The sequence below is a fragment of the Mya arenaria genome, chromosome 6 (assembly GCF_026914265.1).
Source record: "Mya arenaria isolate MELC-2E11 chromosome 6, ASM2691426v1".
NCBI lineage: Eukaryota > Metazoa > Mollusca > Bivalvia > Myida > Myidae > Mya > Mya arenaria.
Genome location: NC_069127.1, coordinates 75,594,397 through 75,738,575, shown reverse-complemented (window position 1 = coordinate 75,738,575; position 144,179 = coordinate 75,594,397). Strand labels below are relative to the sequence as shown.

Below are 144,179 nucleotides of genomic sequence, written 5' to 3'. Positions count from 1 at the left end.
TGAATGCGGGTTAAATCGTTATAACTACATAAACAATTACAGAATGACGTACACCATTCGACTACCATAAATATATTTTTTTAAAGTTGATTTTGTTTTGGTAAAATGTTGTTCTTGTCAATAGATGTGTTTTATTACAGTAGATTATTTTGTTATATATAAAAAAAGTCTCATTCGCATGTTTTAGCTGGCAACACTTAAACTTGAAATTGAGTTTTCAAACCTACACTTTTAAAAAAGGTCCATAAATAAAACTAATAATTAGTTATTATGTATGCAAAAACATAGTAGCAAACACCATATACAAGACTAACGACAATCTTATAGCGTTTTTTTTCAGTGTTTCTGAATACTTGTTTGTAAATAAAATAGCAACATCAACTCAACCTGTTCTGCTGAGTATTCCATGATATGTTTGGATCCGGTATAACTACCAGATAAATGCCAAGACCGCCATAACTACTCTGACATAGATATATATTACATGATACAGTTGATATTGAGTTTGTTTGTCAAGGAGTTGTAGTAAATGCTCTTAATAACAGGCCGGCTACAATACTTGCAGTATACCTATCACTAATAAGCCTTGTCTTAGGTGATGGAATATATATTTAATCGTGTTCAAAGAGTAAACTAGAAGACTTTTAGTGCGTTACTGGATGAAAGAACACTATCCAACATTTCTAAGAAAGGCAATCATTATTCCAATGTTTGGTGAAATATTTTAAACAGGTCTGAAATGCGCGTGATTCAAAGAAAGTAGAATAAATGCAAAGCATTATATTGCAAACAGTGTATTACTTTTAAATTGTCATATGTTAGAACAAAAATTACTTTTAAGTTCTGTAATATTTATTCCAAGTATTTTCTTTTTAACAATTACCAATAATTAAACTTAGTTTGTTTGATATATACATCCAAAATTTGCAAAAAGTGACTAACATAATCACAAGTCACTGATTAATTCCTTAAAGTATTCTACAAATCTTGCAAAATGAGCAAAACTTCGATATTAATGTTAATCAGGATTAAAAAAATAATATATATTGCAAAATAGTGATTTTATTTATATTGATTACCGGGAGTACGTTTCATTTTTTGAATTATGATAATGATATAATTATTCTATACAATTGAACTACAAGGACAAGCCTAATAGCCAAACTTTTTAGCAAAATGAACCAAGCTATGGCCTAACCGACACTAAGTAAGAGTCATGCAGCGTATAAAGCCACACACGCACCAAAATACGTTTATTAAGAAATGTTTGGGTTACATCCATGGTCTACATATGAATAGTAATTCATAAGAGATATTATTTCTGCCGTTTAAAGCATTCAAGAAGCAAATGTTTTAAGTCACTTGTTCTTTACAATATTGCTGAACTTTGGTAAATGTTTCATCTTACATGTTCAATATTGTCTGATATTTGCTCAAGCCAAAGCCAGACATTGATTTCTGGTGTAATCAATTGATATCCCATTAAAAATATTGACATTCAAGTGATGTTCAATGTTAGCTAATTATCGGGATAAATTTTCAGACGAATCTGCAGCAGAAAAATATAATCGTTAAGTTTCAATGTTATAAAGTATTGTCCCCAGCAAACAATTCTTAAACTTAAATCTATAAAATAGGTGTTTGGTAAGGTTTCCTTGTTATAAAATAGCCTTAGAAGTTTAGCAGACTTCATTAAAACGTTTAATTGCTATTCTGTTGGAACTTTGAAATGCATTTAAACATTTCACTAAAAGCTAAAAAAATTCTTAAGGTTTCTGTGCAATCGCGATTTCCCAGTGGTCATTTTGAAAGAATAAAGAGTCGACTTGATCAATCATGAACAGCCATCCGGCCCACAATGGGATTCCTTTCCAGACTTTTTATTACACTAAAAGCAATTAATTTTGTTATGTAACTATTTATTATTCAAATTCCAAGCTTTTATTTACAGTTCAGGTAATATTTACAACAATGTTATTCCAGACTTCCATACAGTGTATACGAGTAGTCGGTTGTTATTCAAGGCAACAACATGGTACCGATTTGTTCAGCATCCTCTCCTCTAAAGTTTAATATTTGGATTTCAGTGAAATAGCGACTTCCCCGCTGGTACTTCTGAAAGTAAAATTGCGATATTCCAGAATTATTTTCCACTACAATTCATGTTTTGTTATGCCTTTTTATCATTTTACTATTAATAATCAAATTATGGTTCCAGAAACAATACGTAAACCATTAAAATTTATTATTTCAAACGTCTATACAGTCAATACGAGGGACCGAGGTACAATGACATGGAGCAGATTTCTTCGGCAGCATCCTATTTCATGAACAATGCTCTCTACAAAATGATTAGAAGTGTTAAAGACTAATAAGATATGGCAAAGTGGGATTAGTGCAACATCTTTAGTAGTTTTATGTTGAATGATAGTCGCAAGTAATCTCCATAAGTAGCAGAAAGTCAATTACGAAATGGCAAGACTGCTCTTTTAACAGTACTAACGCTGTACACTGTGCATGCGAAACAACACGCCTTATATGTTATGAAAGTCGCAATTATATGGATCGACACGGATACTGGTGTCATCGTGTAGATATTCAGTCCTGATATCAGTGAGTAAAGTAATTTGCAAATATTTTCACGTTTTTTTAATTTATCATGAAATGGTCTCTGTTTAAATGAAGTTAGGGTTTGCATTTCACACTTTTTCTTTTTGTAAGTATATGTTTATGGGGATGCAAAAGAGGGACTTTGGACTAATTGGGCTTGCTGTGACGTTTCATACGTCACAGTCTGAATATAATTCTGTAGTCTAAGAGCACCAGAAGGAAACTTAATTACGCTCATATTATCAAACCGCCGTTGCATCCACTCGCTTTTCTATGTTAGAAAAGAACATCAAGAAAAATGACCACTTGACTCATTTTTATTTTGGAAACCTCTGTGTGACATTATTACTGAACGCTATGAAATTTTGAGTTAAGATACAATATCTATCTTTTAAAAGTATGATACCTTAAAGTTCCCCATACAAAATGGGGACAACTCGGGCATGGGGAAAATTTTTGGTATAACGTTTTCTTATAGTCGCACTGTTTAGTCGCAATCACAATTAGTTTCAGAAAGTAACAGTATCGCTTACTCCCCTTCAGGATCAGTCTTTACAATTTATTGAACTTTTAAGTTTCTCTTTCAAATGGAACGTGACAAATATATGAAAACATATTCGTACACTTCCAAACACTTCGTTATCTGAATACCAAATAAACCAACCTATTTAAAGGTTTGAAAATCAATGTAGTTTAAGAAGACATCACTATAACACATTCTAATGTGCAATGCAGCTCAATTTGACCAACGGATCAAGAATGAATTGGTTATATTCCTGCATGCAATCCTATCACTTTCATCGGTTAACCGAATATGTGCTTTGTCACTCGACAGCATGTGGCAAACGGGCATTTTAAGACGTTTAGTAGATTTATCATTCAACTGACCTTTACAGTGAATGTCCAAGGGACAAGAAAAAAACAAGTCTGCACAATTCTGTAATATGTCTCTTTGAAGCCTGTCTAATTATCATCACAGGGACCAATAAATAAAGACAATTTGGAAATGGTACAAAACTTCTGGTATTATGTTTAATGAAAGTCGCAATAACTTACCTCTAATGGCGAGTTATGTTTCTCAGAAAGTAATTTTCTAAATGGCATGTCTGTCCCCGTAATGGCATCACTTGCAGAATAGTTTGAAACTCTTTTAATACAAAACGCTATTCACACAGCAAAATAATGATGTACACTAGATATGTCTTTTTTAAACAAAGATACAAACCAGATAAAAGTTAACAGTGACCGCATATATGTTTTTGTCTATGTGATGCTGAATTCCTGATATTATGAACGTTTATAAAATTATTCTTTCTACAAGACACTTTCCAAAAAAAGGTTTTGTTTCATATTCATAGACCAATAAACCGCGTCGCTTAGTTTGGCTTTGCTTGGTTTTGGCTTGTTTTAAGCCGCATGGCTTGGCAAATCATTTAACGTGTTTTATGTTTATTCTTTCAGCTACTGAGCTTGTTTATGTAGTTGTTCATATACGTATTGGGAAGCGTTTGTCCAAACATTGTGGTAAATATACCTTTCAGTATTCTTTATATCCTGTAGTTTATTCAATAATTTTCGGCTGTTTTTTCAAGCCTGGGTAAAACCATTTCTATCCTCATACCTTACGATTTGAAATTGGGTTTTTTCATATGCTTTCTGAGTGCAATTACATGAAAGCTGTCAAAGCTGTTTAGACTTTCTATCACTCCAGTTGAGTTTATTAATAATGTTCTTTGAACCTCGACTTATTCGAGACTGGATTCAGGGCTCGGTGGTAATTCTAATACTACTCGTTTATATGTCATTAAAATCACAAAGAGTATTATTTTGGTATATTGTACAAATGTGTTTCATACATTGTTTAACACCTCGTTTAACCAAAAGTTTCAAACTGTCAAAAAGCAATGATTTCCATTTTAACAGTATCTGTTGTAGGTCAGCATTTACAATATATATATAGCATGTACAATTGTTGTACAAATATACTGCTTTCTGATATATCGTGCACGTGTCCTTTTAAACGGAACATGATTTAGATTTTGTTTCATTGAGAAAAGTTGTTTTCCTCTGTATTTAACATGCATACTCATTGAACACTTCAAGTAAACTGGCTTCATACGGTGACTATTTTATGTATCTTGTGACGATGTGAGTCTCTCGATGGCATAATATGCAGCTTTAAAGTAACGATCTATAAACATTTTTGAAAAAATATTTCGTAGAGAAATAAAATTTATTCATTAGGTAAGAAATTAAAAATATAAAAACATGATTGAATATTGCGTCACCAGATTGCTACAGCAATCCAAACGCAGCGTTGAGATGGTAATGGTGTTCAAAAAAGAATAAAACATAAATATTGATAACACTGAATGTTGTCCAATTAACAACGAAAATTGCGAGCACTCGAATGTTAGTTGACTGTTAAATAGTGTATGCAATATAGTTTAGAACAATGCTTTTAAATTATCGAAAACGTTTTCTATAGCACATTAGGTGTTTATTAACAAGAATAGTTATAGAATATAATTAATCAGCGTAACTTTAACCCCGCCTAAAACCGACACACGAGTGTAAAACCCGGTATTAACATCGCGTTAATCGGTCGCACACGTCAATAGTTTCAATCCCAACACCAGTAATCACATGTACGTACTACGTAAAAGACTCCGTATAATTATGTACATTGATTGTTGTCTTTTCAACCGACGGTATTTCTGGTATAAAATTTTAAATTGTGTAGTCCCTTGTGAGTTCACTTGGTTTCAATCGATGAGATGTTTTGCTATTTAACCTGCGCAATGCTTATTTTGATCTGTACAAAAAATGAGTACTTTACAAGCATATTTACTTAAAAGACAATTAGAACTTGCATCACTTGCATTCCAGTTTGTTTTTTAAAGACTCTCACGCTAAGAACGTTTTTTGGAGAATGATCGCCATAGGTAACATAATATTTCGCTTCATTGTCGTTGTTCCTCTTGGAGTCATTGTACAGTTTGTGATAAAGGAAGAAACACGCTTCTAGAATTCAGCGTGTCGATACTTGTATAAAGACAAGACAAGACTTCCTTGTTCAGAATACAAGCGCAATAATTACTCCCCGAAATAAACAAAATAATAGGTAATTATACAGGTATTAAAATTTAAATATTAATACAACCGTACTCAAAAAGCGACGATATGTTTGGGAAGAAACTGCGTACCTTCGTTCCGATAAAGTATGTATATCATTGTATCTCATGCTATGGCTAGTTTCCGGTTGAATGTAACCATAATATATTTTTCTGTATTACGCATTTGTTAATAGTAAATTAACGCGAGCTTGAAACATTTAATGGAAGCAATAATTGCTTGATTGGTTATTTGCCAGCAATACTTATGTGAAAAACTACAGAAACAAGCTAACTAGCCAAATGTTTAGCAAGTCATACGTTTATATCTTATTTTGCTTTAGCATTAAATATTTATTGGAATTAAGTAGTTCCTTTTATTTTCCAACTCGTTGAGAAAATGTGTGTATTATATGACGTCTCGTGACGGTTGTTCTATGTATAAAAGTTTATAACGGCGTAATCTTGTGTCGAATACAATATGTTATCACTAAATCAGAGATATGAAAAGACATGATTTAATAAAGATGATTGATGAACTGTCAATTATCTATACCCAACCAATATCGCAAATAATTTTGTATTATTTTAGGCTTCAGCTCCAATGATTGTTTTATCAATCCTTTTTTGTTTGATAATTTTCCAGTATATAATTACAAATCGGAAGAAATTAAACACAACTTTTGCTTTTCCGTCTAGTCTATTTTCGGCAAAACCTTGGATAAAACTATAAACAACGTTTAAGATTTTCAAATGAGACTTTAATTTATACACATGCTACCATCGACCTTAACAAACGTATTTACAGGTTTATCAAACCTGCAAAAAAGATACGAGTGCTGAAACCGCTTGTAATGCTTTTTTCTCCCACCTCAGATAAGTGTATCAAAACATTTAACCATGCTAGAAATTCTAATCTTGCCCACGGTTAAAGATAAAACAAGTACCCGTATGGAACTCTTTTTTAATGGTCATCACATTGTAATTACCCTCCTTGTTGAAGACTGTAGCATCATAGGAACCTTTCCTTTTGTAAATATTTAAATGCTAATTAATTCTTTCTCGCTTCAAATGTCACTATAAAATAAATTCACGCACCTTTCAAGAAATAATTCTTCACTCTCCTCAGAACTATTTAAAGACCGATGTGACTTTTAGAATAATCTGAATCAGTGCTCGCCTATCCAAGACAACCACAAATTATCACATATCCATACGCATTTTATTTCACAAAAGAGTTCCAGCAAAAAATCATTTTTACTTAATTGTGTTTAACTGAGGTGGAGGGAATAGCATCTACCATAGCCGCTCGTATAAGATAGGTTTATCCCAACCCTCGCGCAGGGTGTTTTGGCGCAAAACACCCTACGCTCCGGGTTGGGATGAACCTATCTTACACGAGCGGCTATGGAAGATTCTTATAGTGTTGAGTGAATTATGCAGTTTTGGCAAATTAGGACAAATTGAGGTCTTTTAATACACAACTGTGGGTCAATAATGACCCAGTAGACGAGTTCATACTTGTTGACGAAGTTTGATTCGCTAGAAGGACGGTAAATCACCAGAATTAATAGGTGCCCTCCCTGTTAAGATAATGAGGTTTATTATGTTTTTTGCGTCACAATCTTTGCTTAAAAAAAACTAAAATAAATTTATACATTCTGGACAAACATATCCGTCTAAAGCATGAAATGCATCCAACGAACACAAGCTGAGTTAAAAAATGAGATAGTTAATCTACATAAACTGAACGAGAGGCAAAAGCGCCTCCAATCAAGTTATTGAATTATAATGATTCCCCGTTTTAATGATCTTTTGGTTTCTGTTCCTCCCTTGTATAACATTTCACTGAAGTTCTGATTAAGGCGGAAAAAGAATTGATTACAAGCGTAATCAAGTACGAGAAGCCACTTCAAATTTAAACTGTTGAAATTCGTTTTGGAACGGCTTTTGGTTACGTTTGTGTTCCGACCCCGTGCTTTGTATGTTTAACATTGAACTTAACTTACCAATTTTGATAATAGTGAGCCAATATTTTCGTTTAAGATTTTCAGAATTCAACAGAAAATAAGGAATACTCAAATTAATAGTCAATCAGACAAGAATATATCTAATACTTTTTAAATTATCTCAATAAAATGACAAGTAAATTTCGTAAACATTCAATTACACGAATCCTTACCTGTAATTACTGGGCGCGTTCGGATGTTGATAAAGCTTTGAGAAAATTGTTTTTCAAGATTCCATGCAAGAACATCAGGTTAACCTGGGACAGGGACAAGTATTAACCAAAAATAATGTGATTCAACATGTTGATGTGGAGATAAATGTATCACCAGTCAACTTAATCATCAGTGTCTCTGTGTATCCTAATTAGAAAAATTAAGAGAACGTTTCCCTTGCAGGATTTAAACCCTTCGAAATGACTTCTACATACTGTAGAAGGTTTCTATGAGCCATAAGATACATGGCAGCTATTGCTCTGAATTAAGTAGGAATCTGCCACAAGAGTGTGTGATTCTCTCTGAATTTCTTAGTCTAAGCACTGAAGAATAAATTAAGGATCCCGTTGATCATTTTAAAGCATCATTTTACAAGAAATGATATGAAATTGGTGTATAAACACTCTACTCAAAAGTTTTATCATTTTTCAATTTTCTAAATTGCTCAGACGAGAAAGACTTTATAGGTCTGACCCAAATACAATTACACATATTTTGTGTGCTAGTATTAAAACCAAACCTCAGAATGTTTTTTTCTGTATATGCTATCGAAAAACTTGATTTGACTGACATCTGCCTAAATAACATTTATACACGATTTGCAAGTAAATTACCATCAACACACTAATAATCTGCAATCTGCCTTTATTCGAATGCATTATTTTGACATTTACGGTAATATAAAATCAGTATTTCTCCAGAATGGAATGTTGAGTATGATATTTAATGGTGCATTTATTGTCATTACGTTGATATTAAAAGCAATATTTCTCCAAAATTAAATGTTGCAAATAGTATTTAAAAATGGATAAGCCTGACGTTTTATATATAAACAGATAATGGTACTTACATGCCATTTGCATACATCGATTTAATTCCTGAATAAACTGCAAAATGAACAGCAGGTCCGTCTGAAAATGAACGTGAAGTAAATGGTGAGCGTGCATGTCAAAATAGCTGTAGTTCGTTGCATTTATTATTGACGAAAAGAAACTAATCGAACCGCAGTTTACCATCTATTCTGATCACAGGATATCTGTAATCATGAGAAACTGTGAAAAACAAACCATAGTATATTGGCCACTCCTTGTACCTTTGATAAGCATCTTTCTTAAATTTTTGTACACTGGGTAATGAGTAACCATGTTTAAAAAAAGTCAACTTTTTATTAACTCTTAGTATCCTTATATGTGCAAAACATGTAATCACACTTATATACCGATCACCTACCCCAGCCAATTATTAAGTAGATTTTAATATAGTATATATGCACTGTGTTGTTTGTGGGGTTTTGTGCTGGTGTTCCATTTTTATTGTTTGTGATTTTGTTTGTTTTTGTGTTCCATGTCTTTGGCGATTACCCTTCGCCATTAAACGAGGTTTATGTTTAAACGTTTGGCTACTGGGCTTGTTTCTGTAGCTTTTCATATAAATATTTTTTGATGGTTCTGGGAATCTGGAAAGTGTGCACTAGACGTTGGAACAGATATAAGCCATCACAGTACACCCAGAAGAAGTTGACGCTGGTAAAGTACTAGTGCAAGATGAAAAATAACCGTGCGTGAAACCTGCGAATAAAAGTGATGCTTCATTTATCCTGTAGCTTACTGAATTATAGCAATTTTCAAGGTCAGTGGGATAGGTTTTTCAGTTAATCTATTAACAAGTGCGACCGTATGCTATTATTAATTACCATATATATTCCTTTTATTCGTCAATAGATTGTTGAATTGACAACTGTCGAATGGTCAATTCTGGTTGGTTTTTAACCAGGAGAGAATATGAAAATTTCATTAAGATCGCTAAATAAATATATGCGATATAACACGAAGTAACAGCAGAAAGAAAAATGAATCTAAATTCCTTAATTAAGAAGAAAGGATCGTGTTAACATAAGACGGAGGCGATAGCAATACAAATACAATTGTATCGAAAAAGTAAGCTTTAAAGCCTTAAGTAAATTACAAGACAAACTTTGCTTTGGGAATAACCGTTTGCGTCAAGAAATGTTACGATGTTGAAATGCTGCGTGTTAGAAATGTACTTGATAGAGTTTAGAGTTTAGAGTTTATTTCAGAATACAATAGGTAATACGCCCATGCGTTCACAATCAATAAAATACGTTAATATTTATAACATAGTCAATGGTCACTCAATCTTCCAATCATACAGTTACAAATTGGTTTAACAATTACAGTTCCATAGAACAACATAAACACAGCGAGAGGAATAACCAAATATTATCCGTAATAACTAGAGTAGGCATTTCTCAACTCGAACGCTTTGAAAACAAACATAGATAATTTTCTATTTACATTAGTATTTTGAGAGGTGAATAATTCTATAAATTTAAGCTTATTAGGTCTTGCATAATAATATTTATCTATGTAAGCTTTTCTTATATCAGTATACAGTTTACATTCAAGAACAAAATGATATTCATCTTCCAGTGAATCACATAAATGACATTTTCTTTCGGAATAAGGTATAGCAGCTGGTTTATGCCATCTACCAGCCTCTACCTGTAATCTGTGTGCAGACATCCTTAATCTTGACAATGCAATTCTATACTTATCAATGTTAACATCCTTTCAATATATTGTTATGTTGAAATCTGCAAAAAGTACATAGGTTCTAGCTCTGGTAGACTCTGTTAATTCTGAGCTCCAACTCTGTATAAAAATATCAGTAACTCTTTGCTTAAAAACATTTAAAAATAAAGATATATCCCCAACTCCTTGGTTTAACCATACATCATTGAATCCAAGCCTCTGTAATAATTCTCTTAACATATATATCCATGATCTATTATTTGGATTTCTATCTACTTCTCAATACATTTTATCATATACAATTCTGACATATTTTATGGTTTGCATATTTACTATTTTAAGCCAATATCTAATCAAATTTACAGAACGTTTACTAAACAATGAAGTCCTACCTAGTTCAACATAAACAAAATTATTTTGAGTTTGTTTTCTTACTCCTAATATTTCTTTACAAAACATTAAATGTACTCTTTCTATTTGCTGACTATTAAAAAGACCCCACACTTCAGAACCGTAACTTAAAACTGGATATATAAGTTTATCAAAAATATATAATCTATGCTTCACAGACAACGTCGGAAATTTGGATTACTCACTGATATATGCACTCGTTCAAACGTCTTCTGCCCCTTTAGCGAACACTATTATTTTTGCTGATTCCATCGAATTTGCAAGGAAGGACATAAACAACTGATAATTTTACTTCCCCTAAAACAAGACACTTCTTAAAAGCTGCGGTGAATTATTCAGTCAGACGTCTAGAAGTACCTTTTCAAAAATTAAACAAATGACCCCTGCATGCAAACTTTAATGTAAAGGTTTGTTTCAATACGTGAATTTATCGTTAAAGAATCACACAAAGTATTACGCAGACATTCTTGCCACTCATTAAGTGACACGAACGTTACGCTCTAAAATCACATTAATTGACTATTCTAAACATGAAAGTCATGACATTTCTATCTATCATTGTACACGTGCAGCTCTCAGCGTTAACTTTAGCAAACATGTCAGAATGGATGACATAAACAGGCATACGACTACGACTACTACTACTACTACTACTACTACTACTACTACTACTACTACTACTACTACTACTACTACTACTACTACTACTACTACTACCACTACCACTACCACTACCACTACCACTACTACTACGACTAATACGACTACTACTACGACTACTACTACGACTACTACTACTACTACTACTACTACTACTACTACGACTGCTACTGATACTGCTACTACTACTACTACTACTACTACTACTACTACTACTACTACTACTACTACGACTACGACTACGACTACGACTACGACTACTACTACCACTACCACTACCACTACCACTACCACTACGACTACGACTACTACGACTACTACGACTACTACGACTACTACTACTACTACTACTACTACTACTACTACTTCTACTACTTCTACTAGTTCTACTGCTACTGCTACTGCTACTGCTACTGCCACTGCCACTACCACTACTTCTACTACTTCTACTACTACTACTACTACTACTACTGCTACTGCTACTGCTACTGCTACTGCTACTGCTACTGCTACTGGTACTGCCACTGCCACTGCCACTGCCACTGCCACTACCACTACCACTACCACTACCACTACTACTACTACTACTACTACTACTACTACTACTACTACTACTAATTAGAAAAAAGTTAAAGTGACACTCCTATCTAAAATCAATACACATACATGTATAACAAACATAAATTCTTACTAAATAATGCATTTATGGAACATATTAAATACTGATAACGAGATTGTAACCATGTATGTAATGGCTGAAAACTTACTTGTATTTAAGATTGGTGACTGCTAAAAGATTTACAGTGATCAACTCTTCGGTAAATTAAAAAAAAAATATATTAATTGTGGTAAATCCTATTTGTGATTAAGAGTGCATCTTCAATAATTTACTTAACATATCTATGCTGAAATATATACTTTCATTGTTCTAAGGTTCTCATCAAAGAATTAAGTTGTTGTTTTTGTTGATAAAAGTGTGTTCATCAGCGAAAAATAAACGTGAAGTCATTGCAATTAAAACTCCTAAGTACCAAATGTCTTGTTTCTTTTGAGGGATTACCAGGGCCTATTTTTCAGAAACTGCATTTAAAATCAAAATGAATTTATTATTTTAAGCGACCGATCCTTTTCTTTCACAAATTATCGAAAACAATTTAAAATACGTTCATGAGAGGACATGTTGCCACGCAAACCTAGTGTTTTATGTCTGGTACAACTTTACGCCATGGTTTATTTCGTTTAATATTTATATGAGAGATCTACGAAAACAAGCTCAAGGACCAAAGGTTTAAACATAAACCCCGTTTAATGGCATAGGGTAAACGCCAAAGACATAGAACACAAAAACAAACGATAACAAACAGGAAACATGGAACAACAGTACAAAACTCCACAAACAGCACAGTACATGTATAATATATAAAAACATTAGTGTGTCTATCAAGGATTGTTAGGTACCGCCTTAGATCGGTCACAAAAATGTAAATTTACTGGGGGTTTAAACCAGCTTGTGGCACAACCTCGAGCTCACTCTTATAACAGCAATCCTAATTAAAGTAAAAACTTAAAAGGTAAAGATTATCAAAGTATGCATTAAATTGAGGAAACTTAATAATAAAACCTATAATAATAAACTTAAAGGTAAACCCCAAGTTCTTCAATGATTAGGGATCCCAACTCTTTCTCCAGACGAAAAAATACAATTCCTTCATATTTACTATTTACTATTATAAACATTCACAAATAAGGACGCATAATGCTGTAATGATTCAGGACCATCATTATGAATAATCATATTATATAGGAACTAATATTTCTTTTCCGCCTACTCTTCGTTACAAACGTTTATTGTCATTTTTGGGTACACGGTCCAGTTTTTCTCAGCAAAACGGCCGTAGAACGAAAAAACAATTGGTATGGTCTAAGGTCATTTAGCCGAGCAGTCATTACATCTGAAGAAGCAAACATTTTTCGTGTTCGCATATTTTCAAAACAACACCGCCATAAAAGTCAAGATAGGTACTAAGCAATAATCTGGTTAGAATCAATACCAATATTGAAGAACTTGGAATATGAATCCCTCAATATGGTTTCTTAATCCTTTGATTTAACAGTGTACCAGTCATCAGTTTACTCAAATCACTATCAGAGCTTATGTCATTTAACTTGGTCGGAATGTTTGCTTTAATGAATACTATATCTAGGTCCAGTTTAGGATCCATTAGGTTGTATGCTTTAAGGGTCTGGCTTTCCGTTGACAATTTACTTCGAAAGTATTTTTTTTTATAAGAACATCATTTCGGATCCAATAAATGAAACAATTAGATAAGTTTACATTCGTACAATATCTTAAACTCAATTTGTAACAACAAAAAGCATAGACAGAGATATATGCGTTTATTTATATAGGAACAAAGGACAGACACTTATTTAACAGACTTGATTAATTTGTTTGAATATGTTGATTAGTTTGGAATTCGAGAAGGATTGATTATTTGTCTCAGGCAAGCGGCTAGTGCAGACTGTATTCTGGCCACTTAAAATATGAGCATCTTATGCATACCGCATTTTGCCTGCTTAAAGATGCACTCTTACTCCAAAATAAGATTTACCACAATTAAAACAATTGTTTAATTTACCAAAAGGGATGAATAAATGTCGAAAACAATGGTTCTTATGAAGAATACCAAGTTTAATTTGAAAGAAAGGTACAGAAAACACTAGATATTTCTATCTTATGACACGATAGAAGATCACAATAAATCTTTTAGCATTCACCAATCATTAATATTTTTGCGTTTTCAGCTATTAAATACACGGATACAATCTTCTAATCAGTAATTAATATTTTCCATAAATACCTTATTTAGTAAGTAGCTAATAGTTTATCACTCCAAGTTTATGTTTGTTATACATGTGTATGTATTGATTTTGAATAAGAGTGTCACTTTATATATATATATGAAATGCACGCTTTTCTGGTGACGTGTATTACGTCGAGTTCAGTGTGTAAACACGTGTTTACTCACCAAACGAGACGTTATCAATTTATTTTATCTCTGACAATTAATCCTTTATATTTTTCCATTTAAAATTGATTTAAAATAACCACTATCTGTCAAATTTCCATAATGTAATAACTTGTTAAAATTGCTTGAGACATCGATATTTCAATTTTTAAGCCGTCGAAACATTTCAGTACAGTTTGAAATTATTTATAGATGATGTGATCAATAATGAATTATTTCGGAAGCTTATATATTTATTTTTACTCTAATGCAAAATGATAACTGAAGTGTTGGAAAATAAATGAAGTATTTCTAGTCTATCGGGTAATGTCGTTTTTATCAAAAATTATGAAATTGGGATAGGGTAATTCAAGGGTAAATAGCATTGTTATTTCTTTTATTTTGATATAAATCCAAGAAAAGATATAAAATAAGAAATCATCAAGCTGATCATAGTTTGAAATGATGTCCATTATTGTTTTACTGCCTTGTTATTCCATACTCGAGGCAGACGCTATATTTTATGTCCAATTTTGCATTTTGCAAGCTTGCATATTTCTTATGTTTCTTGCAAGATAACACGGCGATAGATTTCGACCATTACCATTAATACTGAAACAATTTGGTCTGGGGGTAATGTGAATGATTTGTGTTGTTGTATTCTAGTTGCAATAAATGACCATAATCATGTGGCTTTCTGTGTCTTATAAATTGATTTACTTTGTGGCCTTATAAATATATGTATACGATTTCGTTACTGTAGAAGTTTAAACGTGCTCATAGGAATTAGTTATAATGATATTAAGAAGCACATTGTTTATGAATTGCCGTTAATTGCAAGCAACATACTCTATTGTACATGCTTATAGACCGTTAATCTTCTAATAGTCTTAGTTTTTAACGTAATCCGATCTAAGTGTTCAAAGTTTTAGCGATAGCTTAAAGGTTTAATAAATTAAGGAATTAAATTTCTGCTGCTTTGTTGATTAATATTGCTCGTGTTTCCATTATATCTGACAATCTGTGAGTAGTTATCAATCAATATACTTGAAGGAAAGATAAATCCCAAAGTCGTACTGCTTACCTATTGTTTGCAAAATATCGAATAACTTCCGCTTAAAGAAAGTTGAAAGTGTGCTTTGTTGATCAAATCGTTTTGTTACAGTAAATACTTGTCTGCCACTTAAAGCAGAAAAGCCTGCAGTATTTTCAATCGAATCGTCTCATAAATTTATAGAATGTCTTGTTGACATCCTGTACAGTTAAATGATAGCTAATCGTGATGCTTCTAGTTTCTAAGAAATGCGCTGCATGAGTATAAATAATATTCATGACCAAAAATAAATTGCAAAATCGCCTTAACTACTTAAGCGTCTCTGCAGATGCCCGTAAAAAATTTAGATATTTACTCACTAATTTAAACAGAATGTTGAGTTCGTGCTGTTATCGATAACAGCGTTTTGTTTCAATAAATATTCTTCTGGTCACAAAAGTCTTACGTTCTTGCAATTGAAACGTCTAATATAATTATCGACAGTCTTGGTTACATGATATTAGGTATAATGATAGCGAGTGTTGATTTTGTAAGTTTCTCCGACCATTTATTTCGTATGTATCAATGGATATTAATTAAACACAAGACTAGGGCCAAAATCGTTTAAACTACTTAAACGTCGTTGTAGAAGGGCGTACAATATTATTTTGACATAAATAATATCAAAAGATAGTTCATATGATAAAGGATTCTGTCGAGAAAAGAGTCATATTTCAGTTAATAATCTTCTGTCACTTAAAGCAATACATACAATCGAAACATCTGATATTGTTTATTATCGACTGTACTAAGAACTGTTCAGTTTAACTATAGAGACATCAAAAAACAACTTGTTAATCAATCATTGCCTTAAAATATACGTTATTCCAATTTATAATCATATTTCTTTAATTAGCTACGAAAGTATAACGTATACAATTTCTTTTACCATGTGGGAATGTTAAGACGGACTGTCAGTGTAAGGTAAAATACATTTCAAATAACTTATATTTTGCTTTCAATATAAACAACATATTTCTGCACTTAAGCTGTTAATTTTTCATTTTTATTTTCAACTCACAAATATATAAGACCTTCGACTTTTTCTAAAAACACATTATCTTTCAGTTATTTGGACTAAAATTAACAATATTTGAAGTGAAAAGTTAATTTGTATGCAATCACCATCTTTGGAATAAAAAAAACACGCGTACATTTTACCTTTCTTTGCGGAAAATGACGGATTTATCTTCTTTGTAAAGATTGACGAATAATTCTTGGAATGCAAGTAACAATATGATATGGCTAAGATTAGGAAGCCAAGGGATGAAGTCGAATGCCAATGCCCTTAAGAATTTGAATGTGCATAAATACCTTAGGTACGCCAAATGCCAGGTAATAATTTTTATGGCGAAGTTCGTTTGGCTGGTTACACGTAGGAAGTAGCACTGATAGGCTCCAATTAAACTTTCCTAACATTGTAAACGATATCAATCCTTTTATGTTAATACCATTATCTATATGAAGCATGTTTGTTGCACTAAATAGCTGTGTGATCGAAAGAATACTTTAATTAACATGAGGACCGTAAGCGGACTTTAACGCCAACCCCTGATTCAAAAAATGAGAATTGGGTATTCGAAATTTGTAGTTTTTGACGATCTTGGAAACTCCCCCACCCAATATATGATTTGTTTATCGTTGCTTCAATAGTGGAGTAATCGTCACTTTACTATTGGAGCTAACATCTTAACAACATGACAATAGTTACGATAGTATGAGTCCATACTTGTAAATGCATAATTAAGGATGCAGTGCATGCTACATTTAGTACCTTAAAACGTTGTTTGCGCTTTGTTTTCTGTTCAATTGTATCTACAGAAAGCATCGATAGAAGGGAATTTCGAATGAGAGACAAATAGCTAGGAAAACGTATTAATTTGTCTTAAGATATTGATTGTTTTGAAATTCGTGACGCTTTGATTATTTTAGAGTTAATTTAGGCCAACTAGAAAGGTTATTGGAAATGGCTGCGGTTTCGGATATTGAAAACAAGCAGTTATATTTTCTTTGTCTTTAGTTTTGTATAAGGCATAAATCTTGTCTGAGACACACGAACATGCAAATCTGGCCACTTAACAAAGCAAATATTTTCAACAGAATTTTGTCTTTGTCAATTTGGAAGATACACGATGAACGAAAATCCTTGAAGCAGATAATTTTTCAAGACCAAGTGTGTATCAATTCACATTAATTTGTTCTTGAGCGTTCAATATGTTGCAAAACTGCCAAGAACATTGATTATTTTGCAATAGTGCGTGGTCTTGTTTAAGCAGTATAAAAATATTTCCTTTCTTCAAAATCTCCATCAAGAGTATATTGTTTTAAAAACAGAAAACCATTAATGACATAAAAGAGAAGTTAATTTATAAGAATCATTATTATATAAAAACAACAAAGCGTAATTATTACCCCCCACACACACACACACACACACACACACACACACACACAGACAAAAAAACAAACAAAAAAACAACAAAAAACATTCAAACACACACAAAATCTACCAAAGTGCTCTCTTTCCTTTGTAACAAAGTAAAGAACTGAATAGTAAATCGTGATATTCTTTTAATATCATACGAAAGACGGATGTATACATAACTGATCTATTACCGAAGAGGGACATGCAATGACCTTAAAAAGTGTTCACCAATGCAAGACCATAAGCACGCTCGAAGAAGACAAACGATATTTGCGCAGTTATAATAATACTGTGGATATTCAGGTTAAACAGCTTGTAAAAAGAGGAGTTTTAGACCCAATTGCAGCCTTTAGATATTTTGACACATTGGGGAATTGTAGGACGTATAGGCCGCTGTCGAGGATTTCAATATATGTCAGTGGTCAGTGTCAAACGGAAAGTGATAGGAATCTGTTTTACGTTCATTTGTGGAGCTCGAAATATGATTTCTCTAGAGTGAAAAAAACAGAAATCGAAGAGAAAAGAAAGAAAAAGCGTGCGTGCCGGCATCTGGATTCGTCTGTCAGATCATAAAGCTATCGCTAGTCAGAACGGATCATTGTACCTTATGGTGAGATTGCCGTTTAGGAATAGGGTCGAGTGCAAGAGTGGGTCGTGGTTGTAAGACTTCAGACTGTTTGTAGTAGTTATAATGGGCATTTCTTTAACCATTGACATACATTGCATCATACTTATAAGAAAATAACTAATTGATAAATGTTTATATGTTTAAAGTCATCATTTTAAGCAAAATGTTGCCTTCCGGCGTAGCAAATATGACCTAATTTGTCACGTAGTATGCACACACTGACAATAACTAACGGAATAATTAAAGTTGATATAATCCTTTTATATCCTATTAGCTTTAAAAAGTTTGAGCAACCGGCCATTGGTTTATGCTAGTCTTAGACATAAGACCTAGTGCCTCTAGACAGGGTTATCGTTAAATAGTTGGTAACTGGACTTGTACCTGTAGATTATATTGCAGTTTTAATTCAGTAAACAGTACATGTTCCATGTAGTCTTTGTCTAAAGTACCGCTATTGTTGACATGTGCTTGTCCCTGTAGAATCTATTGCAGTTTTTATTCAATAAACAGTACAGGTTCCATGCAGTCTTTTTCATGAGTATTGGTATTGTTGACAAGTGCATGGTTTTAGTGTGGGAGGTGGCAAACGTACATGCTTTTATGAGATCCTTGTGACTCTTCATTTCGTTAAAAGATAATATATCAACCCGGAAACGGGTTTCATTTATATGTATTATACTATTTCTCTAATAAGCATTTAAACGTCTTCCTTTGGAAGTTTAGAAGTTCATATCCTACGGTAAATCATCATTCGGAAAATTGAGGTCGAGACGGCTGAACAGACAATTACGATTATATTTTTAGTTTCTAAAAATCTTCATTTTTTTAAATTGAAGAAAAAAAAACGTACTGTAATGGTCATTAAAAAACAAAATTGATAGTTCAGTTTTCATGTTGTTTATAATTAGACGTGTCACTTCTTTTTTGTACCTTGTTTATAAGTTTGTCCAACTGCTAATCCAGATTTAATGTATCTTTTATAAACTGTATCAAAAGATCATGCAAGACATTTGAAGCCTTGACCATAAGGCCTAAAAGAAAATTTTGATAGGGTTACATCCTTTTCAAAAATAGGTATTAAGGTAGGTAGGGTTTTTTTTATTGCGCTTTATAAAAGAGAGTCATTTTCATCATTGGATAATGGTGTTAAATTTATCTTCTGTATAAGCATTTAAGGTTTTCCACTACAAAGTGAAAAGCAATTTTTTTTTTTTTTTTTTTTTAAAGTTTTCATTTTTTTAACTGACTATAAAAACGGTAGGGTCGGCGCCTATTCCGAAGGTAGGGTCGGGTAACCCGAACCAATTGTATTTTTTAAGCCTAAGCCATAGCCTGTTTGGAAGCTGCTCAAGATTGAGAGACGAATTATCAGAATTTCAAGCAAGAACAGCAGTTTTGTCTAGGCAGGAAACATGATGGTAACTTTATCATCAATCATCGAACCCTTCGACCTCTCAAATAAGAGGCTGATACATATGTCGGTTTACCTAATCTCTCTAATTCGTTCATGAATAATCACATTATGTAAAGCTAGAGGCAATTTTAGAAGGTATATTTATACATACTTTCTAATGAAGGTATTTATGAGCTAAACAAACGGACCTATGAACATTTTGCTAAAAGTTTGCTTAAAGTGTATGTTATTGATTTTGAATTCCTAAGCCAAAGCACTTATGGTGAATGACTTTAATATGAACAGGGCTATGTGACACTAAGCAAATGAATTAACCGGTTAAAAACTTTGGCATTTGCCGACAAACAGAGATGAGCGATTATGTTACAATGTAGTTTTCGCAAATGTTGGAAAATACTACATTCAAACCTGGGAGTCTAAAATGACATTGGATACAGTTGCATACACATTCACGAAGGCTGTCTCGTCGGATGGGCAGTTTATGACCAGGGAGAGGTCGAACAAAGGAATAAGCAAAAAACGTAACCTTCAGGGGTCTCATGTTTAAGATATGGAGGTTCAATATGAGTTTGGCATCAGAGTCCGTGCTCCAAGAGTAAGTAATTCCTTGTGATTTCCTTAGTCAAACGTAAGATAAAAAACTATGCTTCCAGTGACACTGCGCAAATGTATTAACTGGTTAACTGTTAAATGTGTAGATTTCAAGTATGTTTTTGCCAGAATGAATAGGAGGTATCGTGTATAAACAATACACTTTAAATCGCCTGCGGTCTTTACCCAATAGCACAGCAGACAAACCATACAAATGCTCCTAAATGCATGCTTTTTAGTTTAATTCTTCTTTCTTTTTGGAGCCTTTTTTAGACTTGTATATATTGCTCTCAGACGTTCTTAATATAGAATTTGCCAGACGGTTTCATGTTTTTACTAATATCTATAACTCATGACACTCGAATTATGTTGTTGCAAATGTCATTAAACAACGAAAACTATGCCGCGTTGATGAAATTGAGATTTGGTAAACAGCATTCTAGGTATATCAATCTCTATATATATTGTGAAGTATGACACATACAGTGCACAAATCATCTATGTTCAATTTGGAAATATGGTTTTAAGGTGAAAACAAAAAATCTCGAGATTAGTGACATTTCCAAAGAGACATTGATCTTCTTAAGTCATACATCAAAGTGTCTAAGTCCAAATAAACAAAGGTTAATTATGCCTAAGCGAGAGCTTTCTATATAATTTACAATGTAGTGATCATAAAAAGTATCCCGTTAGATTTCTGAAGTCTTACGTCACTTATAGCAGTGTGTGTATATACCACGTGCTAAATTACGTCATAAATGCTATTTTAAATATTTAAAATAAAATCAACATTTTACTTCGAATGATGACTTAAAACAAAAATAATTTGTATTTGTATTCACCATTGTAAACGAAAGGCCGTCTATGGCGCATAAAGAGGCCAGCTTCGTTATATTACCGGAGTTTTACTAGGTTATCAGTTTCTTCAAATACTTCGACAAACCTGTTTCCAAAACATTGTAAAAGACCGAAAGCAGGGCTTTTTAAGTGGCGAAGACTGCGCTATGTTTTATTTAAAATGGTGAATAAATAGTAAAGTTTTTTTTGTTAAGTCTTCAATAGAAGCAAAATATTGCCTTCCCACATAGCATTTATGATGTAATAGTAAAATGTTCAATTTACGGTTATGTACATCAATAAACTGCAATTCAATAAATTCAGGTTTAAGTTATTAAAAATCATGTCTTCGGAAATATGGATGTATAAGCAGCAATTAAAATTGTTGTCAGTCTTGTGGGAATTATGGACGTACGAACAGACGGACGGATAAAATCAACACTTTATGCATTTCCAAGGAATTTTCGGGCAAACACACCAAGAATAGAGAAATATTCTCCTGAGTGTTACTTGCTTTATTTTTAGTGGCCTTCAAACTCGTTGACCTCATCGTAAAGCATACTTCAAAACTAATGAAATATAAAATAGGCGCTTTTTCACTTCTGCAACCAATTCGATTATATATATACTTCAAATAAAATCATTGTTTCTTATTAAGATTGAACAAATGGTTACCATCTAGTTAAAAATTGAGGCCGAGATTTTGCCACATTCTCAACTCCGAAAGTGTCCCCTGCTGATAGTGTATGTCGACAACAATCGTCTTAACGTCTTTTCCATAGAACAAAAAAAAATATAAAGGAATGTTTTAATGAGCTAACTGTCTAGAAGTGCTTTCAAAGCAGCGTTTAGGTCGATACCATATCATACAAATGTTAGATGGTGATTGAGCTTTTCTAAAGAAAAAATATGCATTTTTTAAGTATTCCAGCTCTTTGAATTAATGTTGACCCGACAAGGCTACTCAGTAAATAAATGCTTGGTAAATTGTTAGATTGAACTTCCGAAACCAGTTTAAAGTCTTTGAGTAATAAATTTACTGGTTATTCGGGATCATGGAACATTGAATGGCTTATTCATATCCACAACAGAGAAATACCGCTTAATCTTTGGGGCGTTAATAATGTTAAATTATCATTGCTGACAACGAACACCATGAATGAAACAATGATAGACATACTTGCTTCTGAATTATCCTTTCAGAATGTATTCACTGACCGTGCAACAAACCTGAACATATATTTCAGGTTCGACTGACTGATCAGACGCTCTTCTTTTGATAAAAGCTTTTGTCTTTTCTTCCAAACATCGGCAGAAATCAAAGTGAAGCATAATTTGGTTAGAAAAGCCAATCGCAATTTTCGGAACCTTTACCATTTTAAACCACTACTAGTTGAATGACACACTTGAATATTTAGTGGCCTAAAACTAAGCCAAGCACACCTTGCTAAAGACCCAAAACACACTAGACGTAAGACATTTAACATCACAATACTTATGTGAAGACAACACACATATACAATCAATGAAGACACCATCATATGTGCAAACTATTTCCCGCATCCAGTATATTGCTTAAATTTAATTTATTTCATTTGAACGCCATGAGTTAATGAGAAAAATAATATCAGGTTGCCAATGTTTGCGTTTATATTGTTATTGTTTAATTTTAAATCAAGTATGTTGTTAAATTATAGCCATGCTTTAACAAAAGACTATGTATGCGCATCAATAAACACTGTAATATTTTTTACTGCCGTATTTATCAGATGTATTATTTCAGTAGATCATCGGCTTAATGGAAGTCATTGGTGTATGTTAGAACTTGTTCGTGCGTGCTTGTTGGTTTCCATTCATTTTAACATCTTGCTGTGTGACATTTATCTCTCTATTGGGACTGCCAAATAAGCGTCTTTCGAAAAGACGTAATGAGGTATCTGCAGTTTTCCGTTGAACGTTGATAATGTGCCCGTTTGTCCATGTGCTTAAGCGAGAGAGGAAGTGTTGTTTTAAAGCGCCTTATTCACCTTGAATTTAGAACTAAAACAAACAGTCGATTCCAGTAGTTCAGAGCTCTATGACGACGTGGACAAGAACAGCCAAGAAGTACAATCGGCTTTATTGTTTGGCCCCAATGTTTGTTCTCAAAACACGCCAATGAGTAAAAATGAGTTATATGTGTAGAGCATGTTTACACAGAGGACTGATTCACGGCAGGAGAACCCTTTCTGAAATATGTTATCGGATGTGGATATCGTCAAAAAGTGAAGAACCACTTCAAATACGAACTGTTACAAATGTATCGTTTAGATATAACCATGAAATATTGTAAATAATATATTGTCAGGGTTTTAAATATACATATACATTAAAGGGACTGTACACCATGTAAAGCAAGAGGCAATTTTAGAAGGTATATTTCTACATACTTTCTAATGAGGGTATTTATAAGCTAAATGAACGGAATTGTAAAACTACGAGCTTACTTGAAGTGTTTGTAAATCATTTTTAATTCCTAAGTCGAAGCTCTAGTGGTGAATGACTTCTTAAGATGAACAGGGCTATGTGACACAAAGCAAAAGTATTAACAGATCAAAACTATGGTCTTTGTCTACAAACAGAGATAAGCTATTATATTACAATGTAGGTCTTCTGAAATTTTGGAAAATACTGCATTTAAACCTGGGAGTCGAAAATGACATTGGATACAGTTGCATACATATTCACGAAGGCTGTCTCGTCAGATGGGCAGTTTATGACCAGGAAGAGGTCGAACAACGAAATGAGTAAAAAAACGTTGCCTTCAGGACCTCATGTTAAAGATAAGGAAGTTTAATTTGAGTTTGGCGTCACAGTTCTTGCTCCAAGAGTCAGTAATTCATTTTGATTTCCTTAGTCAAAACACTAATGGAACTTCTTAAGATAAAGAAGCTATACTTCCAGTGTCACTGCGCAAATGTTTAAACAGGTTTACTGCTACGGTGTATAAACAATCAACTTATAATCGCCTGCGGTCTTAACATAATAACACAGCGGACAAACCATACAAAAGCTCCTGAATGCATGCTTTTTGGTATAACTCTTCTTTCTGTTTGGAACCTACGACTTCTTTTATTTACCCACTAGCATGTATAAAATGGGATCGGGGTCCGTTTAAAACACGTGAATTACGAAATAGAAAAGGGATTTGTATACTTATTAGTATACTGTTACATAATTCGTTATTTCATTATAAGTTTTCAATAATTATACTTCTTATTAAAGATAAAGAAAATTAAGATATGAAATAGGAAAGAAGCATGTTAAACTGTGAAATGTAATCTCTATTATTTTAGTTGGTTTTAACTTACACCAGGGAATGTTATATATATAATTACATAAACATTTCAAAGAGTATTATTATAAATAGTACATGAAAATCCTTAAAAGAAATGGCAAAAACTAAAAGTTCACGTAAAGTGTGTTAGTCTCAAAACCAGATATAAGAACTGCTGTTTCAGGACTTGTATATATTATATTGCTCTCAGACGTTCTTAATATAGAATTTACCAGACGGTTTCTTGTTTTTACTTAAATCTATAACTCATGACAATCGAATTATGTTGTTGCAAATGTCATTAAACAATGAAAACTATGCCGCGTTGATGAAATTGAGATTTGGTAAACAGCATACTAGGTATAAGTTGTGTCGTATGACACATACAGTGCACAAATCATTTATGTTCAATTTGGAAATATGGTTTTAAGGTGAAAACAAAACTCTCGAGATTAGTGACATTTCCAATGAGACATTGATCTTCTTAAGTCATACATCAAAGTGTCTAAGTCCAATAAAATAAAGGTTAATTATGCCTAAGCGAGAGCTTTCTATATAATTAACAATGTAGTGATCATAAAAAGTATCCCGTTAGATTTCTGAAGTCTTACGTCTCTTATAACAGTGTGTGTATATACTACGTGCTAAATTACGTCATAAATGCTATTTTAAATATTTTAAATATTATCAACATTTTACTTCGAATGATGACTTAAAACAAAGCTAATTTTTATTCGTATTCACCATTGTAGACGAAAGGCCGTCTATGGCGCATAAAGAGGCCAGCTTCGTTATATTACCGGAGTTTTATTAGGTTTCAGTTTCTTCAAATACTTCGACAAACATGTTTCCAAAACATTGTAAAAGACCGAAAGCGGGGCTTTTTAAGCGGCGAAGACTGCGCTATGTTTTATTTAAAATGGTGAATAAATAGTAAAGTTTTTTTGTTAAGTCTTCAATAGAAGCAAACTATTGCCTTCCCACATAGCATTTATGACGTAATAGTAAAATGTTCAATTTACGGTTATGTACATCAATAAACTGCAATTCAATAAATTCAGGTTTAAGTTATTAAAAATCATGTCTTCGAAAATATGGATGTATAAGCAGCAATTAAAAATGTTGTCAATCTTGTGGGAGTTATGGACGTACGAACAGACGGACGGATAAAATCAACACTTTATGCATTTCGAAGGAATTTTCGGGCAAACAAACCAAGAATAAAGAAATATTCTCCTGAGTGTTACTTGCTTTGTTTTTAGTGGCCTTCAAACTCGTTGACCTCATCGTTAAGCATACTTCAAAACTAATGAAATATAAAATAGGCGCTTTTTCACTTCTGCAACCAATTCAATTATATATATACTTCAAATAAAATCATTGTTTCTTATTGAGTTTTAACAAATGGTTAGTTAAAAATTGAGGCCGAGATTTTGCCACATTCTCAACTCCGAAAGTGTCCCCTGCTGATAGTGTATGTCGACAACAATCGTCTTAACGTCTTTTCCATAGAACAAAAACAAAATATAAAGGAATGTTTTAATGAGCTATCTGTCTAGAAGTGCTTTCATAGCAGCCTTTAGGTCGATACCATATCATACAAATGTTAGATGGTGATTGAGCTTTTCTAAAGAAAAAATATGCATTTTTTAAGTATTCCAGCTCTTTTTTGTTGACCCGACAAGGCTACTCAATAAATAAATGCTTGGTAAATTGTTAGATTGAACTTCCGAAACCAGTTTAAATTCTTTGAGTAATAAATTTACTGGTTATTCGGGATCATGGAACATTGAATGGCTTATTCATATCCTAAACAGAGGAATACCGCTTAATCTTTCGGGCGTTAATAATGTTAAATAATCATTGCTGACAACGAACACCATGAATGAAACAATGATAGGCATACTTGCTTCTGAATTATCATTTCAGAATGTATTCACTGACCGTGCAACAAACCTGAACATATATTTAAGGTTCGACTGACTGATCAGACACTCTTCTTTTTGGTTAATGCTTTGTCATGTTTTCCAACATCGGCAGAAATAAAAGTGAAGCATAATTCTGATTAGAAAAGCCAATTGCAATATTCGAAAACTTTACCAGTGAAAACCACTACTAGTTGCATGAATGACAATGGAATATTAGGTGGCCTAAACTTATACAATGAAATATCGTATATAATGTATTTTCAGGGTTTTAAATATAAAGATACATTAAATGATGGTTTATAAATTAAATCCTAAAACGAACAAAACAGAATAATCAAGGATTGGACTGATGCCACTAAAAAATCAGTTATTTCGTATAAGAAAGCACGACTCTTTGACTCTTTGTGGCTTTTACCGGTGAAAGTACGGTACTTTGGATACCCCGTATAATTCACCTGTACAAACATATATAAATATGTGCCTTATTTAGTCCTGATGAAAGCAATGGAAAGAAGAAAGAGGATGGAACACTGTCATGGTGGCTAGTCATGGTTATGGACATGGATGATAAAATCAAACCTAACGCTCAATTCATTCGTCATGCACCCTTGTCGCATAATTATGTAACCATGATTACGTCTAGAATGCACGATCACGTTGTCATAAATGTCACAAATGGAATGAGCGTCACTTTACTCTTTACGTCTTAACGTCAACGATCTCAGTAATCTGTGTAAAGAACGTAAACTTATTTGAATTACTAGTATATGCCTTTTCCTCAAAACGGTTACAATATTAGCATAAGAAAGGCTTATCAGGGGTGCTTACTGTGTTATAACCATAAAACGGCAAAGATTAACGGCTGTTTTGATTGGCTAAACTAAGTCGTGGCCACAACTTAATAACTTGTGGCCTCAATTTACTAAGTTGTGGTTTAAAGTAGCTTTGTTGTTGCCACAATTTACTAAGTTGTGGCCACAATATAAATTAAGTGTTGCGGATGTCACCTCCGTGCCACCGTTAATCCTTGAAATACGTAGCTAGAAGTTTTTACCTTCACATATGTTCTGGCAGTGGAAATTTCTCTGCAATTTAATATCATTAATACAAAACCTCTTCAACACGTGTATGTGAGGATTCATTAGGTTTCCTTTTTTCATAAACAGGAGGGTCTTAACTGGATGCCTCCTAATTTAAGTATGAGTGTCGATTTAATAAAGCATATTTCCCTTTCAAGTTCCAATTAACGGTAGTTATTACCAGATCGAACATTTGAGGACCGTTAAGGATCTACTTCACTTCAAAAACGACGACAATTAACCCTTTACCCAACCCTGTGATCATTCTATTCATCAAACATTGCAAGTGCGCTTGAGATAATTGCTTCAACAAAACATTTAATCGAAATAAGGTATTGAAGTCATATTATTTTTTGAAACCAATATCTCACTGGAACCTGTATAAATAACAATATATATGTGAAAAACTACAGAAACAAGCTTAGTAGCCAAAATTTTAAACATAAACCCGGTTTAATGGCACAGGGTAAACGCTAAAGACATAGAGAGAAAAACAAATCACAAACAAGAAACATGGAAAACAGCACAAAACTCCACAAACAACACAGTGCAAATATACTGTTTAAAACAAAGTATATTTATCAAGGGTTGTTATCCAAAGAACCAGGTTGAATAGACGGTCTTCCGCATTGTAACTGAAACTCATGATCATAAAGTCCATGAATGATAGAGTTCGGAAACGAATGGATTTCCCACAAACCTCATTTCCCTTAATACCATTCTATAACCTCCTATCCTATAGAAAACAACAAAATCAATACTTTTCAATGGTATTATTTTGGAAGTCTCAGTAAAGCGATTTGGGAAACCGATTAACACATACAGCATGAACTAGCAACATGAGCAAAGTATGTCTTATTAACATCATGCCTGACAAAAATGGAGCTTACAGACGTGGTCGACTGGCCGAGGAAAAACTGAGATAAAACCCTCCTTCTGGGGAAAACTCAGAAACCTCTGCCCGTTTGTCATCCAGATTTACAGGATTTGTCTCGTACCACCAGATGTCGGGCCTCATCACCCATAAGCTCCTTAACAATTAGGTATAAAATGCACATCATTTATATGATTCATGTCACGTACTATATCAAATATACAATTGTCAATTACAACGCTATGTATACAAGTGAGAACAAAAAGATCATTGATATGATGAAATTGCATAATAATAGAAAACTTTCACCTTAAACATTTGCTTGTAAAATTTTACAATCGATTGTATCGATGTGAGCGTATCGGCTTCCCAGCGCTGAATGCCTTTACATTCATATACGCACGAAATACTCGTGCCTATGAACCACTCGTGCATATAAAACGCCACCTGGCGGTTATACCATTACAAGGGAAAATAATTTTCTTCTAATTCGTTTCACTCAAACGCAGAAAATAATATTTAAAATCTTCCATCGTGAAATAAGCTTAACGAACGGAAAACTGTAATAAAGGTTTATATTTTGTTCTTTACATGATAGTAACTCAAACATAACTGAAAACAAATATTCACAAAAACATTTACAATGTCTGAAGGATTCGAACCCTGAACCTCCGTATTGCTTGACGAGGTCTACTGCTGGAACAATGAGGCATCGATATGTAACGAGTCTTAAGCGGAAGCGAGTTACCATGGCTTCGATATTTTAGCGGAAGTTAACTACGTATACTGAAGTGGCTACGTGCTATAACAGCAACTAGTAACAGCAACTAGTTTGTTTTATTTTCCAAGAATATCCATTGAATATGCTCAAAACTGTATTACTGGAAATTGAAATTGTTATATCAAAATATTAAAAATAAATAATGTATTAACTACATTTACACTATTTGAAAACTAATAAAGTGCATACTAATCTACTTTTTTATCAACATATTTTGTTTAAATACAAAATGCGAATGTCCGTATATGCCTCAAGCTTATTACATCTGGATCACAGCGAAAAGGACATGCCATGAACTGTCTCTTCATTTGTGAATGTCTTTAAACAGTAGGCGCTAGATAGAAAAAACCTTCAAATTAGGAATGGTCGAATTGGACTGTGTTCTGGTGACAAAAGTACATTATGTATTTATTTAGGAACGTTTGTACCAACGGTGGCTCTTTTTTAGATGCACAATGTATAATGGCAGGTCAAGGTTTATAGTCAATCTTTAAAATTAATAAATATTTGTAAAACTTCACTGATATCACTGTAAGACATCAGCTAGAAATGTTTGATAAACTTAGCACGCCAATTTCGAAATATGGCAGTGAAGTATGGGGCTTATATGCAAATATGCAAACGTTTAGTAAAAAGAAGTTACATCTGAGAAGGAAGATGTGTTAAGTTAATTTAGTATCTTTGTACATAATGCCTTGTTATTGAGATCAGTTAACATGTATGCTACTTAATATGGTTGTGTGTGTATAGCAAAATATTTCCATGTGCAAATTTTTGTTAGAGGATATTTTATGTTAGCCTTATACCGTTTGTGTAATAATGATATGTATAATATGACCAATCTCACACTATTAGAAAACGCATGTTTCTATATTCTAACAATTAGTGCTATGTGTTATCAAAGATATTTATAAAGTGATGGTTTATTTAAAAGCTATAAACCGAGTTTTCAACCAAGGTTTAATCAATAGTTCTTTTCGATCTGTGTGTGACGATATATGTGTTTGTGACGATATGTATGTGTGACGATCCGTGTGTGTGTTGATATGTATATGTAACGATATATGTGTGTGTGTGTGGGGTGTGTGTGTGTGTGTGTGTGTGTGTGTGCGTGCGCGCGCGCGCGTGCGTGTGTGTGAGATGATAGGTCTGTGTGACAATCTGTGTGTGTGTGACGATATGTGACTGTGACGATACGTGTAAAGGACGATCTGTGCTGTATGTGTGACGATATGTGTGTGTGCGTGTGTGTGTGCGTGTGCGTGTGTCTGTGCGTGCGTGCGTGCGTGCGTGCGTGCGTGCGTGCGTGCTTACGTGCGTGTGTTTGTGTGAGCGCGCGCGCGCGCGTGCGTGCGTGTGTGTGAGATGATAGGTCTGTGTGACAATCTGTGTGTGTGACGATATGTGTCTGTGACGATACGTGTATAGGGCAATCTGTGCTGTATGTGTGACGATATGTGTGTGTGCGTGTGTGTGTGTGTGTGTGTGTGTGTTCGTGTGTGCGTGTGTGCGTGTGTGATGATAGGTCTGTGTGACAATCTGTGTGTGTGACGATATGTGTCTGTGACGATACGTGTATAGGGCAATCTGTGCTGTATGTGTGACGATATGTGTGTGTGTGTGCGCGTGTGTGTGTGCGTGCGTGCGTGCGTGCGTGCGTGCGTGCGTGTGTGTTCGTGTGTGCGTGTGTGCGTGTGTGTGCGTGTGTGTGACGATCCGTGTGTGTGGCGATATGTGAGTGTGTGTTACTCTTGCCTGCATCAAAATACATGCGCTTTTAAAAGTTTTCACGCTGGTTGAAAAACAATTTTAATTTTATGACCTATGAAAAGACAGGCCAGATAGTTCCCTCTTCATTTTTTTGCATCTTGAAAATGAACTGTTGACAAGTGCGCCTCGGTCAATATGACTTTCTTTCAGTGAATATCAGATCATACTAAATGGCTTACTAGTCAATATTTCCGTTATGTCCTTGTGGCTGTGGAGCAGCTGGGCCTTTTTCTAGGAACCTTTTGGTACATAAATCATATCAACTAGTGTTCGTACTATTTACAAAAAAGCGGATATTGTTAAAGTTATTGATAGAATACCGACCACAAAAAATATTATGGAGTTGATATACCTTTCCTTTTTCTTAATATTTGTTTAAACAAATTATGTTCTTAAATTTTGACAAGATACAATACTTCATGTTTTTGTGATGATTATAAACTACATGTACTTTTATTTTACTTATTCTCCTTTTTATTCGACGACGATTACAGCGCCTTCCAAGTGAAGAAGCCAAATATGCCTCCAGCGTTAATTAAATCGAAAGCCTTTTAATACTTGTAAGAGTTTTCTTAATTTTTGTTCCGTTATTATAAAATTAAAATTTCAACTAGGTGTCTGAGCAGCGAGTTACTGTCTGTACTGAATACGTTGATAGCACGTGCTCTCATAAAAATTCTCTCTGTGTAAATATTAGATATTTGGAATAGTCTGAACATAATCATTATGTTCTACCGACCGGTCCTTTTTAACACAAATGCAAATTTTGCATATCTGTAAATTGTTAAAGATTTCATATTGTTTCGCGCTTGCTTAAATATTAATTTTATAATAACGGAATAAGAATAAGATAATAAAATACACGTTGTACTATGTTAGTTTCCAATATTTTTGTGGAAAAAAACACACCAAAATACACATTTTAATTTTAGAATATGTTTATACGGAACAAAATGAATTCTGGGTAACTTTCTTTTTACTATAAAAAATCCAAATGCTTGCTTGGATATTTGATTCATTTATATGTTAGGCCATTTTGCTACAAAAGAAGAAGAAGAAAAAAAGACATTTTTATTCAGTGTCCTTCATTCGCCCTGCTTTGTTTAAACGTTACTGCTAAATGACTTTCGAAAGTTTGTATCATTGAACAGGTCAGATTTTCAGATATGGACGGGCTTTGAAATGTAAAATATGCTGAAAAGGATCAGTACATTAACACGTTCATTGAATTTATAAAACAATGTTATTGCCTTCTGATTATTTAATCCACTTAAATAAAAACAATTGTATTGGCTTCTTAAAGTGTTATCCTTTTTATATATGTTCAAACTTAGAATAACTTAGTGCGTTGCTAGACGATTTGAAATACACAATGAAACGAACTTATGAAAAGGATCGTATGTGTATGTGATTCAAGGCGAACTCTCACAAATAGGCTTGTATAGGTATAGCTTAAACAAAAGTAGCATTAATCACTTATTATTGTCCCTGATTTTGACAAACTGTTGTTTCAGCTCATATAAATGCAAATTAAAGTGAGGGTGTGCACGCAAAATGGTTTAAGCTCCCGGTACATTTAACTGACCGTCCAAGGCGGTACCTAGCAGTCCTTTAAAAACACTCGTAGTTTTAATATAGCATATATGCACTGTGCTGTTTGTGGAGTTCTGTGCTATTGTTCCATGTTTCTTTGTTTGTGATTGTTTTGTTTTTGTGTTCTATGTCTTTGGCGATTACCCTGTGCCATTAAACGGGGTTGATGTTTAAACTTTTGACTTCTGTACTTGTTTTCTGTAGTTTTTCACATAAATATTGCGACAGTAATCAAGAAAGGAAATAAATGCGCCTAGCATGGTGATTCAACCAACGACCGTCGGTTAACTAGTTAGCAACGAAGATATCTTATCGACCAGTTTTTGAAAATGAATGTGATAGGAATTGCATACTGTGTTACACAACAATGATAACAATCTCAAAGCGTAATGTTAATGTTTCTCGTCGTAAATATACACGGAAATTACCAAAATGCATTTCTTTCTTTGTAACGCAGTACAGATAAGAACTGTAAATATTTATCAATTAGAACTGTTAACAGATGAATGTTTAATATATAAATCACTTAAATAATATTTATCGTTTTCACTGTCAGTTTAATAATCACCCATTCATTACTGCCTGCAATTTCTAATGGTCAAGGACAAACGCCTTTTGGGCGTAATAACAAATCTCTTGGACAGTGTAGCCACACTGACGCTTGTATGACATTCTTTTATACCAAAATACCATCATATATTTTGACACGTTATGGAAAGGCAGGGTTTAGAGAAAAGTGGAAGATGATAGGAAAATTTAAATTTCCTTCTTGTTCAACTCGCAACATATGCATTTTCTGTCAGGGTGTACGTCACCCGCTTCCAAATGCATTGAACTGTGTCCGTGTGTCAATGTTTTGGCCTCATCAATTTAACTTTGGTTATATCACACTTTGGTGTTATGTAAATATGTTTGCTTGTCCAGAACGAAAGTGTAGCACGATCAAAATGTAAGAGAATAAATATTGCGTGCGAGATATTCATAAAAACACAACCGAGTTGTGTTTACGACTAGTTTAAATATGAGATGTCAACATTTATTGTTAGTGGTCTAGAGATTAAGTTTGAGCATTTAATCATCCTATTAGGATGCGAAATAGACTTTGGGCTAGACAAATCATATACATAGAGGATCTCAAATGAGTGTTTATTTTGTATCAGATTTATTAAACGAGTTAATTTAAAAACGATAAAAACGAGGCTCTGCCGAGTTTTTATCGTTTTTTAATGACGAGGTTAATTAATACATTTGATACAAATTAAATACGAATTTAATATTCTATTTATAACATAACTTATTTACGGTCGAAATCAAAGTCAAAGTTTCATCAATACACTCATAGTGCGAAGTATTTACATTGTGTGTTATTAGGATGCTTCATCCGCAGGAAAGAAAATAGCTCGATATAAAAACTTTTTATTAACAATAAAAAACATAAATCAGGTCTCAATTATCAACCGATTCTCAAAGGTTTTACTTAAAAACAACAAAAATACATATTTCAATCCATTAAAATCAAGTAAATCAATAAAAAGAGCAATGTCGTATCTGCGTGACGTCATAAGTAATTACGTGAGTGTGTACATGTCATTTGGCATTTGCAGTTTAAAAAGAACATAAGTCAGCGTCACGGTCGTTTTCAATAGTGCGAATTCGCTTTGTAGCTGGTCGATTACAGCATTGATTTTGATGGATGTGCACAAGGACATTACCTGCGTGAATTGAAGCACCATAAATGTTGTAAAATCCACCAGATACCATCAAGACAATTATAATTTTGTTTTCACCCCCGAAAACTAGAAAAGGGCTTAAATCCCAGCCACCACAACTAGAATAGGGCTATTAACCCCAGCCGCCACAACTAGAATAGGATTAACAACCCCAGCTGCCACAACTAGAATAGGGCTAACACACCCTGCCGCCACAACTAGAAAATAATCAAACAATCCCCAGCCGACACAACTAGAATAGGGCAAACAATCCCCAGCCGACACAACTAGAATAGGGCTCACAATCTCCATTGCTACAACAAAAATACTGCGGACACCCCGACCACCACCAAAATTGAAAATAATTAGGTAGAATTAATACAATACTACACCTGGCTATTTTGTATTTAACCGTTCATTCTTGAAACTCATCATTGAGGTTTTGCATGTACATTTATAATCTTGTTTAATATGTCTTAGTTATTGAATATTTTTATAACATGTTTTAAAGGTTGAAGAATGTTCTACCTGTATATTCATCATAAAAGTCAAAATTTAATAAATATACTGTCTGTACGTCTACTACGATCGATTGCCTCCGGTTCTATAATTGTGCATCAAAATGATCGACACATCAACCAATACATAAGAATATGTAGTTCACCCCTGCCCGCCCGACCCAAACCAGAACAAATTGAACTCATATAACGCCCCAAAAGGACAATTTTAATACCTTAAATACCCTCCACCAAGTCAATTAAAATCCATCTCCGTCCCCATCCGTTACCATTTACCTTTTTTCTGTAACAGCCCTAAGCTATCATTATGTGTATTTAATTTACTACAACACTGATTATCAAATGCACTGAACACGCATCCGTTATTAAGAAAAATGTTAACCAAAGAGCACCAACATATTAAATATATTTGAATATCAGATAATGACAGTGTCGTCATAATTACTAAGGACTATGCTGACATTGATATGTTCATACACATTTGAGGATATGTCCTTTTTGTCTAAAAGGTGGTTCTGAAATGCAGTGAATACTTTAAATAAGCGCCCGGCGGCAATGCTTGTAATACTAGTATCATTAAGGACTTAATTTCTGTGCCGCGAATGTATTGTTTATGATATCTGTCTAATCACTGGCTTCATCTGTCTTTTTTGCCAAAAAGCAACTATGTGTATCTTTCAATATTAGACCCATTCGAAGTCGTTTAAATAATTTGTAATCGTGGGCAAATGGTTAACTAGTGTACCATAAGTGTATTACGGGAAGGAAAACCATCCATCAAAGAAAAGCAATCATTCTTTCAATATCCAGTAAATATTTTTTCAACTTGTATGATATTACGTGATTCAATGGTCATAAAGGTAGCATGATTGATTTAAATACTTGGCATTCACGTTATTTTTCCACCATTATATTACTTTGACATCGGCAATTTTGAAGCACAATAGCTCCTTTTAGTTCTGTAATATTAAAGTATCTTCTTATTAATAATTATCAGTCATTCTCCTTATTTTGTTTTATATTAGTATACAAATATTACCCATCTGATATAAAAATGCGTCCGAGAGATAATTAGTCTGTCATTTCCTCTGAATGATATTGTAAAAACCCATTTGACAATATTAACAACCCTATCGCGCTCGCTTAGATGAACACATCATTTAAATACATATGTGCATAAAAAGCATTTGATCGACGCACGAAGAAATCGTGAAGTCCTTCAAATTTCCCTGAAGTGCAACTATCAAAACCCATTTTATTATTGTTTATTCTACAAATCCTGCAACATGAACCAAAAAATCGCTATAAACGCTTAAGGCCTTTATGCAATTTATTTTATCTAATACAATTTAATGTCTTGAATTATATTTCATATATTTTACATGTTATCACTCTTTTGCCCATGATTGTTGGGATTTGATTAATTTCATTGAATAGCGGTAGAATTTTTCATGTTTTTAATTTAGGAATATGATATAATTAACCAATGGAAACTACATGGACAAGCCTTTAGGCAGACTTATAACCAAATGTACCAACGCCTAACCGATACTAAAAGAAGGACGTACAACTTACAATACTACACACACATAAAAATTGCTTCATAAAGAAGTGTTTGGGTAACATCCGTTGATTATAAATGAATAGTTTTTTTATAAAGGTATTTTTTCTGCTAATTGAATTATAATAAAGCGTTCAAGAATCATGTGTTTCTGTGACAAGTATTTTTCCTCACTATATTGCTGAAGGTTTGTAAACGTTTATCTAACATGTTCATGATTGTCTGATATTCGCTCGCTGTCAGACGAAAAACAGACATTGATTTCAGTTGTTATCAATTGATATTCCATTGAAAATATGGACTATCTTACGTATAGTCCTTAGCAGAACATTATTAACTAAAATCTATGAAATAAGTGTTTGATAAGGATTCTTTTTTGTTTGATAAATAGACCAGCAATTAAGCAGACGTCATTTATGCACTTTTATGTCGAAAGCCATTATGTTGGCACTTTTTAAATGCATTAAAACATTTTACTGAATGCAAAATTTCAATGGTTGAGGTTTCCGAGAAATAACGATTTCCCCGCTACTAATTTCGATAGAATAAAAATTTAAAAAAAAGAACGACCGACATTTATCATTGGAGATATCCGAGAAAGCCCGGAATGCTTATAGTCATGATTTATTTTAGTTTACTACTAAAAGAGTTCGAATTACAGGCTTTCAGTGACAGTACAGTAAATCATTTCACACTTCTATACATTATATACGAGGCTGGAGGTCATTCAAGACAATGGCACGGGCCAGATTTCTTCAGCATCCTCCTTACTTATGTTCTTGAAGTTTTTATATGTATTTGTTCTCTTCCAATAGGTAGTATAAGTGACCGGTGAGATAGGACAAATCGGAGTTGGTACAAAATGTCTAAGATTCTATTGTATGATAATCGCAAATATTCCCGATAAGTGGCGATCTGTGTTTTGCTTAAAATATTTAACTAATAGGCATGTCTGCTCTGGTAACAGCATCACATTCAAGTTTTGAAATACACTTCCAATAAAGAAGTAAGTAATAATGGTTAACTGTTGCACGCTTGTACCAAAACGGATTAATAATGGGAGTGCAATTTATGGTCCTACTGATATGCCACTCAACGATGGCGTTCCGCTCAGGCTACTCGGTAAAGCAAGGCTAGCGGAAGAAGGATACCGACTTTAACAAGAAACATACAACATGTTGCACAGTGTGCGAGTCATTGGCTCCGATCTTACGATCGCTTTTCTTATGTATCTATGCGGGGCGGGGTTAAATCTTCTCTTCTACTGAAGTTTCGGGAACGTGACTAGGATAGGCTGTGATCTCGATAAAACGCATTTTAACTATGTTTCTATCGACACGGATACTGATTGAAAAAAAGGTTTTCCTGCGTATACGTACGTTTTCTGGCTGCTTAGGCAGTACAGTTGAAAAGGTTGTTATCTGTAAAATATTGAAAGAACTGAAAAATGTATGCTGAATATATATCGATAGATAGTTATATTACGAGTGTATAATGTTGTAAGTAGTAGTAAACGTTGGAAGTATTAAAGAAGACAGTAAGAATGGTTTTGTTACACAGTTTTTATCAAAATCATAATAGATCAAATTTGTTTGTGTTTTTTATGATAATGTTGTCTAGTTCACTGACTTTTGTCACGACAAAGAACCTTAATGAGTTTAGTAATTCATATCATATATAACGTAAGTGTCACTTAATCTTAACCCAATGCTTACATTTGATTCTCAATGATTGAGAGAATATATTAATATAATTAGAATATATTAAGCTTTGCAACTTATTACAAATTTATAATGTAAAAAACGTTGGAAGCAGATGTGTTGTCAGAGACAAAACGAAACAGGAGGTTCCTATATTTAAATGTTTGTTACGGAAAAAACATGGATTTGGTAAACAATAATTCTAAAAAACATCAAGAGTAAATCACATTTGTTTGTTTTTTCATTCAGACTATTGTTTTCTAGTTTACTGACAATTGTCACGACATCAAGTCATAATGACGTTAGTAATTCAGCTCAAATATAACATAATTGACACTTCAAATAACTTTGATTATCAATGATTTATAGAAAATATTTACCTTTGCACTCCTTTTGAAAAGCATTTTAATTTGATTACGAAAAAGTGCATTTCAGAAGTCCGTTTTAGGTGGTGAAGAAAGTTTCATTGCAATGAATAAAGTTGAATGACTTACAACGGAGGTGGTTCACACATGCTGGTTGATTTGTAAGTTGGTTGACCCTGCAATTATACGCCGTTTGTTTCCTCCAACGAAGCCTCTCTTCCGTTAGATTTCCGGTCGTTTTGAGATACGTTTGCTGTGTGAGAAAGCTGTTAATACCAGACGAGAACGGTATGTCTTAGTTTATGTGAGGAATGTATATTTCCTTTCCACTAAGTTACAGCCTCCTGGAGATGAAAAACGTTGTTTCATAGTTTGGAGAGGCCAATCACTCCAACTTTAACATTTATTTTACTATTGCTTTACAATCGCTATATGAGCAAATAGAAATCTACGGTAGAAATTGAGCAAATTTCACGATGAAATATTGTAGCAAAATCTTGTTGAATAAGAATTGCATCGTGACACAAAAATCACCTCCGACAATTTGAATAAATGTTAATACTTGGATATACAAAAATACTTTGCCAAGAAAACAACAACAATTGAACCAACACACATTGCGATGTTTACGTAAAGGGAATTGTGCATAATGCTTCCAAAAACTGACACTTGAAAATACATGGAGTTTGCTTTTCGAAACAATTATATTTTGGTCCTTTGAACGTTTGCTTTATCGCAATTCTTCAAATAAATCCTAACCGTAACGGTATAACCCTCTAGTTTAACTATGAACATGGAAAGCTGTGTTTTCCATTCGTTCCAACGCTCTTTATCTTCTATTTGCAGAATATATTTCCTATCTGAGCCCTCATTATTTCGGGTTACTCCATGGTCAGTGATAAAACATGTGATTTTTACGTCCATCTTCACAATGACTTTAGTAGATCTGGTGAGTATCGAACATAGATCATCGTAAGAATAGTAAACCTGAACCAGTCTAACTGATGAACTTACAATGCTGCTCAAATAACATATACACATGTATTGTTTTAAGTCAACATTTCTGACATATTTGCGACGCAAATAACCTTGTCAGAGCAAACATTAAATGCAGAAAAGGACATCAACAAGCTATTACCGAAATAATAAGATCATTGTCGTAAAACAAAGAAATGACTTTACCTCAAAAAAGAATACATTTACCTTTTAGACGGGATTCAAACGATTTTGTTTCTGGCAATAAGTCTTAGAAAACGTGGGTTGGTATTATTTTTTTTATACATTATCGTGTTATTCCTCCACGTTTTTCAGGCTAGGAGAATGGCTTATGTAACTCAGGTGTTCGATTGCATAATAACTTCTGGCAATACAAATTGTTAGGAAAATCTTGTCTGAATGTAATAAACATCTTAGTAACAGATGTAAATTGAATGGAACGTTGTCTACCATATCCGTAAATCTTTTTACCCGAAAGGTATAGATTCGCAGGCAAAGTCTGTGACGCCAAACTTATAATAAACCTTATTATCCTTACCAGGTGAGCCATGAAGACAAGGATTGTGCTCCCGCTGTTAAGTTTTCTGGTTGTTCTGGTGAATTACCGTCCTCCTAGAGGCAATCAATAATATACAATATAATGTTGTTGTTTTTATGTGTTTTACGCAATAAACATATCGTATGATTACACAATGTTTAATAAAGATGTTAAGTAAATGGCAAAATGTCAATTTTCTACAACCTTTATAAACATTGCAATGAGTTTTGCTTCAATTGCTAAATTTTCTTGGTAAATTATTTTTGTATATCCAAGTAATAAAATTTTATTCAAATTGCCTGGTGGTTTTTTTGTGTTTCGATGTAGTTTTTATTAAACAAGATTTTGCTAAAATCTTTCATCGTGAAATTTGCTCAATAACCATGGATTTCTAAATCCTCATTTAACGATTGTTACGCAATAGTAAAAGAAAGGTTTTCTAAAGTTGGAGTGATTGGCCTCTCCAAACTATGTAACAACGTATTTCATCTACAGAAGGCTGTAACTTAGTGGAAGGAAAATATACGTTCATCACATAAACTAAGAGATACCGTTCTCATCTGGTATTAACAGCTTTCTCACACAGCAAACGTATCTCAATACGACCGGAAATCCAACGGAAGAGAGGCTTCGTTGGAGGAAACAAACGACGTATAATTGCACGGTCGATGAACTTATAAAATGGCAACCGATATGTGTGACCAAGCTCTCTGGTAAGATAAAAATAGTCTTCATCTTTTTCATTCAAACTCATTCATTGCAATGAAACCATCTTGACGACCTAAAGCGGACTTCTGAAAACAATGCACTATGTCGTAATCAATTAAATGGCTTGTCAAAAGGAGTGCAAAGGAAAATATTTTCTATAAATCATTGATAATCAAAGTTATTTTTAAGTGTCAATTATGTTATACGTATTTGAGCTGTATTACTAACGTCATTATGACTTGATGTCGTGACAATTGTCAGTAAACTAGAAAACAATAGAATGAAAAACACTAAAAAGAAACAAATGTGATTAACTCTTGATGTTTCTTAGAATTACTGTTTACCAAACTCATGTTTTTTACGTACGATACATTAAAGTATAGGAACCTCCTGTTGTTTTTGTCTCTGAAAATACATCTGCATCCACCGCTTTGTAATAAGTGTATGATTGCAAAGCTTAATATATTATCTCAATCATTGAGAATCAAATGAAGGCATTGGGTTACGTTTAAGTGAAACTTATGTTATATTTGATCTGAATTACTAAACTCATTTAGGTTCTTTGTCGTGGCAAAGGTCAGTGAACTAGATAACATTATAATGGGGAAATTTTTTTTTGATCTTCTATGATTTTGAGAATAACTGTGTTACAAAACCATTTTTACTGTCTTCTTTAATACTTCCAACGTTTACTACCACTAACAACATTATACACTCGTAATACAACTATCTATATCGATATATATTCACCATATATTTTTCATTTATTTCAATATTTTATAGATAACACCTTTTCCACTCATTAACCTAAACAGCCAGAAAACGTAGCGAAAGCGTGACAAAGTATACGCAGGAAAACCTTTTTTCTCTATTATGTTGGGATTATTTTGTTTTGTTCGTATATAACATAAACACTTTTGAGGCAAACAAGCCATTTGATATTCTTTTATTATTCTCAAAATTCCTATAAATCCTCCTCAAATTTTCAATTTATATTGTTAAGTTAATACTGTTTAAACAAAAAAATGAAAAGAAAACCAATGCAACAGAATCGGGTTTTTTTTTGCTGTTTTAGAGGGCTGTATTAGTGAACAGGAATTCAATTGTGCCATAACAATGAGCTGATTGCTACCAACACTCTTAGTAAAGACAGATTCAGAATTATCTGTATTTCAAAGAAATCAAATAAAGTATTTGTGTTCTTAATATTTGCCACCGATCACTCGAGCTCCAAAATTATTATTTACTATCTCACCATCTGTCAAATGGAAGCAGACCTACCCCACCACTAAAAATAAATAACATTTGCATTTAGTCCCTCATAAGGGGTCTTTCTACACCTTTTTTACATTTAAAACATTATATCAAGTATTTAAATAACACTTACACACAAATAAGTGGTAAAAGTTCGCCTCTCATTCTGACTTTGGTCTAACATATCGTTTGGTTGTTTGAACATCTCCTTGTTCGGCCATGATGGACTTTTTTCGAATAACCCGTATCATTTCCGAGGTTAATTCCTGTTGGATACTGGCCGAAGTGTTCCGATTGCCGACTGCTCTCTCGGCAATATTACTTGCCGGATAATGGTTAACGAAACGATAGTAATAAGGCCGAATACATGATATGTGTGCATGTTTATTAAAGGTGTTGTGTTACATGGTATTTACCAAATGTAGTTAGAGTCTAAACAGAAAGAAATCGACAATATTTGAAAGACAAAAATAGCCATAACATATTACACATTGTGTGTTAGTTATGTGTTCAAGCATTTTAATTCAGGGGATATCACTGTCGTATTGTGTGCAAGAGTGTATGAACGCTTGTGTTTGTGTTTTTAACCTTGGTGTATTCGTGAGGGCTATCGTAATCTGATCAACTACATCGTTTCTGAATTTAAATGAAGACGAAAGCCTTAAAGTGTAATGAATTTAGCAATTTCATTTTAAAAAACCCTCTCAGCGACTTTTTGTGCAATTGATAATGGTGTTTCTGTAAGCGCCACTTGTCGTGCATTTTATTATGTAAATTGCTGGTGTTTCTGATATCTTCAAAAGTAGTGCATTTTATGATGTAATTTGCTGATGTCTCTGGTACCTCAACTTGATACGCGTTTTATGATGTAAATTGCTTGTGTTTCTGATATCTTCACTTGTTATGCATTTTATTATGTACATATGCTTATGTTTCGTATATTTTTACTTGTTGTTCATTTTATGATGTCGATTGTTCATGTCTCTGATATATTCACTTGTTGTGCATTTTTAATGTAATATGCTGGTGTTTCTGGTATCTTCACTTGTTTTTCATTTTATGATGTAATATGCTAACGTTTCTGATATCTTCACTTGTTCTTAATTTATGATGTAAATTGCTGGTGTTTCTGTTATCTCCACTTGGTGTGCACTTGGTGATGTATATTGCAGGTGTTTTTGATGTATTCACTTGTTGTGCATGGTATAATGTATATTGCTGGTGTTTCTGCTACCTTTACTTGTTGTGCTATTTATTATGAATATTGCTTGTGTTTCTGGTGCTAGTGGTACCTCCACTTGCTGTGCATTTGATGACGCAAATTGCTGGTGTTTCTGCTACGTTTACTTGGGCATGTTATGATGTAAATTGCTGGTGTTTATGTTACCCCCACTTGTGCATTTTATGATTGTGTTTCTGCTTCCTTCAATTGTTGTGAATATCATTTTGTATAGAGTTGTGTTTCTGTAACCGCCATTTGTTTGTATTTTTTAGTATGGATACTGTTTGTACTTTGTTTCTGTTACTTTTCTTGCATTTGAGTATGTGTATTGCTTTTGGTTGTATATGTTACCTCTACCTGTTGTGTATTTCGTGATAACTGTTGTTTTTGTATATGTTACCTCTACTTGTTTTGTATTTCGTGATTACTATTGGTGTTGTAAAGGTAACCTCCACTTGTTGTGTACTTCGTGATAACTATTTAGTTGTTGTATCTGTTACCTCTACTCGTTGTGTATTTCGTGATATCTATATTGTAGATGTGTATGTTACCACTACTTGTTGTGTACTTCGTGATTACTATTGGTGTTGTAAAGGTAACCTCCACTTGTTGTGTACTTCGTGATTACTATTGGTGTTGTAAAGGTAACCTCCACTTGTTGTGTACTTCGTGATTACTATTGGTGTTGTAAAGGTAACCTCCACTTGTTGTGTACTTCGTGATAACTATTTAGTTGTTGTATCTGTTACCTCTACTCGTTGTGGATTTCGTGATAACTATATTGTTGATTTGAATGTTACCTCTACTTGTTGTGTGTTTCGTGATTACTATTGTTGTTGTATAGGTAACCTCCACTTGATGTGTATTTCGTGATAGCTATTGCTGTTGTTTACCTTACCTTCACTTGTTGTGTATTTCGTGATAACTATTGCTGTTGTTTACGTTACCTTCACTTCTTGTGTATTTCGTGTTAACAATTGTTGTTGTTTCTGCTACACCCACTCGTTGTGTATTTCGTGATGGCTATTGTTGTTGTTGGCGTTACCATCACTTGTTGTGTTTTTCATGATAAGTATTGTGGTTGTTCCTGCTACACCCACTCGTTGTGTATTTCGTGGTGGCTATTGTTCTTGTTTACGTTACCTTCACTTGTTGTGTATTTCGTAATAACTATTGTTCTTGTATCTGTTACCTCTACTTGTTGTGTAGTTTATGATGATATTTCATAAAAGAACAAAAACAAATATAATGATGTAATTGTGTTTTTGTCGTTAAGATCGATTTGGTTCAATAAATAATCTTTTGATATCCTCAAGCGACCACTCACACATATGAGCTGGCAATATTTTCAAAAATTTTAGAAGTGAGTTTTATAACTTTCAGGGTCCAGTTACGGCTGTGCTATCAAGTCTCGCTCTCCACTGACAATTCACTACGGATGTATGTATCTGTAATATTGTATTCCACACGGACCATCACCAAATTTGATTCAAGAACCGTCTTACAATTTCGAATGCTATTCTGAGTCTTAAACTTCACATGCGATAACAGAAAGCATTGATAAAAGAGAATACCGAATGACAGACATCTATCTAAGAGGATTCATTAATTTGTCTAAAGATATTCACGAATTTGAAATTTAGAGAAATTCATCATTTAAGAGTTATTTCAGGTAATCAAATAAAGTTATTGAATAAGGCTGAGGTCGCAGATAATATCGTCAAGCTTGCCTTTAGAATTGAAAAAGATTAGTCTTGTCTGAGACATAGGGTTGAAGGGCACACAATATAGGTTGATGCGAAACAATTGATTGCAATTTAATGCTGTTATGCTAAACGTATTTATTTGACCTTTTATTAAAGATAAAGATAAGATTTCTGATCAGATGAAAAAATAAGCCTTTATATATGGTGTTTATCAATTAAGAGGTTCGTGGTAATAAACTACCAAGTAAGTAAAGCGCCAAAATATTGCTTGCATATTATATCTGTACACAAATTATATGGGGTTGTTTTGTGTTGATCATGTTTGCATCAATCTATTTTGCACACTTTTAATGCAGATGTATATTTATTCCTCTTATGAAAGAAGGTAATGTATGCAGAACCTTCATGTCACATTTTGCAATGGTAAAAGATTAACAAAAATATGTTGACCGAGCACATTGCTCTTCAATATATTTAAATCTTAATACTGAATCTTAACAGTTTGTTCTTGAACACGAAGTATGATACAAATGTGTGATATTTTATTGTAGCTTAATTTTCAAATTTGGTTCCTTCCCGCAAAATCTACTATGTACTGGTTTGAGAGCAGTGGCTGGCAGTTTTAACAGGCTTTTAAAGATTTCCTCATTAGAAAAGGTATTGATGGAAATAATACTTGTAGTTTCACAAACTAGGGGTCAATGTCCTACGAGTGTTTATTATTCAAACATATGGCTGGCGCATAATTGGGGAGTCAAATTAATGTTTTAAATATTTATGCGAAACGCATCACTCACATTTGATTGACAGTTAACAATGTCCACTTAGAGATCACCAATGCAAGAGTACACGCAAGTTTGAATTGTCACCGACAAACGCTAATTGCGTTGTAGTAGCAAGCCCATGGGCATTTTGGCCACGAAGCTTGTATAACAAACATGCCTTCAAATATTTCGACAACTAAGGGACTGGCAACACTGAGAGGACGTTTCAGATTTATATTTCTTTAATTCTTTAAATCATAACATATAAGTTTCCGTCAGTGTGTCCGCCGTGCGCTTTCGACTTTTAAGAACGGAGTGAGTGTGTGCTTGAGTGCCACATCGATTCTACTTGGGATATTTCACCACCTGATTATCTTTTAAAATAATTGGCGATCAATTTTTAAGAGAATATTGCATGCGAAATATGCATATAGACACAAGTGAGTCGAGCTTTACGATAAGTTGAAATATGAGATGTAAGCACACTACAATTAAACTGGCTTTATAATATAACTAAACTTATATTCTAGGTGACGTTTTGTCTCTCTTGATGAGCGAATAGTTAGCTTTTATCCCAATGCCTTTACACTGGATCATTGTACTAGATGATGTTTCTAGACTTGTTCCTGTAGCTTCCATTCTTATAATAAAGGCTGACTTCTAATGATCTATACAAAGTATGAAAAAAATCGTTGAGAAATAAAACTATGCATCAAGAATAAAAATGAATAAATATAAAAATAATTGGATATTGCTTCTAAAAGCGGCATTGAGATTGTAACGATTTAAACATATAATTACCTAGATAATAACGAATATTCTCCAATAAGCAACAACAGATGTGCGCATTCAAATATGTGTTTCCTGCTCAAGGTGTATGGCAAATCATCGAACTTTTCCCTATAAGATATAAGTTTTTTTATATGAACGCTTCAAGCATATAAATAATCTGGTGCTACTCTGCCTTAAACCACCATACGAATTAAAATCTAGTTATTACATCTTTAACATTTTGCTTGGTCGAACACCACCAGCGATCATTTGAACATATCACTTGAAACAAAGCATTGAAGAGCGGGCTGAATTACCGCAACGATTCCTTATATGTACAGTTTACATTGTTGACATTTCAAACGGCGTTAGTACTCCTATGTATTTAGAAAGTGGCTATTCCCTGTTGTGGTAGTTTGGTTTCAGTCGATAAGATGGTTTTCTACTGAGCCTGTTCTAGATGAAGGTAATATTACCTTGATAAGTTAGTCAAACAAATGCACAGATAATAATTTGAACTACTTTCTTAAGCTTTCATTTTACTTGGATTGAGGACTTTATGTTATGGTGGATCGTGGTTTGAATATTTAAGATGGTTTGAAATCTGTCATCAATATAGTTACAATTTGATAATGTTATCTTTAGTGCATACAATAACTCTATCATTTCCTTTCGGAAAGGAGAGTAGATCCTAATTCACAACTGTTTTCACTATATCGTATATTAAAGTATTTCTTTTCTAACGTGCACACAAAATAAGTAATACCATTTATATCTTTATTGATACATTTATTCAACTAACAACTATCAACCATTGGTTTTCCTTAAATTTATACGTAAATTCACATGCTCAACTAAATCATTTTAACATAAACTGCTCAAAATCAGAAATCTGTCAAAACTCGAATTATCGTCCATGGTTTGTTAATCTGTACAGTACGTATATTACAAACATATAAACATGGACCATAAATCTAACTTGCGCCATTCCAGTTTGTTCTCATAGACTTCAACGCAATGGAAACATTTGGGGAACGGTCGCCATTTGTTACATCACATTTCGCTTCATTGTCATTGTTTCTCTGGGAGACCACTGTATAGTTTGTGATTAAGGAGGGAACACGCTTTCCTCTTCTAGTATTCAGTTTGTGGATACTCGTTTTAAGACAAGACAAAACTTCCTTGTTCATATAGCAGAATACAAGCGCGATAATTCCTCCCTGAAATAAACAACATCATCATTTGAGCACCAGTTCAAAATACATTGACTTTCTAGTTATTATGTTTTGGACGTTGCATCAAAATATGGGGATGAAGCATTCCTTTTGAAAAATACTGCCAAAAAAGTAGATGAAATTCATTGACCTTTTGGTATTTTGATGATTGTTTTAATAATATAGGAAAAGCTTAAGCACACGCTATAAAATGCGGTTTCAAATGTTTTAGGGAATAAACATATCAACGTGCTAAAATGCTATCAAACTTTGTGACTTAATGCTCTAATATAAACCAAACTTCATGAGAAGCAAGCTTTTATTACTGAAGTGAGTGATAAAAATGATGACGTCGGAGTGTGTAAGGCACAGGAACTTTAGTGAAATTCACAGTTCTGTAAAGTTTTCTTTTTAAAAGGGCTCTTAAAGTACATATATCTGCATCGATACCAGTTTTATATTCTTTGAATGGTCAAGTTTGAAGTTATCATAGAAATATCGTACATATTTCAATCAAGTTCAAACATTCTCACAAGTCAGTGATATTTATTTATTATAAGTAAGTATTATTTATACTTACGTTTTTATCTGTTTCAATACAGTATGTAAATTATTGTACAGCATATTTTATAACTGTGTAATCAGATGTTGAAATTAAAATACTTAAACTATAACAGTGATATGAAAACACATATTTTGATAAAGATGTCAACTAATTGACAACATGTTTTCTAGGTCCCAACCAGGTTCAAACGAATTTAAGTGCAAATGTGAGGCTTCAGTTCTAATGAATTTCAAATCCATCGTATTTTGTTTAATAATTTCCGAGTATAGATGATTACAAATCAGAAGAAATAAAACATGACTTTGCCTTTCTCGTCTAGTCCGTTTTCGTATTGTCGTGCAAAACATTTGACAACACTAAAAACAACGTTCCAGATGCTCATATGAAACTTTGATAATACAAAAATTACAAGTGACCATACCGAATGTATTTGCAGTCCCTAAACACTGGCTTTGTACATTGTCGAGTTTTGTCTACTGCAAAAAAGGACGAGATATGGTGGCGCTTTTGTTTAATGCAAACATGTGGACGAACTAACGCCCACTAATACACACCTGTGAGTCAATAATGACCTTGGAGACGATTTCATACATGTTGCCGAAGGCTGAATCGTTGGAAGGACGGTAGATCACCAGAAAAAGCTGGAGACCGAACAGCGGGATGAGGACGAACGTTGCCTTCAGAGCTCTCCTGGTAAAGTAAAAAGATAAAGATGTTTGTTATGACTTTGGTGTCCGAGTGTTTGCCTGTTTAAATATTGCGTGTTTAAATATTCTGGAGGAAAATCTCCATCCGAACCACAAAATATATCATAAAATCTGAGTCAAGCATGAGACGGTTTATTGACCGCAACTGTACGAGCAACCATTTCAACGCCACCATACAAGTGTTTAAAATATAATGGTTCTCCCTGTGTGGGTTTTTTGGTTTCCGTCTTTGCTTGTTTAACTAAAGAATAACATTTCATTGGCGTTCTGATTATAGAATCAAACAGCTTTGAAAGCCAACTGTAATCAAGTACCGGAAGTTTTATACAAATTAAATTGTTAAAATTACATTAACAATCGTTTGTGGATTGCTTTTGGTTAAGTATTTGTTCCGACCTCATGCTTTGTAAATTTAAGATTGAACATATTTTGTAAGATTGATAAAAGTAATCCAATATTTTCGTAAAAGACATAATAAATTCATTACAAAATAAGGAATATTCAAATAAATAATTAATCAACCAGCAAAATATACATAGTTTTTAAATAAACAAAATCAAAAGACTAGAAAGATTTCGTAAACATGCAATTACTTGAAGCCTTGCCTGTAATTACTGGGCTCGTTCGGATGCTGATGAAGTTGTGAGAGAAGAATTCTTAAGATTCCAAGCAAGAACAGCAGGTTAACCTAGGACATGGAAAAGTATTAACTAAAAATAATGTGATTCTACCTTGTTGGTTTATAGACAGAAATATACATAATTAGCCACTTTATCCTAAATGTCATATGATCAGAGCGAAGTCTACAATTAAAAGGCTGCAGTTGATATAAATCTCGCTTGATTTGTTTCCTTGGTAGATTAAAGTACTGGTGTCGGTTTCACGAACAAAATTTATACCTGCCTGAGATCCTATACTCCAATTAGACAGATGAATTAAGTAGCCGAACTGTCATTATTAAGTCTGTTAAGAGACTATTGTTTCGTGAAACGTTGCCCTGGTATCATTTTTGATAGACGAAGATAACGTTCAAACCCCTCTAGATACTAAAAATGTTTTCCATAAGTTATAATCTTATTGAAACAGCATCCGGATTAAGTTTGCAAATCCGGAATTTTTGCAAACTTATTTTTTTTATTTTTCACCCAATGTTTTTTATTTTTGTATTTTTAAAATGTGTTAGGTAATACTAATAAGAGATATTTTTTGTTTCCTGAAATTTAATTTAGAAATATGTTTTTTTGGCATTTAAAGTCAACTTTTCCAATGGGAGTCCCATTGGAAAATGGCCTTCCCATTGGAAAATGGCTTTTTCAAGCTTTTCCAATTGGAAAACTGGCTCTATTAAAATTGTGGGAGAATTTGGAACATAATTTTTAAAATTGAAATTGACTGTTTAATTAAGAATATTTTACACTCACTACATGAAAAATAATATATTCATTAAAAATGAAGAACCGATAGATTCATTTAAGGCATTTGTTTGCGAATCCTTCCCATGAGTGAATCTTTCCAATTGGAGGATACCCACATTCAAAGTGGGAAAGTATGAACATTGGAAAATTCCAATTGGAATATTTGGTTAATGGGAACATTCCAATTGGAGAATAAAGTTCAGTTTTAAAATGGGAAATTTCCAATTGGAAGGACAGGTAAGATTTTGTAATGGGAACATGTAGGAAATGGGAATAAAGAAAAATATTGCCATATTTAAAGCAAAAATTAGCAAAATGACACTTCTTACAATGTCCTTACCTGTCAACTGTCGACTTATCCATATTCCTCATCGCTGCTATACTATACAATGGTTAGCATGACGTCTAACCATCGTATTGCTTCATTAACCCTGTATCAGATACTAGTACAATTTTTTATCCGATTGAAAAAAAAGACAAACAAAAAAATCCATCTTTCATCAATGTCACAAAAACGCTGTCGTTAAGCTTGATTACAAACATCTTGCCATTTAACCGATTATTTTCAAGGTTAAAGGCAACTAAAATTTGGTCAAGAATTAGCATTAATGAAGTTCTTTGAAGTCGAAGATATAAACTTTTTTACACTTCTATCTTTGTTAAAGACCACATGATTATGTTCATATATTTACACAAATTATAAAGGAGTCGGAGAGGTGATGGAGATCTATTGTATGAAAAGGCTTAATTTATGGTATTTATGGGTAAAAATAGTGAAGGAACGACTCGCCATACTGTCATTATTTCATGTACATTGTGCTATATGAAATTATTCTCGTTCACCAGAGTGATGGTGCCATGCGTTACACATTTGATTTATCACTATCAAACCTCTTGTAAATGAGAATGTGTGAATATGGTGTTGATAAATCAATGAATGGTTTAAAAAATAAACATTTTGAATTTTGAAAAAAAGAAGCCTGAACTTGAAGAATACTGCAATGACTAATGAGATGCAATGTGCCAGGCCGCAAAAGTTTTATCAGTGAACATATTAACAGACAATTAAGATATTACATTCAAACAGGGAAAAAGCTATATGAAAACCTATCGCTGTCGCTAAAGTAATGCACCAGTCAATGGTAAGCATCCCCCCCCCCCACCCCAGGTCCGGGGGGACAGTCGGTGGTTTTGTGTTCGCGCCAAACTAGCGGGGAATTGGCCTTGGTCCGACTGTGTAGCTCAGGGAATTTGGTCGAAGCGCTAGCGGTTTAAGCGCCCGGCGTGCGCCACCTCTAAAATAATCGAAGTTTACTGTTTTCAGCAATATCGGAGAAACAAAGGTAATAAAATAAGCTCATAATGCACCATTTCCGACTACATACATGAGGGAGTAACCCCAAATTCCCGTAAAACAGTTTATGCCATATACTTTCGGTTCTGAGGGAGGAGCACATGTCAAAAGTTGCGCCCCTAAGTTACTACCCCTCTAACATCAATTCCTGGATCCGCACCTGCGATGTGCCATGTTTCCGCAACCTGGGAGATTTAATAAAAACGCTTCTGTTTCTGGGGCTGTGATTACGAAGTTCGTAATCACTGGTTCTGCTGTAATAAACCAAGATGATACTTGACTTCTACTACTACGTTACCTAGATTCACGTGCATTATTTAGCACGTTATTGCTATGTGTTTCACAAGATTTATACCCTGTGTACTGCTAATATTTAGCATTCTAAAACATTTATTGTTGAATAAGATTTTAGCTGATAGCTATTTTCTATTTGTCTGAAGATGATGAAAAACATAATCTTATATATTCAACCTCAAGTCAGTTTCCTAGTCTGAATTTTGAGAGGATACAAAAAGTATTCCTGGTGGGTACAACCTTTAAGGTAAAAGACAGACACAAATACATGCATGCCATACTTTTGAGAGGCTTTGCAGTGGATTTTAGTCTGAATTCCAGGGAATATTGGTCTAAAGTCCAGCGGATTTTGGTCTTAACAATATCAACATTTATTATTTAAGACTAAATACAGAAATTTGAATGCATATTTACTTATATTTATTTAATGATCTAGAATACATACAATAAAAGAATAAATAATATATTATGAAATTATAATCAATTGTCAATGCATATGATAAATAAATAATACATAAAACAAGAGGGCCATGATGGCCCTGAGTAAAAGAGTTTAACCTTTGTTATTAATATAGCTTGTTTCTCAAAGAATATTGAACAAGAGCTGTCAAAGTATGTGACAAATGCCCCCCAATGTGACATTGATCTATGAACAAGTACATAACAAGAGCACCGCGAAACGGAGCATTATACGCCCGAAGAAGATTCGGCTTGAGGTCCTTTTAATGTAGTGATGATTTGTATAAAGTTATTTGAAAATCGCTTTATTAGTTACCAAGTTATGGCCCGGACACGGAATTGCTAACGGACGAGTAACAAAGATGTGGCCCGGACACAGAATTGCTTATGCCCCCCCATGGTGATTCTAGTCTTTGAGGTATGGACCTTGAAATTGCGCGCAACACATCCTTTTAATGTAGTGATGATTTGTATAAAGTTATTTGAAAATCGCTTTATTAGTTACCAAGTTATGGCCCGGACACGGAATTGCTAACGGACGAGTTACAAAAGATGTGGCCCGGACACAGAATTCCTAACGCCCCCCCATGGTAATTCTAGTCTTTGAGTTATGGCCTGGACATGGAATTGCTAACGTCCCCCCATGGTGATTCTAGACTTTGAGGTATGGACCTGGAAATTGCATGTGACATCCTTTTAATGTAGTGATGATTTGTATAAAGTTATTTGAAAATCACTTTATTAGTAACAAAGATGTGGCCCAGACACAGAATTGCTAACGCCCCCCCATGGTGATTCTAGTCTTTGAGGTATGGACCTGGAAATTGCGCGCGACACATCCTTTTAATGTAGTGATGATTTGTATAAAGCTATTTGAAAATCGCTTTATTAGTTACCAAGTTATGGCCCGGACACGGAATTGCTAACGGACGAGTAACAAAGATGTGGCCCGGAAACAGAATTGCTAACGCCCCCCCATGGTGATTCTAGTCTTTGAGGTATGGACCTGGTAATTGCGCGTGACACATCCTTTTGGACACGGAATTGCTAACAGACGAGTAACAAAGATGTGGCCAGGACACAGAATTGCTAACGCCCCCCATTGGTGATTCTAGTCTTTGATTTATGGCCTGGACATGGAATTGCTAACGTCCCCCCCATTGCTAACGGACGAGTAACAAAGATGTGGCCAGGACACAGAATTGCTAACGCCCCCCATTGGTGATTCTAGTCTTTGAGTTATGGCCTGGACATGGAATTGCTAACGTCCCCCCATGGTGATTCTAGACTTTGAGGTATGGACCTGGAAATTGCATGTGACACATCCTTTTAATGTAGTGATGATTTGTATAAAGTTATTTGAAAATCACTTTATGAGTAACAAAGATGTGGCCGGACACAGAATTGCTAACGCCCCCCCCATGGTGATTCTAGTGTTTGAGGTATGGACCTGGAAATTGCGCGCGACACATCCTTTTAATGTAATGATGCTTTGTATAAAGTTATTTGAAAATGACTTTATTAGTGACAAAGTTGTGGCCGGACACGGAATTGCTAACGCACCCCCATGGTGATTCTAGTCTTTAAGGTATGGACCTGGAAATTGCGCGCGACACATCCTTTTAATGTAGTGATGATTTGTATAAAGTTATTTGAAAATCGCTTTATTAGTTACCAAGTTATGGCCCGGACACGGAATTGCTAACGGACGGACAGACGGACAGACGATGGAGGCCATAACATAATACGACCCTTCGGGCGTATAAAAAGTTTATCTTGCCTGTATGTGTCAAATACATATTGCAAGTTATATTAAATTGCCTCTGAGCAAAAAAAAAACAATCATACTAAATGACAGCCAACACTCTTTATGTCCTCATATTCAGCATTCCATTGTGAATAAACACTTAGTGTATCTTTCACCTTAGAGGTAGGGACATGGGTCTTGCACACGACACATTGTCTTGGTATGTTGAAAACATATGGCATTTTCATTTTAAAATCTGTCCATATAAGAGAAAGTCACAGCGCGGACACGACAGCCTATAATTTCCTTCAGGTTGCCATGGCAACCAGAGTTCTGCAAGGAATTATTTTTTTTTAACAATTTTGAAAAAGCACCAACCAAGGATCATTCCTATGAAGTTTCATCAAAATTGTCCAAGCGGTTTAGGAGAAGATGATTGTAACCAATTGTTGACACTTTTCCTTTAGGTTGCCATGTCAACCAGAGTTCTAAATGGAATTAATTTCTTTGAACAATTTTAAAAGCACCAACCAAGGATCATTCCTATGAAGTTTCATCAAAATTGTCAAAGCGGTTTAGGAGAAGAAGATGATTATAACCAATTGTTGACATTTTCCTTTAGGTTGCCATGGCAACCGGGCCAAACAAAATTATGTGAACAAATTTAAGAGAGGTCCATGCAAGGACACTTCAAACCAAATTTGCTGAAGATCTATCAAGGGGTTCATGCGAAGAAAATGTTGTAAGTTTTTTTTACTAATTTTAGCTCTGGTGGCCCTTAAAAGGGGCCAAACAAAATTATTTGAAAAGACCTGACAGAGGCCCATGCTAGGATGCTGCAGACTTGAAGATCCATCAAGCAGTTAATAAGATCAAGTTGTTTAAAGGTTTTTCTATTTTTTGCTCTGGTGACCCCTAAAAGGGGCCAAACAAAACCATTTGAACAAAGTTGAGAAAGGACCATGTAAGGATGCTACATATCAAGTATGGAGTCATTCTGACCTTTACTTTCAGAGGAAAAGATGTTCAGTGACAAGACAATGTAAAAACAAATGACCCCTGAGCAAGGCCAATTTGACCCCGGGACAATAATTTGAATACCTTTGGTGTAGGTCCACTAGGTAACACTATATACCAAATATGAAAGCTCTAGGTCTTATATTTTGGAGAAGAGGATTTTTAAAGTTTTATTATATAAGACTATATAAAAACAAATAACTTTCAGGGCGGGGCCAATTTTGACCCTGTGGCAATAATTTGAACAACTTTGATAGAGGTCCACAAGATGATGTTGTATACCAAATATCTAATCTCCTGGCCTTACGGTTCTGGAGAAGAATATTTTTAAAGATTTACTATATAACACTACGTAAAAACAAGGACCCCCTAGGCGGGGTCAATTTTGACCCTGTGGCAATAATTTGAACAAATCTGGTAGAGGTCCACTAGATGATGCTGTATACCAAATATCTAAGCCCTGGGCCTTACAGTTTCGGAGAAGATTTTTAAAGATTTACTATATAACACTATGTAATGAAACTAGTGACCCCTGGGGCGGGGCCATTTTTGACCCCAGGAGAATAATATGAACAAATTTTGTAGAGGACCACTACATGATGACACATACCAATTTTCAAGGTTCTAGGCCTTGTGGTTTTTGAGAAGAAGATTTTCCCTATATAAGTCTATGTAAAACAAGTGACCCCCGGGGCAGGGCCAATTTTGACCCCAGGGGGATAGTTTTAACAATTTTGGTAGTGGACCACTAGATGATGCTATATACCAAATATTAAGGCTCTAGGCCTTGTGGTTTTGAAAAATAAGATTTTTAAAAGTTTTTCCTTTCCGTTGCCATGGCAACCAGAGTTCTGCATGGAATTCAATTCTTTGAACAATTTTCAAAGGGGACCACCCAAGGAACATTCCTGTAAAGTTTGGAAGAAATTGGCTAAGCGGTTTATGAGGAGATGTCGTTTAAAGTAAAAGTTTACGGACGGACGACAGACGGACGCCGGACAAATTGTGATCACAAAAGCTCACCTTGTCACTATGTGACAGGTGAGCTAAAAACATTTACTTATTAATTATTATAGCACTGCGCATAGTAATATACTTTTTATTTTTTCATTCCCCCCCCCTCCCCCCCCCCATTTGAATTTTTGCTATTTATGTAACATTAGACATACCTTATATACTTCATTTGTACCAAAATTAAACAAATAACGATCTGTATTATAAGATAGCATAATTTGAAAAAAAGAAAAAAAAAACTTTTATTACTTAATTAATTGCTTAAACAATAAACATACATTTTTCCATCCTTTTTTATGAAATTCAAAAGCCATTGCATTACTCTTCATATTGACAAACAAGAAATAAAAATAGTTCATGTATGTAATCATCTATTTTATTTAATTTAAACAATCATTTGATATCATTATAATTTAGTTCTTACAAATCATGTAAGTAATTTCACTTTCAATAAATTGAGAGTTAATAAACAGTCACATGACAAATTCCTTTTATTGGATCTTCAATGTCAGATGGAAAGCTATTATTAAGGACCCAAGTGATGTTTGTTCCTGCATCTGAACTGCCTAAATGCAGCCAATTAGAAATTTTGCATTGAATGTTACATATTTGGGTTAATTAAGGGCTATAATCCCTGTCCCGACAATTTTGAAGATAGAACTTAAGAAAAGTTATTGACTGGCTAAAAGAAAAATATAAATTGAGGAATATAGGCAATGTAATCTTTACAGATATACAAAAATGATTCGCAGATACATATTTAGACTTATCGACATTTTACTTAATATCAGGTTCTTACAAATTATTTATAATATTATTCTTCATATACATACACATTATTTAGTAAACAGTACTGTTTCAACAATTCAAACAAATACATAGTTACAAATCAAATGTTGCTGTATTATGGCAAACACTTGGTGTTCTATCAGTACTTTAACTGAACTGGAACCTCAGATCAACCCATAAAGAAATGGAGTCTAGTAACTTCCCACTCGCCTGCCTCTTGGAACAACTGGGCCATGATTTTACCAGTTACCAGTAAGTGTTCTTTTAGACCATCATGTTGGTCAAAAATGTAATCAGACAAATCAAGACTGTCCGTAACTGGAAATCGGACCTGTTTCAATACATAGGCCACACTTTTTTTATCCAACTCCTTCCAAATGATGGGTAGTGACATGGACATTCCTCAATCTAACTTCTGCAGTGACTTCATTCATTCCTTTAGTCAAATACGGACAGTGTGAGCTGTTGAGATAGACAGCTCCTGTGACATCACATTTTATTGTAAAGAATGTCCAGCATAGATGGCTTGTCATCTAATGTAGCTAATATGTCCGCCCGGTCAGCTCAATCGGTAGAGCGTTGGACTCTGAATTGGACATCCCGGGTTCGATTCCCGGGCGGACCAGGTCACCTCTGTTGTGATTGGTTATGAAATCCTTTCTACGACCATTCGCACTGTACCACTGCACCTGGCATGTACAGAAGCTGTCAGTTCCTTGCAGAGGTGAAGGCACCTAGTACTGGTTCTGCCCAGGATAGGTGTGCGGTGGTTGAACTGTCACTCTGGGACCCTTCAATGTGCTCACGCCGGGACCCGGAGTATAAACTACTAACACCACCACCTGGCAGCCTGCTCTGAAGCTTGTCCATAGCCCCATATGTGTGGCCAGTCATCCATTATCCCCATTTTAATGATAATCTGAAAATAATCCCAAGCACATTTATATGCATATTTATTATATCATATCCACTTCTATACACTTATCTTCTCTAGGATGTTCAAACAGGCTTGATGTGACAATACAAAATGTGAAGACAAATAAACAGTGAGATACAACAAGTATATTGAATTTTCTGTCTGATTTAAAATGATTTGTAATATAAACAGGACAGGTGAAACTTCCTATTCGACAAATATCTTTTTTTTATTGTCATTTCCAAGCATTTTTTTATGATTAGATTATTTAATATTTCACAACTTAAATACTATCAGGAAGTCATAAGATTAACCATCTATATATATATAATAAATCATATATATATATTTAATATATAAAAACAAGTCATTATACAAATGATATATATACACAAATTAAAAAGGTATTTATACTTCTGAAACACTGTTGCACAAGCCACTGGGCACAAAGAGGTTGATGAAGGTTTTCCTGATGCCCTTTGAGGTTTCCCCACAATAATGAGAAAGATGACCTCTGAGAGAGATGGTGGTTATTTCCTGAAACATTAAATTTATACATGTTGTATATAATTTAAAAAAAGGACACTTGACAATATACAGAATGCTGTACATAAAATTCATAAGTCCTATAAATAAATGCTTTTGAAAAATTCCAGAACATATAAACAGCAAAACCCAAAACCTCTTGATTTTGTTCTCAATTGGCCAACAGGGAAGTATTATTTTTTTCAAGAATCCATGAAAACCAGTGATATAAAACTGCTGACAAAAAATTAGATCATGCATTTTTCTTTAACTGTTAGTAATAGTTTAACCCACAAAACATTGGCTTTCAAATGAAAATATGCAAATCTGCGATATGATCTATGTCAGCAGTCTTTTATCATTGGTTTGCAGATACTATTAAACCCAAAAATTTGCTCTTTCCAAGACAAAAAAAATAAAAAAGTTGTAAAAACGGTAAATTTGTGAGAGTGCATGCAGCTTTAATAATAATTAATATATTCTTGTAATGAAGCTGTTATGTGCTAAAAATAGAACCCAATGAAAAATAAGCATATCCTAATAACCCTAGCTTTAATATTATGAAGTATTTACTAAATCAAATAGACATATATAGGCAAATGACTGAAAAGCTACCATAATTAAAGCTGCACTATCACAGATTAAACATTTCGACAACTTTTTAATTTTTGTCTTGGAACAAGCCAATTTTTGCTACAATCCATGGAAACCAGTTAATAAGACTGCTGACAAAAAATTAGATCGCGGATTTTTATATTTAAGTTCATAAATTGATGTTTTATGCATTTTTCTTAAACCGTTGGTAAGGTTTTAAGCTCTAACATTTTCGAAAATATGAAAATCTAAGATCTGTTTTTTTATCAACAATCTTACATCAATGGGTTGCAGATATTTACGCAAAAATTTGCTCTTTCCAAGACAAAAATAAAAAAGTTGTAAAAATGGTAAATCTGTGAGAATGCAGCGTTAAGAGTATTTTTTAAACTTATAATGAAAGTCATTTGCATTTATTTTACATAAGCACGAAAACTAATGTGTTATTTATTCTGAACTCCTTTATAAAAATGTAGGACAAAACATCCCATGTCATTTTTGACTAAGGGGACAAAACACGTCCAACCCATTTAGACAGGGTTGACAAAACAACCCAGATCATTTTGACATGGTGGACAAAATAACCAGGAAAATATTGGCAGTTCAAAAAGTTAAGACACCCCTCCCATCCTACCAACACTTGAAAGATTAAAACTAATTGGCCATTTTCAAGATGTGTTTTATTACCCCCAATAAACACCCTTTTTCACTTAATTTATTAGGTTTAGAAATGTTACTATGGAGATCTTTATCACAGCATAAGGAAGACACAGTGACTTTAATCATAAGGATTTGCTACAAAGCTACAGTACAATATTAAGTTCAGCATTATGATAATCCTTACTTCAAAACACTCTTCTTAAAAAGGTGTTCAAGGCCAAAATCTAATATTCATATTCATTACAGGCTGCTTTGCATGACAATTATTAATTTCAGATATTTGCTTTAAGCAATTTATTTTTAATTATAAAAACACTTTCTCATAGTTTTCATCTTCTTTTTGATATTGACATGTTAATATTAAAGGGGCCTCATTTGTTTTTAATATTTACGTTAGTCTTATATTAAAGCTGCAACCTCACAGATTGAACGTTTTGACAACTTTTTTTAAAATTTTTATCTTCGAACAAGCGAATTTTTGCGTAAATATCTGCAAACCAGCGATAAAAGACTGCTGACAAAATATCAGATTGCAGCTTTTCATACTTCCATCCAAAATTGATGTTTTATGCATTTTTCTTAAACTGTTAGTAGCAGTTTAAGCTGTAAAACATTAAATTTGGAATGGAAATATCAAAATCTGAAATCTAATCTTTAGTCAGCAGTCTTTTATCACATAAGCAGGTATTTACACAAAGAAATTCTAATACATAAAGTTTAAACAAAAAATAAAAAAGTTGGAAATCAATACATACACAAGTTGACTAACATATATTTTGAATAATAAACCTTAAATTACTTTCCAAAGAATGCATTTAAGGAAAAGTTACTTACTGAAAACAAGACTGTAACAATGCATGTATTTTAAAGTGAAAACGCATATATATTATGTATTTTAAAAATGTAATCCTTTATACTTTTTACTCTTTCTGTTTTTAAAAAGGATGTAACCCTAACCAAATCATTTTATTTTTGGCCCTACTATAACACAATCAAGAATTTAGCCCCACATTCCAGAATGCAGGGCTTAAATTGTGTTATCATTTTGATCACTGACATGACATCATTGACAAAATAAGGATTCAAAAATCTTTGTTTCCGCCCAACTGACCCTATTTTTATCCTTCTGATCCTTTTTTGTTTTTGGTGTTTTGATCAATATGTGCTTTTTTAGTAAAGACCTTAATAATTCCCTGATATAGGTCAGTTTGCCAAAGAAACATGGTCCTAAAAAAAACAACAGTTACCGTATGCCTACCTTTTTTGATATTTAACTGGAAACTATGAATACTTTTTTTTAGCCTAAGCAACAATTTTTGTTTGAAGCCAGTGTGCATGTGCATACTGTGTATTTTTTTACTTAATTACATTGTATTGTCTGCGAATTACCAATATCAAATCCATTGTCCTATTTAACAGGATAATGGTTTTGATATTGGTCCCATGTATTATCACTATAAAAAGTGTAGGAATTTTATTCAAGACCATTTGCAAGATGTGTCATGTTTGGTGTCAATATTATGCTTGAATGATCATATTTTATATTTGTCATTGTTAGATATTTAATTTGTATAAAAAAATGAGCAATAATAAAACCTCTAAAGTTTTTTCCTCAGTTGGTAAGAATTACACCTGTTGTTGTTGTTGGGTTAATAAAAGTCTGCTTGCCTATGGCTCCATTATGGCTTGACCCTGTCACACCCCCTAGTGTGACTGAAACATATTTGTGAGACCAAAGGGGGATCTATCTTCATTGAATGTCAGTATTTATTTTAGCTCCACCCCTTTTACTTGACCTGGCATCGCCCCTTTCACTGAACCTGACATCTGATTGGCTGAATGAATATGCCTTTTAAAGGTTTCCTTATGACTGACAGCCCCCACCCCCCACAGAGAAAGACTGGTCATTTGAGACAATCACTATCATATTTTGAAAAGGCGGCTATATGCATGACTATGAATTGGCTTGTAATTGATTTAAGATAATGATCATTATCTGCAGTTATGCACTTAAATTCATAAAAAATTCATGTTCCTTATACTATGAAAATTTTGGAAGAAATACATGACTGTCAATTTAGAATTGAACTTAATTTCCATGTAAATATCCTTAAGTTGTATAACATGGGCAAAATGTAGATTTTCACAGATTGATACAATTGCTAAAAGGCATGTTCATTTTTTCAAGATAAATGACATTAATAGAAGGTTTCTACTTTGTGTAAAGTTTTCTGAATTTAAACATTTTTTTTTGTCTTCAAGTCTCTTAACATTACCAAATAAAAAGAACTGTCCTCCAGTTTGTATTATGTAGAATAAGATGTAATTTGGAAGTAACTGTAATTTGTTACAAAGATGGTTTAACCAAAACTTAATGAAAATCCCACATTGATTTCGTGCATTTATATATATATATATATATATATATATATATATATATTAATACATATAGCCCGGAATAGTTGTAGCCCGGAATTATAGCTATTCTAGTTTTTCCGACCAAAAACTAAAAACTCCGGTACAAACAAAATTTAATTAAACCGTTGTAATATACACACATTACTTCGGAAACAATAGAGTCATTGGACTGTTACATGAATTTCAATAGCTCGAAATTCACCTTTTATTTGTTACTTCCGGGCTATATGTATTAACATAACAGGGTTTTCCCATGCTGGTACAATAAAAGGCGAATTTCGAGCTATTAAATACAGATTTATACTGGTAAATAGATTTATAAATATAAATATTTTAGGAAAGATAAACATTAGATAAAAAATATTATCAAAGCCTTTTTAGCCATATTGTATTGGCTGGTGGGGTTACTCAAAATTACCGCGCATGGTCCGCTTACAACCAATTAAATATTTTCAATAGCTCTGAGAATGATTCATACAATCTTTGATATGATGTGAGGTTTTTTTACATGGCATGGCTTGACTTGATCAATATAAATTTTATATTATATGACTTGCACAATTCACATGACTTTTCATATATATCCTTTAAGTTTTGTGTGATAATAGATCTTTGATCTAAATTTGTGATTCAAAACTTAAAGATACATATATATATATATTTACTGCTTCGGAATCACACTTTACACACAAGACATGTTAAAATAGATTATTGTACTCACTGTTTTTTAATTTAAGTTTATTCATCAAACTCTGTCACTCTAGCTGTCTCTGTATTATCAGCATCACACATCAACTAAAACAAAAAATAATAAGAATTATAACAAGAAAGGTTCAAGTACCGGGTAGTTAGAAAATATATGGGCTGTCATTGGACATATAATATAACAATTTACCATGATTCCATGAAATATTTTTACAAACTAGCAAACCTGAACTCCTTTGTATTTTTTTACATCTTTGTGAGATTTTGCATAAAGCATCTATCTAATTCTTTGTTAATTTACCACATTAAAATTTATTGATTAACTGTACTTTTATTTATTTTATAAATATCTTATATGTTGTGCACCAGTCAATTATGTAACCCTGGCGCCCCCAGGTCCAGGGAATAGCGGGGACTTTGACTTTCGGTCCAGCCAACCCTGGGTCTAATCCCCTCCCCTGCGGGAACGAACTGATGGTAAAACACCGGCCAAATGCCCCTGCACACCAGAGACTCTATATAAGGCCCAATCTCAGCTAAATTTGGCTCAAAGACAAAACCACTGCGGTCACCCGGCCCTGCGTGGCCACATAGAAAGTAAAAACACGGCCCATTTCCCGACTATTCCCAGTATACCCCCAGACCGGGGGGTGTGCGTGGTTAGTAACCGTTACAATTGACTGGTGCATTGGTTATAATAACTGAGAGGCCTCAAAGATGCTCACATGACTGTGACCTTTTTGACCTTTTAGCAGATTAGAACAAAGAAAGGATTTTTAAGAAATATACTCAATGAAACAGAGTGAAACTTTATTCAGGAGCTATACACCGTATGATGAAATAGCGAAAGAACGGAAAATTGTCGAAAACTGACATGAATTTGGTATCAATGTGTACAATGCATTGAAACTAACTAACTGAAGTACCACATAGTTTACAATTAATTGATTTTTCACATTTTTTTTCCATTAAAAAAGATTACTAGGTGGGTATACCTAGTATAATTAATTTTTATGTGTGATTGGCTAGTCGATGTTATCACTTAATGTTACCAAGCTAGGTATATATTAAATCAAATAAACAAATGTAAACTTTCATAGCAGTGGATACAACACTGGACTGCAATTTTGGCGACCACAGTTTGAACCCGGTCTCTGTTATTTTTTCTTTACATTTTGATATTTTTTTACCAATTATGATATCAAAAGGATAAACATTTTATTGAATAATTGTCCTGTATACTGGGACTGACCCTACTGTTTGTATAGTCCATTGGTTAAAGAAAATAGATTAAAAAAGAGAAAAAAATAATTGTAAAGTGTGTGTTTAAGGTAGCACTACCCTAATGAAAACCTCCACTTGAAATGCTTCATTTTAATGTTTTATCCTTTATTGTTAAGCACATACCTACACATCTTTTGTGGGTTCATGTGAGCAGTTCAACTTCAAAGCAACCCAGAAGCTGACATACATGCCATATCCCCCGGAGGGGGAAAAATCCCCCGGAATTTCGACCCATCCCCCGGTCTCCCGGAGGGGGATGAAAATCCCCCGAAATTAAAACAAGTGTGTTTAAAATTACGCAAAATTATCACAGGGTTTAATTATATATGCCTGTTTGCAGTTATAATGCCCTTCTTGTCTTAATTGGATTATCAACTGATGGTGTGTTTTAACAACACCAATTGGGTGACACTTAATAAGTCAGCAGGGCACATTTCATGCATTGTTTTGATTGAAACTGTCAGAATTTGCATAAGAAATGTCAATTAGACTGGTCAGATAAAAGGACGATTTTCATTGGTTAAAACTATAGGTTTTATCCAATCAGAGAGGATGTAACAAATTAAAGTGTTTAAACATGTGTCATTGTCATCAAAATGATTTATGATTTAAAGGTGACAGTACATTATTTGGTAAAGAAAAGGATTAAAATAACTAATAGACAATGCTGTTCTTTGTTATGACCCACTAATATGTTTACATACATGACATGACCTTCATCTCAAATATCGGAAAATAACAGAACTTCCAGAAGAGAAACTGAAAGTAGACAATTCGGATGAAATGACTTTTATTTATTTTAATATTATGGTGGTGATGTTTTTTATTTTTTGATGAATGCCAAAAGATGATATGTTTATGAACTTAAACAATAAATTATGCATTTGCTTTTTATCAGAAGCAAACAAATCTGACTATTTGGGAATTGAAATGAAAAATATTGATAAATCATTCCATTCTCTCTATTAGTCTGAAAGTCATCATTTATGATCATAATGAGCAGATTTTGTATCCAATTTTAGAGGAAGGTAAGCCCATTAAATTGTCTCTGAAACATATTTTTCTGTGAAGTATTCTATTTTGCAAGTGAGTGCTTTTATTATGCAATATGGCTGTGTCTCATTAAAATATAGATGAAGTGCTGGAAAAAGGGGTAGACAAGGTAAATTGGCACGTGTGTCATGCCCGTAATGCTACATGGCGATGATGAAAATTCTCTGGTATGTGACCCAAATCCCCTTAAATTCTGGACATAATCCCCTCGGGAGTCTTTCAAAATTATGGCAATTTGTTCTTTTGTACTTGCGTCTTAAAATACTCTGAAATTTTGTCAAATTAGACCTGCTAAAAAAAAAACCTGAATACTACCAAAATCCCCCTGAATTTTCAGACTTTTGAACATTAATCCCCCTGAATGGTCTCAAGAAAATATGGCATGTTTGGAAGCATCTTTTTATTTTCCATTTCATTAGCTTACATTTTTCAACAGTAGTTTTATTAGAAAATAGTTATTTTCTTATACCGAAGGTAAAACATACTGTTGTTTTTTTTTGCATAATGTTCCTAAAAGTTTAAAGATATTTCATATTGATAAGGAACAAGTCATGAGTATTTTTTTAACTTGTTGATTTCGCTGTAAAATGACATTCACAAGCTAAATCTTAGTAGACCAAAGAATTGTACGTTTACGGATTTTTGTATCTTTTTTGATATGGCAAATCCTTCACATACAAATTGTTTAGTATCAAAAGTGGGTAGTTATTCCGATCAGGATTCTGGGTTAAAGCATTTAACATCTCAAAAATATCATAAAACAAGAAATATTACCAGATTATGTAATTTTATATCAGTTCCATACATAAAAATGTCATATCCTATGAATAATTATGAGTTTGACGTTTATTTTTCATTTCTTGCTGTCAAAACATAGCGATATATACATGAAGGGCACCTGCAAGGCTTCAGGGCACAATTTTTAAACAATTGGAACATTTCGGCCATGGCTGAGTTGTTACGATTGTATTTACGAGGTCTATCTAGAAGCTTGTCAGTGGTGGCCGAGTTATTACGATTGGGTCGAGTTGTTCCGCTTGGCATAATTGTTGTCTGTGTTGACCAGTCAACTTTTGTTTTATTGGAAAGGTAAATAATGTGTTTTAATGCAAAATAACTTTTCACTTACATGGTAAAGTATGAATATAAACCTTTATGATCAATTTAAACCATAAAATACTTCACTTAATACAATTTCAATATTTTTCAAAACACCCCCGGTTTTTGCACAAGCCCGTTTAGACGTTACTGGCTAAGGTCACAAATCCGAACACTTTCTGATGTTTTTTACAATTATCTTGGAGAGTTTATGTTGTAGTAAGTTAAACTTTCGTATGAAACATCTTTGGTTCATGTGAAAACAGCTGTCAAAGTACAGATTCACGATCTCGTCAATATTATGTCGAAAATCGTTCAATATTATGGATAGTAAATCACCCTTCAACATACGCTATGGAGGGCACAAATACCGAACACTTGAAAAGCGAAAATACATGGTCATACAATTATAATTAAAAAGTATGCTATAATAAATAAATGGCATTTTTTAGAAAAATGCTTAACAAAACAAGATGAAACTTCGCAAGCGTGACCAAGGCAAGCCTCTGTATTGATCTAGATCATCGAATAATCGATCACGGTAAACAAACGCGTGTTTTAGCCGGAGTTCAGGATTTGTGCCCTGTTAGGAAATGTACCGTCAACCAGTAAGGATTGGAAGAATGTATTACACGTCTATAATTTTAGACTGGGGGGCGGGGGGGGGGAGCTACAATAATAAGCGATTAGGGATACTTTTTTTTATTATTTTGACATTTCATGTGTATCCCTGTAACTGCCATAGTCTTAAAATCGTCAAAAGACCCATTGACGGTCATTTAGGTGGACTATGGGGGGGGGGGGGGGGGGCATGGTTACAATTGACTGGTGCAACCACTGGGACACCATTTTTTATTATTTTGATATTTCTTAAAATACTCGTTGACGGCTATTTAGGCAGAGTAGCCCCACTCCCTGTCGAAGTGTGGATAAGAAGAGGACTGTTTCAAGTGAACGTTCTTTACGAGATGTCCTACTTATTGACTGTTTATATATTCAAAAATCAAGACAAAAAATTAAATGGAAAAAAATAAATGACTTACCAATGGGTGTTTGAGATATCCATTTGGCACCACTTTAGTGCCATTCATCGCTCTTCAAAGCTCCATAAAACAAAATCATTCGTCTAACACATTCCCGACATCTTAACACAGATGGTATTGATTACTGTGACATGTTGGTGTTAAACCGGTTTGAAGGTGCATTCACTCGAGTAATAAAGTCAAAGATGCACTCTTAAGTACTGGCAGATAAGGTTTACCACAATTAATAATGTTGTTTCAATATTCCTAAAAGAATGAATAAATGTCGAAAACAATGGTTCTTATGAAGGATATCGAGTTAAATTTGAAAGAAATGAGCATTACACACGGTATTTCTACCTTATGAGACTATAGTAGACCACAATAAATATTTTAGCATTTACCAATCATTTAATATTTTTTGCGCTTTCTGCTATTAAAAACACGGTTACAATCTTGTTATCAGTAATAAATATTTTCAATAAATGCATTATTTAGTATGTAGTTAAAGGTTTATCAGTCACAATTGATGTTTGTTATATATGTGTATGTATTGATTTTGAATAACAGTGTCACTAAACAAAAAATAAACAAATTTACGCAATTTCACAACCTTTTTTCCAGTTCTTCTGGATTACCCTATATCCCCTGCCTCGAAACGAAAAGTTAACTTGGACGACATCGGTACGTTGTGGTGGGGGGGGGGGTCACCCCCCCCCCCTCCTTCTGGCCACTAGTGCAATTGCAAAATTAATTTTGATGCGTGAGGGATATACTTAAGCGACGATGTTAACCATTGCTTCAATATTTATGCATGCATATATGTACTTGTTGGCATTTTGGGTGCCTCATTTCTACATCAAAAATGCTCAACCAGGTATGAGTTTATTGTATAAGTTATAGCTCGTAGTTTGTAAAATGTGGTTCTTTAGCAAATTTGTTTTAAATACGAAATAAAAGGTGTTGCTTCCAAGGTATGCATGATCAAAATATCCATAAATTATGTATGAGTCCCTTTTGCTGAGTGGTTATGCTATTTATTTGTCCATGACGTAAAAAGCGTAGGTTCACCCCTGATTAAAACAAGACTTTATTTTCATACTTTCATTGTATTTTGTTCTGCAATTTCAGTATCAAAGAGTTAACTAATTATTTCAGACACATTACCTGGAAAATGATTATTTGGTGCCAATGAGGTACGAGTCCCTTTAAGAATGACAAAGTGTTTTTACAATCAGCTAGATAACAAGTTCATTTTTTCCACATATACAAGATGATTTACAAGTAATCATCATATGTGTATTTTTGCTTCACAGCTATCTTGTAGGATGACTGGCTTATATACTACTACCGGGTATGTAGTAAAGTGACAACATGGCATTAATTACCAATAGCGTTTATTTTGTAATGCAAAATTCACCAGCCTTACATGTTTGTACAGTTCGATATTTTTTTCTAAAACATATACTAGTATTACTGTTTGAGGAAGGCATTGGCACATGATGCATGTTAACATTCTAAAATGCCTTGCAGCATTTTTAATGGTGTTTAGCTTGGACCAGCTCAAAACCAAATAATAGGGGTTGGAAAGTCTTTGGTTTAGGAGTTAAAAAGTCTTTAATATGGTTATTAAAATAATTCAACTAGGGGTTGAAAAGTCTTTGTTATAGGAGTTAAAAAGTCCAAACAGGTAGGGGTTGAAAAGTCTTTGAAATAGGGGTTTAAAAGTCTAAGGGTTGAAAACTGAAAAGTGTTCTTTTTTAGAAGGGTTAAAAAGCCTCTTGGGGTTGAAAGGTCCTGCTCCCCTGCAGAACAGTGTGTATGAAATAAACTATTATCTTAGGTAAAACATTTCATATGGATTTCCATCAATTAATTACATCTTCATTAAAAATCAAGAAAATGGTACATTTTCTGTGTAAAGGTACTGACAACCGAAATAACATTTTCAAGCGTAAAAGTGAGTATAGCTTTGAAAAAATGAATAAGTTCTTAGTCGTTTGTAACCACAACTTAATCGATTAAAAATGGCGTCTGAGGAGATGAAACTAGTGTAAAGATATTTAAAAAATGGAATTTGTGTCACTGGTTGAGTAAGAATACTTCAGGTAATTTTTGATATGATTTATTGCATTCAAATTCATTAAAAGATGCTTAAATCTTATCGCTAAGATATCAGCACAGAAGTATTAGCTTGGAATTGGATGGATACAATGTCAGGACACAGGTAAACAATAAAACAAAACTTCAAATATATTCCTAAATAAATAAATAGGTGTTCTTTTAAGAGATTTAGGAAAGTTGAAATATTTTCCCATTAAAATTTATTGCCAGAACCTCCAATTGGATTAAGCCCATTGCCAATGTTACCAATTGGAAGATTCCAATGGGACAATGTTCCAATTGGAGTTTTCCAATTTCCTGACTTTTCCCATATTGAATTGTGGGAAATATCCAATTGGAAAAAATGGTCGACGGGATTTTTTTTTACAAAAAATGATAAAAAGTACTATAAACGCACTTTTTCTAGATAACATTATAACCATTAATGATAATGATTCTTATTAATCACTAATTCCTTTTTTGAAAATGTGGGAGAATTTTCCAACAAAAAATGTTGGGCTGATTTTCCAATTGGAAAAACCATTTTTCCAATGGGAAGGCCATTTTCCAATGGGACTCCCATTGGAAAAGTTGACTTTAAATGCCAAAAAAACATATTTCTAAATTAAATTTCAGGAAACAAAAAATATCTCTTATTAGTATTACCTAACACATTTTAAAAATACAAAAATAAAAAACATTGGGTGAAAAATAAAAAAAATAAGTTTGCAAAAATTCCGGATTTGCAAACTTAATCCGGATGCTGTTTTGAAAGAAACTGCTCATGTTTAAGCACGAGTTTGCCAAAAGCGTATCTGATTTTATCTGAAGTGCTTAGTCTAAACACTAATTGGAAATGGATTTTTTTTTATATAAATGGAACAATCAAGTTGATAAGTTTAAAGCATCATTTTACCAGAATGGATAGGAGGTTTGGTGTATAAACGATCCACTCAAATCCGCCCGCGTTCTTTACCCAGCAGCTGAATGCCAATAAAAGTACATGTGAAGGGAATCTTTACAAATAATTATATTCAAATAGAAAGCAGTTATATCGTTTTCAATTTTATCAAGATATTGCATAAATAAAAATGCATATATTTGATGTGCTAACTTAAATCTTTATCTAACAATGTTTTCTTTTCTAGATATGCTGTAGAAAAAGAAAAGCAACATTAAAAATATTGCTTTTATAGCTTTGAAAATATGAGCGTGTATGTTAAGAATGTATAAACGACATTATTCACTAATGTATGCATATTTTTTTTAAATTTACAGTGATATTAAAAGCAATATTTCTCAAGAATGGAATATTACTTATAGTTTCTAATGGCGCACTGTCTCTACATTCACAGCGATATTAACAGCAACATTTGTCATGAATGAAATGTTATGTGAAGTATTTCATGATGTATTGTATTTATATTCACAGTGCTATTAAAGCAATATGTATCATGAATGGAACTTTACAATGATGTTTAATATATAAATAGATAAATGCTCACTAACATGTCGTTTGCGTATATCGATCTGAAAGTGGAATAAATTGCAATAGGAAGTGCAGGTCCGACTGAAAATAAAAATAAGCACAAGAGTTAGCGTGCAGGGCAGAAATGTATTATTTGATTGCATGTATAATTGATGAAAAGAACATTTCAACCGTCGTTTAACAGCTTTTCTGATTACAGGGTAAATGCTACCTAGTGAAACCGTTGCAAAGCAAAGTACTGTTAATTGACATTACTTTCTACCTTTGAACAAAGTATTTCTTAAAAGTTTAGATATTGCGTAATAGTAAACCAAGTTGAAAAGGTCATATCTTTTACATCTGCAAATAATTTACAATTGCTATACCAATTAGTATTCTTATATGTTAAATAACACATTTTCATACTCATACACAGCCTACCTACCCCAACCAATAACAAAGTATTGTTTGATGCTTCTGGGAACCTGAAAGGCGTGCACTAGAAGTCTGAACAGGTAAAAGCCCTCACAGAACATCCAAAAGAAGTTGGCGCTGGTGGCGTACCGGAGCAAGATGTAAATTACTTTGCACGATACCTGCGGATAACAATGATGCTTTAATGGACGAGTCGCTAACTTACATACGTATTTTTTAGTTCTTTGAGAGAAGTATTTCGGGCAATCCAGGGGATATTGTATGCTTTCATTTATTTCCAAAAGTTATCCTGTCATGGTTAAATATATATTCTTAGATTGATACCTGGTAACTGGTCGGTATGCAAGATGGCGACGCAAGATAGCATAGTTAGGTAAATTCGTCAATGTCGCTAATTGCACCTGGGAGGATAGAGGGATAAACTGAACACCTAAATATCCGCGAGCGAGTGGGTTAGGTATACGGTTTTTTAAATTAATAGGGCTTAAGAGTGCGACTGAGCATCAGGAAACAGCTGATAAATACAATAAAGATATTCGATCTCAATTTCTTAATTAAAAGAACGGATCGCAAATTACAAGGCAAATGTGCTGCGGGAATAAATGTCTTCGTGCAGTCATGCTAAGATGTCGGCAAAAAATTAATATTTGAGACATGTAATATATATAACCGTCCAAACGTCTTCCACAGCTTTAGCGAAGATTATAAATTTCGCATAATCCATGGAAGAAAAGATCTAACAATAACGAATGAAATATGAAAAAGATGACATAAAAAAGAGACTTTCAATTTTGCCTCCGCTAAATCAAGACACTTCTTAAAAGCTGCGATGAAGGATTCAATTTAATCCAACGCCTAGAATAAATATTTCAGCAACTACACAATGTCTTGTTCATGCTATCTGTTATGTTCGGTATGTTTTCTAAACGTGGTACTATCTTTTTTGTTATATCGAGAAGTATCACGCAATCATAATCAACAAGCGGATAGTGTTGCCATTCATTAAGTGACACGAACGTAACGCTATAAAATTACATTAAGCAACCGACTTATACCTCTTTTCTAAACATGAAGGTCTGTTTCCACGGGTTTTCCACTCTATCATTGTATACAAGCAGTTCCCAGAGTAGACTGAGAAGGCCTGTCAGAATGAACGACATGAACAGGCACACGTGCAGCCGGATGCGCTGTTGGCTGCGCAGTTGTCTAAAAAGTGTAATGAGTAATTGTCTTGACTTCTTGTCTCTTAGGCATTACTTTTAATGCAGCTTCCGCAACCACTACTATTACTACAATACTACTACTACTACTACTACTACAACTACTACTATAACTTTTACTATAACTGCTGATTCTGCTGCTGCTACAGCTACAGCTAATGCTACTGTTGTTGCTGCTTCCGGTAATAATTCTACTATTAAAACAGCTAATGCTGTTGTTTTTACTGTTGTTTGTACCGATTCTACTGCTACTACTACTACTACTACTACTACTACTACTACTACTACTACTACTACTACTACTACTACTACTACTACTACTACTACTACTACTACTACTACTACTACTACTACTACTACTACTACTACTACTACTACTACTACTACTACTACTACTACTACTACTACTACTACTACTACTACTACTACTACTACTACTACTACTACTACTACTACTACTACTACTACTACTACTACTACTACTACTGCCACTACCACTACCACTACCACTACCACTACTACTACTACTACTACCAATTCTTTTACCACCTCCACCACACCAGCACACCAACACAACAATACAACTATTACATTTAAAAGAATAACTATTAATGAGGCTGTGGCTATCACTTTGTTGTCAATATATAAATAATTATATAATGTTGCGGCAATCAAATAGTTCTAAAAATGGCATACGAACATAATATTACCTGTACGCCATTAGGATGAGTGTAGCTGGCAACAGAAAGACAAGGCTAAATACGCTTGCCCCGACGCTAGCATAAACCACACCTTTGAATCCCTGGAAATACAGGCAGTATTATGACTGTCGATGAACAGTTTTAATCAAACCGATGCAGTTAATTTCAACTTTGCATGTATTTAGTGTTTCCAAAGGAATGTCTTTCTAAAAATATCTTTCAAATATAGAAAAAAACTATATAAAGTAAACAATCAATATACTCCATTACAATTAATCAGAAGATAGTTTAGGTAATGTGAACCTTTATATTGACACATTTGCTGTAATCCGTCCATTCTTTTCCCGTCTCCGGATGCAGAGCCCAAGATCCATTTTCAGTGCATTCCTTTTCGACGTGTCCTGAATTGGAGTCATCTTTAATATATATTTGTCTGCACAACATCAAGATGTATGATACATCAATCAGAGAGTCTTAAGTCATTCAACACTACTTTTTTGAACGCAGAATATTTGCAGCTTAAATTGAAGTAATTGGAATTGAAATTAACATCGTGATTATTTTTATTTTTAGATTTAAGACTTACTCGAAAACACTGTATTTACAGTTTGACATACCAACCCTATTTTTGGAATGGCGTTTTGCATTCATATTCTTTATATTTTAAATCCTAGCTCCCAATGCCAGACATGAATTAAAAAAATACAACGGAGCATTTGCTTAACCAAATTATTCAATGTAGTTAAGTATTTTTAATAACAATGAGTAAAAGGTAATTAACTTTCTAAATTGCAGGGCTCAGATGGAGGTCAAATACGTCAGATCGGTCCATCAATCATTGGATTTAATTGGAAACAGGCCGGAAATTAACAAACATATATTTCATATTAACATTGTAAACGGAATAAATAATCATGAACGGCAATGTTGTTCGCGGTGTCGCATTCTCGATTGCTGTCAATGAACGGTTTAAATTTAGTAAAAACTATTTTTGTTCTTTGAGGTGATGGTTACCACGTTTGATTGGTATCGAAAAACTATAAAAAAAAATACTAACGGGGCAAACGCTGTTTCCGAGCACTTAATTTCAAACATATCCTAAAGGTTACAAATGATAGCAAAATTTAACCATTAAACTTATCCAAACCGAAGGAGTATTGCTACCTTTGCTTTTCCAATTATCGTTATAACGCTGAAGAATACAAAATTCTGTATTTATAATTTATCTAAAAGCCAAAGTACATTTTTGCACTGGGCATTAGAAAATGGACTGCACTATCGCAAATATTCGACCAATCAATGCATAGTAGATTGACTTACGAAACACAAAATACTTATATAAAAATATCATTGTAAGAATTACTGTTTTGTTCTTTTTATTTTTCGTATAAACGGTTATTATTGGTCGCAGATATTTTTAACGGCGAATGCATTAGCATGAATTGTTTATACTTGTTAAGACGTGGATTAATTGAAATAGAATTGACTTAATACAGAATGTTAAAAACTAAGTATTCGGATAAGAAGAAATGATAAATACGCAAGGACGTTGTTAGGAAAATTACAAGCCAGAAAATTAACCGTTAGAAGGAATATTAATATTGATACACACTTGAATATTTCTTTTCAACATATACATTTTGGTAAAATGAAACTGTTCAAGGATGCCGTCAACTTCTTTCGAGAGATCTATTACGGTAAGACATCGACTAAATGTTTAGATTAAGTTTATAGTCTAGTGGTGTTTCCGTTTCCGTATCCAAAAACGAATTCAAAAGTAAAAGAGAACAAAAATAAATAAAATGTTTGCGGATGAATACTACTGAGTCAAAATTTTATATTAGTTTCATGAAATAGGTATTTGTTGTAACAGTTTCAAATCCAATGAAGACCAGTTTTATCGTTTGTTTTACGAAAACAGAAACTATCGAAATCCCTCCAGAGGCAGTTTCGTTGGTACTTTCAATCCAAAATAGTCCACTTTGAAAACATTAAACATGGCGGACAGTGATCCAACATGTGTGAAGAAACACCATTCAGTTAAAACAGGCAAACAACCATCTTCGGTACCATTGTTTTGAAGAAGTTTAGTAATAATGGCTACATGATTATGCTCAATCATGTTTTTGAAGCTGTACACAAAACCATGCAATTGTAACTTCAAAACTGATTTCCAAACCGTCGAAACCCTTAAAACAACACTGAGGCTAGTTTGGCTCCTTGCAACTGAGTGATTATGTTATTGATGTCATGGCGCGTTGATAAAGAATAAAAGAAAACTCTTGAACAAAACTGGTAAACAGTCCCTCATGTAACACAAACCATCTTTCTGTCATTGTCAGTTGAAAATTATTGTTTCAATACGATGATAAAAAGTCGTTAGATAAGATAAATTATTCATTGTTTGTAATATATCATTTTACTAAACATGGTTAATGGACTGATAAATCAAATTTTGATCTGTAAGTCACGTAAAACAACCGTGATTCACGATTTATATGTCCTTATGCGGTAATTTCTTCCATAAAGAACAATATATTTATCATAATGGGGCTTCTGTGAGATTTCACTGGTATATTGAAGTGTCACGTATTTGTAAGGATGTTACTGGGGTCATATTTTGCATTTCGTTGTTATGTCACATGTTCCGGCTCTGAGAGACTGCAGTTATTCACACATAGAGATCCCCATTTGCTGAATATTGAATTCCAAGCCCGATTAGTACATCATCAGCACAAATATGCATTCTAGTACTCATCTGAATTATTATAACTGATGCATGCAAACTTTTTTCTGTAGCCTTAGGTCAAAATAAAACAAAATATTATTAGTTATTCAGATTGACCAACATTTCTTTTATTTTTATGTATGATATTTGTTTCATAAATATTTTACCTGACGAAACCAAATGGCCTGTAATGTATACTCAGAATTATCAAGCAAGTATTGAAAATGATATACTAAACAAATATCTTGTCAATATTTTCTTAATTCCTTCTCGATAAGAGTAAAATACATTTGTGTGTTCATTAATTCCGTATTCTTCGCCAGAATGATGGCTCCGTTATGGCCATAATATCACTATCGGTTTTCGGTCATGACCTTCACGATTAAAGATGATTGGCAATTTAAGTAAGCTATGAATTGTTAATAAGAAATAAGTTCATTTTAAGGAGAGGTTGAATGATATCTTTCTAAGACAAATAGCAAACTCGAAGCAAACCACTTGATTATTTTTACAAATGAAAGAGGGACACGAACAATCTTTCAGTTTACAAGATGTTTGATACATAATTTTCTTAAATCAAGAACCATAACTATGGTTAAAAAGGACTCGGATTAAAATTATTCCCTTATCTGCATATAATGCCTGCTTATTTGTATGAGTTCCAACTCTTGTATGACAAGTTCGACATACCTTTAAAGAATTAACACATAATACCAGAATTCAACTTAAAATGGGCGAAGTAAAAATCCTTCTTTTACAGTCGTCTGCAAATGATATCAACGGTGAGCGTATGGAAAGGTGTCGAGTGATGTACTTTTTACTAGGAGTTCGACACAGGAGTTTCACCGAAACTCAATTATGAAGAAAGCTATCGTTCTAGTCAAAATAAACGCAACACTAAATCGCTCTTGTTTACTCATCTGTACATTTGTCTAAAGGATGTATGCAGAGTCCGAAATAAAAAATGTTGTCACTACCCTCTTCAAAATGCCATTTTTTATTCTGATCAATATTGACGCAGCAAAACAATCATTTCTTTTCGGTTATCAGCAAATGATGCTTCATCACCTGTGCAAAACCTCGAATGTTGTATGTGAAAATTTTGAACAAACCCTACAATGTTGTATGTTGAAATTTGGAGCGAACCCTCGAGTTTTATATGTTGAAATTTGATGCAGACCATCGAATGTTGTATGTTGAAATATGGAGCAAACCCTCAAATGTTGTATTTGGACATTTGGAGCATACCCTCGAATGTTGTATGTGGACATTTTGAGCATATCCTCTAATGTTGTATGTCTACATTTCGAGCATATCCTCGTATGCTGTATATGGACATTTCGAGCAAATCCTCGTATGTTGTATGTGGACATTTCGAGCAAATCCTCGAATGGTGTATGTGGAGGTTTTGAGCGTATCCTCGTATGTTGTATGTGGACATTTCGAGAAAATCCTCGAATGGTGTATGTTGACATTTTGAGCAAATCCTCGAATGGTGTATGTGGACATTTTGAGCAAATCCTCGTATGTTGTATGTGGACATTTCGAGCAAATCTTCGAATGGTGTATGTGGATATTTTTAGCAAATCCTAGAATGGTGTATGTGGACATTTTGAGCAAATCCTCTGATGTTGTTTGTGGACATTTGGAGCATATCCTCGTATGGAGTATGTGGACATTTGGAGGAAATCCTCGAATGTTGTATGTGGACATTTGGAGCATATCCTCGCATGTTGTATGTGGACATTTGGAGCATATCCATGTATGGTGTATGTGGACATTTGGAGCATATCCTCGTATGGTGTATGTGGAAATTTGGAGCATATCCTCGAATGTTGTATGTTGGAATTTGGAGCATACCCTCAAATGTTGTATGTGGACATTTGCAGCATACCCTCGAATGTTGTATGTTGAAATTTGGAGCATATCCTCGAATGCTGTATGTTAACATTGGGATCATATCCTCGTATGCTGTATGTGGTGAATGTGGACATTTGGAGCATATTCTCGTATGGTGTATGTGGCCATTTGGAGAAAATCCTCAAATGATGTATGGTGTATGAAGAGCTTGACATAAAATGTTTCGGAATGTACGGACGGACTAAAGCAACTCTATATGCATTCCGCAAAATATTTGTGGGTATTAAAGAAGCTGAAATTCAAGCTCGTTACATTTTCGTAATTGCTATATTTGAATTGGCCCTTCAAATTCATCCGTAAGCAGTTTTTAAAAACACGGCGCTTTTGGGGCGACCAATTAAAGCTTTGGAATTATGTTTGCACTTCCAATACTTTTTTCAAAACTTATAAGGGTACTTATCTTATCATAAAACGAAACTTATTTATTGAACAGTAAATCTTAAGGGAGTGTGAGTGGAGCCAAAAAGAACGCTATCTTCAAGACTCTTCTAATATCCATTAATTAAAATATACAACATCTGTGGTCCATTACGACCTATACTAATGTGGACGTACCAGTATGCTGGACCACTTCTTCACATGGAAATCAAAAGAAAAAATAAAGATAAAATACAGCAATGTTTTAAAGAGTCTATATGGCATTAAGTTATAAGACAGAATAGATTTCGCCGGTCTGAGTGGCAGATGGGAGGGTCTTCTGATTATGGAAATTCTGCAAGATCTTCAAAATATCGGTAGAGAATCAAAGAGGCGTATGATAAATGGAACAACTTTTAATTTACTTTTATCAAAATGAACAAACTGCCAATTTCAGAACTTAAGCATTTAAACCACGATTAGTTGCACTAGTTGATTGCACAACATAAGCTACAGTGGCCTCAATAGTTTTGTACACACTTAAAAAGGTACGATGCAATCATATACATACACAACTATCTGCCACTGTTTGCCTAAGAAAAGGTTTTAAACTCTATGTCCGTATAGTCTTATACTACTTAACTCTTAGAAAAATAAGAATAAATGTTAAATAAGTCAACTGGTAATCCTGTGTTAGTTGTTCATGAACTATATTGTTGGCGTATTATTTTGACGTAATATTCTAAACTAAATCACGCTAACTGACTTTGTGCTATTAATTGATATCTATATAAATGTAAAATGTGTGTGTGGTCCTCTGCGTCTATTGTTAGTTGTCTACTAGATTTTTGGTTTAGGCCTACTAACTTTTGATACCTTCCCATTTAACAAAACGTTATGGTAGAGAGATGTTTTAGAAACCTAAAATACATCCAAAGTAAGTAACGAGAAGGCACGGACTATCACAGGTGTTTTACTGCTTGGTCTATCGCTCTGGATTACATTGTGTAATTTCTGCTACACCACTGTTAAACTGATACTCAAATCAAAAGTGCAAAATAGATATCAGCATATCAATGGAATTTTATTCATATTCATATTCATGTATGCAACAAAAAGCAATACATAAATAAATAATAGGAATAATATCATATTTCACACGTCTCATGTCTGGCCGAAGATGAAGAACAGTACATTAAAGTCTACTAGCGTCTGTCTAAGATGATTCTTATTGCTAATATCATTCTGTACGGATTGTTAACTTTTTATTAACTTTTTGTCGGCGTATTATTAAGACATGATATATTAGATTAAATCTCGCTACCTGACTTGTAATTAATTATTACGCAATACGCGAGAAAGATACCAAAATACCTTAAAAGGCAAATATTTATTAAATGTTTTACTGTGATATATTGACATTTGTCAGTAAAATATAATTGACATTTCAAAGTTTCAAAAAGTGAACGTTCCTGTTTCATGTTTTCACTGTTTGACTTTTAAGCCCCTTCTGCTATCTAAATCAAACATCAACGCTTACATGGCTGGTACGCAATGTCGACGATGCCATTTTCGAAATGACTTTGAAATCGCGCTCGTTTTACAAATAAAATGTTATGAAATGTCCTTTAATACTAATTCAAGGTTTACAATAACAAGAAAATGTTTGCTTTTTTGACAAATAGCAATATATCTCAATCAATATATCTCAATCGCTGTTTAAAGTATGATGCATATACAATATATATTTTGATCTTAATCTGAAACACATAGTTATCTTTGTACTAACTTTGAGCTTTTGACGATTTGATACGTTTAACAGCACTATTCGACGCGTCAGAAGCACACATTTCGAATGCACAATATATTTATGTTTCTCTCAATTAAGTAAAAATCAGGTAAATAAACATGTTCTATGTATGTTGCAACTGAGGGCAATTCCGGATACAAATGTTCTACCCTACCTGGCGACCGGTATACTATTTCCGATACAAGCTTTCAAACCATTTACAAATGACATTCAAGTGACGTTGCTTTTTTGGATTTTTTATTATATCAATCAATATTTGCCAGAGAAAAGGTCAATCGTGTGTTTCCGGTCCGTGTAGAAAATTCCAACTCAAGAGCGCTTCTGAACCGGATTTTAATTCTCCAATCTTCCATTTGGTATTTAAGCAACTTCTTTACTTTTATAGATATATTGAGAGATATAAGGATTCTTGATATATATTTGATATGTTTCACTTTTTTATGGAAAGTAAACTTCCATTCAACGACCTTATGTCCCAATTAGTTTGAAATAAAAAGCATTGTAAACAGTTTGTTAACTTATCCAGTACTAAATACCATTGCAGTTTGCATAGCTATCTCCCCTCGGTTTGAATATAAACTATTCCCACAAACCCACAAAGTCAGTTTTAAAATATCTGGAATAAGTCACGTAGTTGAACCGCCACGTCCTATCCAAAGTCAGCTTTCAAAAGTCTTGAATAAGTCATTTAGTAAAAGCGCCACTTCATTGACATGTCAAAAGTGTATATTGGTACCGAGGCAAAGTGTTGGCTGTTTAAGGACAGTTGAAGTATTTTTTGTGATTAATTCCTCCTTGTTTGAATGTGATTTCCAATGATAATAGTCAATTCATTTTGCAACCATTTGTCCAAAAGTACTTCTGATAAAGAGAAGGTAGTATGGAGGTAAATTATTATCTATTTAGATTTCTGTAAAAATCAATTGTTTGATCGTTCGGACAAAAGCATACGTTACATTAAAAAATGGTTTTGCATTGAAAACCCCTATCAAAATAGTTGTTCTGTCTTATATAAAAAAAAATGAAATGTAAAATAGTATAGTGTCAAATGCAAGAACCAAAAATCGAGAAACGCTGACGTAGCGATATGTAATAGGTACGCTGTGCACACAACTCAATTATACCCCATAATCTCATCATTGCATGGACTGTTGGCTACAATCAAATGATATTTGTAATGTTTTACAGATAAATAAACATTTTCTTTTTTGTCGGTGAAGCCGTGAAGAGACCTAAGACAAATTTTAATTGTTTTTTTTATTTGTGAATGTAAACAAATATACGGACATACACAAATATTGTGGCTTTCAGTTTAGAAATGTGTTGCACTAAAGTAAGATATCATTATGATGCTTACATAAACTAAGACGTCCATTTTTTCTTCTGTTGTTAACGACTTTCTCGAACAAGTTGACTTATCTCTTTAACGCCGGGATTATGGCGGAAGCGAGCAATCACTTTTTTTGTTATTTTAGCAGAAAATTTACTACATATGATTTTGTTTATTATGTACTCTATACTACGGCAACCAGAACATTTTCATAATTCCGTGAATACAGATGAACAGCTAGTCAATATGAATGGGAAAAATGATTCGGGACGATTTTGTGTTTGTGCAAATTGTATATCATATTAGTGCTTCTGATTTAAACATATCTTAATCCATTTTTCAGTTAACAGTTTCAATGTATACAACAGGAGAAAACACTATGCAATAAGCAAATGGATCAGATACACGTTTGCAAAGACCTTAGTATCGTCATCCCCATTATGATTCTATGTATTTTGTATGCCATTTGCAATTCATTTTGATAGTCGCCAATAACTCATATTCTCATGAATGTAATAAGTTAATATTTTACTGAGACTTAAATTGAACATGTATTTAATTTCGTAGGTTAATCGTTTCCATAGGTTTAAATGATCAAAACCAAAACATGATGAATAAAAGGTCATCATAAATAACCAACAATTTATCACAACATATACTTTTGCTAAGAGTACTGACTTCAGGGAAAACCACGTTTGCATCAAAGTCATATGTAGTTCTTTGAATAGTTTAGATAGCTTTTGATCAAACAAGAATTCATTTCAATTGTTTACTTGGGAAGTCTTTTCATATTGTGCCTTACCGGTAAGCTGTCTATTTCAATCGCACTATTCGTGCATGTATTTGTCTATGAACCAGAAGCTGTCTATTGCAAGATTGCAATTAAATGGCAACGTAAAACGGATATAGATTAAGCCAAGCTTGGTAGGAATTTTCTATAGATATATATCTGTATCGAAGCAATAGCGTTTCTCTAAATTTGATTCATCAAATGGCTACTGTTCACAGGCTCAGTAGCCTAAACACAAGTTTGTGCAGAATTTTGTGAGTGCGTTACATGTTGCACCAGCATGTTTAATAAACTCATGAATAACTCAACCAAAAAAATACTTTACTGTCGTGAAGGCAAATTAAGGTCAACTAAAATTACTCTTTATTGAACATTGAACGTTTAAAAAAAATCACATTTAGTCTACGCAAAATCCATTGTATGTAAATATATGAAACCAGATGGTATTTTACTTACATTTGTTCCGGGACTTTAAGATGTTTATGACATTCAAAGAAGGCAGGCTACGTTTTCTTAAATGAAGGGTGAATTTTATTAAACAAAAGTGAGCACCTTATGTTTCCTTCAACCGACTCATGTCGCATCCATTTTTTCTTATGTTTTACTCATTGCTCAGAAATATGTTTCAACTATTATAGATGTTCTGGCAAGGATTGTGCTCACTGTAATTGAACAAAGGACTCAAAAAACATACAGACACAACAAATTAACCGCACACGTATCTCAATTACCTTATCAATGACTGATGAATTTCCACCTTGGAACGCCCTACTCCCTTACACAAATGTGTGAGATATGGAAGCAAACATACAAATAAAATGAACCAGAATGCTTAATTGAAAATAGCCCAAATAGACATGTAGGAAAACCCACACACCAATAACACGTTTTGAGAATACCATATTTTTCGGTAACTGAGTGAGCGATCATCCATCCCAACTCTCGCCTCCAAATTGCGCCCTTACTCTACTCGTAACTAAAATCCGTCTCGGATACCATACATATATGATATATGGGAGAACACTTCTCCTTTCATGTACCCTAGATGTTCAGGTCACCTAACCACACACAAGTTCAACGTGTTGTCGTTTCATTCCTGTGGGCATTCTGATTGTGAATCTTGTAAAAGAAACATTCTAGTCCGAATTGTCTACATATATCTCAACACCTTAAGGAATTGCAGAACTAATAGAACGCAGTACTGCTAACAATTTTTGAGAAGTAGGGGACGAAAGATGATCGGAAGGAATTACATTCGTCTCCGATATTCAGTTCTTGGATTACACCCTAGCATTACATTATATCGGTTTGTTTGTCACCTATTTACAAGTGAATACATTTATGTGTATATAGTTACCTTCATATGTGTATGTGTTGGTCATAATATAGTGTTTCATCACTTGATATTTATTAATATAAGACATGTTTGTGAATACATTTATGTGTATTTAGTTACCTTCATATGTGTATGTGTTGGTCATAATATAGTGTTTCATCACTTGATATTTATTAACATAAGACATGTTTGTTTGAACATAACATAGGGCCAACATTATTAGAATTTAAGAGAATATTGTATGTGAAATAATCATAAGGACACAACTGGGTCGTGTTTTACTATTAGTTTTAATATTATATGTCAAACTTCGTTGTTAATGGTGCCGTTATAATTATCATAAAATAATAGGAACATGTATAGCACAATCACATGCTACACGCTTTAAGCTAATAAAATTGACCTACAGTTAATAAATGGCGTTTTGTGTTTCTCGGAAAGTAATTTTCTAAATGGTCACAGCAACGCTCGCTGGCTAGTTGAAAGGACATTCCGAATACAATGTTTGTTTCAGACGACAAAGATATAGCTTGTGTATGGTGCCGGCTAGTTTTTGCATTTTAATACGACGAGTTTGCACCAAACACACAGTTTTACTTACTGTATATATGTCATTAAAGGGTGATCTGACTAACGGATATAAGGCTTTTTCTTCAATATCATCCTTCTCAAAGCCATAAACAAATGAGGGCTTTGGCTCATTTGTATGGACTTTTAATGCGCATGAATTTGGAATCGTATGTCCAAACGTGTCCTGTAAACATACTTTTAGTAGTCTCTTTATCCTCGTGTTAAAATAATGAACTACTTATTTCATCTGGTTGATTCAGGCATCGGCCTGTATATCACTATCTTATGTTCCGGAAACTGGTGGTATTATAATGCGTCTTGCTCTATAAATAACGACTGATTTACTAAGTGGCAAGTCTACGCCACTTGCCGAAAATTGTTTGCGTGGTATTCAAATAATAAAGCTAGGAATAATTTACTAAAAGTGTTCAGAGAACAGTTCTTGCATCAAGCACATATACATGTATTCCCAAATTGAAAAAAAAAAAACACTAAACCGAACTACATGTAAGTTCTTGCTCTTATACTTATCAAGGTTTGATCATTTAAGTTCGTTTAAACGTTATTGATATTTTATTGACTAAGGGTTTAAAAATTACATTACAGCCTAATCGTTTAATAACAATTAGCAGTAAGTATATATATTTGATATAGTTTAAAAACAATCATTAAAATGTCATTTTGAAAGTGAGGTCTTATACATTTAAGGCATGAATTTAATTTGTCAGTAATGATAGATGCAATTTATTAATGCTTCCTAAAAGCTTCAGCTGTATTCCATTTTCAAAACTACAGTAACACGTATTCAAAATATTGCCAAATTATTTTAACAGCTGCAACCACCCGAAGAACAAATATGCGTTAAATGTCATTGTACTTTCTTAAAGAATTAGGTAAATTTTTAAGCATTCTTGACGCTGAGTTCGGAATATAATCATAGCAAGGTGGTGATCAGTTTATTTTGTATGGTAATAAACTGTGCAGAATGAGAGACGATATCAGAAGAGAAATTTTCCGATAATATGCCCTGTCTTTGCAGTCTTTTCTCTTGCCCTCCTGTATATTTCGTTCTGTTTGTTGTTTTCTCTTATAATTAAGGCTTTTCATGATTATCAATGAATATTCAAGTAAACAAGATAAATGCCCAAAACTACATAATAACTTAGAGCGATTGCAGGTTATCGTTAACGATTCTGGAAGAAAACATAATTTCAAACGACATAGATATTTTAGTTGAGAACCAGCAATGTTTCAGGAAAATATGCTATCATGTCTTCAGTAACATTAGGCTGCAAAAATTGAAATGGCCATGTCTCATAAAAAGTATCGAATGACCTGCTGTCTGTGCAGTTTGTTTAATCTTTAAACGAGGCTTCTTTGCAGACTAATTGTAATTGTTCAATCTGAATCATCTAAATGGCCATGTCTCATAAAAAGTATCGAATGACCTGCTGTCTGTGCAGTTTGTTTAATCTTTAAACGAGGCTTCTTTGCAGACTAATTGTAATTGTTCAATCTGAATCATCTAAATGTAAACATTGGCAATGGGCTTTTTCCAATTGGATATATATAACAAACATTTTGAGTGGGTTATAGTTTTGCACGAGGACGAGTCTGACACAGTGGATAACGACACCATGAATATGACAATACTTTTCTTTCAGGTTAAGACCAGTAAAAAACCAAATTGTATTAAACTTGATTCCAAACGTGAAACTTATGTTTACAACTATGTTCTGCAGTGTTTGTTCTTGAATCAGATATTTTAACCAAATGGGAGTTCCATGTGTCATACAAGGCGTAAATGTGTCTATCATATACCTGGTAAAGAGTCAACGCAATACCTATAAATTTTGTAACAGAACAATTTTATACACCAAGTGTTTGCAATGTAGATATCTTGACTGGCGGCAAGACACCGCAGGATAAAACATACAAAAAAATTTACATAGAAAGTAATTTCGAAATACTGCAAAACCCTGCATGTATACTCAGTACAATGTTCGAAAAATACATACATGAACGTTGATTCAGGTTAAAATTCCAGTGGAATATCTAGATATTAAATGTAACGATTTTAGGTTACTAAATTCGGGATTGTTGGGATAAGAGTGAGGTGGTACACCCAAATTGGTTAAAAAAACCACTAAATTTAAATTTTACTGACTGTTCCAAGGTGGTATCTAACAATTCTTGATAAACACACCTAGTTTTTTTATATAGTACGAGTATATATGCACCATGTTGTTTGTGGAGTTTTGTGATGTTGTTCCATGTTCCTTGTTTGTTATGTTTTGTTTTTGTGTTGTATGTCTTTGGAGTTTACACTTTGCCATTAATTTATGTTTAAACTTTTGGATACTGAGCTTGTTTCTGTATTTTTTCATATAAATATTGAAAACAAATATAATCTGAGGAGGACGTAAGGAATGCTGTGGAATTCAAAATTACTTTTCTCACGCGATGTACACTCGCAAAATTAATGACCACCAATGTCGAGTGCATTCTACTTTTCTGATAAGAAAACGTTCTGTCAATAATGCGGTTGATAAGGTAGCCCAGAGCCTTTTTCTTTTTGGAATCACTAAGAGGTGATCCTTTTATTCATAAAAACATATACAAATCATAAACAAAATATTCTTAGTTGCTTTTAAATTTCATTACGAACCTATTGAGAAACGGACAATGAATTCCTTTATTCTTATATAATGTTTGAATAATCAAAACGTCGGCATTTAATGTAGCGCAGAGCCTTATTAAGCGGATGCTCATAAGGGTGTAAACGCCAAAATTAACCAATCTAATAACACTTCCTGGCCAAGCAAACTACATAAATCCTTTTATGTCACATACAAACATAATTATAGTGTTAACAATTCATAGCATCTAATGAACCTTAACGATTTTCAAAAAGAAATCATAATAAGAGGTAATAACACAATACAGACTACGGGGACGAGCAGAGTTGTCAAGTTTAAATACATTACATAATAAATAAAGCAGAAATTGACCTCTCATTTACCCCTATGATGTTTAACTAGTCATAACAACGCACACTTGCTAGGCCTCACGGACAAACGACGTCTTGTTGAATTCTGGCTACAAATCTTGAAACGTTTAAAGCATTTAGATTTTCAATACTATTTGAAATTGCAGGACTGCAAGAGCAGATATTTCAATAGCTCTAAATGCAAGAAGTTATGTCATACAATAAAATGGCATCCTATTACCATACCAACTATAAAACAACATACTCAGTCAGTGTGTATGGCACGTGCTTTCAAATGCTTAGCAAGGTGATCGTGTTCTTGCATCCCTGAGTATGTGTTGAGCGCATCTAGTTTGATTTGAATAGTTCACCAATAAGTAATGTTATTATGTTTGCATGTCCAGAAAATAGGAAAACACGATCAAAATTAAAGAGTCTCTTGCATGTGAAATATTCCTAAAGACACAAAGAGTCCGGCCTTACGATTAGTTTAAATATAAGATGTCATTATTTTTGTTCGTGGTTTCGTGAGCAAGTTTGAGCATTTGATGATAACACAAGAGGAACACGGAATGACAAAATGCTACGTGTTTTTTATGAATATATCGTATGCATAAAAGATCATCATTGAATGGTATGTAATATTTTATTGTGATCGGCCTATCTGTATAAAATGGGTGAAAAAAGAAAGGGAAACGTTTATATTGTTTTAATTTTTAGTCAAGAGGCACAAAAAGGATGTATTCTGAAGATCGTATTGACTTTGTACGAAAATAGTTAAAATAAAGGATATACGAAAGTTTAACGCCGTTTATCTTTTATAAAGATATCTCTTGTAAAAACTGAAGTCGTCAACATACAAAACTTTTAAACCAGTTTTCATTGATATTAAATGAACACTTCAGGTTTATCAAATGTCTTTTGGAAAACAAATACGTTGAAAGTCGTCCAATTTGTAAATTGATATGAAGGGTGAATACCATAAGCAAATAAATCATCATTAAGTATTCTATGAAATCACGTTTTCCATCTCTTCTATTCCTTGCAGAGTAAAAGTCCTGTCAACATATAAAAAAACTGACCCGAGGCAAACAGCCGTATAACCCCGCAAGGAAATGTATTTTCAGATTTATCATTACAGTAACAGTCATGGTTGTTCAGACTTTTTACTTAACTAACAAGAAAATCCCTGTTTTCAAATTGCAGACATATGATAAGAAGAGTTATTACTGCTACTCTAACCTTTCAGACTTCCATACTGTACATAAGAAGGACATGAGAGACGAACACACTTCCCTGGTGACGTGTCGTCAAAGCAACTCCAGCCATCCCACGTTCGCGGACAATGACCTAGAACAGAATTGGCTATCGAAGTGATTTCAATTTTAAATAGAACTTAATAATATATTCGATACCTCCTGAGAAGTGAGGCTAAAAATTACCACAAAACGTATAAACGGTTGAAGAACAGTCCATTAAATAAATAAAAAAAATATATACAAATATTCTTAAATTTCAACCACAAAAGTAAGCAAAAACTATTTCAGAAGATCTTTTGTTAATCTGTTTATGATACTTTCTGTTCTTTGACTGGCTTTCTTGTACCTAGCCGAGAGTCTGGCGAAATAGATCTCTGTCTCGTGCAGCATGTGTCTGCTGCCTGGCAACAGTCTCTCCAGCGTTCACAGTCGTAACCTCCTAGGCTCTCACACACGTCACTTGTCGTCTGCAAATGTGAACAAGAAAATAATAAACTGCTTCTAAACATGCAACAAAACGTTTTGATGTTAGTTTTGCTAAGATTTAACTCCTTTTCAAGCATATTCCAGAATTCGCCTTTTCAAAATGTTGGGTCTTCAAACAAGTGTGTTTTTTCAGCTATCAACATTATTAAGATATAGAGAGTCAAAAAATAAATGACCTTTTATAAACACTGTGACTTCGCATTTGAAGAAACATGTTGGCCTTATCACACATTATACGCATGTTATTTATTTTCAATCGAGAATCAAAATATAATTTTCAAAGGTAAATGTTAGGGTGTATACGTATTTCTTAGTATTCATCTCAAATGTATAAAAACATGATATTGTACCAATGTATGTCTCCCGAGGAAGAATTGAGTGTTCAATGGAAGATCGAAGTAATTTCTGTCGGTTGCCAATGTGACCAGGTTTGGTCTTATTCCTCTGTTAAGAAACATAACATACCGTTGCGTTATCAAGGGGTCCAATGTGTTTTGTGTTTTCCGAAGTTGTGAGGGAATTGTGTGATGCGGAATAAATTGGCGGTTTTCGAAGATATTTAGGGTGATTTTAAATCTAAATTTGTAAATTACCCTCGGCGGTCGGCGATGTTCCATTGTCTCAGTCCGGCATTTTCTTATTCATTTCGCATGTGGTTGTATATCCATGACTACTAGATTTAGAATAATGCAAACTTTTTCTTAAATCTTCATTTAGCATGACGATATAATCTCAAAATATAATTATAGTCTTAAATCTGATCCTCTATGGTAATACTCATCCCGAATTATATGGCGATAATCTCGGAAAAACTACGTAAAATAAATGCTACCTCAAATAAGACGTTCTGGTCGACATTTTTACCTTTGACATGATGTGCTTCTTGCCTTTTAGCAAATAAATGTTTGTCATTGCCATTTTCAACACGCAAAAACACATAAGAACGACAATGTGAATAGGTGAGCTTAATTGATTAAAATAGATAAAGCTAAGTATTAAATAACTCCTTCTGTTAACTCTCTTATTAAACTGACTTTAAAAAAATGAAGGGAATCAGTGCGGCATGTTTAAGATATAAGGAAAATAATTATATTGAATATGGCCCAAGACTTTACATGGCAGACATTTTACATAAAATGGTGAAATACATGTACCGTCCGGAAATGTAAATTTGAAAGTCTTTTTTAATACTAGGGTTTGGACCCTGAGGAATAATTACAGTGATCAAATCGTAAATTAGAGGGGCTGGACACCAGATGGTCTTAAAATCGCAAATACATTATGTCTTCAAAACAAGTCTAGAATTGTCAATACTAGTGTTGTGCCGATGATCGATTATAATCGAAAATTGATCGTAAAGACCTACGTCGGCGATAATCGATGGTGGGATTTGAACAATCGATTAAAGAAACGAGGGACGTAACCGCTACCGACTGATTTTCTTCTATAGATAATGCCAGTTGATGTTAAAATGTTAAGGTTTAACTATGTTAAGTGATGTATTCATATTTTATCAAGTCAGTATGTCACTACAGAACCTTATTACAAGTTTTCTCTGTACTTAGACTACTGAAGGATTGGTTATCAACTTCTCTTGGTTATGGTTTAAAAGTGATTTTTTAAATCATGTTACCGTTTACTTCTTTCCATGTAAGAATTTAGTTTTCTCATAATTCTGAATGAAAATGTTATTGCAATACATACAGAATATTCAACTGCTTGTTGTACTTGTTACTGACTGATTTAAAACAAAAATGATAGCTTTCTCTGTGTTTATTTTACACATGTATACGATACGCTTTTTTAAATAAACTGCGATTTACGTGGTAGACAAATCCAGTAAATTTCCAAGCGGAAAAGTGCGCAAAAACTGCGCTAGTTGAATGTGTCGTAAGCTATCTGATAATCAGTAAGTAGTTTAAAGCGTTGTACACATCAATATCGGGTTTATGTAAGGTTTTTACATTTTTTCTTGCACTTGTTTCATCTGGTGTCTATCTTGTCAATTGAGGAATGAATTGCGGGGTTGATGTCATTATCGGGGTATGAACGCAATTGGGTTGGTCAATGTGTGTGGAGTCCGGAGAGCTTCACGCGTACTTTGACCAACCTAATTGCGTTCATATCCCCGATAATGACATCAACCCCGCAATTCATTCCTTATATTTACACCAATAATTCATTATTTCATTCAAGAATTGTTAAAAAAATACTTCATTTCATTTAAGAAAACCTTTCAGTAACCCGTTCTTACCCATTCGGTAAATAGAACGACCCGACTATAACCGGAAACATTTGTTTCAAATGACGTCACAATAACGCTGGAAAAGATCAACCACTTAAAATCACTTTAAAACGTAAAATTGAAACACTTCTGGTAAAAATATATTTAAAATATAATTAACACTTTTAAAAATGTTGATCTATATTTTACGGGACCTGCAGACGCAATACAACCAATAACAAGATCAATAGCTTTCATGTATATTGTTATGCAATGCATTACGATCCGAACATATCCGAAGATGTTGCGTTCATCGATTGATGAACGCAATTGCCGAAAGGCAGTTCATTTAAGGAAGTTGAGGTGTAAATATTTAACAAAAGATAAACGTTATGCCTGCTACTTATAGATATATTTATGTGTTGCTAGTTTCCATTAGTTCAACAAAAGGCATCCGTTATCTGAAGTCAATATTCGAACTCTTGGTATAGTTTACTTAATATGCTTGTCATGATCAAGACAGATGAGCCGGAAATTTTGCCACTCCTCGCTAACACCATGATTTACTTTTATTACCACTAATGGGATATGGGTGTTACAATTAACAACACAACGGAAACATAGTTCTACCGTGTAACACGAGAGCATTGCATGAGGTTGGAAAGGTCGAAGAAGAATTTTTTTAGAACACTGAAAAAATGATAATTCAAGTATTGTCTTAACTTATCCTCGTGATCATAACACTAGTAATGAGAAATAACAACCCTTTCCAGTTGAGCTAGTATTAAAGCATCTCAAGGGTTTTCTTCGATATATAAATAGCGATACTGAGTCTAGGCTTCAAAGCTTCCCATTTCATTCTGTATTATTTATTGTGTTTTGTGCATCACTTAAATACTTGTTATGCCACTGTTATCCTTTGAGTATGATCAAACTTAAATGTCTGGAAATTGTAATTGCAAATGCTGTATTGTAATAAATAGTGTCTTAACCAATATAAGATGAATAGGATAGCAAAAAGATTTAAAGATTTAAATGTTTTTCATTGCATATGTCTTCGACTTCAAAAATCTTTGCCAAGAGTAGAGCAAGTTTATGTTTTTGCTTTACGTTTTGTGTGTTAGGAATTTATCGATTTTTTTAGTTGAAGTTTTTCTACGACAATATCCATTTGTTATGGAAAAATGTATCAGACCATCCTGTCAACGAACCTTTGTTGCCTTTGTCTTAAATAAAAATATATTAAAGACGCGGACTTATCGTGTGTGTGTTATTTTTGTCTGAGAATAGAGGCAAATAACAAAAAGGCATTTTTTTAAGACATTGCTGTTTGTATTGTGTTGATCATTTTGTAACACTATTCCTAGTGCACCATTAAGTTTGAATACTCAGTCTGCACTCGTTAAACTTGCTCAGTTTCTAAACATACATGCAAAACGATGCATTTATTATATTACTGCAAAACATTGAACATGGAAGTAAATTATAATAGTCTTTTCGAAGAGGTTTTGGCTATAAAAACGTAATTTTGCATTACGGCGAACCTTCAGCTCATAAAAATTGCAACCACATCAAGGCCTTTGAAAATATACTGATATCTATACATATAAAATGCAATGTCTAACGCAACAGAGTGTATGTTTTTTGTTAATGTGGTTCTCAAAACAATACTACAGTGAAATAATTATTGCTAGATTTTATTGTTTAATCCATTTTGTTTACTTCTATATAATCTTTAACCCTAGCAAAACAAACAGGTATTTTCAACGAGCATATTTTGGTTATTTTTTTAAGGAATCTTGTTCAATAACAGAAAATATAAAGAAAGAAATTACTTTCGACCGAAAAACGGTATTTTCAAGCGATTTATACAGTCAATTGCTACAATTTTAAAGCTATAGGAAATGAATGTCGTTGAAATCTCAAGCCTTTAAAGAAATTGATTGATTTTTATTTTAATCATTTAGTATATGATTGTACTATAGTCTATTAAAACAATTTTGAGGTTAAAACAATGACAGCTTTTGCTCAATATATGTTGAAACTTACTGACAATTTACAAATTGAACATTATGTCAGCTCTCTATTAATAGATCAACACATATTTGTTAAGACTCATGTTACAATTTACTGGCCGTTTCAAAACGTCGTTCCCATCGTCCATCGGTTCAGGTATTTTGATACTTGTGTGGTCATTTTAGGTGGTGTGTTTCGCGAGTATGTGGTGTTTGTACGTTTGTGTCACTCGCTCAGAGTCGTATGGCTCCTTTCTTATATTTTAACAAGGCTGTTGATTGAATTGTCGACAACTGAGCTTATCACTGTAGTAATTATTGTAATATTGAAATAACGTTTTTGCGTCTTTGAATCTGTAATTTAAACTAACTATATTTGCCTGATTAAAGGTACTAACGGTGTAGGCAACATCAAAACGCCATCAAAGACCCATTTTATCAGTATCCATTTGAATGTGATAAGGATACTGTGACGCCCTTATTTGTCTTTTTCTCAAGAGATTATGATGAATAGTTATTTTCTATGTTGTATGCAACTGGTTTAAAAAACTGTCATTAACACACATACGGTTTTCTCTTTTCCTGATTACTTCATAAATGATGAATAACTTGTCACCCAAAGTATTAATGGACTGTCTTGCCGACATACAATACTCATCTCATGTGGCAATGCTGTTTGTGAAAGGCGATACTCGCAAAGAATTTGTTATGATTTCCTTGCAAAACTCTCTGAATTTAGCTGATAAATCTTGTGCTCAAGTCATACATTTTATCAGTGTCATTGGGTTTCAAGTTCATAGACAGGTAAATGACCGTTTTAATCGAACATTTTTTTCAAAGTATATAACTAAATATATAAACACAAGACAGTTTATGTTTTATAAATTATTTCAACAGAATTGAAATCAAAATCAATCAAATATCATTTGTCAGTAAGTCAACGAAATCAGTTGGGAAAAGCACAGCAGCCAACACCTTACAGCTAATTTGTTTAATAGAACAAGAATAGGAGATAAGAACCTAACATACACGCAGGGAATACACTAGACAACAAGAAACACAAAAGACAACGAGCCATTCAAACCTAACAAGAAACACTCAAGATAAGGAGAAACACGCTCGATAAACAGACACACCCAATACCACTAGGGTAACAACAAGAACCACAAGAGACAACGGGAAACACACATGAAAGCAAGTAACACACATGGCATTAGATAACAAACACTACAATCAGAATCACACAATACAACAAAAACAAAGAAGACAATCTAAGCGCTTTTTTATAAAAGAAATCGTAAACTTTGCAATTAAATTCTTCCGCGTTAAGACGTCAATCAACAGCGTCTCACTTGTTTTGGGGTAATGTATAAAGTAGGATTTTCTAATTTTTAACAAAAAATTAGAATTTATAATTTTAAAATTTTAGGATTGCAAATCTTATTTTATCCTCATAGTAAACCCAAACAGATAATATCCAGCGAAGAAAAACGCAGCTGAATCGGAGCTAGATAACTACCATATGTATGGGAAGTTATTTAAGCTGGTTTACTTTACAAAGATTGTGAAACAAGTTATTTATACAACATATATTGATAACTCTCGCTGGCACAATGTTACGCAAGAGTGTGGTGAAAACCGGAGAACCCGGAGGCAATCCACTTGTCTGGTTTGGTGACCACAAATGAGAAATAATTAGTTCACTAGAGAAACATGAGTTATCCATAAGAAAACTGGGCTTAATGTGTGGTCGTCATTAATCCACCACCGCACCATCAAACAACACGAGCATTTACTTTGATATACATGTATATGCATGTTCATTGAAGGCACCATATGGACATTTGCATTTTCGTATCGACATGTACGCAAATTAAGATTGCGTTTTAAATAATATAGACAAGTCTTTGCATGAAAAACAAAACAATAATCAGTATTACCCGATACTCTATATACACGTAATTCAGTATTTTCGACTGCTTTACAAATAGTAATCAACATTACAATGCTTTGAACTGTTGACCGGTAAACAGTATGAACAGAGATTCTAAAAATAAACTGCAATCGTTTAAAATCGTGAATTTCCGGTATTGGTTTTGTATTTTTAATTGGTTCACCGAAAATTTCAAGCGCTCAATCGTCTATTTGATCAATATCATTACCAGACGTAAACAAATCAATTGTACATGAAGTGAATATCTATCATGTGATATTGATGTTTGTTGTGAAACTTAAATATATTCGCTTTACAAAATTATTTGTCTTTTTCGTGTTTGAACAAAAATATATAATCAGGTAATAAAACAGTTGTGGCATGGGCATTTGTGTTACAGTCAAAACTGTCCCTCGGTGTCGGGGATGACATTCTAAACTGCTGCCCTCGACCTCGGGACAACAGTTCAGAAGTCTTCCCCTCCTCCTCGGGACAACAGTTTTGACTGTTACACAAATGCATATGCAACAACTGTAAACTATTACATAGCACATTGCATCCACAAGAAAAGTAAAATTTATTATGTTTAAATCAGTCTCTGTGAAAGCGCCATTGTTTCTGGTTACCTGTTTTATATAGTTTCCATTTGAGGAATTTAAATTAGTATTTATTGCGAACTGATGAAGAACTTAGGGGCCTTAACAAAACGCCAACACGTTGTGGTAGTATTTCTGTTATTACGTTTAAGGTTTGCTTTAAACGATAACTAAAGATTTGTTAAGTTCCGATAGTTGTTAAATACAAACTAACACCAACAATCGGAAGCCATATGGCTGGAGCCGTATGATCGAACTATATGTTATATAGCATGGCCTTTCTCGCGGCCCTGTCAATCATTGAATATCTCACAATTGGTTACGTACTAAAATGAAAGGTTTAAATAAGATATTTTCATTTATTACAATTAATACGTACAAATTAATACGATCATTGACAAATGATCATATTCACGGTTACTCTACAAACAGTACTAAAAATATGTTGTTGTTTTTCGTATTATTCAAAAATATACTCGATGTCTAAAATGCACAAGCAACAGCAAGGCTGTCATTTCAGTGTACAATGAAGTTCCAACTGAATTGCATCCTTCCTTTCTGTAACCTCTGTTCCGACGAATCACATATTCGTGCTCAATAGGGATGAAAATGAGATATTGTTGAACTAACAAGATTTATCAAAATACAAATGGAAAGACATTTTGTATTCCTTTCACTGTATGCCTTTAGAAACATTTGTCACTGGCTCGGGAAGCTAGGATTATTTTATCACAGCAGGCGATGGTGAGTTTGCATAATGATTTATGGTTTATTTCCAGTTTTCCCCTCTAAAAGACCAACGGCATTCTAGCAATTGTGTACTAGAAATGCTGGAAATGTTCCATATTATATACTATGTTTGCATGGATTCACGTTAATTCTGCGTATAAATTGAATAACTATTGTTATGCCATCAATAAAATTACAAATGATTATAAATCCCGTGTTAGAGAGGTCCTATTTTATTTTCATGAAAACGAAATCTATCGAAACTTTTTTAACGCCTTTATGATAAAAAGTCTTAATATATTAATGAAAAGGTAACAAGTCGTATAGAAAGAAGCATACTTTAAACGCATTGATTCCCGGACATTTTAATTTGACATTATCGCAGTGTGATCAAGTTCGTTACAAAACAAATGGAATTTTATTGCCTAAATACACTGTGTTTGCCTGCCTTGATGTCCAGGAGTCCTGGACATACCTCGGCCTAGCAGCGCAGGGACATTGGACATGCAGCGGCTAGAGTCTCCCAAACGCCAAGCAGAACAACAACCCGCACCAAGTAGTGGTGCGTCGAGGCTGGACTTTCCATATTGTCATGGAATATAACAATATCAAACACGTCTTTAGTTATAAAATATATGCCGGGGATCCCTCGACCCATATGAACACACCAGCTAGAAAAACCTCAGAATCAAGATGTATGATTCATTTAAATTTAGCCAAACAACTGTCGCAAAAGGGGGTGATCGCACCGTACACAGTATTGATTTTGACGAGTATTGCCCATATTAGACCATTGGTCATTATTCACAAGGTAATAAGTGTAACCGTCATAGCATTAAACTATTTTATTTATGCAAAGCATGCTCGGTTTTTATTGTCACAATCGAATATTATACGATTTCAATAATGGTGATTTCACATATGTATGTTCAACAGGCGCTAGTGTTGTGACTATTTATTTTTAAATGAAAATGATATTCAAGTAAGCAAAGACTTTTATAATTGGTTCTATAAACGAATGGTCTGACCACGCCCCGGTCTATTTTAGAATACATATTATGGACAGTTTAGTATATAGCTCTCATAAATATGTGAAATCAAGCATTCTTTGAAATAATAAGCTTGTGGTAGTTTTCGACGCAATATTATTGCGATATTACCTATTTTTTTACTAGTCTACAAATGATGCGTCCTTAAATAGTAGGGATAATGTTAATGATTGTATATTAAAATTTATCGATGTAAATAACCCTGTAGTAGCGCCCGTGGTTCCAAAAAACTACTGTTATAACTGACAAGCCCAAGATCTGTTTACCAAGATCATTGTAAAAAGGCAAATTGGTTAGATTGAAAATGTGAAAAACGCTAAATGCCTGTATATAGGGGCGCCTTATAATATATAATCGTTGTAGATTGATAGTAACAGGTAAGAACTTTGTGATAATAACACATACGCTATGAGCGCCTTATTAAAAAGAAGAAAAGGCGATGTGAAAAAGATAAAAATGAAAGAAAATGAAAAGCTGAAGCATCGTTAACATAATAATTTTTGGAGGCACTTCAGTAACAAAATATTCTAATAACAATTTTAGCATTTATGATTTTTTTTCGATAGTTTTTTTAGGTTAAATGTCAACATGCCGACCGCGTCGAATGACAGCGCAAGGCTGTTTTGTAATAATTTGATAGTGACGATTGTATTTTTGAGGAACCTCGACTTTCCAATTACTGGAAGGGAAATTGAAACTATAAATATCTAAAGAAAAAAAGCTTTTCCTGGTGATAAGTTATTAAATGAGAATTTTATTGCTTCCATCGAGGTTGAGTCGTTTCATTTGGTTGACATTTTCAACCGTATTCTCCTTACCGCATTTTTCCTGACCAGTGGTTGATCTGTTTTTCTAAAATCTTTAGTGGAATATAAATAAATGTATTACAGAGTGGCCTGAAAATAACGATATCATTAACTATGCCTTATTAAGTATTAGGAGTGGTCGCTCAATTGTGGATGCTATTTTTGTATTTAATACTGCCATTTGTAAGTGGCAGTATAATTAGAAAATGTCTACGGTTGAAATTATATAATCTATGTGTACATAGCAAAACTTTAAAAACATTACGTGATAGGTATTCTAAAATAGAAGCTCGTGTAAGAAATTGAAGTACATTTTCTGACTTCTTTGAATGTAAATTGGCTTAAAGCAAGGGGAAGTTATGTCCCAAATATTATTTTCTCATTTTTTAGAAGACCTGGAGTTGTTTTAATGGATAGTGTCAACTCGGGTATAACCTTAGAAGAAATATCGTTTGTACGTATATGTTATTTGCAGATGACATGGTTATAATGGGGCATTCTCCCGAAGACTTGCAAAATAGTTTAACTCTGTTAGATTCATATTTTTAAAGTTTGGGATTAAAGGTTAACTCTAATACAAGTAAAATTGTCGTGTTGAGAAAACGTGTCCTGTCAAAAATGCTGAAAATCGGTTATACTGGAACGTTTATACTGAACCAATCAACACTAGCGGGGAAAGGTATTCAATGTCCAACTAAAATGAAAAACAAGCCTTTAAATCCGAATTCGATTTGTTAATTATTTGACATATTTGTATCACCAGTTTTGAATTATATTTCTGAATTATGGGGGTTTGGAAAAATAAAAAGAAAGGGTTTATTTGAAGTTTTATAAATCATAATTACACAAATTATAAGATTTTGATGACATATCATAGTCAGCACATTGTATAATGGTCTTGTAGCAGACTCTACGAATTGAAAGTCTATTTAAGCAAGTAATTTAAAACTTTTGCTTGCATATGTTTGGATAAATACCTTGCTGCATTGATATGATATCGTTCTACTTAGTAATGAACGTATTGATCAGTTTAAACAATCTTCGTTCAACTCGATAAATAACAGCCGTAGGCATCTCTATAAATATGCTTCAAAGTATCGAATTATTTTTACTAAATTGAGACTCGTTTTACCAGTTACGTTTTATGGTAACAATAGAAATGCTCATAGTCAATGCTTTTTCACGATATTTAATAGTTGTGATGTTAAAGATGAGTTTCATTTTGTTTGTGTTTGTAATGTATTTGATAATTTATGTAGAACGTATTCAAAATACAGATACTGTGTTAGACCTAGCATGATGAAATTCATTGACCTTATGCAAAATCCGAACCATTCCATTCAATTAAAGTGTGCAAGTTTATTTCTTAGAAATTTGAACGTTGTTATAGCATTGTTAATATTGTTTCTTAATAAATTTCACTTAGTTAAGTAAGATAAACGTTTATAAATTAACTCTATTTTATGTAATTATCTTCCTTCATATATTATAATTATTAACAATGTACATGTTTGATATGTGATATGTCTCTGTTCGTGACAAATAGATTATACATTTGCTTAACGTTCGTTTGTTCATGTTCAATGGGAGTTTAAACAATATATAAAACGAATTTAATGTGTAACATTCTGATTATAAATAATGATCATATTAAATTTTTTGTCTCACATTTAAACATATCGTTTTATCGTTGATACTATGTATATTTGAATTTTACCTTTGATAATGGAATGAGGAATACGTTTGTGAATAAATTACTAAATTAATGTCTTGAATCTTAAATCTTGAAAATTTAAGTTTAATGTAAAAAAAAAAAAAACTGATTTACAATTCAAACACAGTCAACTAATTTATTTAGTATAATTGATTAAAAATACTACTTACTCCAAACATTTAAGTTGGTGAAAATAGTCATTTTTGTGAGTTAACATGAGTTTTCTATTAAAATGTACAAAATTGTTTCAAGCTGCGATTTGTGGTGTTCAACTAATCCGAGTTCAAAAGAACAGTTTTTACCGGTTTTAATGATGTATTATCTCAATTCAAATGGGACATTCTTATATAGACACTGTTGAGAACCTAGAACTTTTTAGGGTCATGACTTTGGTCTTTAAACATGGTGTTTCCCTGAAAACGGGATGAGAAAAAAGGTATTTACCTATTACCTTCGTCGGGTAAAGAAAAACATAAACCCCGTACAGTACAGTTTCTTTCAATCTAATTGGGATACCTCTGTCTTCCAACCCGACCCATGGAATCATCTAAAGTCTTAAAAGAACGCAAAACATCTGGCAACATTGCAATGTCTCTTCTCAAACTGCCGCTGTCGTGTCGAGGAGTAAAGTACTACTACAGTTTGTATTTGACCAATGACCATAAAAACCCAAAGCCAACCAACATTTATTGCTGTTTTAATGAACTGCCCTGACACATTGAGGATGTCTGATTTCCATTTGGGGACAAATAAACCTTAGAACTGAAAATGAAAAAAACATGAGTAAAAGTGCGGCGTCGTTTTTAAAAGGGGTGTTTTTACATCTCCTTATCTATCTGTTAAAGTAATTCATGGAAAAAGCTGAAAGTTCATTTCTCTCAATACAGCTTAGACAATATATTGTCTGTGCACACGAATTCACTTCTGACATAAATGTTCCATATCATTGACGTCGCGTGGAAACGTAACGTCAATTTGAATATGTTTCAAATTTTAACCATGGAGTATCACGTGATCAATTAGTCAAGCCAACATTAATAATGTATAATCAAACTATAAAGTATGGTTGATAAAAAAACCTTTATGAACAAACAATGTCTAAACTAATGAAGGCAAAAGAAACATCAAAATAAAAAACAAACGTATGTCATATACCGTTATTACAAACCACTTGTTCCAAAATTCGTAGGCAACAGATTTTTATAGTTTGGTTTACAAACCGGATTCATCGAAGCTCATAAAAAAGTTGGTGAATTTGCTTTATGCACCACAAGCTTGTGTGACACCTAACTATAAACATTGAACCTTAAGTTTATAATTGTTATAATCACGTCACCTGGGATTTGTATGCCTCAGCTGGATATAGTTATTTGATCGTCTGTCCGCCCATCCGTCCGTTAGGCCCACGTTTCTTAAACTTCTTTGTAGGCAGGTATGTCATGACAAGCAGATAAAACCTATTGGTTTAAGGTATGTTGCTCAAAGGTCAATGCCGTGTTGACCTTAAGATTACCTTTAACCGAAAACCGATTTCCGATATGTTTTTTGCTAAGGGATCTTTCACGTTTTAGGTCAGCAGGTCATGACCATGATATTACCTTCATTGATAATCAGGTCAGTGGGTCAATAGTCAAGGTCGCGATGACTTACAATTGAACATCATGTTTAAATTCAATTTCTAAAGAATGCTTTTGCTCAGAAACCCAAACCTTAATAGCATGAATTATGATTATGGTTATGACCAGTAGATAAACCATATTAAATTTGAGGTAAGTAGATCAAAGGTCAGGTTTATGGTGACTTTTAGATAAAAATCGGTTTCCGGTCAAAAATGGTCCATGGATCTCAAACTTTGTAGACCGGCTTGTCATGGCATGCAGATGAGCCCTTTTGCTTTTGAGTTCAGTGGGTCAAAGGTAGTTTTTTCCGTAAGTAAAAAATACACAGTTTCCTATTATTACTTGAATAACGCAAAGGTCTGGAAATTTCGAACTTAGGTAGAGCTCATACAAACATTACCTCAATATTTTGAAGTCAGTTGGTCAAAAGCCAATGTCGTAGTGACCTTAAGCTGAACATCCGATTTTGTTTACAACTGAAGAACGCTTGGATCCAGGTACCTAAAACTTGGTATGCTGATGACTGCATCTGCTTCCTTTAAATAATGTTTCAATAACATTCGCGGCGTCCTTGATGTCTTCCACAAAATTAGTATTTTCAAATATAATTTAACTAATTATTTGAAATATTTTTGAAGGAAATATCAAATACGGAAGTGCGTGTGCATTTGAAATTATTTTACGAACTGACTTGCAATTGAATAACTGATATATCTATCATAAAATGTAATGATAATGTTCGTTCTTCAGTGCGATCTACGGACAAAAATGTTAAGTTTGCCTCATGTCATGCTGTAAAAACCGTGGGTAATAAATAACACTGCCTGCTGCCAGTGACACCCAATTAGGAATATTCCAGTTCTACGTTTGAATGAACTACTTTAGACTGTCCAGCGGTGTTTTTCCCCGATTATCGTAACAAACATATTATGCTGCTGACAAATGTTAAAGTCGGATGTGTTGCGGCAAAGCATTTGTAATTGAACAAGCGTAAGCCCGTTAGTTATGTTGTTACATGTAAAGGCCATTTAAAGTTTGCAAAATAATTCGCACTAAACAGAAACTAGTATTATATTTAAATACAGATCTAAGACCCGAATGACCTCTTTTTGAAGAAGAGTAATATCATAAGTATTTTATATATATTTATATCATTTCTCCCAAAACCAATATTACAACAAGTGAAGTTTGATTTCAAAAGGCACTCATTAAACAATTTGTCTATACATATAATGAAAAACAAACTAGCGATAAATGTCTTGTTCTGTACATTTGATAATAGAAGAGAAATTTCAATCAATGCTTAAGTTGACAAATGACAATTGAAGCGACAGAAATGAAAATCTTTTTGAAAAGTTTAACTCTTTACTGAATGCCCAGTTCTATTTTAGAATTGAAGTACAACATAATCTGTACTCACTCTTACCAATATATTTCTATAAAAGACAAAATAGATAATTTCGATCACAACAAGAAATAAAAAAACACGCATGTTCGATATTTATAACGAACTTGATTGGTTTTACTTGAAATGCTGCAGTCGCAGCATATTGCATAAGTGTTTTTAAAATATATGATGTATACTTAAGTATACTTGTATCATAAAGCGTAACCCAGTTTCATAACATAACAGAATTGTCATGTCACAAACATAATTGCCTTACTTTCTTTTACTTTAGTACACATGAAAGTGAAGGAAATCAAGCCTTCAGTAGGTTTTTATAAAAAAATAATATTTTGAGCTCTCAGTCTTTCTTATACTTATATAGTGTGTTGTTTTTTTATTTTGCTCTTTCTCCTGAAAATTAGTTGTGGCCTTTTTCAGAGAGTATATAGCAATACACACAGTGACAGTGTTCTCCATCATGTTTGTCTCATAAATGGCGAGTTCCTTATCACACAATCTCGCCGCAAACAATACTTAATTATGTCCAACGCTGTCTGTTAAGGCAATGCTTTCCGAAGACAAACCAGCACTTATACGGCTCCCTTGTACAATATTCTGAACCAAATAGGTAAATCAATTTAGTTCATAAGAGCCACGCACTATGTGAGATCGTATAGGGTTACATAAGGATTTTGATTTAGTTGCTGCTTCCGACGGATCTGCTGTCCAGAACATTTATTCATGACATTTACCCATTCATTCTACTTAAGACCCATATCCGAACATTAGGTGCATACCTAATACGCATGCGCATTACATGAACCTGAGAATATAATCAACGACTCATTCTGGCACAAAACTCCACAAACAACACAGTGCATATATTCTATATACAAAACTAGTTGTTGTTTATCAAGGATTGTTAGGTTCCGCCTTAAAACGGTCATTCAAATGTAAATTTACTGGGGGTTTAAACCAGTTTACGTGCACAAACTTCACAATTGCAAGTTACTTGATTTGCATCTGTCATTATTTTATTTCAAAGTTGTTGAGAAACGATGGGTTTTAAATACGTATCTTTAAACCAAACGGATATTTCAACATTAACATATACAACATTTAATAACTCTTTTATGAAAAAAAACAACATCTTATGACGTTTCACATAATCATTAGCACATATAATTGAGATACTGATCAGTAACATAAAGTCAAGTAAAAATTGAATCAGCATTTTAATTAAAACATTACCAATACACACACAAAACTAGATGGTATTTAAAGACAATATACATCGATTAAAATATAAATATGAAATAAATATTAATTAAATATGAAATCATTTTAACGACATGTTTACCTAAGGAGAAATGTATAAAAGGCATATATTTAAACATTTTAATAAAACGAAGCTGGGCATTTATTTTATCTTAAGCAAATAATAGATACGTAACAGGACTACACTAGTCTATTAATACAATTTATATAACACCAAATCTCTCCAAATGAAACAGTGAAGGTAATTCGCATCACTTCGTGTGTGTTTTTGTTCGAAAACCCTGTGGAGGAAGAAAAACTGAAAGTTGTAATCGAATAATGCAATGTCTTCGTTGCTTCCTATGGAAAGCTAATTCCTTTCCTCTTCAGTGTGGACCATAATTTAAAATGAGCCAGTGACAAATTGTTGATGAATAAAGTTTCGGGAATGCACTGTGTCTGTCCATACGGATTCCCACAACTAAATTCTAATTTGAATTTGGATAAATCTTTTTTCACCACATAGAGGTGAATTTGGCCCCTTCTTTGATCAAATTTTAGATGTCTTATTGATTTCGTGGTTGTTTTACTGAATTGACGCTCAGAAATATTACTTATATAGTTGTAGGTTATGAAACTTGCGTAACTTTACGATACAAAGCATTGAATTGCATTTATGAGTGACATGTTATTAGTCCATTAGCAAATTTGCCATAATAAATCTGCACCTTGAATTTTCCAAACAAATATTATTTTTATTGCAACACCTGTTTGCAGTTTTTGTAATCTTTTATTGAATCAACTATTTAAGAAATATTTCACACGACTGAGGATCATATGACATTATAAGGACCGGCCAGTCAGCCATCGAAAGTGTATATGGACCGCCGACGTCATAAAACTGGATTTTTATCAAAATTAAGTGATAAACGGACCGATCGACTTTATAAATACAAAAGAAGGGACACATTTTTGTGAGCTATACTTTTGTAACATTTGGATGGTATATTTATGTACTTATTTTTATGGACACCACCTACATCTCCCACAAGCTCCACTAACATAACATAATAATCCTTATTTTTACATAAGATATTATGTTATTATATCATTTGAATTATGTAATGGTGATAATTGAAAATAAATGAAACACAATTGATATGTGATTAATAGGGACAGGGGTTACAGAATACGTGGTGGCATATAACTATTATATATCAGAACTTTGGACGCTGAAAAAATTGTAACATGTACAGTAACAATACGTTACAATACAATATGTCAAAACAATACAATATAATACAATAGTATTGAGTAGAATCTGAAATCTGATTGTAGTACACATACAACCTGTCAAATCAATATGAGTACGAAATATGATGTAAACCGGTTTTGAAGATTATATTTTTTTTTTTTCAGGAGAATAAGTTTCTTATTAGAAATGATGCAATTTTAGAAATCGATTGTATTAAACCAGCACTCTCACAGATTTACCGTTTTGACAACTTTTTTTTCCTTTTTTGTCTTAGAATGAGTCAATTTTTGCGTAAATATCTGCAAACCAGTTTTACAGACGGTTTAAGCAAAATGCATAAAACATCAATTTTTGAACTTAAATATAAAAGTCTGCGATCTATTAGTTTTTGTAAACAGTCTTTTATCACTGGTTTTCATGCATTTTCGCAAAAATTGGCTCGTTTCAAGACAAAATATTAAACAAGTTGTCAACACGTTCAATCTGTGAGAGTGCAGCTTTAAGTGGAAACTAGATAAATCCTCCCGTTTCAGTGCAAAATCATTTTGTTTTTCGTTACCTCGATTAGTGAAAGTGACGCACCCGAAACCAAATTCCTCAAACTTTGGCTTGATCGATCTTATAAGTTGTCAAGCATTTTCGCTAAATTACATTTGTCGCCTAAGAACCTTCATGCACACCACCAACATCACCAATCGCTTTTATCTATCGCTTTTATGCTTTCGTCTATGTGAACGTTCAACTTGATTAATTTTATATTCGTTTAAGAACAATAACCACTCCATTCTGAATGAAATGTTTCATTTTAAGTTTTTGAACAAGATATTAGATTGTAGGAGAGAGACTTTCTTAGATGACCGTAACATGTCTGATGAAATTCAATTGCCTTCTTTTAAATGGTTATTTCGTGTCAATAGGACAAAAATAACCACTAAAGGTTATATTTGACCAATGGCCATAAATACTTAAGAAATGAGCATTATTGTAGTGTTAATGGAAAAGCCATGGCGTATTGAAGATGTCTGATGTTTATATGTGGTAACATATTTTCGAATTATATATGTTTTCATTAACAAGTCGGAGTGCTAATGTGTATAAAGTCACCGAGTTTGGAAGAGTGCTATATTTGGTGTACTCAAAACTACTGTTCGCAGTAGAAAAAAAGTCTTGTAAATACAGGTAAACTGTACATGTATGGACGCTTCGCATGTTAATGAGTCCATCTTTTAAGTAGTAAGTTCCTTATGATGCGTAAAAGAACACGACATATCGCTGACGGCGGGAGCCGGTGTTTCATTGACGTTTGAAGTCGATTGGCAGGCCATATAACATTTTGTGCACTTGATACGAAATGAACGTACTGCGTTAGGAAGAAGGCAAAGCCATTATCATACAAATATTCAAATGCTTAAGTAATTTCCAAAAAGTACTAATAAAAAGAATAATGTAACATTAAAACGCATTTATAATTTTGAAATATTGTCTCGAAGCGCCGATTTCGAAAGAACTGATGTCTGGTTTCTTATAGTCAAAGATTCCGAAATACAAAGAAAGTCTTAGGGGAGATAACCTTGTAAAAATAGTTCCAATAGTTATAGTTTTGTGCTTTGCTCAATCACACATTGCCGTTTATCGATAGTATGGGTATTTTTTAATTCCTTTTACTAGTTTCTGAGTTTGTGATAAAACAATTTGAGAAAATTGTATTTACAATGGGAGATAAAAAGGGTAAACATTGATCTGAGGAACATAGTTCCTGTGTTATGAACACTATTACACTGCAATTTATCAATGCTCCATGCTGTTTGTCCTTTGAAGTCTTTGATTTGAAGTTAATCTTTAAATATGACTCTAAGAGCAACATTTTGGGGGTAATGCATGCTTTTAAATTACCACAAATACATGTCCCAAGATAAATCTAAACCCATGAATAGTTTTGCATTAATGGACCAGAGTTATCATTCCGAAACGGCGCAGATATGCATGTTGCACTCAATGAAACACGAGTTCACTAGAGGTTTTATTGGTTTATATGTGCATAACCGCACACTCGTCACACCATTATATCTAAATAGTAGCCACTAAATACCGAGCGCACGGCTTAGGAGGTAATGGTAATAACTAGGTTAGCGCTTGTCTGTACAATGACACGTGTAAGGGCTATATAAGTGTAAAAACATCAAAATGACCACAAGGGTAAGGATGGATAAAAAGGACAATATAGATTCGATGAAGTTAACATTGGTTCCAATACAATGGCAATAACCTACAAGACAATTGTGTAATAATTGATTTTTTCAAGATATAAATTACTCACAACAAACTAATTCCTTTAAGTAAATTCTAGAGTAGGTAAGACACTTAGGTTGCGTTGTGATATTTTTTTATGACAATGATTAATTACATATATCTTGTCAAGGCTCATTCTTAATGGTTTTAATAAAACGTTTTCCAAAATGCATTGCTGTCGAAAACAAAAAAAAGAGTTTGCTGGCCGAAATTAATCCAAGCAGAACGACTGGTACATCACGTTAGAATTTATTTTATCAAAAGCTTACCTGTAAATGAACGTTACCAGAAAAAATATGTCCACTTTAATAAATCCTGGATTGGAAACGTTATAATTAAAGCGAAGTGGACCTTTTGGAAACAAGTACACGTAACAGAGTGAGCACGTCCAAATAGCTATCACGACACACATCCATAATTGTCGCCCGGGTTTTTAACTAGTGTTATTTTGCCGTCATCCGCTTTATTGTTTGTACAAGTCTTGTGAGTGCTAGGAATTATTGCCTCTCTCAAAATATAGTCACTTAATTAACTGTTATACTATTTATTAGCGACAGCAAGATGTGATCGTGGTGTCAGTAATAATTGAAATGGTTTTCTGGCCAGTAATCGCCACTTCAGAACGACGTGAAGTTCGCCAGACGATATTGGGTCATCTGTGTTAGCTGGCGATAATGACCTTGTTTAAAAGAACTAAGACAATTGAACAACAATAAATCTGAAGAAAAGATTGCGTGATGTCTGAATCAAATTTTCTTTCAGATTATTAAAATCAAAATAAATTGTAGTCTTAAATTATAGTTTCTGAGTGGGTATCGGTGAATCAAGTTAAAAATATTACAATACATATGAAACTGCTGAAATACCAAACTTTGCGACGAACTTATTTGAATAAGAGTTAGAACTTTTAATACAGAACAAATTGCAAGCCCTAGAATGATATTTTTGTTGGATATATTTCAGAAACTTTATCGTAGTTGTTGCGGGAAACTGACTTCTATTACTACCAACATCTCTCTGTACACACAATTGAAATTCTCTTTTACCTAATCACCGAATTGCCCGGTCTTTTAAAATAAAATAGAAACTTGCTTCTTACATGGTCATAAGTTTTAGAATAATACATGGTTGATCATGGCATTTGCTTGATAAATGTCCCAGATTGAAGAATTTCGGAATAAGACGGCAATTTCAATAGGTGATCACAGCTAGGGTCGATCAAGCCTTGAATCAGTTTCATAAGAATTACCCTAGCTTTTTACCTGAAATAACTAACATTTCTCAGCGGATAAGTAAAACAAAACGTTTCAACAAAACATCTCCTTGTCTAACTGTTTTTGACCTTCACCGAACGTACACATCCGGTTCCAGGTAGTAATCGTTACTGAAACACGGAAGGTGCTAATAATGGTGAAACTAATGATACTTTCCTTGCACTGATAGTTCCGTTTAAATCCCGTTAAAGTTTTTCTTATATAAATGCTGCCTACCAGGTATTCGTAGGCCATTTTTGTGTGCGTGAAATGACGTCATGGTACACGTACTCATTTTCCCAGTGCAGTTATGCCTTTATCACCCTAACGTGCCGCGATAATCTCACGGGTGGAAACGATAATCATTATTGATGGAACGAATTTCTATAGGAAAATGTTTTTATACAAAGAAACATGTGTATTATACAGATGACAAATATTGGTCATTTAGTGGCTTCATATACCCTAGAGCTCCTGTTCTTATATTGTCTGTAATTGCTCTCGGTGTACTGATTTCTTATGACATACCATGGAAATTACAGGAACAGCCCGATGAGCCCAGCAGTCTGATATTGAGCTAAAAAAATATGTCAAGCCTGTTATAGCCCTCTTGTGTAATAAACAACAGTGCCTGTTGCCTGTGAAACTCAATTAGTGATGTTTCTGTTCATCATAAGATGAAATGAAATGCTTTACACTAGCCATCGATGGTTTCCCCCGAATACCGAAACATTATGTATAAAAGTTTATGTTTTGAAATAGATCATTTCTATCTTAGCCAAAAAGGAAACACTTATTTTTTCCTTATTTTATTAATGAACTTGTCTGATATTAAAGATAAATGACAAATTCGTTAATACTCAATCTTGACAACCATTACTTAATTTGTGCAATGCTATTCGTGAAGTTAATGCTTTCCGAAGAATAACCTGCATTTATACGGTCTTCTTGTAAAGTATTCTGAATCAAATTCGTATATCAATCTAGTTTATGCAGTAGGTGAGTACTTATAGAGCTACGTTAGCAAGGTGATGTGGTGCTGCTTCCGAAAGTTCTACTTTCCGAAATGTTAATCAGCGCACAAAACCCGTCCATAAATTCGGCCCATTTGATATCATCTTAAAAATATAAAGCAGACATTCTTATAAGCGTTATCTTCCTACTACGTATGCCAAGTTCTTCTTGCCTACCTGAGCCGCCACGGTTTACCACGTAGAACAACACAAATGTGTGCTTATAGAAAGTCTATTTAGTACCATTTGGTGAGGAACAAGATGATTTAGATAAAATCTAACAGATGCATAAGAAAAACTTAGTTCAGAGGGTATGCTAATTGCGAGTTAGGGTAAAATGTCGGCGGGTAATGTGATCCATTAAGTCCACGTACCATATGCGAACGCACTGACATGTTACATGGTTACATATGAATTAACGCTTTAAAGGGACGAGAAACCAGATGGTCCCAAAATCAGAAATAATAGTATTTCCCCAAAACACGACTAACTTGTCGAAACGAGCTAGTATAAGGCCGATAATACATCATTTTACATGATTAAGATTATATTGTGTCGCTGTCTTAGCTCAGCATCTTTAAGAAACGGGCATGAATTATTACATCCGTAAATTAGTCACCTCGAACTGGTGAAATATAGTGTTGATCTACTTAAGTTGTCAGTCTCAAAGGAATTATACTGCTAATTTCTGTTATTGTGTATATTTATGCTCAAGAAAAAATCTCTTTTCCAGAGAAAAAATTGTTTGATACAGATAATTTTTGTTTTAATGAACAAACATAAGAAAACAATACATATATCTCTGTTTCTTTATGGATATCTATATCTGCAACATAAAGTCAGCAATACAATTCAATTAAGCCATGGTCCTAGTGGGCGGAGACAAAATGCCCCTTTAACTTAGATAAAATATTGGGATTAACATGCATGTTCGTGTTAATCGGCAGTATTTACGACACTGGCGCACAAAGTGAGGCATGTAAACTAAAACTACTACTTCTCACTAAAAGAATGATCACGAACATACAAAGGACACGACTTTTAAAGTAACTCGTGTCTCATAAATCTAAGTTGTTCATATCTGATTCTTTGTGATCAAAAACAGTGTAACAATATGATTTTGGACGAATATTGAAAACAAGATCAGTTAGTTTTCAACATTTTTGTGTGTGTGTGCCTGTGATAAAGTATAGTTATCAAAAAGATATATTGTAAAAGGTTATGGGTGTGTAATCTGTCGTTGTTACATTGGTGTGTTTCATTGGCCGCGGCCTTAGCCTTAACCTTCTGTAACTCAACAATGTCATCGTTATACTATTTGCTACTGGACATGTTCCTGTAGTTTCCATTGAAATGCGTTCAGATGAGAGCTTACGAAAAAAATGTTCATAGGTTTTTAGATTATCCCTCAGAAACCTGCTTTCATTCACACAATTTATATAAATGTGCGTTTACCCAGTGCCATTAAATCGGGTTAATGTTTAAACTGAGCTTGTTTCTGTTGTTTTTCACATAAGTATTGATAAAAAAGTAGCAGGATTCACCTTCAAAGGTTTCTGCTTTGAACCAATTATCGATAGATCTCGTAAACAATTTAATCATTAGAGTTAAATGGAATGAAAACAATGCGCCTGATTTACGGCTGGAACCAACGACCAGAACAACAACATACAACTTGTTACCACACTGTTCAAACATACCTTGCCATTTGAATTGTGAAGATAAATTTGCATAATTGCATAAAATCTCATTACCATGATTTTTTCACTAATCACTTGATGGCACATGTCCTAATAATAAATTGATTAGTTGTTGCAAAATGAAGGGTTTTAAGTACGTATCTTTAAAATAAATTGATACTTTCACATAAATATATATCATTTGATAACTTTCGATCCTATATAAAAGATAAAACAACATCATATGACGCCTCAAAACCATAATTATTAGCAATGTATTTCGATAATAATAAGTCATGTCAAAGTTTTATCAGCATGTTCAATTAGAACATAACAAATACTAAACTAATAATATGATGAAAATTACAGCGACAAATCCGTAGCCGAAAATTCAAAAATAAACCCTGTTTAGGGGCACCAGGCATGGCCCAAAAACGACAATGAACTATAGACACAGACGTATAAACATAAAATATATATTTATAATACTCGATGACATTTAATGATAATACAGATTGAGTGAAGTTTCAATCCAAACAAATATGAAATCCTTTTTACAATATGTGAGCGTAAAGAGAAAAGTATTAAGCACAACTTACATTGACATATCATTATACATTTAAATTAAGCTAAGCTTATCCTTTCTAGTATCTGTAGCAAATGAAAATGAAAATACGGTTCTTGCTTTGACCCTGTGGCATTGAACGGGTTTATGTTTAAGCGTTCAACTACTGATAACCGGTTTCCGTAGAATTTCATATAAATATTAACACAATTTATCTGACAATAAATTCATGCAAATGCAATAGTGTAGGTAATTCCCTGTAGAAGTTCACATCACTCCGTACGTGTATTTAATCGCAATAAAACGTTTTTCGGAGGATGTAAAATGGAAAAGCATAACCTTAGATTGCAATGACTTCCACGCATTCTATGGTAAACTCAAAGTGCGTCAGAACCGTAAATCGTATTTCAGAACGAGCCGGCGACAATTGATACTAGTGGAAGGAGTGCAATATGGCTTACCATACGGTGTTACCACATGTGACTCTAACCGTACTTGCGTAAATCTATTGTTGGCTAATGTATGTGACTTTGGTTCCTTAAAACTGATGTCTTACAGATTTACCGTTTTGACAACTTTTTTTCTTCTTTTTTTGTCCAGGAATGAGCCATTTTTTGCGTAAATATCTGCAAATCAGTGTTATAAGACTACTGACAAAACGATCAGATCGAAGATTTATATATTTTCGTTCGAAAATTAATGTTTTATGGCTTAAAGCATTACTAACGGTTTAAGATAAATGCATAAATCATCAAATTTTGAACTTAAATAGGAAAATCTGTAATCTGATTTTTGTCAGCAGTCTTATATAATTGGTTTGCATGCATTTTCTCATAAATTGGCTAGTTCCAAGACAAACAATAAAAAAGTTGACAAAACGTTCAATCTGTGAGAGTGCAGCTTTAAACGGATCAAATGTTTTTCATCTAACTAATTCCTGACTGTGTTCCAGAAATATTTTAAATACGGCATGAGGCTGGGAAAATATACTCCTACGTTTGCAGTTTCTAAAACTCACGTAGCTTTATGATACGAACATCAACTCAAGTTACGAGCTTATTTTTCATCGCCTTTTTACACTGTTTCTATTTTCTATTGGATCAGCTGTTGTAGTATGAGTGTGTACTACACATGTATACTTAAAGCTTCTCGTCCAATTAATATGAGTGTGAGGTATGACGTAAAACGGTTCAAAGATGGTACTTATTTTTCATTTTGTTCATCATGTGAAGTCGATTGGCAGGCCATATACCGTATGTGCACATTTTTAGTATTTGAGTATATAATGTTAAATGTTTGTTTATTCGATCATTGTCGTTTGAGGCCTTGCAGTGTGCCCCTAAACAGGGTTAAATTTTTAATTTTCGATTACTGGGCTTGTCCCGGTATTTTTCATTGTATTATATTTAATCAATTTTCCTGAGTTTTAAGAATAACCATTTAAACATGATCCTAAGAGTAACGTTTTTGGAGTGATGCATAAGTTTTCATTGCTACCTTTCATGTCCCAAGTTACTGCTAAAACCTTAAATAGTTTTGCAGTAATGACCCAGAGTTCAATGTCTTAAACTGTTTAGATATGCACGTTGTCATCTATGTTCCAAGTTCCAATTATTCTCTATTAAGGTTTGGTGTTTATCGACATACAACTAAACAATTAATATTGTATTCCATTTATGCATTTACAAATGCCAAGAAAGCAGCTGTGAAGACAACTGTGTGTCTAGCAGTATAACATTATATTTAAACTCTACAGGCGGGAGTATCATAGTACGTAAGCTTAACATAAGATATCCGAACAGCTGCAAATCGTTCTGCTACGGACAATATTTGGTTGAAGAAACAAGAAGGTAAAACATAAGAAAAAGACGAACGATAAATACCACTATTAAATTTTAGATAAATTGTATAGTGTATATAAGAAAGTCGTAAAGACCGTGTCCTAAAACCTAAATCGTGATTTCTGAAAGTAAAACATATTTTTTACTATAGACATACGACATCTCCCTGGAATTCATGTTATAGAAAATAAAACTAAAAATGATGAGTTTGAACAAGCATTTTAGAAAAAATGTGGCGATACACGACAATTTTGATTAAAGATAAGCAAAGCTAAGACAAAATTGCCCGGATTCAGTACGAAAGGGACCATTCTGTGATGTTTTATTTTATTTTTTTCTCCAATATGGTCATAATCAGTCAATTTGGATGAAAAGAAATTTGGGGTAAAATGTTTGTTATAAAGCACATTTTGTTGGTGGCCCGTGACAAAAACATAAGAGGTAAGACTGTTGTAAATGAGGGCGTTAAAAGGTTAAAAATCCAAAGGTAGTTCAACTGAAAGACTTTCGAATTGCTGTAAATCTTGGTATGATGAGGTACCAATTTTATTAATCTCATAGTGAAGAAATTTTAATTATCTTAGAATAACCTCATGGCAACAATAACAATGAAAACTATAGGGAAAATCCCAGTTGTCAAATATTTGAATATAATCCCTTTTTAGGGGCGCAAGGTCTGGGAAAAACGACATGGAACGACAACAGACATAAACTTAAAATAACATAAACAGGCCACTCACGCATTACAACAGCTTAAACGATGAAAGGATTGTCGCCTGTAAACACGCGTTCACATAAACACGAGTTCACTGGATGTTTAAACTTGTAGATGATAAACTTATTATAAGTGAAATCTAGAGTAGGTAAGAAATCAGGTAAGGGTTAAAGTTCGAAAAGTGTCCATTATGACAGAGAATAAAACCGTCTGAGGCACACAGTATTAACAATAATCATCTTTATAATGAAACTTCTACGTATTTGTAACAAGTGCCAACTGTTTTAACATTGTACATAATTCGCTTAGTACGGACCTTTTAAAGTTTAAATTGTTTTGTTGTTGTTGTTTTGTTTGTTTGTTGTTGTTGTTTTTTGTTTTGTTTTGGTTTTGGTTTTATTTATTTATTTATTTATTTTTTTAATTTTTTTTTATTATTATTTTTTTTTAACTTTATTTTTTTTTTTTTTATCTTTATTTTTTTTTTTTTTTTTTTTTTTTGGGGGGGGGGGTCTTCTCTTTAAGGGATATAAAACAAAATAATCATTTCCTTTTCCCTAACATCTGTGTAAACCTCAGTCACATCTTCAATAGGCTTTGAGTTGTTGCAACCTAAAATCGACTTTTATACAAAATAACTTTTTAAGCATTTAATATACCTAATAAGCACGGGTTTTAAAATTATGTGTCTTCAAATCAGTGCATAGTTTTACAATAACTGTCCATTATTAAAATATTGGACAGTCTATTCTTCAATTATTTGACAGTTAGTAGAAAATGTATACGGAACGCAGTCCAATAAACCATATTAAGTACAAAAAGAACAATGGTTGTCGCCACAAACATGTTTTAAGCTTAACGAAGTAAGCTATTGAAGCTTAGCACGCTTCTACAGATCTTGTCAAGACACTTTCTTGTTAATTCTAAACACGTTCTTCAAAATTCTTTACTGTAGAAGAAAACCCTAATAGTTTAGCCGCCTAAATCAATCCGAGCAGAACAACACGTACAATTTATTATTATTCATCTTATCAAAAGCTTATATATGATTTACCCGGTGATCATTCTGTGGCTACATATACCCAAGGGCTCCTGTTCATGCTTTGTCCGTAATTGTACTGATTACTTATGTCATACTATGGAATCCACAGGGAACAGCTCGATGAGCCTAGCAGTCTGATATTGGGCTATGAAAATATTTTCAAGCCTTTTATAGGCATCTTGAGTAATAAACAACAGTGTCTGTTGCCAGCGACACCCAACGAGGCATGTATCGGTTTGAAAATGGAATGAAATGACAGCAATGGTTAACCCACGAATATCGGAGCAGTATATATAACATTTATTTGACTGTAATAGATAATTTCTATCTCAGCTAGAGATAACCACCCATGTTTTACTTTTATGGACTTGACTGGTTTTAAAGACGAATGACACATTCCGTATCACCCAATCTCGCGAGAAACACAACTTAATTATGTACAATGTTGCATGTGAAGGCAATGCTTTTAGAGAAAACCAGCACTTATACGGTCCCTTTTTATTACATGCTATATTAAATTGGAATATCAATCTAGATCATGCGCTAGGTGAGTACTTACACGGTTACGTAGCATTTTGATGTGATGCTGCTTCCGACTGATCTACCGTGATGTTTATCAGCGCATTAAACTGGCCTATTTTAGATCATGACCATGTAATTCAAATATATCAATCCTTAAATACTGCTTAAGAAACATATCCAACGCAATTGGAGCAGAGGTATGAGTCCACGACTCATCCTTGCAATAACAATGTTACTAAATCAGAGTTACTCGGGTTTTAATATATTCTCGGATGTTTAACCTCAAACGTGTCATAGTATTTATTCATTTAATACTTTAAGTACTTAAAGAGTATGACGCGAAAACTCCTGTAAGCGTTGTCTCCCTACTACAATTATGGCAAGTAATAGCTAAGCCTACTAGCAGCCACGGTATATCACGTAGTAGAACATACATGTGTCAATATAAGAAATTATATCCAGCACTTTTGGGTAAGAAACAAGATTCACCTAAAATCAAACAGATGCATAAGAAAAACTTAAGTTTAAGAGGGCATGCTAATTGAGTTAAGGGCAACATGTCGGCGGGTAATGTGACCCTTTGGGTCCACGTACTATATGCGAACGCACTGAAATGCGACACATACAAACAAGGGCATTGCTTTTGTTTAACTTATTAGAATCTCAGAGGCAGATTACATATGCATGGCTGCATTTAGAATCGGACATGAATCATTACATCTGGGATTTAGTCACCTCGAACCGGTGAAACAGTTGTCAGTTTCAAAGGGACTGAAGGCCACGCAAGATTAAAAATGATTTGTATCCATATCGAGCAAAAGCAAGATATTTGGTGGAATAGATATTAATCAATTCAATTATAAATGACTTCTGTTCAAACATTGGATTGATTCGAGTTTTATGTTTCTAAACAATATAATTTCATCGGCTGGTGATATAGATGTGAGAAGAATGATAATGCAAAGTTTAAAAGTAAAAAGAAACTGGATTAAAATGGTAAACGCAATAAAAAGAACTATCCCAAAGAAGTTGAAAATTATATTTAATAGCTCATTTTTTAAACATAAAGGTTAAAACGTGTTAAAACCTTAAATACAGCCAAAAGCAGTTAGACAATCTCGTCAATAAGGACATGTATCATGTATATTGTAACTCTGTATTTAAAATTAACCTTTATACATTAATACTGGCAAGAAACTTAAACAAACCAATCAGGTAGCGATCATAGTACAAGCTGGTACATAACATCATACCAACAAATATAAACCTATTCCGCTGGAATATCATTTTTGTAATCACTGCAACCAAGTAGAAGATTATAACCACTTTCTTATTAATGGCCCAAATCATTCTCAGTTTTGGTCGAAGATAAATGACACTTTTAAAAATTGTTATATACATAATCAGAAAAAGCCTCGAAATAAGTATGATTGGATAGATTATTTAACAAAGAGTATAATATTATCAACAATATGCTATGTCCAATACGCTACTTTATTCACAATACGTATTTCCTTTCTTAAAAAAAAATGAATAAAATTATGTTCGTTATGATATGCTGACCTTTAAATTATCAAATTACTTTATAAAAATACAGGGATTAATAGTGTTCTTCTCAATTTATTCATTATGAAATATCATCTTAGAAATACTTAATCAAAATATAGTAAGTTGTTTGTACCTCATATATATGCAATGTTTCACGATGACAGGGGCGTAGCTTCCTATAGGCCGTGTAGGCCGCGGCCTACACATTTTTCAGAAAAACCGAAAAAATAAAAATGCCTTATCTGCAATAAAAACTGAGGTCATAGGAGGGTGAGGGACTATGAAATTTCGACAAAAGCGCTTTAATTTATAGGAAACCGGGTATTTCAAATATACGATATTTAGGATAAAATACATTTTCACGCGACTTTAATGTTCCGTATACAATTTATCAAAAGTTGCATACCAGTAGTCTGCACGTTTACGCTGTACATTAAACATTTTCAATCGGCTTGGTAAAGTTAGCGGGCGCTTTATTTGATATTGTAAACGGTCTTGCGCCAATATTGCCGAACATAGTCCTACGTATCCTGATTTCGATAGTCTCACTTTGACTTCAATAGATGAAGATACCAAACAACAACTGCTAGAAGGAACTTGACAATCATGCCTCCAGTACCAGTTTCTACCAAAGTGTCCAAACTATGATGGATACAGTTCAGGACATTGGATTCTTGTTCAATTATTCAGCAAATCGTCTAGCAGCGTTCCAGGACGAGCTTTCTAGAGAAGTCGCAACGAAAGAAGAAATGAACCGGCGCACTAAGCTTCGCTCGTTATGTGAGACACAATGGTTTAGTCGTGCGGACGCACTCGAAACGTTCCAAAATGTGTTCCCCGAAGTGGTCCACGCACTTGAAACTATTAATGAAGACGGAGACGAGAAGGCCGGCCAGTATTTGTCCGCTGTACTGCGCTTTGAAATCATAATCTTTGAAAGTCAACTGTGCTGTAGAAAGCGACATAATATATATATATATATATATATATATATATATATATATATATATATATATATATATATATATATATATATATATGGCATTGCTTGTGCAAATACACATATGATTAACTTAGATTTTGGCAACAAAATGGATTAATATTGAGTGAAATTTAATTGATAAAATGTTCAATGTTTCACTTCCCTGACCTGTCTTCTTTAGCTGAAATACGTTCAAAATTATTTTAAGGTAAAACATAATGATATTGTTGCTCTCTTTAATGTTTTTATAAAACGAAATATACGCCAAAATGCACCTACAATCACCTAGCTAAGCAAAATTTAAACGTGGCCTACACATATATTTTCGTCAAGCTACGCCCCTGGATGATATAGGTCTATGTCATGATTGTCTTGTATATTATCTGTCATGTCATAATTAGTAGGTGACTTTAGAAAATAAACGATTCGTCATTAAGTGATTCCCCCCCACCCCCCAAAAAAGACCTTCGCCGAGGGCATTGACATGGCGTGGGCATTTTTATTTGTTGTTATATGGTAGCTGTAACACGAAATCATTGTTTTTGAGAGTTGGTATTTAGTTTTATATTAAACACTCATTAGAACTAGGCTAAGCCGGTTATCGGGGTATTGTGTAAGGAATTATCTGGCGGCCAGGCCTTTGTTAGGCGAGACCGTGGTGATAATACCGGGTGAATAATGCATTGACCGATACCATACATGGCAATTATGCACTGTCGTGTGGAGATATATTGTATGAACTTGATAACCACTGAAAAGAGAACTAAGACTGCTACCTTCGTCAAGTGTATATGTTTATGTGTCCTAACATTCTCGTTTCCAGAATTCGCCTGTCTGATACATAAAGTTTTCGTTTTATTTAGCTGTAAAACATAAGACAATAATACATATACCAGTATATGTATTATTTATACATATCTATAATTACAACATAAAGTCAGAAATATGTTTTCAATTACGCCATGGTCCTAGTGGGTCAGGGACGGAATGTCCTTTTAACTAAGATATATTATTGGGTATTACATCAATGTTTGTTTTGGTGGCCAATATGTACAACACAGACGAACAAAGTGAGATTTGTATGCCTTTATATTCTATTAAAGGTAAATACGTATTGTCGCAATAATCAAACGGGATGAATACTCTTTAAGAAGCATTGTTAAGACTACTGTTTCTTACATACATACACAGTACATGAAACTCGGGCCTCAAACATGTATTTTTCAAAGATTCATCATTCATGGGTTCATAATTCTTTGTTCAAAAGCAGTATTACCATACGATTTTAGAACAAAATGTAAAAAATAACTATCAGTAAGTTTTTAAGATGTTTGTGTTTGGGTGCCTGAGATAAGGTATAATAATCAAAAAAAGCAATATCAAAACTAGTTATCAATATGTAATCCATCATTGTTGTATTAGTGTGCGTCTGTACCTTAGCCTTTACCTTATGCCTTTAAACAATGTTATGGTTTAACTATTTGCTGCTGGACTTGTCCCTGTAATTTCCATTGAAATACGTTCAGATGAGAGCTAATGAAAACTAGTTCCTAGGATGCTAAGTAAACCCGCACACATCTGCTTTGGTATGTACATGTTCACAAATGTAGTAAGATTCACCTTCAAGTGTCTCTGCTTTGGAACAATTATCGGTAGATCTCCTTAGCGTTATGTATCATGATAGTTTAATGGTCGGAAAACAATGCGCTTGATTTTGGGCTTGAACCAGCGACTACCACAACAGAAAACATGTCAGTCTGATCGCAAACTACAAAAGTTTAACCATGGCTTGCCATTTAAGTTGTTGGGATATAATTGCATGATAATACTACACTACATTACCATATTATATTAATAAGTTGTTGCCAATCGATGGGTTTAAATACGTATCTTTAAAATAAATCGCTACTATTACATAAATATATAACATTCGATGACTTTCAGACCTTTATGAAAAGCATGCAACATAAAATGACGTCTCAAACTCATGATCGGTAGCATTTTCTTTAAGATAATAATAAATCAAGTGAAGTATTACCCAGCATATTCATTTAGAACATTTCCTCATTAAACTAGTACTAGATGGAATGAATTCAGTGATAATACAGAATCAGTGAAGTTTAATTAAGAAATATTACACCCCAATTCGGACCATATGGCATTATAAGGACAGGCCAGTCAGCCGCCGAAGGTGTATATGGACCGAGGCGTTAGCCGAGATCCATTCACCTTCGGGTGCTGGCTGGCCGGTCCTTATAATGTCATGTCCCAAAGTGGTGTTTTAAATTTCTTATTTAATGCCGAACACTTTTTTTACCATTGAATAATCTTAAAGCGCTTTGATGTGTTTTACTGAACAAATCCAATATGCTTACTTCCGACTAAAATCGTTGTGTAAATTGCAAGCAGCACTCACCAGTTTTATGACGTCAACGGTCCATATCATATGACGTCAGCGGTCCATATTATATTTTTGGCTAGGTTCGAACCGGCCAAAAACATAATATGGACCTCTGACGTCATAAAAACTGGATTTTTATTAAAATGCATTGATATAAGGACCGATCAAGTTAATATACACAAAGGAGGAACACATTTATGTAAGTATAATATACTATGATAAACATGAACGCATTTAACAACCTTTCATCGTAAGTAAAACAATATTAACCACTCTTTACAGTGACATATATTTGTACATTTAGATTTAGTGAAGCTAGCATAGTTTTATCGGTCGCAAAAGATAATTCGCTTCTTGTGTTGACCCCATTCAACGGGTGTATGCTAAGCACTCAACTCTTGTTGACATGTTTTCGTAAATATTCATTATAAATATTAATACAATTTGTCTGACAACTATGTAAAAGTGTAAGTAATTTTATTAGAAGTTCGTGTATGTAATCGCGCAAACGTTTTTTGGAGGATAAAATTGGAAAAACATAATCAGATAATGCAATGTCTTCCTCGCTGCCTATGGTAAACTCAAAGCTCGTCCGAACCGTAAATTGTATTCACAACAAGCCAGCGACAAAAGATTATACATGAATCTAGTGAACGGAGTGTAATTTGTATTTCTATACGGATTCTCACAAATGAATACAAATTGTGTTTGAATAAATCTATTGTAAGAACATTTATGTAATTTGGGTTCCCAACACTGATCAAATTTTAGTCGCTAACTGATGTCCTGATTGTGTTACTTGAATACTTAATATAACGGCATGAAGCTTGGAAATACTACTCCTACGTTTTAAGTTGTGAAATATTAAGTAGCTTTACGATACGGAATCGGAAATGAAATCGCCTTTATGCGGTACAAAGTTAAAGTCCATGAGCAATATTGGCAAAATAAAAGAAAATCTGCACCCGAAATAGTCTATTGTTTTTTCCCCTTAAATTTGAAGTTTTATTTTTCATTTATTGGATTAGCTGTTGTAATATATCCAAAACATCTAAAATGCTGTTCTTATTTTTATGATCACCACTAAAATCCATCACCAGCCCCAGCAGCATGTAGAAATTGTAATTGTAATGTTATTCCACAAGTTGATGTGCACTGAAATGACAGCTTTCAAGTAACCTGTGCAGTATCATTACGTTTCAATTCAATACAATAGTGATGAGTAGCAACTGAAATGAATGTTATTACATTGCATATGTACACCAATAATAACTTTATTAAATTAGTTTTAGATTGAGGTAAGGTGTAAACCGGTTCGAAGGTGGTGTTTATTTTTTCTGTTCGTCGAAATATTTTCTTAATCATGTAATTTTAGAAATCGATTGTATAAAATGGAAATTATACAAACCTCCTGTTTTATTTCAAAACCATTTATTGTAGTTTCAATAACAAAAACATGTTCTAAAGGGGACGCGCCCGAAACCAAATTCCTAAATCTTTGGCTCGAGCGTTCTCTTTTGTCGTCATGCTGTTTCATTAAATAAAAGCTGTCCCCTAAGAAGCTTTGACAAAAGTGGCCGGATTTAGTCCAAAATGGAGCATTCTGTGGTGTTTAATACATATTAGTTTATCTTTCTCTCCAATATTGTCATAATTAGTCATAATCAGTCAATTTGAAATTTGGGGTACAAATGATTGTTTAAAAAAACATGGCCTGTGGCCCGTGACAAAAATTAAGAAGTAAGACTGTTGTAATTAAAGTTGTTAAAAGGTCAAAAATCCAAATGTATTTCAGCTGAATGACTACCGCATTAATGTACATCTTGGTATGATGAAGTATCAATTTGATCAATATCATAGTCAAGAAATATTAAATTTCTCAGAATTACCGTAATGACAAAATAACAATAAAACCTACAGCGAAAAGCCCAGTAGTCAACTATTTGAATATAATCCCTTTTAGGGGCACAATGTAAGGGCAAAAACGACATGGAACGACGACAGACGGAAACTTACAAAACACCATAAACAAGCAACTCACACATTTCAACAGCTTAAACGATGAACGGATTGCCGCATTGCCACAACCAGTAAAACACGAGTTTACTTAAACACTAGTTCATTGGAGGCTTAAACTTGTTAATATGTGCATAATTGCACATTCGTACCGCTATTTATCCCAATAATACCATTATTTCTGCCAAGCTTAAGTCATTGGCGGTTATGATATCAACCATTTCAACGCCTTTCAGTACGAATGCATATATAAACACGTTGTACAATGCAATGGTAATCAAGCTACAAGACGTCTGATCCAAACTTCTAGATACATCTTAAGCCCCTTATAGCAGGAGTAAGCTAAGCTTAATTTTTTGTTTCAACTAAATATTTGTCATATTCACATTCTTCAAGATAAGAATTTTTATAATAATCACGATAAACTGATTCTTATTTTAAGTGAAATCTAGAGTAGGTAAGAAATTAAGTAAGGGTGAAAGTCCGAAAACTGCCCATTATTTCAGAGAAAGAACGGTCTGAGGCATGCAGTGCCGAGCTCTCTTTTCGCTGACATAATTGACAGTTGGAGGTGTTAAACCATTTAAACATGTAACCAACGCGTTCAAAATCATGAACTCAATGGCGGTTTTGTCAAATTATTGGACACTGTCACATCCAATGAAAAGATACTTATCAAGTGAATCTCTTGTGCAATACAAAATAATTTTCGTTTATATACAAATAAGTTGTAAATAATTATTTTATTTTTTTTAATTTAAAAAAATCATCTGTAAAATTAAACTTCTACGGATATATAACAAGTGCAAACTGTTTTATCGTTGTGCATTATTGACTTAATACGGAACATTTATAGTTTAGTATGTCTTTGTTTTTTGGCGGCAGTGGGGTTCTACTCCTGATGTGACAAACAACCAATAATCATTTCTTTTCCCTTACGGATGCGCAATAGGAGACAATATTGCCACCTCTAGAACTATAGTTGTGTTGGATATATTGTAGAACTTGGTCATAGTTGTTGCGAGGATACTGACTTCCTTTACCACCAGCATGTCCTTAAACAAACAAAAGTTAAAATTTACTTTTTAGATAATTGCCCGGTCTCTTTTATTTTAAAAGCTTGCTTCTAATATGGGCATTGTATATATATTTTTAAGTCGGTGATTATTTACCCTAGAGCTCCTATTCATGTTTTGTCTCTAATTGCTATTGGTGTACTGATTACGTATGATTACTTATGTCATACTATGGAAACATCAGGGACAGCCCTGCAGCCTGATATTCAGCTATGACAATATTTTCGAGCCTTTTATAGACCTCTTGAGTAATAAACAACAGTGCCTGTTGCCAGCGACACCCAATGAGGCATGTATCGGTTTTAAAATGGAATGAAATGACAGAAATGGTTAACCCACGAATATCGGAGCAGTATATATACTATTTATTTGATTGTAATAGATCATTTCTATCTCAGCTAGAGATAACCACCCATGTTTTACTTTTATCTATGACAAACATTACTTAATTATGTACAACGTTTTATGTGAAGGAAATGCTTTTAGAGAAAACCAGCACTTATACGGTCCCTTTTTATTACATGCTATATTAAATTGGAATATCAATCTAGATCATGCGTTGGGTGAGTACTTACACGCTTACGTGGCATTTTGATGTGATGCTGCTTCCGACTGATCAACCGTGATGTTTATCAGCGCATTAAACTGGCCTAATTTAGATCATGACCATGTAATTAAAATATATCAATCCTTATATACTGCTTAAGAAACATATATAACGCATTTCGAATAGAGATAAAAGTTCACGCCTCCTTGCATTACAAATGTTACTGAAACAGAGTTACTCGAGTTTTAAGATATTTTCTAATGTTAAACCTCAAAAGTGTTATAGTATTTATTCATTTAGACTTAAGTATCTAAATAGTATAAAGCAAAAACTCCTAAAAGCGTTGTCCTCTTACTACAATTATGGCAAGAAATAGCTATCATGAGCCTATGCCTACTAGCAGCCACGGCAAATCACGTAGCAGAACACAAATATGTTATTATAGAAAATAATATCAGCAACATTGGGTAATAAACAAGATTCAGTGAAAATCCAGAAGATGCATAAGACAATTCTTAATGTTTAGAGGGAATGCTAATTGAGCTAAGGGCAACATGTCGGAGGGTAATGTGATCCTTTGAGTCCACGTACTATATGCGAACGCACTGAAAGGCGACACATACAAACAAAAGCAATGCTTTAGAATTATTAGAATCTCAGAGGCAGATTTCATATGCATGGCAGCATTTAGAATCGGACATGAATCATTACATCTGGGATTTAGTCACCTCGAACCGATGAAATATAATGTGGGTATAATTTTTGGTCAATTTCAAAGGAACTGAAGGCCCAGCAAGTTAAAGAATGATTTGTATCCATAATGAAAACACGATATATGGGGAAATAAATTAAATCAGATTCAATAATAAATGTCTACTGTTTAAACACTTAATTGATTCTGGGTTTATGTTTTAAACGATACAATTTCATAAGGTGGTTAGATAGATGTGAGAAGAATAATGCAAAGTTTAAAAGTGAAACGTAACTGGATTTCAGATGTAACACCCTATAAAAACCTATCCCAATTGACTGGTAAATTATATTTATCAGCTCAATATTTAAACATAATGGTTAAAACGTGTTTGAATCTAAAATAATGCCAAAAGCAGTTAGACAATCTCACCAATAAAGACATTTATCATATATATTGTAACGCTGTATTTCAATAACATTTTGTACATAAATACTGTCAAGTATCTTTCAACAAAACAATCAACTAGCGATCATTTTATGTTTGGTTATTCAATATAATGAAGTTGAAAAATCAAGTATAAACTGGTGCATAACATCATGGCAACAAATATGAACCTATTCCGCTGGAATATCTCATCAGGTCCTCTTTGTAATCACTGTAAACAAATAGAAGATAATAACCACATGAACCTATTCCGCTGGAATATCTCATCAGGTCCTCTTTGTAATCACTGTAAACAAATAGAAGATAATAACCACTTTCTTATTAATGGCCCGAACCTCTCTGATTTTTGGTCGAAGATAAATGACACCTTAAAGTGTTGTTATATACATACTCAGATAAAAAGCATTGAAATAATTATAATTGGATAGACTGAAGAATGCACAACAATATGCTATGTCAAATAGGCTACTGTATTCACAAACCGTATTTCCTTTCTTGAAAAAAGGCAAAACTGTAAAATTTTAAATTCATTATTATATGCTGACCTATTAATTATCAAATCACTATATTAAAATAAAGAAATCAATAGCGCTCTTCTCAATTTATTCATTATGAACAATAAAATCATATTAAAAACATTTTTTTCAAAAATGAATAAGTCAAATGTAGTTCATACATATGCAATGTTTCACGATGATATAGTTGTATGGCATGATTGTCTTGTTCATTATCTGTCATGTCATAATAAGTAGGGGATTTTAGAAAATAAACGATTCGTCATTTAGTGATTCCCAAAAGAAAAAAGACCTTCGCCGAGGGCATTGATATGGCGTGGGCATTTTCATTTGTTGTCTATTGTTCGTTGTAACACGAAATGATTGTTGTTGAGTGTAGGTATTTAGTTCTATATCAAACACTCATTATAACTAAGCTTAGCCGGTTATCGGGATATTGTGTAGGGAATTATCTAACAGCCAGGCCTTTGTTAGGCAAGACCGTGATGAAAATGCCTGTTGAATAATGCATTGACCGAAACCACACATGCAATTATGCACTGTCGCGTGGAGATACACTGTATGAACTTTATAACCACTGAAAAACGAACTGATACTGCTACCTTCGTCATGTGTATTTGCTTATGCTTCCGAAAATTCTCATTTCAAGAATTCACTTTTTAATACATATAGTTCTCGTTTTATTTAGCTGTAAAACATAAGAAATAATACATATATCTGTATTATTCATACAGTATATTTGCAACATAAAGTCAGCAATTTGGTTCAGTTAAGCCATGGACCTAATGGGTCAGAGACGAAATATCCTTTTAACTAAGATATATTATTGGGTATTACATCAATGTTTGTCTTGGTGGCCAATATGTGCGACATAGATGAACAAAGTGAGGCATGTATACTATTCTATTATAATAAAGGTAAATACGTATTGTCGCAATAATCTACTGGATATCAAATGGGATGAATACTCTTTAAGAAGCATTGTTAAGACTACTATTTCTCACAAAAACAATGTTCACGAACATACACAGGACATGTAACTCGGGCCTACAAAATATACTTTTCAAAGATTCATAATTCATGGGTTCATAATTCTATGTTCAAAAGCAGTATTACAATACGGTTTTAGAACAAAATGTAATATATAAATATCAGTAAGTTTTTAAGATGTTTGTGTTTGAGTGCCTGAGATAAGGTATAATAATCAAAAAAGCAATATCAAAACTAGTTATCAATATGTAATCCATCATTGTTGTATTAGTGTGCGTCTGTACCTTAGCCTTTACCTTATGCCTTTAAACAATGTTATAGTTTAACTATTTGCTGCTGGACTTGTCCCTGTAATTTCCATTGACAAACATTCAGATGAGAGCTTATGAAAACTAGTTCCTAGGATGCTAAGTAAACCCGCACACACCTGCTTTGGTATGTACATGTTCACAACAGGCAATCACAAAAGGTAGTAAGATTCACCTTCAATTGTCTCTGCTTTGGCCCAATTATCGGTAGATCCCCTTAGCGTTTTATATCATGATAGTTTAATGTTTGGAAAACAATGCGCTTGATTTTGGGCTTGAACCAGCGACTACCACAACAGAAAACATGTCAGTCTGATCGCAAACTACAAAGGTTTAACCATGGCTTGCCATTTAAGTTGTGGGGATAACATTGCATTATAATACTACACTACATTACCATGATTTTTCACTAGTTTCTTCGCTTGCACAAGTCCTTATATTATATTCATAAGTTGTTGCCAATCGATTGGTTTTAAGTACGTATCTTTAAAATAAATCGCTACTATTACATAAATATATAACATTCGAACTCAATTCAAACTTTTTTGAAAAGCATACAACATAAACTGACGTCTCAAATCCATGATCGGTAGCATTTTCTTTTAGATAATGATAAATCAAGTCAAGTATTACCCAGCATATTCATTTAAAACATTTCCACTTCTAAACTAATACTAGATGGAATGAATTCAATTATAATATGGTATCAGTGAAGTATAATCTAAGATAAACATGAACTCATTTTACAACCTTTTATCGTTAATAAAACAATGTTATCTACACTTAACAGTGACATAATTTTTTACATTTAGATTAAGTGAAGCTTACCATTTTTTATCGGTCGCAAAAGATAATTCGCTTCTGGCGTTGACCCTGTTTCATTGAACGGGTGTATGCTAAGCGCTCAACTTTGTTGACCTGTTTTCGTAGATTTTCATATAGATATTAATACAATTTATCTGACAACAATGTAACAGTGTTAGTAATTTTATTAGAAGTTCGCATCACTTCGTACGTGTATCTTATAGCGCAAATGCTTTTTGGAGGATAAAATTGGAAAAACATAATCAGATAATGTAATGTCTTCCCCGCTTCCTATGGTACACTCAAAGCTCGTCCGAACCGTAAATTGTATTCACAACAAGCCAGCGACAAAAGATTATAAATGAATCTAGTGAACGGAGTGCAATTTGTATTTCTATACGGATTCTCACAAGTGAATACAAATTGTGTTTGAATAAATTTATTGTAAGAACATTTATGTAATTTGGGTTCCCTACACTGATCAAATTTTAGTCGTCTAACTGATGTCCTGATTGTGTTACTGGAATACTTTATATACGGCATGAAGCTTGGAAAAACTACTCCTATGTTTTAAGTTGTTAAAACTTATGTAGCTTTACAATACGAAATCGGAAATGAAATCGCCTTTATGCGGTACAAAGTTACAATCCATGAGCAATATTGGCAAAATAAGAATGTCTGCACCCGAAATAGTCTATTGTTGTTTTTTTCTAAAATTTGAAGTTTTATTTTTCATTTATTGGATCAGCTGCTGTAATATAGTCTTATATCCCAAACATCTAAAATGTTGTTCTTATTGTTATGGTCACCATTAAAATCAATAACCAGCCCCAGTAGCATGCGGAAATTGTAATTTTTAACGTTATTCCATCAGTTGAATAATGTTATGTTGTAAAATGAATGATATATAAAACATAGCAGATATTAATTATGAGTTTGATAGGGACTTTGGTCACAGAATAGGTGGTGACATTTAGCCGTAACATGTCAGTACTTTGTATTCTGAAATGACAGCATTCCAGTTACCTGTGCAGTATCATTACGTTTCAATACAAAACAATAGTGTTGAGTAGCATCTGAAATTATTGTAATTGTACTACATATGTAAACCAATAATAACTTAAATTAGTATGAGAATGAGGCAAGGTGTAAACGGATTCGAATGTGTCGTTCATTTTTCCAGTTCGTTGGAATAATATCTTCAATCATGCAATTTTAGAAATCGATTGTATTAAATGGAAATTATATTATATATTATTGTTTCATTGCAAAACCATTTATTGTAGTCTCAATTACAAAAACATGTTCTAAAAGGGACGCGACTGAAACCGAATTCCTCAATCTATGGATCGAGCGTTTTCTGTTGTCGTCATGATGTTTCGCTAAATAGTAGTTTTCCGCTAAGAACTTTCAAGCAAAACCAACAACATCACCAATCGCATTTATGAACTTATCGTTTTGATCATTTCGTATATGAGTGGGTGAACGATTTACTTGATTGATTTTATCTTCATTTAAGGAAAACAACCAATGCCTACTAAGTAGAATTGTTCATTTAAAATGGTATTTCGTGCCAGGAAGTAAAAGTACAACTTAGGTTATATCTGACCAGTAGCAATAAATGTCCAAGAAATTGCAGTGCTAATAGAAAAGTCCATATTGATAATTTCTGATATCTGTATGTGGTAACACATTTTCGGATGGAAAATGTTTTTATTAACAAGTCTGAGAAATAATGGGTTTAACGTCACCGTGGCTGGAAGAGGGCGATATTGGCTATATTTGATGTACCGTTTTCAGTAACAAAAGTTTCGTCAACCAGTAAAAAAAACGCTGATGTATGTATGCTTGATATGTGAAACCGATTGGTTGGCAATACACCGTATTTTTACTTGGTTCGAAATTAACTTACTTTTTCGTGGAGGAAGTAAAGCCATTATCATACAAGACTTTATAACATTGAAATCCCAAATTCATTTTCAAACACTAGTTATAACAAACTAAGTCAAACTAAAATGTAAATGTAAACTAAAATTATTGTCTCAAAGCGCCGAATTCGAAAACAACTGATGTCTGGTTTCCGATAGCCACACCTTAGAAATGAATGAGCAAGGTTCATGGGAGAAAAAGGAGAAAATATCAATGAAGCAGAATAGTCCAGTTTTTAACATTGGCCGGATAGCAGACAGTTGGTCGAAGTGGTGATGCCTTTGTACATTATATAATATATATACATTATACATTGTCTTCAATTTCACTACATTGGCAATTTAGGCAAATGTTTATGTTTTTTGCTTTTTGATATTTATTTAAAGAAAAAATATAAGTCCAACGGGAGATAACTTTGCCAAAATAGGATCCATGGCTACAGTTATTTTGTTTTGCCTTGCTTTATTTCATGTCGCCATTTATCGATATTCTGAGTAATTTTGAATTATGTTTAGTTTACGGGTAAGTCTTTTGATATAACAAATGTTTCGGGAAATTCAATTTGCAAGGGGAGTTAAAATTGCAAACATTGGTTTGAGGAATATAGTTCCTGTGTTCAGCACAATGACACACGTTCATTTACCATTGCTCAATTTTGTATTCAAGCCCTTCAATTATATTTGTTTTAAGAAATTTATTACTTAAAAGGAAATAACTCTTAAACCATGACTCTAAGAGTATTAGTTTTCGGTCATGCCTAAAATTTACATTGCCACCTATAAATATCCCAAGTTTTATCTTTATCCTTGAACAGTTTTGCAATAATGGTCCAGAGTAATGGTTCTTAAACTGCACGGAATTCAATGTTGCTATTTATGTTCCAAGTCTCAATTAATTCATATTGGTCATTGTATTGAGCGGACAATATTTGGTTTAAGAAACAAAAAACGAGAAAGTTATTTTTTTTTAAATAGACGCACGATAAATACTTACATCACAAGTCTATCTTTATACACTGTATGTCAGAATGTCGTAAAATATATGTAAAAACAACCATATCGTGGTTTATTAAAGGCAAATGTTATGTTTGTCATGGGCATGCGACTCCTCGATAAATAAAATAAATAAATAAACAAAATACATGATAAGTTTGAACAATAATTTTAGCAAATATGCAGAGAAAATGAATCGAAATTAGCATTACTTAAAAAAGATAATAGGGATTACGTTTTGAATGGAGCATTTCAATGTATTTGGTTTCTTTTTTTTCTCGATATTGGTAAAAATCGTTTGGATAAAAGAGAAGTTGGAGTAAAACACTTTATTTTAAAGCGTCTGGCCTTTGGCAAGTGACAGAAAATATTAACGCACAAAGACACCGAGAAATTCAGTAACTAGTAGAAGTATCAATCAAAGACAATAAACTAAGCCCAATCTGGGTCTATCAAACTGTTTTTAGCTGATGTTTTGCACTAAATCTCGTTTTGAATACGTACATTTTTATGAATCGCAAAGTCAATAAGAATGTATTTTCACAGAATTAATTTCATCACAAACAATAAAATGAAAACTACATGTACAGTAGTCAAATATTCTACTAAAAACCCTATTTCGGGACACAAGGTAGGGGCCAAAAACGACATTCAAAGACGACAGACATAAACTTTAAGAACACCGAAAATAGACACACACAAACTGCGTTAGCTTTATTAATAAATAATTGGATTGCCACCTTAGACCAGACACTCAAAGACGATATTAATGGATAAAGAGTTACCTGGTAACGAGGTCTAAACTGGTATATATGTGCATAACCGCACACTCTCGTCTACCATATAACCAAATAGAACTCCATTTATACCGAGCGCAATGCAACGAAGCTACTGGCACCAATTATCTTAACGCCATTTTTTACGAAGACACATGTGAGGAATTAATTAGTGTATTATGATCATATGGCCACGAGGTTACTGATGAAATCAAGAGGATAACATAGGTTCGATAATGTTAACAAATAACACAACAAAATGGTAATCAAGCTAACAGACGTCAGTACACAATTTCTACAAATATCTTAATGACCATCACGATGAACTACTTTTTTGAGCACGATCAGGATTAAGAAAGAAAATTATCTGAATAAGTTACGGGATTTTAGCTTGTTACGCTTAAGAACTTTTGAGAAGTTTAAGCCAGGACTGTGCATGAATGTTGGTTTGTTCAATTTATATACCTGTTATCGTTTTGATATTATTTATTACAAAGAACAGTCCCATATACCATTTCATGGCACAATCTTGTTGATTTTAAAAAAACGTTCTTCAAACTGCATTGCTGTAGAAAGCAAACCTGAGAGTTTTCACGCCGAAATTAATCCGAACTGAATGGCTCGTGCAAAACTGAAATAATTATCTTATCAAAAGCTTACCTCTATATGGATGTTCCCAGAAATAATATGTTCCACTTTAATAAGTCCTGGATTGGAAACGTTATAATTAAAGCGAAGTGGACCATTTGGAAACAAATATACGTAACAGAGTGAACACGTCCAAATGTTGAATACGGAGAGGTTAGTAAATACTCCATAGCTATCACGACACACATCCATAATTCATGCCAGTTTTTAAAAATAGTTTTCTTTTGTCGTCATCCGCTTTATTTTACAGAATGTCATCAGAAGTCGTAAAATGATAAAGATCCGTTTCACAAGACGCTAGCTGAGGACCAAAGAGGCTAGTAAGTGTTAGAAATTATTCTCATCACTTAAGTTATTGTCTTACTTTCTGTCTTCGCGAGCAAGACCTGATCTTGGTGTTAGTAATGATTGAAATGGTTCTCGCCTGTGATCGCCACACAAGGACGATATAATAGCAACACGTTCCAGCTTTGATCGTGCGGATCTCCAGAAGCCGATAGTGGGTCCTCTGTGTTCGCGAATTTCTCCTTGTTTAAAACTAATAATACAATTTTACCACAATAAATCTGAAACAAAGATTGCCTACTGCCTGACTTAAATCTTTGCTTATGTTATTCAAATTAGAATAAATTGTAGTTTGAAATTAAAATTTCTCATCAGCTAAAAGTTCAAAAATATTTTAATCCACATGAAACTGCTATCAGTACCATACTATGAGACAAGCGACGTTTAATAAGAGTTAGAACTCTTGGAGACAAACGCGACAGCTTTTGAACAATGTTTATTTTGAATGTATTTAGGAAACATGATCATAACTGTTGCGGGGATACTGACCTCAATTACCATCAACATCGCCCTAAACACACAACAATTGAAATCCCCTTTTACCTAATTACTGAATTTCTCGGTTTCTTTGTGTGTTAAAATATGCTTCTAATATGGGCATAATATATATGATTAACTCGTTGATCATTCAGTATCTTAATATATTATAGAGCGACTTGTACGTGATCTTTGGGTACTATTTAATGTGTCATTCTGTATTATTATATCATACCATGGAAACTACAGGGTAAAGCCTGACGAGCCCTTCAGCCTAATATTGAGCTCTGACAAAATCTAAAAACCTTTTATATTTTGCATATTTCTAAGACAAAACAAGCCCGTATAACACACCGCAATTCGAAACTTTCTGCAAAATATGAATCCTTTTTGATATAGTCTCATTTTAGGCATGTGAGAGTTATTTCTTCTTTTTTTCAAACAAGTTAAGAAAGTTCTTTCTTGTTAATTTATATAACTATTTTAAACTGTTTTCAGACTTGATACTGTACAATTCGTCGTATTTGCCCTTAAAAGTACTGTAAATTACTAGTTACTTTCGAAATGCGTTCATTCAGAAGAAAATTGTTCAATTACATAAAATGACTTCCCTCAGAAGAAAATGATTCCTTAAAATATTTCCGGACAGGTTTTATCACATGCACCTGGTGACTACATATGTTAGGAAATCTATTTGGATGCGTTTGTAGTCACACACCATAATTATGTCTCTCTTAATAAGTAATGCTCTACCTTTGCATACCACATCGTCCTCTCTTATTAACCCTTTCAGTGCAAAATATAATAGCATCATGGATAGTTTTTATTTCGAAATCATTTGACAATGGCGGTCTGCCTGTGTGACCGATTGGCAAATGTTCAATTTAATTCAATCCACTGGTTTTAACCGGCACTTCTGTATTCGGGAGGTAGCTTAGACTAGATGATATTTCATTGCAAAGAAATACGAAAGATCGTTTTCTTTGGAAAAATGTAGAGTATCTAGAATTGTTGCTATCGGAGATGATTTGTTCACATTGTTGAAGTAAAAGGTAGCAGTCAATTATTTTGTAAGCTACTGTACCATGATCTTCAGGAATAGGAAGTAGCTGACTGAAAGTGGTGAAACATTTTGTTTAACTGTGGCTCAGGAGGTTTTGAAGGGATGTAGAACCTAAAAAGGCGTAATAAAGGTTAAAATAACTTATGGTTCGTGATGGTTAATATATAAATGCAAGCTTCTTATTCTGCAGTGCAAAGGAGTGTATTATGGTGGACCATTAAGTAATAGTTAGATGACATAAAGTAACATCTAAATGGTTCATAAATGGTAGAGTAATCGAAGCGAAAGAGCCCTTTATTAAGTATTAAGATATTACTTCATATCATCTTATTTACTTAGAAAACAACCTTATTGGCTGACACACTGTCAATGCAAAATCCAACGAAGGCAGTATGTATTAGATGAGCAGCAGTAGGCGGACCGTTCAACACCCGCGAAAGTTATAATTCTTAGTGATAGTTCTTAATGATTGCATTTCTGCAATTTCATTGGGTGAAAATATAGGTAGAATACTAAGGTTTAGTATAGGTAGCTTGGATAGGGCATTCAGGTCCAGTGAATAACATGATTGCGATTAGGAAGCGTGTGTCCATTAAGATCTAGTGTGTCGATGTGACTGTTGGTAGAGCTTTTATTAGGCAGCAAGGTGAGCCAATTAGGGTATAATGAGTTGTGAAATTTTGAGGCGACCCTCGATTTCTTTCTTTATTCTGCAAGAAATAATAAAAAAGCTCTCCTTTAATGATTGATTTTAATTACAGGTTCACTCAATATATAAATAAAAATAATTTGTATAATCATTTGCTAAGGCCACAAAAAAGTATTTTGTTTCCCTTATCTCAAAACAATAGAGTAGGTAGGCATAACATTGTCTCTCTTTTTTTGAGAACCGGGGATTCTGTACCAAACTGACCTTTATCATGGTATCCACTTTTGTAGAATATTTTAGTTAAAAAATGGTCAGAATTTATCCTGTTCACTCAAACAATGCACACTCTTTAGGATATTAAGAAAACAACACACTACGGTAAAAACATAGGGTCGGGAAGGTAAAAATAGGGTCGGTTTGGTAAGTGGAGCCAAACAAAAACATATCTTCGCCTAATGGCTTATTAAACATTCGTCTTAAATGTTAATTCGCAGCAAATCTATGGTCAAGGACAAATTATTATTATTATTTTAAGTTATAGCAAAGAAGCTATAATATGTAATATTGAGCCTTACCCCGCATTAATTTCTCAATAACGTGTAAGAGAGAAAAACATCATATCAAAGTGTCACAGTTTTGCGACAGCGGCATCGAAGTGGTTTAAATAAGCAAATAATGTTGGTTTTGCTTTTGATATTTTTTTAATAAGCCGACTGTAGCATTTTTTTTATTTCTGCGCTAAAATTATAACACTAACCCTGTCGCCAGTAAACCAGTATCAAGTCGATAGAAAAGTATACAAGGTAAAGAAAACCATTGGACAGTCCTCTTATTGCATTCCAATATAAATTTTTGTTGTTAAACGTATTAACTAGAGTAGCAACATTGTGTAGAAATTATCTGTAGTCGAACACTTTCATTGTACTTTTTGCACTCGTTCCTTTTGTGTTTATATCTAAATGGATAATCTTCTACCATGAATATTGCATTAAGCTATAAATTCTATGATAAGTATCAGTTGCCTGGCTTTGTTAATTTTAAGCCGTTGGTTAAAATGCCATGCAGTAAAGATTAACAAAATATTGATTGGGTATACACTTCCATGTATTCGCACAAGTGCATTTCGAGTGACTTTAAACATGAAGAAAATTTAATAAAATACGATCTGAGATTGTATTTCTGATTAAATGACACATTAATTGGTGTCATTATATGTAACTACTTATATACCATAATTCCTTTGTAAAATGTTTACTCACAGCTCGCCCGGTAGCCAGCTAAGCCCGTTAAGCATTCAAGGAGAGGTCGTGATTCGAGGTTTGTGTAAATCTTACCTTGCTGCTCTTTCTGTATTCCCGCTATCCTGTGTTTTTTTTATTTTAACTTGTATGCCATTATACCACACAGCTGGCCATTTCCTTGCAAACAAACTTAGTGTTGCTATAAACGCATGTTCGATGTAATGCATAATCATCGGTGCCTTTTAATTGATATTTTGTTTGAATAAGTATTTCATTTTTTACTTTTTACACCAATTAATTACGTTATAAATTTTATATTTTTCTACAAAAGATATGTCGATGTTCATGGAAAGAACAATTATCAGCCTACAAATCAACATTTGTGGAGTAAGAAGGTTTTGCTAAATCTTTTATATACAGCGTGAATACTATTGGAGCGGGTTTGAAACCATGTAGCGCTCAGGAAGGTGTGTATCAATTTCGTTGAATCTTTGTCTGTCACAATGTACTCTTTCGGAGAGATACCACTGTACTAATTGTAAAAGTATTCAAGAAAAAGTGATACTGTATTAGGCTTTGCAGTAATGGTTAATGGTATATTAGATTAACGGCTTTTCATAGATCTAGAACTATTGCACAATGACATCTTGTTTTATGTTAGTCGTTTAGATAATTGAAAAAATATATTCTTAAACCAGAATGAATTTGTTTGATTTAAAACCGCTTGTAACTCTGTGACTTCATGTCGTTCCTGTGGGATAGTATATATCGTTCCATGGTTATTCAAATATTCAGTACTGTCACCAGTGTGATAAGGAATGATAGACGACAATTTAAGAGCATTGGGAAATATCCTCAATCAATAGTTTGATTTATAAGTGCTGCGATTGGAGCAGTGATGAAATCTCTACGATGTTTGAAATACTTTTGTCCTATTCCATATTCGAAAGACACATTTTAGCTATTAACGTTCAATTCTTGTATGATTTATTTGATTAACATCAAAAGCATTTATTTGCTCTCTGTTATATATTTTATTTGAGAATTATTAGTTAAGGCGCTCTTTTGCACAAATCTTTTAAGTTTTATCTTATCAATGCGTTTGATATATTTACTATATGCGCATTTAAAATATTCCTAATTTTGCTTTGTCCATCAAATAAATGTGAGTCTTTTTAAGTGAGTGTAGCTCATTTTATAATGTTGGTAAGGTCATATATATGTTTGCTTACATCTTACATCATAATGTTTTATTCCTAACAGCCTCATTGAAAAAAAATAGTTTTTCACTCTGCCTAATAAGTGGTTTGATAATATTTCTCTGTATTTTACAATGATTGAAATTGTTTTTATCAGTTTTGTCCCGTTAGCAAATTGCATCGTTTACTTTTTCATTTGACAACCCAAGTTGTGTTTTAGTATTGTAGTCTTATATCCAGAACATGTAAAATGGTGTTCTTATTCCTATGGTCACCACTTAAATCCATCACCAGCCCCAGTAGCATGAAGAAATTGTAATTTTAATGTTATGCCATCAGTTGAGTAATGTTATGTTGTATAATGAATGATAATAAAACATAGCAGATAATAATTATGAGTTTGATGGACATGGGTTATAAAATAGGTGGTGACATTTAGCAGTACTTTGTATTCTGAAATGACAGCATTCCAGTTACCTGTGCAGTACCATAACGTTTCAATACAATACAATAGTGTTGAGTAGCATCTGAAATGAATGTTATTGTACTACATATGTAAACCAATAATAACTTTATTAAATTAGCATAAGAATGAGGCAAGGTGTAAACCGGTTCGAAGATAGTGTTTATTTTTCCAGTTCGTTGGAATAATTTCTTAACCATGCAATTTTAGAAATCGATTGTATTAAATGGAAATTATATAAACCCTCCTGTTTAATTGCAAAACCATTTATTGTAGTCTCAATTACAAAAACATGTTTTAAACGGACGCACCCGAATTCCTTAATCCTTAGCTCGAGCGTTTTCTTTTGTCGTCATGATGTTTCGCTAAATAGTAGTTGTCCCCTAAGAACTTTCAAGCAAAACCAACAACATCACCAATCGCATTTATGAACTTACCGTTTTGATTATTTCGTATATGTGGGTGAACGATTTACTTGATTAATTTTATCTTCATTCAAGGAAAACAACCAATGCCTACTAAGTAGATTGGTTCATTTAAAATGGATGTTTCGTGCCAGGAAGTAACAGTACAACTTAGGTTATATTTGACCAGTTGCAATAAATGTCCAAGAAATTGCAGTGCTAATGGAAAAGTCCTGGCGTATTGATAATTTCTGATATCTGTATGTGGTAACACATTTTCGGATGGAAGATGTTTTCAAGTCTGAGAAATAATGGGTATAAAGTCACATTGGCTGGAAGAGTGCGATATTGGCTATATTTGGTGTACCGTTTTCAGAAACAAAAGTTTCGTCAACCAGTAAAAAACGTGAATGTATGTATGCTTGATATGTGAAGCCGATTGGTTGGCCATACACCGTATTTTTACTTGGTTCGAAATTAACTTACTTTTTCGTGGAGGAATAAAAGCCATTATCATACAAGGCTTTATAACATTGAAATCCCAAATTCATTTTTAAACAGTAGTTATAACAAACTAAGTCAAACTAAAATGTAAATGAAAACTAAAAATATTGTCTCAAAGCGCCGAATTCGAAAACAACTGATGTCTGGTTTCCGATAGAAAGTGCATGGGGAAAAAAGGAGAAAATATCAATGAAGCAGAATAGTCCAGTTTTTTACATTGGCCGGATAGCAGACAGTTGGTCGAAGAGGTGATGCCTTTGTACATTATATATTATATATACATTATACATTGTCTTCAATTTCACTACATTGGCAATTTAGGCAAATGTTTATGTTTTTTGCTCTTTTTAATTTAGTTAAAGAAAAAAGCCCAACGGGAGATAATTTTGCCAAAATAATTTCGATGGCTACAGTTATTTTGCTTTATTTCAAGTCGCCATTTATCGATATTCTGAGTAATTTTGAATTATGTTTAGTTAACGAGTAAGTCTTTTGATATAACAAATGTTTCGGGAAATTCAATTTGCAAGGGGAGATAAAATTGCAAACATTGGTTTGAGGAATATAGTTCCTGTGTTCAGCACAATGACACACGTTCATTTACCACTGCTCAATATTGTATTCAAGCCCTTCAATTATATTTGTTTTAAGAAATTAATTACTTAACAGGAGATAACTCTTAAACCATGACTCTAAGAGTATTAGTTTTCGGTAATGCCTGAAATTTACATTGCCACCTATAAATATCCCACGTTTTATCTTTATTCTTGAACAGTTTTGCAATAATGGTCCAGAGTAATGGTTCTTAAACTGCACGGAATTCAATGTTGCTATATATGTTCCAAGTCTCAATTAATTCATGTTGTTCATTGTATTGGGCGGTTAATATTTGGTTTAAGAAACAAAAAACGAGAAAGTTACTTTATTTAAATAAACGCACGATAAATACTTACATCATAAGTCTACCGTTATACACTGTATGTAAGAAAGTCGTAAAAAAAAATGTCAAAACAACTATATCGTGGTTTAGTAAAGGGAAATGTTATGTTTGCCATGGGCATGCGACTCCTCGATAAATACAATAAATAAATAAACGAAATACATGATAAGTTTGAACCTTAATTTTAGCAGATATGTAGAGAAAATGAATGGAAGTAAGCATAACTTAAAAAAAGATTATACGGATTAAGTCTTGAATGGAGCATGTATTTGATTTATTTTCTTTTTCTCGATATTGATAAAAACTGTTCATTTGTATAAATGAAAATTGGAAGTAAAACACTTTATATTAAAGCGTCTGGCCTGTGGCAAGTGACAGAAAATATAAACGCACAAAGAAACCGAGAAATTCAGTAATTAGTAGAAGTATTAATTAAAGACAATAGACTAAGCCCAATCTGGGTCTATCAAACTGTTTTTAGCTGATATATTGCACTAAATCTCGGTTTGCTATGTTTCTTATTCTATGTCTTTGGCAATTACCCAGTGCCATTAAACCGGGTTAATGTTTGAACCTTTTGCTACTGAGCTTGTTTCAGCAGCTTTTTGAATCAATATTGAATAGGTACATTTTCATTAATCGCAAAGTCAAGAAGAATGTATTTTCGCAGAATTAGTTTTATCACTAATAATAAAATTAGAACTACATGGACAGTAATCAAATATTCGAATGAAAACCCTTTTGATGTGCACATGGTAGGGGCCAAGAACGACATTGAAAGGCGACAGACATAAACTTTAAGAACGCCGAAAACAGACACACACAAACTTCGGCGTTAGCTTTATCAATAAGTCATGGGATTGCCGCCTTAGAACAGACAGTCAAAGCCGATTTTAATGGATAAAGAGTTAACTGGTAACGAGGTCTAAACTGGTTTGTATGTGCATAACCGCACACTCGTCTACCATCTTTCCAAATAGAACTCAATTTATACCGAGCGCAATGCAACGGAGCTACTGGCACCAATTATCTTAACGCCATTCTTTACGAAGACACATGTGAGGACTTAATTAGTGTATTATGATCATATGGCCACGAGGTTACTGGTGAAATCAAGAGGATAACATAGGTTCGATGATGTTAAAAAATAACACATTAAAATGGTAATCAAGCTAACAGACGTCAGGACACAATTTCTAGAAACATCTTAAAGACCATCACGATGAATTACTTTTTTGAGCACGATCAGAATTTAAGAAAGAAAATTATCTGAATAAGTTACGCGATTTTAGCTTGTTACGTTTAAGACCTTTTGAGAAGTTGAAGCCAGGATTGCGCATGAATGTTGGTTTGTTCAATTTATATACCTGTTATCAGACTCGTGTTGCGTTTTGATATTATTTATAACAAAGAACAGTCCCATATACCATGTCATGGCACAATCTTGTTGATTTTAAAAAACGTTCTTCAAACTGCATTGCTGTAAAAAGCAAACCTGAGAGTTTTTACGTTGAAATTAATCCGAACTGAATGACTCGTGCAAAACTGAAATAAATATCTTATCAAAAGCTTACCTCTATATGGATGTTCCCAGAAATAATATTTTCCACTTTAATAAGTCCTGGATTGGAAACGTTATAATTAAAGCGAAGTGGACCATTTGGAAACAAGTAGACGTAACAGAGTGAACACGTCCAAATGTTGAATACGGAGAGGTTAGCAAATACTCCATAGCTATCACGACACACATCCATAATTCATGCCCGTTTTTAACAATAGTTTTCTTTTGTCGTCATCCGCTTTATTTTACAGAACGTCATCAGAAGTGCTAAAATGATAAGGATCCATTTCCCATGAAGCTAGCTAAGGACAGAAGAGGCTAATAAGTGTTAGAAATTATTCTCATCACTTAAGTTATTGTCTTACTTTTTGTCTTCACGAGCAAGATCTGATCTTGGTGTTAGTAATGATTGAAATGGTTCTCGCCTGTGATCGCCACACAAGGACGATATAATAGCAACACGTTCCAGCTTTGGTCGTGCGGTTCTCCAGAAGCCGATATTGGGTCCTCTGTGTTCGCGAATTTCTCCTTGTTTAAAACTAATAATACAATTTTACCACAATAAATCTGAAACAAAGATTGCCTGCTGCCTGACTTAAATCTTTTCTTATGTTATTCAAATTAGAATAAATTGTAGTTTGAAATTAAAATTTATCATCAGCTAAAAGTTCAAAAATATTTTAATCCACATGAAACTGCTATCAGTAGCATACTATGAGACAAACGACGTTTAATAAGAGTTAGAACTCTTGGAGACAAACGCGACAGCTTTTGAACTATGTTTATTTTGAATGTATTTAGGAAACATGATCATAACTGTTGCGGGGATACTGACTTCAATTACCATCAACATCGCTCTAAACACACAACAATTGAAATCCCCTTTTACATAATTACCGAATTTCTCGCTTTGTTTGTGCGTAAAACTTGCTTTTAATATTGGCATAATATATATGATTAATTCGTTGCTCATTTAGTGGCTTCATGTACCCTAGAGCTCCTTGTAATTGCTCTCGAGGTACTGATTACTATCATTTTGTCATTCTATATTATTAAATCATACCATGGAATCAACTGGACAGAGCCTGACTATCCCTAAATATTTATGTAAAAAGCTATAGAAGCCTAATATAAGCCTAATATTGAGCTCTGACAATATTTAAAAGCCCCTTTTTTAGCCTGTGCCTTGTCCCAGAACTTGTATTTGTAGTTTCCATGGATTCACGGGACACAATTATCAATACTATTTTGCATATTTCGTAACCAAAACAAGCCCGTATAACACACTGCAATGTGAAACTTTCTACAAAATTTAAATGCTTTTTCCTTTTCCAGATCTAATCCTAATTTAGGCATGTGAGAATTATTTTCTTCTTTTTTCAATTTTCCTTTATGCCGTTATCTTTATGTAAGTTAGAAGTTCTTTCTTGTTAATTAGCATAACTATTTTTAAACTTTTTTCAGACTTGATACTGTAAAATACGTCGTATTTGCCCTTTAAGGTAATGTAAATTACTAGTTTCTTTCGAATTCGATTGCGACAATTAATTCATTCAACTTTAAAAATTTGTATCCGATAAAAGCAGGATGCCCACGTGTTGAGTCCACAGTTTAGATATGCGTTCATTCAGAAGAAAATTGTTCAATTACATAGTATGACTTCTCTCAGAAGAAATTGATTCCTTTGCCTATTTCCAGACAGTTTTTAACACATTCAGCTGGTGAAGACATGGGTGGGTAAATCTATTTAGATGCCTTTGTAGTCTTCACACCATAATTATGTCACTCTTAAGTGTCGTTGCATTACTTTTGCATACCACATCGTTCTCTCGTATTAACCCTTTCGGTGCAAAATATAATGAAAAGTAATTGCCAAGGTTCTGGTCACTGACCAAACTCATTTAGTGTCATATTTGATTTTATGTCCTATGTCTTTGGCGTTTACCCAGTGCCATTAAACCGGCTTTATGTTTAAACTTTTTTTAAGCTTGTTTCTGTAGCTTATCGCATAAATATTTAGTGAAACTACCGGTTGCACCCATTACTTTTGTACTCGGGGGGTCGCTTGGCCTAGATGATTTAACATTGCCA

The 144,179-nt window shown here is 33.5% G+C and overlaps 1 protein-coding gene, 1 long non-coding RNA gene and 1 pseudogene across 2 annotated transcripts; all 3 read right to left on the bottom strand.

Moving 5' to 3' along the window:
- Nucleotides 1–10,185: 10,185 nt before the first annotated feature.
- Nucleotides 10,186–11,079, bottom strand: LOC128238047 (uncharacterized; annotated as a pseudogene).
- A 36,412-nt stretch (nt 11,080–47,491) lies between these two features.
- On the bottom strand, nt 47,492–142,474 carry LOC128239442 (calcitonin gene-related peptide type 1 receptor-like). The gene is made up of 12 exons (XM_052956075.1): nt 142,102–142,474; nt 88,930–89,050; nt 88,567–88,674; nt 73,798–73,895; nt 73,504–73,595; nt 72,629–72,779; nt 71,584–71,734; nt 71,180–71,240; nt 70,587–70,653; nt 49,797–49,891; nt 49,051–49,186; nt 47,492–47,937 (listed from the first exon to the last, which is right to left on the bottom strand). The coding sequence occupies exons 1-12, from the start codon at nt 142,279–142,281 to the stop codon at nt 47,692–47,694; spliced, it is 1,506 nt and encodes a 501-aa protein (XP_052812035.1). The 5' UTR covers nt 142,282–142,474; the 3' UTR covers nt 47,492–47,691.
- Nucleotides 56,774–67,693, bottom strand: LOC128239443 (uncharacterized). Its single transcript, XR_008261882.1, has 4 exons — nt 67,589–67,693; nt 63,127–63,200; nt 58,623–58,745; nt 56,774–58,211 (listed from the first exon to the last, which is right to left on the bottom strand). It is a non-coding gene; the product is annotated as an uncharacterized LOC128239443 (long non-coding RNA).
- Nucleotides 142,475–144,179: the final 1,705 nt, after the last annotated feature.

What these genes read in the sequence shown, in the direction of transcription:
- LOC128239442 (XM_052956075.1), bottom strand. Translation starts at nt 142,281, where the DNA reads ATGGATGTGTGTCGTGATAGCTATGGAGTATTTGCTAACCTCTCCGTA. An exon ending in CTGGGAACATCCATATAGAG is followed by an intron (nt 89,051 to 142,101) that starts GTAAGCTTTTGA and finishes TCACATTTGCAG; the next exon opens with ACGACAAGTGACGTGTGTGA. An exon ending in GCAAATGTGTCAATATAAAG is followed by an intron (nt 73,596 to 73,797) that starts GTTCACATTACC and finishes CTGTATTTCCAG; the next exon opens with GGATTCAAAGGTGTGGTTTA.